Genomic DNA, 140030 nt, shown 5'->3' with positions numbered 1-140030 from the left:
ACACTATCCTGTCTAACAAAGCTGAAAAAAGCCCAAAAAAATATTTAAAAGAAGTGAACATGCATGTTTATACAAATAAATCAGAGCCTTTTCCATTTCTGTGATTAGCAAAGTATGTAGTGAGCAATGATGATGCATACTCATTCCTGAACAGAGCCAGTAAAGGACACACTCACAATTTTCTCTCCATCTTGCCATGCACAGAGAAACATTGTGGAGGAACAGGTAAGGAGGCATGAAAGACCAGGGGGTCATGATTCATCAACTGTGGTTGCCATGGTACCACCAGAAGTGTAAAATTCCTGTTCAAAAAGTCCTCCGCAGTATTTTGTTCCAGTCACCTGGATTTTCTAATCAGGACAATTCTTCAACAGGACATAGAACTAATCAGTGAAATCAACTGGCACAGTTCATGGCTGGAAGAGACATGGCAGGACCTTTTGCTTTCTGACCCCTGGACTTTCCACTTCTGAGAACAACTGACACCAACAGTCAATGAAGCTCATCTCTCATCGTAGGGTTGACAGCGCCAGTGTCCTGTGCCCATGACCTTTCGGCTGGATTAGCCATCGCACACAGGTGCCAAACTCCAGTTCAGCAGGGCTGCAGTGTCTGCTGGTGTTCTCAGCACAAGTGTTTCATTTAAGTTGCTGATTGGCTAAGGAATCCACACACCTTGCTCTCAAGGCCTTAATTGGCAGCTGACTGAAAGGAAACCACAGAAACCCGCAAACACTGTGGCCCTTAGGATTCAGTCTGACAGCCCTGATCTACACTGTCTGAAACCTGGCCCTTGTAGTTCTGCTTGTTCCTATTAATTTCCAAGAAAACCAACGCTGCGAGCAGGGTTCGAACCTGCGCGGGAAACCCCATTGGATTTCGAGTCCAACGCCTTAACCTCTCGGCCATCGCAGCTCAATATTGTTCTAACATTTGGTGTTTTTTTTAAAAGTTTTGATATATCAGACTAAGCAGCAAAAAATACAGATGTGCAAAAATGCAGTTAAAATGCAGACAGTTTTTTCACCCAAAGGATTTATTACTGTAATTCTACTTGGAACAAGGAAGGTGCTACCGGGAAGAAGCAGATGGTCGTTTAATCACCATGGCGATATTTGAAATGGCGTCTTTACCCAGTTCAGCACAACCAACACACTGTACAGCACTGATTTTAATCTGATCTCTGAAATCGTGTGACAAAGACTTGCGTGGGAAGCACAACAGTTCATGACAATGAAGTCACATAACACACATTAAAAAATACATTTATTTCACAGGGCACGGTAGGGTGGGGTATTTCCAGCTATCAGTGATTTGGAGAGTCCGAGGCTGTGATGTTTAATTCCTGCAGTTTCTCAGTCAGAGATTTGGCTGATGCCTGCGTGTCGTCCCAGGGGGGCTCCAGGAAAGTGGTTCCTGCTACCCTCTTCCCCGTCAGTGGGTCCACCACGTTCCCCACCTTGTACACAATATCTGCCAGTTCATGCTTCACGTGTTTGGTCCTCCTCTCCGGCAAGGCCTTCAGCAGGACTATGTCTCCCACAGTGCACTGCTCCAAGGGGTCGTGTGCAAAGTACGTCTTTCTTTTGTTGTAGTACTGCAATGAAAGACAGTATTCTCAGAAACATGAGGGGATAAAACTTACAACAATGTAAAAAGAGTCAGTACATAACATGGAACTAAACATGTAAACTGCATAGAAGATGGAAATCAGTTTGGACTTCATTTGGTCCTGAAAAAGGCTGTTTCCTACTGACAGGTTTGCCACGGGAAATCTACTGGGTGGTACAGATGCTGGCATCGCTGACCGATTCAGGTTGGCGGTTACCTTGAGAAGGTACGGGTCCAGCGTCAGCCTGGTCACGCGCACCTTAGCGGTCTTCTGCATCTTCGTTCCAATGACTCTGCCAATGACCCATTTTGCGTGGACAGACGCGTGTTTCACGGACATATCGCGTGAATTTCAGAAAACCTGCTGATGGAAATCTCCCGTTAAACTCACATGTACCAAAAAATATATAGAACAACACTGACACATCCATACCTGTATTTCTATCTATCAGCAAAGCCTATCCCTGCTTTACTCGAAGCGACAGGGGCATTATAAACATTGTTTTCCTTTCTAGCCACGTTGTTACAAGTTTGGTAAATTAGCCAATTTAATGTATTCGCTATAACATACCTCAACACAGGAAAATATATTTTGACATAAAAAATTATACGGATGACGGGACAAGTACCAGCCATGAAAACAGTTTGAAACTATAACGTGTTACAGTTTAACAAATAACTTCGGCTGGCTAATTCGCTAGTGGGCAATATAATGAACAACTCGATGGATATATACGTTGTTAGCCAGCTAGCATAGAAAATTAAACAATAAACACTACGCAATTAGCTAATTTCACTGCAAGGTACATGTACGTGCAAAGGTGCTTAGCAGACAAGAAGCTGCAAACCTTTAATTTAGCTGGCTTGCTAAACTGCAGCGAGGTCGTGAAACAAATCTACTGTACGACATATCTCAACGATTAAATAACGGTCCTTAATGTTGTATAGTTACGTTAAGAATACCTTTAGGTTTGGATCAAATAGTTAGTTGAAGGTCAGGAATTCAGAAACGCTCTTCACCATGCCATGGTAAACCCAGAAGCCGCTGTGTTCAACAGTCTCTTTCTGATGACGTCGTACTACGGGGCACCAGGACGGACATATTCTTGATTGCGAAAACAAATGGGACTCGAGTGCGTGCTCTGGTGGCTGTAAGTATGCTGCACTTCAGCATAAAAAGTCAGAATTTTTGGAATGCCAATCCTAAATTTTAACTTAATTAGAGTTTAGCTAGATTAACTTAATCTAGCTAAACTCTAATTCTACAATTAAAACATTTCACAATGGCATGCTACATGGGCCTATTTAGGCTAGGCCTAGACCTCGATATTCAAGCTTGCCCGTTTGGGGGCAATATGTGTGATTAGGCAATTAAAATTATTCGCAGTTCTTGTGTAATAGTAATATTAAATAAATATATGAAGTAAAGTAATATGCTTGATTGACATTTTATAGTTATAACGTCTTTAATTTAGATCCAAAATGTCTCCGTCTACTTTACCAACATGATTGAAGTAGCGATCCACCAATAGGCGCTCACTCCTTCCCTAGAGACAGTGATGGCTTAATTTAAACGGCTTGTTTGCAGCGGAAGCGACTAGCTGAAGTTGTTTACTAAAACTGGCGAAGTGTTCTCTGAAACCTCGAAAACATACAGAGATGCGTGGTAACATTGATGGAAATGAAAAAAGAAGAAGAAATATCAGAGAGGACATTCGTTTCGAACTGGCCTGAAGAATTTCCGCGGGCTCGGTGTCTGAGGGGAATCAAGTCCGTTTTGTAAATTACTGCTGGGACAGCCTGCTGTGGAAGACCTGGCACCCTGCTCTTACCTCAGGTTTACGTTACAAATATTTTCATTGCGTTACAATTTAATTAGCTGGTTACTCTCGCAACTTTTATGTTGTAAAAAAAACCTTAGGTTTTTTGTTCAGTGGTTCAGCGTTATAACTTCCCAAGACTTATTCCAGTAGGCGCGGTAGGCTAGCTTCTTAGTAGGCTAAGTGAAGCCGCAGGAGAAATGAAAGCCAGGAACAAATTGTAAGTTGATAGAATATCATTTTGGCCACGTCATTATATTTAATGGGTTTTATAGTCTTATTAATCCTGTGAAAGTGAAATAATAATTTGGACTAAAGCAAAATGCCTGATCACTCACCCAAAGGGCAAGTATTTGAGCTTAATGTCCAGGCCTGGACCTGTATTTTAATTAAGTTGTACAGATCAGACTCGTACTATATATCATTTCTTGCTGGTTCACAATAATTGCATTTAAAAATGTGATCATACCTGTGCTTATTTAGGTTTTAAAATACGTGGACATTGTCGTTCTGAGCTTGGCCTACAATGACCTTATAGATGTGATTTTTCTGAGACAGATTTTAGCAATGTTCAGGGTGACCACTAGATGGCGGAAATATACTATTTGTTTGGAAACTCATGTCGCTTGAGTTAGTTTCGTCCGCCGAACACACCAGGGCTAGAGGTCATATAAACTGATTCGTGAAATTTGGTAATGTGTTGGAATCTCATTTAGATGAGACCACCTTTTTGATGATAGAAAAGTAAAATCACCATCAGCTGTCATTGGTAGTCCTAAAAGGAAACAGTAAACATAGTTTGAGAAACAAATAAGAAGTTTTATTCCTACATGTTGGCAGTATAAACAGTTTCCCTTTTTGTTTATATGCATTTTGTGTTTAATCAATTGAGCTTATAAGGGTTGAGTCATATAATGTAAATTTCAATAATGTATTTAAAACATTTAATGGTAGTCAGTTACAATGTTCAGTCAGTGTTTTTGACAGGTAGGTACTATCTTTGATTATGTCATGTTATCAGCAGTGACAGAAATCAGACATACCTTCCATATACACGGTAAGTACACAAGACCTTACTGTTTACTCTGAACTAACACTGCTGTGACCCTTTGTTATTGTATTTGAGTTGCGATTTGCATCACAAACTTAAAGGGCATGTCATGTCATTTTCTGTTACCGTGAAACAGACTCGAGAGATTCGATTATAGAACTTTTTGGCATTTAGAAGGCAGTCTTAATCAGAGCTCATACAGCATATGTTTTTAACATTCTGTCCACTCACGCAGTTATCCAGCCGTATAACTACAGCCGTTCAGGTCTGCTCCTCCTGTGTGTCTGAGGTACCAACTTGAAGTTGGTGGCTCGGTTTCCTAACTGCCCAGCTGCTCTGGTGTCTTGTATGGAATGGATGTGGACATCTTATATGTGCAATAACAGCTGTTAATCTACAATCCACTGTACAAAAGTGCAGAGAGGCCGTGTCAAGCCCCCCAGGAGCTGGATTCAAACTCGGCATGTTACATATCGTTGTGTCATATTTTCCTTGTTGTTATTTTAAGGGTACGGGAGGGATGGGGAGGGGGGGGGGGGCAGCGTAACGTTTTTGGTTTTTCTGTGTCTTTTGTAGACCACTCTGCCTTTTATGGTCACTGACTGGGGAATTAAAGAATAGTTGTGATAATAATAAAACGCGGGGCCCGGTGGAGTCCCAGGCATTTTGGCGGCTGTAGTTCTTGGCACGCGGGCCGACCTCCCCCCACCCGCCTGCCCCTGGGGGCCTCAGTCACGGACTTGGCTCCACGTTCTGCACCCCTCTGGCGGGCTGGCGTGCCTAAAACATGCAGACCCCCCCCCCCGCAGAACACGCGACTGCCCTCCCAGACCGCTGCGCCCACTAGTGACTCATCTTAATAATGTGCCATAAATAACCTGTATTCTCCCTGATAACATTCAGTTGTATGAATAACACTGATTTTCAGGCTTGCAGCTATCAGTAAACCTGTCAGGATAGATGTGCACAATATGTCAAATAGCGTTTTTTTGTTTAATGCATAGTAAGAACAACTGCCCTCATGGAGTTTGCCATGATCTTTTGTCTTCTATTTCTTTCAGTCATATCTAATGTGGTGGTGAACAGCCTAATTTCAGAATAATAGCGCTGCGAGCAGGGTTCAAACCTGCGCGGGGAGACCCCATTGGATTTCAAGTCCAACGCCTTAACCACTCGGCCATCACAGCTTTTTTGTGGTTTTTCAGCAATGTGTCAAAGTTTTGTAAAATATTCAAGATTTAATATTGCGGGTAAAAATGGCCCATTGTCAAGACGATGTCAATGTTATTGTTTTGAAGTAGTGCTACAATATGATGCTTGACCTTTTTGGTCTGTGCATGGTTCCATAGTGTAGTGGTTATCACCTCTGCTTTACATGCAGAAGGTCCTGGGTTTGAGCCCCAGTGGAATCATGACTTTCTTATGAAGTCAATCAAGGCCTACCCTTGTCTGATGCTCTTTGAAACATAGCGTCACATTGGTAGCAACTTGCTACTTTCCGCAAGTGACTCATAAGTCTGAGAGACATGTGGGGGCTCCACAAGAAAGTGTTTCCCACGGAAAAGGGTGATTGATCTGGCACTGTGCACCTCCCTCCTGGCTGAACTAGCCGATATGTTCACGTCAACGTCAATGCAGAGATTGTCTGCATTTGTGCCTACCCCACAGGTCTCAAACTCCAGTCCAGTGTCTGCTGGTTTTCAAGGTGTTTTTGGCAGCAGTGATTCATTTAAGTCATTGACTGGCTAAGAAATGGACACACCTTGTTCTCAAAGCCTGAATTGGCAGCTGATTGAAAGGAAACTACAAAAACCAGCTGACACTTCAGTCTGACACCTGACCCTTGTAGTTCTGCTTGTTCCTACTAATTATCAAGAAACGTAGCACTGCGAGCAGGGTTTGAACCTGCGCAGAGAAACCCCATAGTATTTAGACTCCAACACCTTAACCGCTCGGCCATCACAGCTCAACAGCATTCCCTGATTTGGGGTTTTTTAAATTTTATTTAAAGTTTCGCTATAACAGATTAAGCAGGAAGAAATACAGATGTGTCTGTCAAGCATTCAGACATTGATGCCTCAACCAGAGCCTGCTGTTCAAGGTAAATACAGCCTAATCATCACATTAACCAGTGACTCATCATCCTGGTCCTGGAGAGCCAGTGACCTCTGAAACTTGACCCTTGTAGTTCTTCTCATTCCTATTAATTTCCAAGAAAACCAACGCTGCGAGCAGGGTTCGAACCTGCGCGGGGAAACCCCATTGGATTTCAAGTCCAACGCCTTAACCACTCGGCCATCACAGCACACCCGCATGCTGTTGCACTATACTAACAAAGAACAAAAGACAAATACAAAATACATATTGACTTTTGTCAAGATTAAATTAATTTATATTGCTGGTAGAAATGTCAACAAAAAACGTTTGAAGATGATTCAAACTACGACTACATTGTGGCACCATGACTAGGCTTTCCACTGTGATTCCATAGTGTATTGGTTACATGCAGAAGGTCTTGGGTTCAACCCCCAGTGGAATCATCTCATTGACATAAAGCTTTGAAACAAACCCTGTCATCATGCCAATTCCTGTGCATTTCAGAAAACCTTTAAAGACAAGCCCAAAGAAGAAAACCTATGACCATCAAAATACCTCCCGAAAGCCATAACCTGAATCGGGTAAAAAGGTTGGCATGTTAGGGGGTACTGATGGGAAGGAACTCAAAAGCAGTCTGAACAGGTGGGTTGGATGGTCTGCAAGGTCAGCTGAGGAGGCGTTGCCATGGGGATAGTGGGTGGGTCCTGCAGCTCAGGATAAGGACAAAAAACGCTATCTCCTGTATGCTAGCTGGACTCCTTTATCCCATCCGGGCTCCATCTGCATAATGGGCTCTCCACATAGTGGAAGTAACTATAAGCCAGGAAAACTTTCTATTTTCCATGTTTTATGTATCTATATTGTTTTGTGTTGTCTGTCGGAGATGTATTTCCTCACTGTGTACTGTATGCTAATGTTGTTGCTGTTGTTGTTGTTGTTTTTTAATGAATTATGGATTGCATATTGGAGCCTAATGAAATTTCCCACTGTGAGATAAAAGACTTGACTTGACTTGACATGATGACCAACTGGTAAAAAACGTGAACTCCTGTAGGGGTTCCCTGTGCTGGTTTCAACTCTGCTCACAGGGTCAGTGTGTTAGAGGTTTGATTCTACAGTCACTGTAGTTTGTTTTCATGGTTGCCGTGTGGTCCAAGGCCCAAAGGCTTTGTGTAATTGTACAGACTCAAATAATTTTCATGCTTTTAAATGCATGAACGTTTCTTTAGATGAATGTTTACATTTTTTATTTTTTTTTACAATTCAACCAGGCAATGAAATTGGTGGCTCAATGACATCCGCCAAAGTTTGACCCTTACTCACAACACAGCACTGGTTCAGTCATTAAATCTTTTACACTTCAGCCAAAAGACCACACACTTTGGTCATTTTCATTTTTTTAAAATGTAATTTCAACCAGGCTCAGAAATCTCAGATTATGGTGACTGTTGCTCTGCAAAATCCCCAGAATTTTCCCTGTGCAGGACTGAGCTCTGTTCTCAGTGTAATCCTTTGCTTTCCTGAAAAGGTTTTATGCTCCTGCCTGAAGTGACCAAGACTATAGTCTCTCACATGAGATGTTTTAGGACCAGAGGAGGTTTAAGACTGCTAACAGTGCTCAATTTGTTAATTTTGTGAGGGCCTTTGGGAATTCACTGGCATGCACTGTATTTTGAAGAGCATAAAACAAGGCCAGGCTTTGACTGATTTTAAGACAAAGGGATGATTCCACTGGGGTTTGAACCCAGGACCTTCTGCGTGTAAAGCAGACATGATAACCACTACACTATGGAATCGACCATGCAGTCTGGCTCACATACCAGCCATGTATATCAGCAATATAAATATAAAAATATACTTTTCAACGGTTGGTGAAACCTAAGTCGGGGCAAACAACAGGGTTGTAATCCATAGCTTTCCTGAAAGGTTTTATGCTCCTGCCAGAGGAGACCAAGACCAGCATCTCTCACGTGAGATGTTTTAGGACAGGAGGAGATATAACGCTGCTTACAGTGCTCAACCAGTTAATTTTGTCATGGCCTTTGGAAATTAACAGAAAAAATGAAAGAACCAGCTAATCAAAGGACTAGGCCTAATCCATGGTCTCATAGAAGTGGGCAGGGTTTTGGCAGTAACCCGGATAATCTTGCTCAGAAAGCAGCGGTGCATGCTGGGTAAGATTCAACCCTGAGCCTTGCCACCTGCTCCTGGCCTGGCCCTCGTTTCTGGAGTTTAAATTAAGGGGGACAGGCAGCGCGCTGTGAGGGACAGGAGCGGTGCGATAGGGCCACAGGAATGCGTTCAGACGCAGATTAGGGTCCGTTAAAAGGTGGGGACTGGAAGCTATTAGGAAGGCCTCTTGATTTACTCATACTGAACGTCGACGGACTCAGGTCTGAGGCCGGCGGCCCCTGCAGACCCCGGGCCCGCCCCCCCCCCCCCGTGTTATTAATGGCTTGATTAATTTGTCGGGGGTGATGTCTGAGGTGAGACGGCCCACTTTGCCTCTCTCCACATCTGGCCGAGCCCCCCCTTGGGAGCCGAGCTCTGTCAGACCGCCTTCCTCCGACATGAGGTATGGGAATTCCAGGAGTCTGGCTGTGCTGGGCCATCTATAGCCCCTGGGCCTTCCTCGTGCCAGGAGACCTTTCTGCTAAAAAAACCCCTCCAGTTATGTATTCTTTTCTTTTAATCGCTCATAATTTCTTTTTTTCTCTCTCTCTCTCGCTCTCGCTCTCTGTCTGTCCGCTCACTGCCTTTTTTGTGTTTTTGGCTGAGATGCGCACGGATGCAGACGTGCCTACCTCCCCCAACACAAGGGAGAGCGTGTGGCCATTTATGGGAAATAATTTCCCTCCGAGTTGCAGTAAGGGAGCTGGGGCGTGGGGGGGTGGGGGGATGGGGGGTTAGGTAGTGCCATGGATGTGCAGGAGGCACACACCTCCCACACCCACCCCTACCCTATTGACACCGGGAGTGGAGCCAGAGGCTGCTCTTTCGCATAATTCATTGCTCTCTGCTGAAGGCGCACCTGTTTCTGGAGTTGGCTCTAGGTCTAGGCCTGGGCCCAGATTTGCCTTGTCTAACACAGGGGTTTGAGATCCTAAACCTGGAGAGCCCTGGGGTGAGATAACAGTGTAAGCAGCTGCTTTATTTAATGTGATCTTTCGTTTTTATAAATTTGACACCCAGTATGGCGCTGAGCATCTCCAGTCTTTTACGAATTTGGAATGGCCGATCGTCTGCAACTGCAGACGCGTTCATGCTGAGAACCCCACTGCCATTTTGGGAGAGTGTAAACCCCACGATTCTCCTCCGAAACACATGGTGTCGCTAGCTGCTTCTTTTCACACCGCTGACTCCAGGTAAGCTCGCACAGAGTGGAGTCAGAGGAAGACCTTTCAAGTGTGGCTTTCCCATGCAGGCACCCGATTGCCCAGTGGGGGTCGCTAGATGGTGATGAGCACGCATCCTTAACTAACTGAACCCACTCATACCCTGGGTGACGCAATCGGCTCTTGCACATTGCCCTGTGGAGCTCCCAGGCGCAGTCAGCGCTTAATCAGCTGCTGTAACTGCTTGATTAAGAGCAGAGAAACAACACAAATCCAGCCGACCCTGCAGCTTCCCAGGGACCAGAGCGACAGACCCCTGTAATAACAGAACCGCCGCAAGCTAAAACAAACTGTTTTTTCTTCAGCCATTTCTGGAAAGTGTCCATAGTAAAGCAATGCTTGACAACCTGTAGGCAAGCATGCTGTATGACAGGATAGGTGATACACAATTATGTAAATGTGTGTATTATGTATATGGTATATGGTGTATGGGGTGTGATACTGTATGTGATATAAGGATATGTGGCATATAATTTGTAGTACGTGGTATGGCCAATGGCCATGAGATCTACTTGTGCATAAGTTGTTTTCTGTGCGTCTCTACTTTTGAGGGTTTGTCTGTTAAGGGAGAGCCAGAGTATGGAGTCTTAGCATTGCAGGGGGGGTGGAAAATTCCATTCCAATTCCATAGAATCATATATTGTTTTGTTTTTCTTTTCCTTGCAGAATTGAGTAAATCAAATCAAATGAAATCAGATTTATTTGTCCGGTGCATTTTGCAAGCATTTGTCGCAATACGCCTTGCAATGGACCTTGGCCTATACCTCCACAAGAGAAAGCCTAGGGCACTGGTGGCAAGGAAAAACTTGGCTGGGACAGACAGCAGGAAACCATGGGAGGAAGCAGACTCAAGGGGGGAGGCCCATACTCCTCTGGCCAGCTCAGGGTTTGGATTTTAATGACCAACGTGGTCAATCAGTCGATGTTCACGTTAATGAATCAGCGGCAGCTAGGGGGCAGTCACGAGATGGCGGTCGAGTTGGTGGGTGAGGCCAGGCGGCGCTGGTAGGGAGGGGTAGGCAACGATGGTGAGCGGGGTGGGCAGGCGGGGGAGTCCGGATGACGGCACTCGGGATTTGGAGAAACTGCCTCGGTGGCGGTATGGGGGGTACAATGTACATGCAGGTAGAGAGGTGCCGCAGATTCCAATCAGGGACACCAATCAGAGACGCTTACACAAGCGCCCCCGCCAGGAGCAACCTATAGCTGCACAGGTACTAGGACAGAGACAGAAAATCCACGCAGTCACGAGACTCTGCGGAGCAGGAGCCAGCCCAGGAAAAGTGGGATCACACCTGTCGACAGGCGACACCCCAAAATACTCAACGGCCATCGACTTCTCCTGCCCCGTCCACAGACTATAAGCATTTTTAAACCTGGCCATAAAGGTGCACGTTTAATGAACACTTCTGTATTGAGACTGCCTGTCTCCCTTATGGAGTTTAGAAGGGTGTTTCCCGGTAGTGGGGCTCTGTAGAGGAACGCTCTTCCACCCGTTGAGTTTTTAGGTATTCTTGAGGCTGCTAAGAAGCCTGCATCTTGAGAAGGAAGCGAGTAAGGAAGAGGCAGCTTGTGGGGCGTGGCTCACTGGCAGGATGTATATATGGGTCCAGGGCTGCAGAAATACATTAAGGGCGAAACGTCCTGAGTCCCACCATGGTGACGTATTTTATTCTGACTGTGCAATGAAGGGTAATGAACTCCACCCCCGCCCCCCCCTGGATAGCTTGTCCCTGCCGCTCAGCCCACGTGCGTATAGAGATCCCGACTGTTCCCATGACATCACTTCTGCGGATGAGTTGGTTTAACCTGGTTGTTGGAGCTCAGCGTTGCTGGGCAGGGGAGATTAGCTGCACTTTCAGACCGAATTTCCTTCTCCGCTCCTAATTTCATGGGCGAGGGCGCGTGCATTAAGATACCGCTGAGCTGTTAGACGTCGTGATTCAGGTTTTTTCAGAGCGAAAGTCGGCGCGCTTCACTTTTCCAGGTACCGTGTGTGCTGGACTGGGCACATTGCACGTTGACTGTTTATTTTTTTAAGGAAAAAATATTTTCTATTCCATTTTTCAGTGAATGTTGGGCTTTAATTATGGGGTGTGTCATAAATACATTATTTACTCATTGAGTGAGTCAGTCAGTTTGTTCATTACATTTATTTAGCAGATTTGTTCAGTCAGCCCTGTGGATTTCTCAGCGAGGAGACATACTTTTAAACAAATAAATAAATAATGGGGTGGGGTGCATCCTGTTTAAACAGTTTTCCAAAACAACATCTAGGTTAAAAAAAATAAAAAAAGTTACCCTAATAAATATGCCAGATTGCAGTCCTGGTTTGAGGAACACTTGATTTGCCGTTGCAGGAGGTTGCAGAAAGATGCGTCGCAAATCAGAAAACAAGCTATTAGCATGGTCTGCAGTTGTTTAAAATGCTTCGAGTTCTGACCTCAGGAGGCATAAATGCAGTACACATTTTTCTGATTTCTGTCTTGTGTGTGTTTGTATTTGTATCTGAGTGTGCGTGTGTATTTTTGTATGAATGTGTGTGTTTGTGCATGTGTGTGTATTTTTATATGAATGTGTGTGTGAGTGTGTACTTGTGTGTGAGAGTATGCGTGTATATGTATGCGTGTGTGTGTGTATGAGTGTGTGTGTGTGTGTGTGTGTGTATTTTTATATGAATGTGTGTGTTTGTGCATGTGTGTGTATTTTTATATGAATGTGTGTGTGAGTGTGTACTTGTGTGTGAGAGTATGCGTGTATATGTATGTGTATGAGTGTGTGTGTGTGTGTGTGTGTGTGTGAGTGTGTGTGTATGAGTGTGTGTGTGTGTGTGTGTATGAGTGTGTGTGTATGAGTGTGAGTGTGTGTGTGTGTGTGTGTGTGTGTATGAGTGTATGAGTGTGTGTGTGTGTGTGTGTGTGTGTGTGTGTGTGTGTGTGTGTGTGTGTGTGTGTGTGTGTGTGTATGACAGAGTAACACACAGAGCTAAAACATGCTCCTCTGGCAGCTCACAGTATCCCCCACCTTGATTTTGCATAAAGGCCCTTTTACTAAATTTTCCATTTTTGTCCGATGTGTAAGTGAACTGGCCCCAATTACATGACAATGATGTCAGCATCTCCAACAAACACTGTGATATCATCTCGGAAATCCATTCATAAGCGTGGACACGAACAACATATTGATGTTATTTAGTTTTAATATTTTCCCCTTTTCTTTTGCTTAGAGTGTGGCCAGGGCCTCGAACCCTGTTCTGCACTGTAAGTCTTCATCGGTGGGGTGGACAGCGTGCATGAGCAACGCTGTAAACACACGTAGATTGACCCTTTGAGTGGAACCGCCAATACTGCGGAGATCGTACAGCTGGGATTATGTCGTTTGCATCCATGGCTACCGGTAAACCAACCACATCATGTGTTAAATGGACTTCATGTGTTCTCCCCCCCCCCCACCCCAAAAGAAAGGAAAACAGGCCAGCCGTTAGGCCATGAGACCCCAGCAGCATTGGCACACCAGAGGGACGGCTGCCCCCCACTCCCAAATTTCCGCAATTTTGCGCGCGTGGCGGTCTGAAGTATCACTCCCCGGCCCGTGTTCGCTGGTGAATTCCTGCAGGTACGGTGATACGTTCTGTGAGAAGCAGTGCCTTGCCATGCGTAATGCCTCCTAAAACAGACTGGAGCACAGCTGGGAGGACGGCTTTCAACAAGTGCTGGAGGTATTTAATGAGCAGCCTGTGTTCCCTTCTGCTTTAATTAATCTGAGTTGGCCGGTGTTTCTGGACTCTGGCGTTATGACTATGGTGCAAAGTATGTCCAATTACGTGTGCAGCTAGATTAGTACTGGTGCATTAATACAGTGTGATGCAGACTGGTAAATCCAAGTGCTTCATTTTGAGTTATGTAATGTTATAAGAAAAGGCAGCGGGCCGTGTATGTTTTGGGGGAACCTGCACATTTGGGGGATACCCGTATGTTTGGGAGAACCCGTAGGTTTGGGAGAACCTGTGTGTTTCTGAATGGGCAGAGGTGGTTAAGTAAACGTCCATTTTGGTCGCATAAATATAACGCACAGCTTCGCTGACGTTTTCCATGGTCGCACAACAGCGAAACGTCTTATGACTCTTCCACAGTACCTTTGGAAAATAGTATGGTTGCCTATCGTGTCTTAAACAGTACGCAGTGTGCTTTATGGACAGTACATAATTTGAGGGCACAGTAGTTGGGGGGGGAGGCATTCGACCATAGCGAAGATCTTTAACCAAGTATTGATCCTCAAACTGTTTTTTATTATTTTTAACACCTTTTCTGCATGAACTATTTGAGTGAGAACACCCCACAGGTTGCAAATCTATTTATTTTGTGTTCAGTTTTTTGTCATTACACTGGCATGCTTCGTCTGACATCATTTTAAATATGATTAGCAGATTGGGTTACAGTTAATAATGAAGATAAAAATTAAGTGGCTGGAATTCAGGTGGGAATTTCACATCAGTAGAATCTTTTAAGGTCAAATCTCGACCACAGTTCAATTAACAGCTCTATCAAAACACCATACACTGTGGGTTCCCAGAATAAAAAAAAAAATTAGAACGACCACCTCACAACAAAGTTAGAATAATATGTATTTTTAGCCTGCTTGGTCTGTTTTCTCCTATGGACTGTTTTCTAATGGGAGGGGTGATATGTTGGCTAAATATGAGGCAATCTGTCCAGTTTGTGCGTGCCAGCCTGGAATATTTAAGGCAGTACATCATGGTGATTGATTTATGGAGCGCATTCTTTAAAACACACGTAATACTATAGTCATCTGCCTTCAGGAAGAGGGACTGCAGAACAGTGCAGGAGACTGACCGGTCCCCACAAATACACATTTACACACACGCACACAGACACACACACACACACACACACACACACACACATGCACACACAGACACGGGCACACATTTACACACAAGCACTCCCACACACATACACACATAGACACACACACTTACATATGCACAAACACAGGCACACATGCACACACAGACACGGGCACACATATACACTCACGCTTACAGACACACAGGCACACACGCACAAACACACACTCATGCACCACACGTGCCTACACACATACACACACACACACAGACACACATTTATAAGACGTGAATATATATAAATATATATACACACACACGCACACCCAGACACATGCACACGTGCATGTTTCCACTGATGTGCATTAACAGTTTATAAAAATCTGCGCAAAAGAAATTAAACAACACATTCTGCAGCAAGCAGCTGCACCTAAGACACTCCTGATAGGTGAGTGTCGAGAGACAGGAAGTGATGTAAGATGAGGGGCTGAGATTTGGTTATCCGCTGGGCGCCATTTGAGAACCAAGCCTGAGGTCGTCTTAAAAATCTGCATCCTATTAGGAGATAAAGACATTTCTGAATGCCCCCCCGTCAGATTAGCCTGGGAAGCCAATGTATGTGCTGGACTGAATTACCGTAGTGGGGTGAAATGCAAGGGTGCCACACAGAATGTGAGGCAGAGGCCATTTTGACTTAAAAAGGTAATGTATTACACGGGGAGGGGGGCAGGCAGCTGGGACGTTTCAGCTAAACCGAGCACTGGTCTGTCGCGTAATTAGCATTGATTTGATAAGGCTTTCTCACAGCCAGCATGTCGATACACACCAGCCCCCACCGGGGGTGACACGGGCCCCCCTCAGAAGAATTATGGGATGGCTGACACAGGCTGATACCTCTGAGGTTGCCATGGAGATTAGTGATTGAGGTCCACGTATTCCCGCTTACACGGGAAAAGACTGACTCTTTGTTTGTGGAATCAACAACAATGAAGGCGTTCATAACTGGAAGAAATGACTCAAAAACTGTTGAATCCAAATTTATATTTCGGGATTTTAGTAAATTATTTCATTAAAAGTGCGCATGAGATAATGTTCTTATGTTCAGCTTCCAAGAAGCTTATTATTATTATTTTTTTAAGTTTCATATTTTCAGCTTTATTCAGAGCGTGAACCCCTGTACACACTAGGGAGGGATCCACACAATACCGAGGGCCAGCTGTCCCATGGACCATGGCACGCGCCACACACCCCACACACCACATGCCACACGCCCCACGTGCCACACACCTGAAACCACTTCTTTCTCACTCTACAGTCCAACAGCAGAACTGCGCAGTTACTGCGTGATTAGGACAGGAGCTCCAGCGGCTTGTGCAGACGCTGCTGCTCTCTTCTGTATCCAGGGCGACCCGGCTGACGCAACACCCTCCTGCCCTGAGCGACACTGTGGCCTACTTCACTTCCCTCAGGAATCAGAGGTACAGTCTGGACTGTGGGGCATAGACGTCCTCCTGTCTCGATTCTGGAGCGCGCAGATGATCACACGCTCTCCTCTGAAGCAAGCATGACCGGTAAACGGATGAGTCAGAGGAGGACTCTTCATGTGCAGCTTAACAGAAGGGCTTGCGGATGCCGGTCAACCAGCAGGGGGCGCTTGAGAAGGATTTGGGTCCCTGCCAATGAACTGTCCCTCATCTTGAGTGATACTGCCTCCACTTATCTGTTGCCCTGCAGAGGCCACTGGCCACAGCTGGCACTGGCTCAGGCAGGATTCAATACCCGACTGTGGGGCACAATCATGCTCTAGAACTCTGGCTTAACTGGAAGAGCCACCCGGAAGTTCCATTCTGTTCAGTACAGGATATGTTTGCAAACGGGATTCAGTGCTGTTTTCCATGTCTGGCAGAGGTGGGCCTTGAAGATCTGCCTTATTCTGCCCAGTGAGAGAACAGCAGAGTTTGATGCTCAAGACCGTCATCAAACCACTGTTTAAAAAAAAAAAAATAAAATAACCACAATGGGGAAGAGTACAAGGAAACTTGGCAAAGAGCACAAGAGAAGCAGAGGCTTTCATAGACTTTAAGACAAAAGAATGATTCCACTGGGGCTTGAACCCAGGACCTTCTGCGTGTAAAGCAGACGTGATAACCGCTACACTATGGAATCATGTGGTGTAGTATCCTTATGTACCAAAGCATAGCTTGTAGTTCAAATCATCATGAAAAGAAGGTCACATTGCTGACAGTGGGGCTATTGCTCTTTGAAACATACCACCTGTCATCCATGCCAGTTCCTGTTCATTTCCAAAAACCTTTAAAGGACCATCCAGATCTGCACCGTAAGCCGGGTTTGTATTCAATTCCAATACCTGAACCTCTCAGTCATCACATGCTTAATCAGGATGAGTTAAACTGGAAGTGAGGAAGGCACACTTCTGTGCTCACGCCAAATCAGGAAGGATTAAACAGGAAGTGAGGATGCCACACCTCTGTACTCATGCCCAGTCAGGTAGGTATATGGCCAATCAGAAAGGGCACTGGGTTGTGTGTACATGCCCTGTCAGAAAGAGGTTAACAGGAAGTGAGATCATTCGACACTGCACACCATGGACTAAGAAAGGGGAGTTGGGGTTGGATTGCCTGTCCGACAAGCTTAGTGTGAAACCCAATCAATGCTTTCCCACTTTTCTCCCATTTGGAAAGATTGATGTCATCATTAGCAGAGTCTAATATGTGGTGTGTCACCATTGGTAAACCCTGCAGGACCAGCTTGATGCTCTTCTTCCTCTCCTCGCAGCTTGATGCTCTTCTTCCTCTCTTTGCAGCTTGATGCTCCTCTTCCTCTCCTTGCAGCTTGATGCTCTTCTTCCTCTCTTTGCAGCTTGATGCTCCTCTTCCTCTCTTCGGTCATGGGGGGCTTTGGGACCCAACGTCGGGCTTTGATGTGCATGAGGTCAGCTCAGCTCGCTGAGGTCTGACATCATCACCGTCACACCCTGTGGCACGGCGACCCTCGCATGACTCATGCACTTATGTTTATTAAATTATGCTATCCGGCTGGAAATCATTTTCTCCTTCACAATGACATCGTCTTTGGAGTTTTTTTACTCAGAAAAAGTTTCATAGTACATAACATTATTTTTGTCAGTTTCGTTCAAGGAAATTTTTACTCGCTTCTTTATCTCGATGGGAAAATTTTCAGCATGAACTGAAATTTTTTACACGGAAGCTCAGATTATCGCCCTTTAATTTCGGGATATGAAGGCTGCCATTCATTTGGTAATACTGGAACATCCTGTCTCCCTTCTCCCTTTCCTATCCAAAACAATTGAACGAGCTGCTTCTAATCAACTCTCCTCTTTTCTCTCCCTGAACAACCTCCTAGACCCCTACCAGTCTGGCTTCAGACCTGGCCACTCGACAGAGACCGCACTCCTCTCGGTCAATGAGTCGCTTCACGCCGCACAAGCAGCCTCCCATTCATCTGTCCTGATCCTCCTAGACCTTTCTGCCGCCTTTGACACCGTCAACCATCCCATCCTCCTGTCCTCCCTGGCAGCTATGGGGATCTGTGGCACAGCACTTGACTGGATTGAGTCCTACCTCTCCGGTCGCTCCTTCCAAGTCGCCTGGGCTGGTGCAGTATCAGCACCTCGCCCCCTTGCCACAGGAGTTCCCCAGGGCTCTGTCCTTGGTCCCCTCCTATTCTCCCTGTACACCCAATCTCTTGGTCCTGTAATCTCTGCCCATGGGTTGTCCTATCATTGTTATGCCGATGACACCCAACTCTTCCTCTCCTTCCCGCCCTCTGACACTCAGGTCTCTGCTCGCATCTCTGCCTGCCTGAGGGACATCCAGAGCTGGATGGATAACCACCATCTTAAGCTGAACCCAGGCAAGACGGAGATGATCTTCATCCCTGCTCCATCCTCTAACCTTCTTGACTTTTCTATTTCCCTGGGGGACACTGTGGTGTCATCATCACCCACCGCAAAAAACCTTGGAGTGGTGATGGACAACAGACTGTCCCTCTCCCAGAACATCACGGCGGTGAGTCGAACGTGCAGGTTCTTCCTGTACAACATCCGGAGAATCCGCCCCTTCCTCACCACCTACGCAACCCAGCTCCTGGTTCAAGCGATGGTCCTGTCCCGCTTGGACTACTGCAACTCGCTACTGGCTGGTCTGCCAGCATCCGCCATCAGACCCCTGCAGCTCATCCAGAATGCTGCAGCGCGTCTGGTCTACAACCTCCCCAGACATTCCCATGTCACCCCCCTGCTCACTGACCTCCACTGGCTGCCTGTTATGGCTCGCATCAAATTTAAGTCCTTGGTGCTTGCATACCAGGCAGCTAAGGGGTCAGCACCAGGGTACATTCAGAGGATCATCAGACCCTACACACCAGCCAGACCTCTCCGTTCTGCCACCTCTGGACGCTTGGCACCTCCCCCTCTTCGCGTCTGCACTTCCCGCTCCCGTCTGCTGTCTGTCCTGGCCCCTCGCTGGTGGAATGACCTCCCCGTGATGGTCAGAACAGCAGAGAATCTCACCACTTTCAAACGCAGACTGAAGACTCATCTCTTCAGGCTGCACCTCTCCCCACCCCTCCCTAGCCTATAGTTCAGCTCATTGTACCTAGCTAGGATAATTTGATTATGTTAGTGTATCTGGTAGGATTGTTTTTGTATGATTAGGTGTGATTCCAGTGCTAGTTTGTACTTTGTACTTGGTAGGATTCTTGCTGCTGAACAAGCTTACTCTACAGGGTTGGAGTCCTGATCGATGTGGTCACTTCTGGCACTACGATCCTTACTTCACTCTAGTGTTTCTTTTGCGCCTCTACATCTTGAAACCTATGCACTTGTTGTACGTCGCTCTGGATAAGAGCGTCTGCTAAATGCCTGTAATGTAATGTAATGTAACATCACCTTCTGTGTAAAATTTTATTGTGGGTCACGATACGATATTAATTTCCGCACATTTTATTCCACTTGCCACTCAGCATGGACATGACCACGTTCTGATTCGCTGTCTCCTTATTAATATTCATAAGGGGGTGTGGTCAAACGGATTTGGCGTGGGTGAGACTGGCAGTGTTAAGGTGCTGCCAGCAGTACAGGATTGAAGGGAGAGCCAGCGGTTTCCCCTGTACTGGCCAGAGGGTCGGTATCTGAAGCAGTGCAGGGCTTGGGCCTGCTTTGAAAAAGCCTGCCTCTCCTGTTTTTCTGTTCCTCAGAAGAGATGGTATCGCTGGAGCGTCTTTGAGACCACTTTGATATTCATATCGCGGTAATTAATTGCTCTGCGTTTCGTCTGTTGGCACTACGCTGTGTGGGAACGTGGGAAGTTTATACCGCCTTTTACGGTTTTAAACAGTGATTTTTGGAGAAAGGTTTCTGAGCACCCACTTGCTCATTTGCCTCTCTGCAGGTTTAATAATTGTTGTGAATAATTGCTTTACTGTTTTATGTCCACTTTTAATGATCCCTAGCTCCACCTTGTGCTCGTATTTTTTCTCTCAAAACAATGAGGAAAACTAAATTGGGGTGTCAACAAATTCCTTTTTATAGCCAAGGATAACCCTGAACCCAACTCTGGACTTCCAAGGTTAAATATATCAATTGCACAATATTTGTCAAGCCATTCCTGCAGGGCTGGTGTGTTTTTTTGTCATAGTTTCGTTAGCCTTGCTTTCTCCTATGTTGACCACAAAGGTTTTTTAACAGTAAATACAACCCTACTTTAATTACCCTTGAAGACCTGACTAGCTGCAAGCTGTGTGAGAAGATGCCAGGAGATTGCATATTCACCACTTGACCATGCAGGTTTGCTACCAGTGTGCCAACATATCCTGTTGTGAATGTTTTTTCTTTTTTTGTTTGTTCTGAAGGTGCCTGTGTGTACCTGTGATGGCTGAGAAAGAGGGTTGGTGCTGAAACCCAATGGGGGTTGTCCCACACGGGTTTAAGCAATACTCATGGGTCATGCCCTCCCCATCACAGGTGCTGTGATGGCCGAGAGGTTAAGGCGTTGGACTCGAAATCCAATGGGGTTTCCCCGCGCAGGTTCGAACCCTGCTCGCAGCGAATGCGGTTCTTATTTAAGTACTGACACACTGTGTGCAGGGCTCAAAGCTGCAAGGCTGAAGCCCAACTGCACTTTCTTTGCTGTTTCATTTTTAAGATTCAAAGATAAATTTGTGTTTCCCTTGGACAGCTACGACGAGCTCCACTTTCCCCTTCCCTCCTTGATGCTCATCTGACTAACTTCCCAGGATGCCATGGTACAGGGGAACCCTCAACCGTGGTTCCATAGTGTAGCGGTTATCACGTCTGCTTTACACGCAGAAGGTCCTGGGTTCGAGCCCCAGTGGAATCATGTCTTTCTTGTCAAGTCGATCAAGGCCTACCCTTGTCTGATGCTCTTTGAAACATAGCACCTCGTCACATTGGTAGCAACTTGCTACCTTCCGCAAGTGACTCCTTAGTCTGAGAGTCATGTGGGGGCTCCATAAGAAAGTGTTTCCCACGGAAAAGGGTGATTGGTCTGGTTTTGAGTGCTTGGGGTCGTGCAAAAAAGCAGGCCTGTCCCCTTTTACATCCAGCGCCATTCGTTAAACCCCCTCACACACAGCTATCCCCCGCGAAAACGCACTTGCCACAGTGCTCGGCGTCTGCGCAGTTACCCACAATCCTCCATCGTCCGCTGGGCACCGAGATCTAGTTATTGCCCCCGGCCTGTGAAATCCTGTGAGAACACACCAATGCCACGCCTCTGTCATCGACAGGCCTCTGCATTTCCTGTCTGTGTGCGAGCACATCCGGAGAAGGTAAGTGTGCCGGGGTCCCGCCGGTTAGCCTGGCTCAGTCTGGCGATTAGCTGCCCTGCGGAGGTGCTGGCTGCGGTCAGTACCAGCGCGGTCAGGATTTAAATCTGGACCTTGAGGCTTACCGTGATCTCCCAGTAGAGCCGTTTCCACCCCCCAAGATGACTAACTGTGTAAATTTATCAGTGCTGTCAACTACGTCAACCAACAGACCCAGGAGTGGTTTATTTTGGCCAAGAGCTGGATTTGAGTAAAAGTTTTAGTCATTGTTTTAAAAAGTAGGCGTCAGAAAACAAGCATTTGGGTAATGATCGCTTCGCACACGGGGTCGACAGTTGCATTGTAGCAAAGACAGAGAGCTCACCGTCTTTATGGTGTTTCAAACGTTTTGTCAGCACTGAACACACATCGCCTTTAGTTTTGTTTTTTTACACATTTTTTATTACGTTTTTATTTATTGACATCTTGCTCATTGCCAGAAGGACTTGGACTTCTATTTCAAACTTACGTTAATGACAGCCGATACACAGTAAAATGTTAAGTGTTAAATCAGCTCTTAGATAGTACCCTATTGGACTCATATGTGATTTGTTATTGTTGAATTAACACTACATTTTACTGTGCACAAATTAAATGTCTTTCATAGAACTGACCGTATGGGATTGGTTATATTTTGTTCGTAGTAGTGTACTCTGCTTGTGATCAGACATTTTAAAAAAAGAAAAAAGCACAAACAGCTATGAAAATTCTCATTTTTATTTTAGGGAGATACATGACCCGTCGTGATGTTTTGGGTGTTCCCGTTTCATAGTCCCCCTGGGCTTGTACGGCTGACGGCATGCTCCCACAATAACCCTGCCGCTTGTTTTAGGAGTTTGAATGTGCAGAAAGGGAAAACCCTTCTTTTCCCAGAGTTTTAACAGCGTTTTTACCGGTAAAACAGCGCTAATGATATGAAACGCGTCGCAGCGCGCTGCATACATATGACCCGAGGCTTTCAATTTGGAAAGAAAAGTGATTTTGAACCACCGCCCACCTGAAAGCAATTGGAAATATTGTATTATTTGAAGTTTTTTTAAAATTGTTTTTTAATGATCTGTTTATGTTTTCCCTCTCCCGATATAATATAAACCAAAATTTCTAAATAAACAATGTGAATGTTGATTAATGTATCACGCGGTTATGATATGTGTATAAAAATGGGATTGAACAACAAGACGTGAGAAAACCCAATGATTTACTTCCCAAGTAGAGTCCCAAGTCAGTTGCTTCTTCTGATGAATCATGCTCTCCTGAAGGTCCGGCTCCAGTTGGAGGAAATTCAAGCCATTGACCTATGACACAACAGCTTGCTAAGACTGGCTAGCTCGAGCCAATCTGATTGCAGGAAGCCAAGCTGTAACTTTGCTTTCCAGACTTGTTGGAGAGGATGTATTTTGCTGAGTCTAACGCTGCATTATTTCATCCCACCGACACACAAGGTGTCCACAGGTGACCAGGTGTTGTCAGGTAGATTAACGCCACTCCAGCAGTAAGTGCTAGATCTCAGCTGTAGGACTGTGTGTAGCCTGCTGGGTGTGTCTTAGTCACTGTACACAGTGACATGGTCAGTGGAGGAGCACACCTGCCATCTTCTGACAGCTCAGTCATAACTAAAACAGGTGAGTTCAAAAATGGTGAAAAATAAATAATGATGAGTATAACTGGAGGAAAAAATGAAAGAAACATACGAAATTGACAGTAATACAAATATGGACCGCTTTTTGATTGTGTGGGTGTGTGAGTTCCCATTCCTGAATTCAAAAAGATAAAACACAGAGCTGTGTTTAATCAGTAAATTAGAGTGTAATATCTGCATTTCATGTCTGTTATCAGATGATTTGGCTGTCAGCCCGGCTGTTGTAGCAGCGTCGAGCTTCGTCAGGTCTGTAGCCAAAGATCAGTTCATTTTCACACGTATCTCAGTATTTCTTTTAGCGCATTTTTGGTCGCAGCCTCCAAGCGTCTGTTTCTCAGCAACGACTTGACATGAAAAATGACGTGAATGAAGTTTTTTTTTTTTTCTCTCTCTTTTTTTGTGTCTGCCCTGTTCCTGAAAAGCCGGCCCTGGCTGCACCCCGTGGCCTCCCATTAAGGGAGCGTGTTAAAATTTGCGAGCCGCTGGCGTGAAACTCCTGCTCTTATCTGACCCCCATTCCAGAGGGTACCACCGCATTGTTGACCCGTTTCGCCTTATCTTAATGTCCCTTTAATCTGATTTTTCTTTTTTTTTGTGGTATGCCAGGACGTTGGACAGACCCTCGATAGGGGCCGTCCAAAAAAACGAGGACCGCCTGCGTCGCCTCGTCCGCCCCGCCGCCCCGCCCCCCGCCCCCCGCTCCCACAGGCGGCAGGAGAAGAACGACCGCCGCGAGGCTGCGGTACCGCGAAAACCGCCGCGATAAAAAAAACACAGACGCCCCTCAGGCACCGCTGGGGAATTCCTCCGGTTTTTATACGCGGCGCAGTGCTGTGGAACAGATGTGCGGGAACAGCCCGACGTTTGCCAAAACTCTCAGCCCGCAGCCCACTCAAATAATGACTCAAAGGAGTTTCTCTGACCCGGTCGTTTTCTATGACTACTTATAAAAAGTTCGCTTGATATATGCCTTAAATAGGTGATTAAATATATACGTTTTTAAAAATGGTGAGTGTACACTGTGACTTCATGGCAGACAGATGTTTTTTGGGGTACCCCAGTGTGAATGTGAAGGGGCCCCCTGGGCTTTAGGGAGTTTCTGTCCCTGAGCTAGCCGGAGCCCCATATGTATGAAGCAGACCCCCCCCCATATGGCCCCCCCAGGACGTAGGGAGGTTGTCGGGGAGATTAGGCCGGGCGGTGAGCCAGCCGCCTCTCGTGGGATGGCGGGTCAGGCTGGGAGGAGGCGTAGGAGTTCGACCGTCGAGACGACGTGGGGGCTGGTCTGAGAAAGAGAACCCCCCCCCCCCACACACACATCCCATGAGGGATTGGGGTGCCACTGGCCCTGGAATGGGCTCTCCCGCTAACACAGCTCATAGGTCCCTCCCACCGCGAGCGTCAGCCAATCACGGTTCCCCATTTGAAAAATTAACTGCCGGAGCCGCCATGTTCCAACAAGCCAACGCAGAGAAGATTCACTCAGACAGGCCCAGTTCCCAACCTGGAGCTCAATCACATTGCAGACTGGCTTTTACCTCCAGACTGCGTGTAACTCATGGTCTTCAAAACTGCAATAAAAAAAGCAACATGACTAGTTTTAAAGGATAAAATGTACTGCCTCCCTGGGTTTTTGGACAGTTTCCACCTCAGGGTATGGTATTTTAATGGTTTGAGGCCTTAGGTATCTCTTACTTGGGCTTGTTCTGCAGGTAGTTTGTTTGAATTTGGGATTTTGTATTTCAGCTCCTTGTTTGCATAGTTAAATTGAACTAGTGTACGTGCGTTCAACGGGAGCTGCGATGGCCGAGTGGTTAAGGCGTTGGACTTGAAATCCAATGGGGATTCCCCGCGCAGGTTCGAACCCTGCTTGCAGCGATATAGTTAATTCTTTAAATCGGCCAGCAAACTTTGGCCACTTGGTTCTTTGGTCTAACATGGGCTGCTGATCTTAAGGCAAAAACAAAAACCAGCTCCAGGTTAGTGTGAAGATTAGGCTGTATTTACCTTGAACAGCAGGCGCTGGTTAAGTTGAGGCATCCATGTTTGAATGCTTTTCAGACACTTCTGTATTTTGGCTGTTTAGTTTGATATATCACTACATACCAAAAAAACCATTATTCGCTGCATGCTGTTAGCTTGGACTTGAAATCCAATGGGATTCCCAGTTCAACCCTGCTGAGCATGGTACTTTAAATCAGCCCAAGCACTTCAATATCCCATGTAGTTTAGCTGATCATCCAGCAAGCTTTGGTTGACGTGGCCATGTTTCTGTTCACTGAAAATGAGAAACTAGTCTTTCCAAAAACACTATTTTTGTATGAGATTTTTAAAGTTTAGTGCAGTGGTCCTCCTTTTGTTCTTACTCAGCACTTGAGTTGAACAGCAATTGATTGGTTAATACACCTGATTACACAGCTAACTCGAGTCACCTGGTTCTTGGGTGGTCTGACATGGCCTGCTGACCTTAAGGGAAAAACTAAAACCTGCAGCATCTTCGGCTCGTGTACGTGTGAGGATTAAGATGTATTTACCTGGAACAGCAGGTTCTGGCTAAGGCATCCATATTTGTATGCTTGTCATGTATGCATAGATCTGGGGTGTCAGAACGAACCTCATGGGGCCACAGTGTTTGTGGGCTTTTGTGGTTTCCTTCCTATCAGCTGCCAATTAACGCCTTGAGAGCAAGGTGTGTGATTCCTGTGACTTAAATGAATCACTGGCGCCAAAAACACCTTGAAAACCAGCAGACACTGGACTGGAGTTTGAGACCTGTGTGGTAGATCAAGTGTAGACAATCACCGCATTGACGTTGATGTGAACATCTCGCCTAGATCAGCCAGGAGGGATGAGCACATTGCAGCAGCCAAAGTCAACGCGTTCCATGACTTCCAAAGAGCAACAAATGATTCCACTGGGGCTCGAACCCAGGACCTTCTGCGTGTAAAGCAGACGTGATAACCACTACACTATGGAACCGTGTGCAAGATGGAAGCTCATGTATCAAAGTGTAGCACTACTTCAAAACAATAACATTCTTCTTGGCAATGGGCCATTTTTATCAGCAATGTAAATTTCCTTTTCTAAGTTTGACAAGACTTTGACATGTTGCTCAAATTCCACAAAAGTGCTGTGATGGCCGAGAGGTTAAGTCGTTGGGTTCGAAGTCCAATGGGGTTTCCCCGCGCAGGTTCGAACCCTGCTCACAGTGCAACCTTCTTCTAAGGTCCTTCTGGAAGAGGATAGAAAGTAGAAGTACTACAAGCCTCAAGTTTCTGAGAGCATCAATAAAAAGCAGTCTTTGATTAAGGCAAACCTTGCTCACAGTGTAGGCACAGCTCAGCTTTTATGTGGCCACTATTGAGGAGAAACTATTATTTCCCATAACACTGTCTGTGAAGCACAGCAATTGACCAGTTAAAGCTGTTGATTACACAGCTAACTCAGGTCACCTGGTGTCTTGGGTCTGAATCGTGCGATCAGGAACAGAGAAGTACTTTGATACTGGTCCGACCGGAGGAGGATCAGTGGTAGTGGAGTTCCTTCATCATGCTCAAACGTAAAAGCCTGCTCTAAAAGATGTCTGATCTGTAACACACCCAACACTGTGCGTGGGGTTCATCAAACACCTTAAAAACCACACTGGGTATTTACATTTGCTACATAGCACACATGAAACAATGATATGGGGAGTTTGCTTTTAACATTTCCATAAATTATGTCAGTCACTGCATACTAAAATTTGATTCTTTTAGCATGTTTAACATTGGACATATGTGAAACAGTAAGCTATAATTGTGCAGGCTAATTTATTATTTAATTGTCATGTATTTCATGCTTGTGTAAATGGTTCAGGTCCTGTTTTCATAATGCAATTCTTGTTGAATAGAATCAGCTTTGCAGAACTGTAAAAGGATGTAATATCTATTTATTGGAACAATTCAGGTAAATAAACCAGTCAGAGTTTATCAAACGGAAATTCCTCATAACAGTGAACCCAAGCTTTCATCAATTGATGGATGTTGGTTTACCTTGTTTAAACTCTGAACACTGGGGAGGCACGTTCTCCACAATGGATTCAGTTGGAATTTGTGTAGTTTGATTATTGTAACTGATGAGAAACATATTGAGGCCCTGGATACATGAAATTTGCTCTGAGCAGCATTACTGTCAGCCTGAAGAGCAGTATAACTGTAGGCCTGAAGAGCAGTATTACTGTAGGCCTGAAGAGCAGTATAACTGTAGGCCTGAATAGCAGTATTACTGTAGGCCTGAAGAGCAGTATAACTGTAGGCCTGAAGAGCAATATAACTGCAGGCCTGAAGAGCAGTATTACTGTAGGCCTGAAGAGCAGTATTACTGTAGACCACTCGCATGTGGCTTTGAATCCAATTGCAGTTCCTTAACTACTGCATAAATTGAAAAGTGAGTGTTGTTTTTTACTTCACAAATCACTTGATTGGCAAAGCATGTGCACGTGTTCAGGGCAGGTTAGCAGTTTTGAACACTGGAAGACCATAACGTCCACAGCCCTGACAAACCGTACTTGCTTTCGATAAACCTCACAGATTATGTTGCAATTTTTCCAAAAGTGTGGAAAAAACTTTCTAGCAATTGAGTCCCTGCAGATCTTTGAGCTCCATCTACTCTTAACCAATAAAAAAGGGGATAGGTGATGTAATTGATTCCTTTCTGTTGGCTGTGCCACATATAAATCAATAGTCAAGTGTACAATGAAATTGTGGGATGAAATTACGTTTGCATGTATTGCATCAGGCAAAACATTTGAGTAGATGGCTCAGCACTAGTTAATTGTTCTGGATCGCGAACAAGTAAGAAGGCCAAGCTCTCTTCTGGTTGGTCGACAGTGAGGTCAGCAGGAAGAGACAGGGGCAAACTTCCATCTGATTGGTCGGTGATGATGTCAGCAGGAAAAAAGGGGAGGGACACTCCGGTGCTGAAGGGTTGTCGGTGAATTGTGTCCAGCTGGAAGATGCTGTGGAATCTGAGTGATGACAGGACTAATCCCACCTTCACTGCCAGCGGTTAGGGGTGTGCATTTGTGGAACGACATTCAGCTGTGATTTAAGATTGCGTGATGGGAGAGGGGGGCGGTTGTCTAAATTTATATATGAAAGTAAACCCATCCGTTCTTCACATCCGTTTTGGAAAGGGGTTGGCCTCTTTATGTTTGGGGATGTACTTCCTGTTCCACACATTCTCCATTTCTCTGAAATATTTCACTCCCCAGTCACATTTTACATTTAATTGTTTCCGTCACAACTCAGTCCTCCTGGGAGCCATCCGTGTGAGATCACAAATAACTGAACATTCCAATGCTGATGTCACAATCACTACTGGTAACTGAGAGCAATGCAGCTGTAGAACACTGGCTTAGAATTTTGAAAAAAAACATTCCAAAAAACCTAATCTTGAAATTGCTGATTTGTTTGCCGCAATTATTCATTGCCTTCCCAGCAGTGCCTCATTCTGGAATCAATCCTGCAACCTCTGCTAATAAAGCCCAACCCACTGCCCACTACAGCACACCTGAGCGGCATTTCCTGGTTTTCCAATCAAGGGCACCCAATCTTGACTGCAATGGATATGTGAGGAAGTGGGCTTCCTTCCTTACCCAGCCCTCAGCTGATTAGTTCAATTAAGTGTTTTGGTGCTGGGCTGGAACAAAGCCCTGCGCACACAGGACCTTCTTCATAGAGACTCAGACCCATGGCTTAAACCAGCGTTTTCCCATAAGAGGTCCAGATGGCGATTCAGGTGAGTCCAGGTCCAGACCCTCCTGCAATACACACCAGAACAACCGGGCACACCCACCAAATGGAAACAAAGCCTCAGAGAGTGTTGAAGAAACTGTTTAGTGTTTGCCAGAAGTGTATCATAATGGTTGGGGAACTGGGCTTGTAGGTTGTTGGTTTGGGCCCAAGGTGGGGTCCTACCACTGTACCTGTTACCTCTCCTGCATTGTCTCAGGTAGTATCGAACCACGTGTGTGGTAAGAATGAGAATGTGAGTTGCTCTGTGGCGTGCGGTTATAGTAGCGTGCGGGTCAATCCAGGCCCGAGCCAGTCACCATGGAGATTCATTAGTGCTTAATTAACAGTGATGGTAAGGTTCACTGCAGGAGCTAATGAATCTGCTGTTCTTCAGGAGCAATTGCATGCACAGGGTATGTCCCAGCTACAGCAGCCTCCACTAACGCCAAGAACCCCGACCAGCAGTTAGCAGCACCCTCAGATCCTGGATAAGGTGCGTGTGTGTGTGCGCGCGCGCGTGGGCGCGTGTGTTTGTGTGTGTGTGTGTGTGCACAGTGGCCCCTGTACCGACAAGATTGGAGCTGGCGAGGGGCCACACGCTTGCACTGTGGCGCAGCTGAACCAGCGAGGCGCTCAGACTGATTAACCGACGCGAGCTCTGGGGCTGTGTCATCGGGAGCCAGTAAACGGTGTGGCAAATAAAAGCCGTGCTCCTGCCGCGACTCTCCGGCTCTCTCCGTTTCTATGAGCAATGGTGGCCCAACCTTCTCCGCAGCTTCCAGATGATGATAAGATAATCGCGGCTGCTCTGCTTGGCTCGTTTTGGGGTGGATATTGCCGGGCCTGTGTCCAGGTCTGTCTGCTGTGGCAGGACGCTGCAGTAAGCAGCCCGTTCTTTTCTGTGCGAAGCTCAGCAGGATTCTTCTGTAGCAAAGATCACGTTTTTCACACGCAGCTCTTCTTCATCCTTAATCTCTTTTTATCAGTGTTCTAGCAGTGCCACAGCTTGATTGTCAGATTAGTTTTTATTTAAACCATGTGTGGGGAAACTAAAGTGCTGACCTGTGATGGCATTGGACTTGAGATCCATTTGAGTTTCCCTGCGTAGGTTTAAATCCTCCTTTTTGAAATAGACCAAAGGACAAGGTCACTTCTCAAAGAGGCTTTCTTTGACTTTAAGATAAAGGAATGGTTCCACTGGGGCTCGAACCCAGGACCTTCTGCGTGTAAAGCAGACGTGATAACCACTACACTATGGAACCGTGTTGTGCAACTGCCTCACATACCACGGTGTAGTGTGTACACATTAACTCCAAGCATTGCAACATTTTCTCTGCTGAAAGAGCTGGGTTTCCCTGTGGCTAATAGTTGTCATGCAGACAGGTGATTGGTTCACAGTGAAATAGTTGTCCCACCACCATTCCAAACATCAACTTTAAGTGGATCTACTTTTCTAGCCTTTTCATATATAATTAAAACTCTTATCTCGCTTTGTTATATGTTAGCTGACACATTATTCTAGCTATTGTTATTTTCAGCACTTAAATTCAGCAGTTAATGTCAAATCTATTTGGTGACTTAAATATGATATTTTGGTATTTATTTCAAAGTTTATTGTAATTTAATTTCACAGGTTTTTATAAGGGGGTCTTGTCCAATGAGCCTCCAAACTCGCTAACAGCTGTCTCAGGCGTTACTGGCCCCTGCAAATGCAATAAAACAGGTCTATTTCAAATTATGCATACTTTACCATGTATGGAGACGGTGTGGTGTGCTGTAGTTCTGTCTCTAAGGCATCGCCGTGCCGACCTGCAGCAGCTCTACTGGGCTACATGTCTAGGAAGGGCTGCAGGACTGTATGGTGTCCAGCTCTCCGTAAATGCTGACTCTCATTACAGTGGAGGGAGGCTGAACCAGCTAATTTAAGAAAAGTATTTGGCTCAGTTATTCATTGGATACGGTTTGAGGTGGAAGGTGGGGATCTAAAAACCAGGGATTGCCCTCCCCCCCCCGGTCCTGGAGGGAATGCTAGGTTTTTTCTGAAGATTTTTGTGGTTTTCTATCAATCAGAGGCTGATTTGGGCCTAGGAAACAAGGTGTGAAAATACTTTAGCCCTTCAGTACCTGTGAGGTATAGCTATGTAAAGACAGGTTAGCTGTGTCATGGTACTTAGTTATGTTTATGATACTAATTGTTGGTTTGTACATTACACACATTGCAATGTAATTCAGTCTTTCACAGTGTTAATCCTCTGGGACCTGGCAGGTGCAGTGGAATGAGTTTTGTAACAGCTACACACAGCAGGCACCAAGTCCCGAGGCTCATGGGTTTGGCCAGATTGCGAAAAAAACACACGTATGTCAGTAACACTGACAGTTCTATTAAAAACAACACAGCTGACAGTTGTGAGTTGTAAAATTGGCCATTTTTCGTGTTGTCGTAATTAAATAACGCATCTCTGGTGAATTAATTATGTTGTCTTATGTGGGAACGTTATCCTTCAATCCACGTTCTCCCTGCTAACTTACAACTGCAGCGTTGCTGGTAGCCTCCTTTATGAATCTTGAAACAATATTCTGCTGATAAGTCGCTAAAATAAACTATGCTAATGGCCCCAAGTGTGTTTCCTTTGTGTATCTATTCTTTTCTGGCAAGCCTGCATAGAATCGGGTCGAGGTCCACTACGTCAATGTATATATCTAACACATTTTTGGCACTGGAGTGCATAGTTGACTAAGGGCTCTTATTTTGATGAATATCTTTTGTTGCAGCTGTAGGGAAGAGAAGGAATATAGACCTTGCCTCACAAGAACCACAATGCTTGTCTTTTTCCACTGTCATGATCGGTCAATTAAAGACCCACCCACTGCGTTTTCTCCCGCAACATCGAAGGCGCCCTTGGAGTCATTAAGTGGAGGATTGTGGCAAGCGAGCAAACCAACATGTAAATGTTCTTATCCCATTAGCAAGGTTTGGCGAAACCCTCGAAAAAAAGTTTTATTTATTTATTTATTTTTTTTTATATACAGTTTTTGAAACTATGATTCAGTTTTAATCGGGAAGTCTCCAACAAGGCTTACATCAGGCATGTTTGGAGCTCTAGTGGATACTACAGAGCCTTTTTTGTTACGTCTTAAATAAGGGATAAACATTTTGATTTCCATTTTGATTTTGGAGGCCAACAAAAACTTAGATGGATGAAGCTGGTTTGTTTGGCCTACACGGCCCGTTGGCGTTCCAGCTTGCTGGAGGTGGAGAACAATGGGAGGCCGTGTACGAACACGGGACGCAGGGCAAGGGGCCTGATTTTTTTTAGGATGATTGATTTAGCCGTTAATTGGTTCTCAAGATCGCCAGGACTAGGTCTGCCCTGTTCAATTGTTCCATTTTTGGCAGGATCTACTGCAGGAGATGGGCTGCCCTGCCTTGTCCCACCATCCTACATGGTGTGAGAGTGTGGCGGTTTATAACCACTACCCTGCATTTTGAAATCAGCAACGATGCCAGAAAAGCCCTTTGATTGGCAGTAGACATTAGGTAGTCACTATGGAGACATTAGGTAGACACCATGGAGATATTAGGTAGCGTTAGGTAGACACTATGGAGACATTAGATAGACACTGTGGAGATATTAGGTAGACACCATGGAGATATTAGGTAGACGTTAGGTAGACACTATGGAGACATTAGATAGACGTTAATTTGACACTATGGAGATATTTGGTTTACGTGAACTATAGGCTCAAAGGGAAGAGATTTACATGTAGTGTAGCCTGGGCTGGAGTGTGGTGGTGGGGATGCTGATATTTGTAATATAAATGTTGCCCGGTTAGTTCTGACAGTCAGGGTTTGATACCCTATAGCAGGGAGTGTGAGCTGCATTGAAACCCAGCTTTTTAGCAGGATGAACCACTCAAGCAGCCCCAACAACGTTGGCCTTAAAGGACGTGTCCAAAGTCAACCTTTCAGGGTGCCCAATGACCACAGAGACCTGGCTTTACCCTGTGTATTGTCATTGTTTATTTTGTTCATCAAGTAAATACGGATCTTAATTTACTGGCAGCCTACACCTTTTAATGAAATTCAGTTTATTTTTGTCATCTTAATTAGTGAGTCATCACATCGAGGGGGGGGGGATTTTTTTTCCTCACTTCAAATCCTTCATGGAGTCAAAGTTATGTTCTTCTAATACTTCACTGCCTCCCACACTGCAAAGCAGTATAGCTGGCTGTGTGCACTTCTCTTATTCACTTGACTATATTTTACACCCTACGGACCACAAACATTGTCTTACAGTGTAGGGGCCACTTGTGCGACAGAAACCTGAGGAACCATGACTGTCTAATTTTACTTTCTCAATTATCCATAGTGTGTGTGTCTGAGTGTGTGTGTGTGTGTGTTTGTGTGTTTGTATGTGTGTATCTTCTCTCTCTGTTTCTTTCTCGTGATTACAGCCCCATGTCTCTTCCCATTTATGCCCATAAAATTCTGGCTGAAGGCACACTTTGTCACAGAATCAGTTACATTAGATGACTTCTGTGGAGCCAGGTGGACATGCAGACGGACACACAGGTGGACTTGCATATGGACACACATACAGACATACAGATGGACATGCAGACGTGTCCCTGTGAAGGAGGCTGTGGCTGACGCTGGGCTCTCGTGCTGATGAAGGCTGGAGCGCGTTCCAGTCTCCCGGTCGCTGCACTATCAGGTGCCTGCGGTGGAGAATCCGAAAGGCCTCCATCTTCCCCGAGGAGCCATGAGAACACAGCCGATAAGCCCTGAAATATTTTAAACTTTTTTGCAGCTCCAAGTTCCTCAGACGTTCTGATATCGTTATTATTATTTTTGTTCTGATGTCATTGCTTGAGTTTTGACAAGCAGTGGTATTTTCTGAGAACTTGACACCAAACAGGGGAAAGGGTGGATAGGGAGATGGGGGGCATGGGGGATGAGGGGGTTGGTGAACCTGCATTTTTGTGCAGAGAGCCCAAGAAGACAGCATTGGCACATTGTAAAGTCGGCATATGTTTTATACATGGAAACTTGTGCCCGATGCAAGTTTTTAAAATCACTGTGCCTTTCCCGCATAAGACAGTAAAACATCCCATAATTTCTTCATCGCAGCGCAGTCATACTGTACCTGGGACACAGTCTACCCTCCCTCTCGGCCAATTATACGCCATCCTAGAGTGGCTGCTGGCCACAGTCGGCTTTAGGAAAGTCTGGGTTTGTTACCTGACTGTGGGGCCCATCCGTCCACTGGAACAGCGCCGTAACAGGATGAACCAATCAGCAGCCTGCGGCAGGCGCGGTTCTCGTGCCCCTGCTGCGGTGCAGGCCAGGCCCCTTTCTGCCCGAGGGTTTTATCAGCTGAGTCCTGGCCTGAGAAACACATGCATCTCCACCATATGTCTGATTTCAACACATAGCTATGCTGCTCCATCACACACACACACATACACACACACACACACACACATACATACACACACAGACTGAAGCACACACACACATATATACACACACACACACACACACACACACAACCAGACAGGTCTCTGTGCCAGCTCAGGTCCAATCTGACAAGTCTCTGTGCCAGCTCAGGTCCAATCAGACAGGTCTTTGCTAAAAGTGAGTGATAAAGCCCTGTTGCCTGGCAGCCTCCCATCCCCCTGCAGGGTATCAGGGCGAATGGGACTGGCCGTCTCCAGGTCCCAGCCGGGCCCCAGCCAATGGCGTGGAAATCTCTGTCACGCTCACATACGCACAGGCTTATTTCCCAGCAAGCAGCACACCGACGTTTCGCAAAACCGGCTCTACAGTGGTCCAGCGGTGGCAGGACCATCGAACAACAATTTCCTCATCCCTAAACAGCTGATCCTCATCTCGTTCGAGCGCTCGAAACACTGGGGGGGACCAACAGCTGTACCCATTTAGCTGTCGCTGTTTTCATTTAACACTATCAGATGGAGGAACTGGGTGGACCCCAACAGCAAGAAAAAATAGACATCCATAATACCGTAACAGGTCTTACATTTCCCAGCATGCACCTCTGCACTAGGGGGGCGTTTCTCACAGTTCGCCGAGCCAAAGATCGGAGTTTGGCGGATGACCATGAGAGAGACTTATGAGAGTCGTTATAGGCGGCAATCTTAATGAATGCAATTCGTTTTCCTAGAAAGAAACGGGCAAACTTCTTTACCAATGGAGCCATTCTAGAGCCAGTTATTAAATCGGTTATGAAAAGCTGTGCACAAGCTAATGCTTCTGCCATTACAGACTGAATCCTGGGCCAAACGCCAAACGGGTTTACCTCAGTGTTGGATCGAGAGAGAGAATGAGTGTGTGCGTGTGGACGTGTGTGTGTGTGTGTGTGTGTGTGTGTGCGCGCACACACTTTTGTGTCACATCATTGGAAATCTGAGCCTTGCTAGAGAAAATGGCTTTGAACTCGATCGTGTAATGCTTATCAGTCGCCACGGACCAGCACTGGCGATGTTCTGGAGTTCTGGCGATGCTCTGGAGTTCTGGCGATGCTCTGGAGTTCTGGCGATGTTCTGGAGCTCCTCACTGATTCACACCACCATTCCTCTGCTGATTAATATTTTTTTTTAAAAAGGAGGAACAGAAATCCACATTAAAATAATGCAATTCTCCCTCACATGGCTCCAAGCAGTGGGAGGCTGCAATAGACTGCCATTAGCCAATAGAAGGGAGCCGTGACCTTTTTCTCTGTGATGTCACAAAGAGATAGGAGGGCTGACTGACTCATGGTCTGGCACCTGATTGGGTACATGAGGCAAACCTTGTAATAAGGTTCAATAGCAGGGCTGTAATTCTGGCATCCACAAGCCTTTCAGCCCCCCCCCCCCCCCCCATACATCACCACCACCACCTCCAGTGCATCATGGGATTGAAATGAGTATCTGAGCTGACCGGTTGTCAAAACTGAAGAAGTACACACCCTAAACAGAGACTCAAGAAACATGCTCGTGCAGGAGAAAGGGAGGGGCAGGTGTCAGAAAAATAGATCCACGTGCACAGGTACAGGGCAGATGAGTATTATAATATCTACCTGTGAAACAGTCAGGCAGTATCATCAGCAGAACCCACCGACCGGACCAGGGAGTGTGAGGTGTACCGGAATTACACCAAGAACAGGAACGGGGTTTCCTTTCATAAGGAGCCAGGAGACGATCGTGTTCCTAAGTTTCAAACCCAATTACCCAGGGTGCTGTGGTTCACGGCTAGCATGACCACTCAACCCAATGCTCTCTTTGGCAGATACAAAGAAGGGTTTGAGACCAGTGAGTGAAATGTGGCAGGAGAGAGAGAGACAGAGAGAAGGATAGTGAGAGAGACAGAGAGAGAGCAAGTGAGCAAGAGGGAGAGGGAGAGAGAGAGCGAGTGAGTGAGAGAGAAAAAAAGAGAGTGTGAGAGAGAGAAGGAGAGAGAGAAGGAGAGAGAACGTGAGCAAGAGAGGGAGAGAGAGTGTGAACGAGAGAAAGGGAGAGAGAGAGAGTGTGAGTGAGAGAAAGGGAGGGAGGGAGAGGAAGGGTGCACAAATTCCTCTCATCCTGTCAGCAGGAGGCTTTGATTTCAGGCTCAGTGTTTTATTTATTTACTTATTTATTTATTTATTTACTTTTTTTGGCGAGTCAGGAACAAACATCACTTAAACGAGTTCTGTACGCGATGCTCCTGAGGTAATGTGCCATGTTGTGACTCACATTAAACAATGGAATGACTGTCTGTGCTCGTCTACCTACCTAACTGGAGACCATGGCATCATTGCACATCCACAAAGAGGGGGATCTAGTGACCCCACTTGCAATTTTTAAAAATAATACTCACTGGAGGGGTGTACTCATCATCTTAACACTATTAAAGCACTTGCCAAGTGGGGACCTGGAGATCGTCCTCACTGGGTTAGCAGGTCCCCTCTTGTCAAACGCTTTAAATCACGTTTAAATGATGACTAGACCCCCACAATGGAGTAAAAACTGACCAAGAGGGGTAACATTACTAAGGTCAGTGCTCAGCCTGCCTGAGTGTGTTTGTGTGTGTGTGTGTGTGTGGTTTCTGTGCATACTTAGCGGTGAGATTGTCCATGTAATCTGTGTAATTGCACTGCTTTTCAGATAAGCACACCTACAGTGTGTGAGCTCCGGGGACTGGAGTGTGTTAGTCATATAGGTTCACGCAGGAAGGCTGTGGCAGAGAGAGAGAAAGAGAGAAAGAGAGACAGCAAGAGAGAGCGCGAGAGACAGACCGACTGAAAGAGCGCGAGAGAGAGTAATTGCCTTATCTGGCCTTCAGACGTGTGTTTCTCTTTTTGCACGAACCTCTCGAACCTTCTCAGGGACCCTGCAGCGGTCTGGCAAACTGAATCTGAGCTGAACTCGGCATGGGGAGGGATGGACGGAGGGGAGGGGAGGTGCCCTTTCTCTCCCCTCTCCACCTTTTCTCCCTCCATCCATCCCCCTTCTCTCTCGCTCTCCTTCCATCCGTCTCTTTCTCCCATCCCTCTCTCCACCCCCCTCCCCTTCTCCTTGGCAGCTGTCCGTACTCTGTTGGCAGGGGTGATAGAATAAAAACAGGAACCCCGGACTTTGAGGAGTGAGAACAAAAAAAAAAGTGTAGTGATCCATTGAACCAAGAGGTTCTTAATTACATCGTGTCCAGTATTGGCTCTGTCATTTTTTAAAGCTTTTTTCCCTTTCTTTTTTTTCATGTTTTTTTTTGTGTGTGACTCGCAGACCTGGGTGATTGGTAATTGACTTGCGGAGGATAAAACCAGCTGCTCGGGACGGGACCGGGCATTTTGGAGCAAGATGGCTAACAGGACGGCACTGTGCCTCCTGTTCGGATTGCTCTCCTTAGCTCTGTATCGACCGTCTCTGCAAGGAGGTAAGGCTGCCTTCTTACATGTGCATGCATGTGTGTGTGTGTGTGTGTGTGTGTGTGTGACTGTATGCATGCAGGTGAGCATGTGCATGCACTTCAGTGATTTGTTCTCGTGACACTCTTGGAGTCAGACAGGTAGAGGACCTGTCGGTGAGCATCCCCGATAATTTCCAGGTGTTACCTCGCGTCCGTTGCTACGCCTGTGTCCTCTCTGTCCTTCTGGGCACAGGCGCTTGTGGTCACTGACCCTGCCGTTGAGCTCTCATCCACCTTTCTCTGTCATTCAGACTCAATTCCAGATTTTTACTCTGGTGAAAAAAACATTTATAATTGATAGCACAGTTTTCTAATCCAGTGAATGTCGTTAGCTGTTTAGCTCAGTCTGTTTCTTTTGTGAATATGTAACTTCACACTGCAGATTCACTTTAACAGTTAAACTTTAAAAAAATTAATTTGATTTTAGGAGCACCGACGAGTTTAATTAACAGTGCACTGTATGCAGAGGTAATTCCACTTTAGGATCATTCTCTGCAGAAGATATATTAGAAGATGGTTGTTAAGGGTTTCAGGGGAGCAAACATTACCATTGATGTCAGAGGGAAGTTTTCCCAGAGCTTTGTGGTTTTATGGATGTTTCAGCTGAGGATTATCTCTTTTAAAGTTTAAATAAGGACTGTTTGTGTCTGTTCCAGACCATGACTGCGGGCTTCTCATCTTTGTTAGTGTTCCATGTTAAAAAAAAAGAGGGATGCACTGAATTATCCCCTAACCCTTGAGTCTTTTTGGCTGCACTGCGGTGGATAAGAATCACATTTTCTTTTTGAGTATCTATTATAAATTAACCCGCAATCCAAAGGCACAGCACTTGTTCGCTCTGCTCCCAGTTGTGGCATACCGAGTTTTTAGAAATCTAGAATTTCTGATTACATTTCAGATTACATTCGAAGAGCGTTTGTTGTAAGAAAAATTAATGGCTAAATTACTGGTGCTTAGTGACATTTATTTAGTGATGTTCACGATAAGAAACATTCAGCTTACAAGGTCAAAGCTGAGAAACAATAAAGGCTTTTCAGCGAGAGTAGCAGAGGAACTAGCATCACTGTAATAAACTGTAAATCGTCCTCTGGTAGTGAGGAGCTCATAACCCAGAGACTGAGCTCATAACCGTAAGGTTGCTGGTTCAATGCCCATGTGCAGCACTGATGTTGTAACATAGAGCAAAGAACTTGGAGTTTTATTAATGTATATATTTCAGTTTCGTGCATTAATGGCTGAACACATGAAAATGTTAAAATCTAAGCTGTACAGCCGTAGATGGACATCTGATTTGCTGAGTAAATTAATGTAAACTTGTAAGCGATCAAACATGAAGGTAGATCAGTGGTACATCAGAATAACCCACGTGTTCTTTCTTATACTTTATACAGAGGAGTAAAAGGGTTGCCTTTGCTCAGAGCTCGTCCCATTTGCTCTGATTTTACCTTAAAAATAACAACCTTAAAGATGAGAGAGATAAGGGTTAGATAAGGGTATGAAAGAAGAGGGAATGTTTTTTACAGTAAGTGCGGCGCATTCGGGATCAAACTTACAACACCGTAATGACGAGGAACGGAGCTTCCGGAAGAGGAAACATGTTCTTGTTCTTAGTTCACGCCAGCTTTACCTGCTGGCTGCGGTTCCTGCTATGGCATTCCCACAGATATTATTAGAATATTTTTTATTGAAAAGCATAGATATTATGAACAAAATCTGTGTATATTTGCAGTTTTTTTTGTTTGTTTTGTTTTCCCGTTTCAATAAAGAAATAAACTTTTCCGTTTTCACCGGAATGACATTTCACAAACATAACATTCTTCTACAGCAACCTGCTTTGTGTAATAAGATAAATATAAAGAATGTTTGCAATAGGCGTGTATTTTTTATATACCAGTATAGACACCAAGTCCTGGAGCAAGTGATCAGATTAAGTTGTGAAAAAAACGCACCTGTCCACTTGCGGCTTGGTAAGAATCTTTCATCGTGTACAGCACATTTGTTTAAACTTAAGAGCGGAGCGGCTGGCGGTGTGGGCTCGTTTCAGACAGGAGATGAAGTCATAATCTTCGTACAGGAGAAGGACTGCGCGTCGTGCGCTACATCGTAGCGGACCTGACACCCGGCGCGTGAGTGACGGCTGTAATAAGCCTCCTACATACTGTAAAACATATCGCGTCATGCAGAATTTCCCGTAATGACGCGCCTGAAGTGAAAGTCCGGGCGTACGCGAACATCTGGGTGGTAGTCCAGTTCGCGCGGCTTTCGGCCAACATCGTTCACAGGCTGCTTGTCATTTATGATTTCCCTGACAGCATCCCAAGACAAGAGTCCAGTTCTCAGTCTTCCGTTCCCGGCCACAGACTGAGCCCCTGGGGGTTTGACCGCACGCGCGCGCCTAGAAAATGTGTAAATTACCAAAAGAAACTACAGTTGAGCGCGTGTAAAGTGCTGTAGATAAAGCAAAGATTGTACGAAGGGCTGTTTTGATTTAGTGCGGCTGTGGATTTTTTATTGTTATTTTTTCATACCAAATGTTTTTCACGTCCTCCAAAAAACGACTCCCTGATTTTTTGCGAGGAATGGAGATAAATTAGCACCTGCTTAGATTTAGCATTCACTTATTCAGCAAGGCCAAGATCCTTTACTTCTGGACTGCAACTGAATCATGCCTTCCTTAATTTAAATTAATTTCAGAATAAATTTGCCCAAGTTTTCTGTATAACTGTTTATCCAGCGGGCTTACAGACATGGTCAAGATGTTCCTGCCCGGCCAAACAGCTGTGCACACGGACTTCCGTCTGTCACACAAGACCTGCTATCTTCTGTCCTGTCTGAAGTTTGTGTGACAGTGTTTGTGCTTCAATTATAGACATATGAGAGAGTTCAAGGAAATGTTACCAGGGACCGGTTTAAAAATAATACAGCCTATTGTCATTTTAGCTTGTCCAGCTGTAAAAAATTATTGCTGTTTGTTGTGGTGCCGAGACCGGAAAGCCAGCTCTTCCCCCTGAAAAAAAAAGTTTTTTTCCCAGAAAAATTGAGCTGTGTTCTGATCCATCTTTTGCATTTTAATATGATAATATTAAAATATAATATTTAATAATGACATTTAACATCTCTCCATCAACATCTTGATGTCATGAGAGGTTTCTTTTTTTTTTTTACACGTGTTTCCCACTCACTAATCTTGTTTATGCTAACGCCGGGATTATGAGCGCATTCCTAGCTCTGTTAAGCTCAGTAATGCAGAGTGAGGGCTTTTAATGGGGCGTGTGCTCGTGTTTTTCTGAGATGTCCAAGTGAAGCTAATGATACTCAGAGGCCGGTTCAAGGCGAGCGGTGTGGTCAGCGGCCTCACTCACAGCTGCACGCTGTCATGGTTACTCCGTGTTTTCGCGGTCACTGTGCGACAGTTTGGTCAGTGAGTGGCACCGCCTGACCTCTGCTTTGATTCAGTGTTGATTCCGTTGATCTAGAAGTCATTGGATCCCCTCCTTATACTCGGGCTTATTATAGCTATTAAGGGTGTAAGACGATTATCTCATCGAGTTCCGTGTTAACTGCCTGGCATGTCGATTCCCTTGAGAAAGAAGTACCCCTAACCTAACTGCTCTGGCATATTGAGCATCTTGTAAAGGTTTGATAAAAGGCTTATATCAGTATTTCCCATTTACCAATTTAAAGCAGTGGTTCCTAGCCTTGTTCCTGGAGATCTACCGTCCTGTAGGTTTTCACTCCAACCCTAACAAAGCACACCTCATTCACCAGCTAGAGATCTCACTGAGCTGCTAATTAACAGAATCAGGGGTGCCAAATTAGGGTTGAAATTAGAACCTACAGGACGGTAGATCTCCAGGAACCGGGTTTGACAGCCCTGCCATGTAGTGAAGTCTGCAGAATCCTTCCTGTGACTTGACCGCCATTTTCTCATCACACAGGTGCAGATTTGTTGTACGTAATGGTCACAATTTAACATTTCATAGCCTCAGCAGCCTGCTCTCTGTTGGAGATTCCTGGTGATGTTCTTTGGAAGGTGTTTGCATTTCGGTCAGCCAAAGTTCTACCTCGGTATATGTAAACCTGGATGTTTAAAAAAAAACCCATCCAACATGGCTGCCCTTGGCATCCAGAGTCAGTGATGTCATAGCGTCTGTATCCAATGCAGCTGCAGAAGGATAAAGCTTGTGAGTGTCACTCCGATAAGGATAACTTAAACCTGGGGGATTTCTGCTGGAATCTATAGTGACCTCTAGAGGTAAATTTGGGAAGTGCCCGAGGGCTTCGCACCTACTTGGCTCGTGCTGCTTGTGAGCCAAAATGGGTCTGTAGGGAAAAAGCGGAATGGTGAGACATTTACCAAAAAAAAACCTGCCGCCCATGTGACTTCAGATCCTTCTGCCATGTCCATTGTGGAAGAGGTTCCTTTTCGGTTGATCCAGTATGAATTAAACCTAAAGCCCGCTTGAGTCTCCCTGTTTAAACCTGTTAAGTCATTATAAGAGTATTGTACTGGATGTGCAGTTATAACAATAAATCAGGTGCTGCTGGTTTTTGTTTTGTTAGAAAAAAGCCTTGCCTTGCTGTCCATGTCCTCATCTCACACCCCACCCCCGCCCCACCCTTGTTTTGGGCCTCTGTGTTTTTGTTATTTATTTGTATTTTTCTTTTCTTTTTTGGCCTGCCTGCTCTACCACAGATGTCTCTGCCCTGGAACAGGAACAGAGGCGATTAACTGTAGGGAGTTCTGTCCTGGAGTATGTGATGGCTGAATGCACAAGAAAATGCAGCACAAATCCACACTCATTCGCTTTTGAGGGGGACAAAAATGAAAACATTAGTGTTGAAAGCCTGGGAAGGGCACTGCGCTGTACAGGTTTCAGGATGTAAGCTTGTTTTATTACACAGGATGGATCGGGGTGGGTTTAAATGGGCCTTGGCACAGAGAGCGGGGAAACCACCAAAAATATCAAAGGCCCTTGTTAAGGCCAATTACACACTTAGTTAGAGAGCGTAATGGCTTCACCTAACGACGTGGTCATGCTGTTACTGTGATGGATGGACCTGGCGGTAGGTGCAGGAAGGATACCGTCATTCAAAGACACGGGGGGGGGGGGTTTAGAGATGCCCTCCCCACCCTCCCAAACACTCCTGTTAGCTCTCACCTCCCTGAGTCATGGGTGGATCCTCACCCACCCCCCCCACCCCCCCATATCGGTGTGTCATCTGATTCATGTTTCGTACCCCTATCACTGGCCTGTGGTTTTAATTGCCTGCCCATCTGCAGCAGATCAGTGTGTGTTTCCGTCTCTAACCGTGTCCAGCTGACAGCAGACTCACGGCTGTGCTTTTCATTGGACGGGACGGGGACGGGGGGGGTGGGGGGGCAGAGATGTGCAGTCTTTACCTGGCGTGGGGGAGGAGGGTACGAGCGCAGGTCGGGGTACTTCCATGGGATTTAAATCCACAGGAATGTGAAATTTCAGCGTGCCAGAGTTTAGGGTTAATCCCACTATCCGACCCCCGGCAGTGGAAGGTAACAGTGCTTCCATTGTGCTGCCATGACAGCGCTCACAGTGTCACATAAACGTTTTTCACATGGAAAACAGGCTTCTCTGTTTTTATTTGGCACCATTGGGGAGCGGAGAGGGGACTGTGCGTGTGACCCAAATGGGGTTCACTGTGACAGCACAATGCCAGCAAATTTACTGTAATTCCTTTTTTTTTGTAGTTGCACACAGCTTCTTGGAATTTGCTAAAGAAATATCAGCAGGGATCTGACCGCCGAGGTCACTCTGTTACTCAGTAAAGCTTTGGGCCCTTAAAACTTAAAACTTAAAACGAGTTTGAGATGGGCTACCTGGAAACGGGGCCATGTTTGGGGTGGGGCAGGTGCACATCCAGACAGGATGTCCTCCCAATTAGAGACCTGCGTCTGCCACAGAGCTGCCCTCTACCCCAAAGCTGGGCGTGGCTGCTCCCCAAAGCTGGGCGTGGCTGCTCCCCAAAGGGGTGTGGTACATCTCAAAGATGGCAGAGACAGTGCGCCCTCAAAGCTGGGTGTGGCACTCCCACAAGGTATTCACTCCTTGATGACTTGGCAGGGCTGCACCTCAGATGGGTGTGGCTCCCCCAGATATGCACTACACTCCCTCAGATGGGCGTGGCTACACTCCTTGGATGGGCGTTGCTACACTCGAATGCGCATTCTGTCAGCAATGGTCAATTATTATTGACGCTATTCGCTCATTGTAACAAATAATTGAACAGTGTGCGCAAAGACAACAAAAGAGAGAAAACAAGAGAGAAAAATATACACCCCCTCACCCCACCCACACATCCAGTGGGATGACAATTATTTATACGCGTTCCTTGCTCAATTGGCCAGTTCCATTTTGCTTCTTTTTTTTGCATTCTCAGAATCTTCCAGACGCGCCCCAAAAATATTCTGGGTACCCTGAGCTCCAGCAGGCGATAACGCGAACATTACAGCCTTCTGGTGACAAAACTGACTGCGCATAAACAGTTCCAGTTATCCAAGCACTCATTAGCTGCCCCCATTAAGGCCGTGTTCTCAGTCCGTCAGCGTAAAGCAGTGAGGTCATCCATCAGCGGAAGGGCATCCCACCCCATATCACCCCCCCAAACATACGCTCCCTTTCAAAACACTCCCTTTTTTAGCTAGCAAAAATTCATGTTGCAGAAAATAGATTTAAGCACACATAGCATAAGTATTGAAGGAATCCTGATTTACGGTGTGTGTTGGGGGCGCTGGGGGGGGCTGTGGGGGGTGCAGTGTCAAGGCAAAGCTCCAATTTGGCAAGGAGGCGGCGGTTCGAAAGTGGAAATGTGTTTGAGAAAACAGCAGCGCTTTGCGCGCTCCCTCTTAGCGTCGCCTCACTGTTTCCTGGACACACGCAGCCTGCCCTCGGTTCCCTCAAGGTCATCGTCTCCAGCTCCTGACCTTTGACCTGGCCCGTGTTCCGTCGGAGTCCTAGTTTCGTCAGCCGTCCCGTTTCCGGGTCATTCCGTTCGGTTTCGCCGCGCCGCCGTGTTCGGCCTCGACACAAACACGCTCCGACCCCGTGCCTGTTCAGAACCAGACCTGAATCACATGCACGTTTAAATCCGAAACTTCCTTTGATGCTGGTAGGAATCTGAAAAGGCTCCTGCCGATCCCTGAGAATTGTCATTGTGACGTGTTTCTAACTGAAAGAAGCCTTTTGTATATTAAGTCATATTAAGGTTCGATCTGAATATGGGTGAAAACAGATGTGCTTCCCTGCCACTGGGCAGGGGGGGTAAATAAATTGTAAAAAGCCATGTTTAGCGTGAGAGGGCTGTGCTGGTATTGTTGTGTGCAATACAAGGAAATCAGAGACAGTGGGGGTGCGGGTTTGGGGGGAGGGGGGGGGGTGTTGTTGTGTGTCCAGTGCTCAGGTTTTTGTTGCACACAGTTCTCCCTCATATGGCCTGGACTGATTACTTAATGAGTAATCATAGGTTAGCGTTGCCCAAAATACCTCATTCTGAAAACATTCCCAGGCCACAGAGCGTAATGTATAACATGTGCAATCTTGAGTTGGGATTTGTCAGGAGTGATACTGGAGAAAAATTAACTTCGTAAAGCATTTGGCCTGTTATGCGACTGAGAACAGAGGTTTTGTTGTGCAAACAAATACATACACATAAACACACACACACACACATGCAGTCATACACACACACACTCACATACACACTCATGCAAATGCTCATATACACACGTACCCAATCACATGTAAACACACACACGCACACGCACACGCATGCATGCACACACATACACAATAATAGTCTGCTTAGCAGCAAAGACCTGCAGTCTCTATGTTCTAATTAACATATCCAAGTAGCTGACATATGTTTGAAATTTACTAGCCTACAAACACAGTGTGTGAAAAACCCTGTACACTGAGTGCATTGCAAACATAGCTTTTCCAGGAATGACTGATGCTTCAGCTAAGGCTTCCAGGAGAGAACAATTACTGACCACAGATCAGCTAAGGTAGCTTTTTTTCACACACTTTTCCTGATTGTTACTGATTTATGGGGTCGGCCAGCGAAATAGTTCCTTATAAGGAAGAACACAATTTTTTTTGGATGAGAATTCAAGCATTGTTCCACCTGTAATTACTCAGAAGAAGTAGACAACAGAGCAGTGGAGTATATTTCATAATACAGTGAGGTTTATTTATAGGTGTGTAAAAAGGGGTGCGAGGTCCATGCAATGTGCTAAAGTTTTGTCACTGGGCTGCGGCCTCGTTTCAGGGGTCGCTCCACCTGCTGGGGGTGGAGTTGGTGGAGCCATAGCTGGTCTTGGAGCCGGAGGAACTGGATTTGGACCAGGAGCAGGAGGTCTCGGAACTGGAGGTCTTGGAGCTGGAGGTCTCGGAGCTGGAGGTCTAGGAGCCGGAGGTCTTGGAGCTGGCGGCCTTGGTCCAGGTATCGGAGCTGGCATATGGCAATACCCGCTATACCCAGGTACACCGTGCAGTCTGAGTGACCCCGCTGTCACATTCAGGGAGGAATCCAAAGTGGAATGTTCAGTATCCAAAATCTAGTTTGGTCCAATGAGAAGGCGATGCACCCATGCAAGAGTAAGGCCAGCCTAGGGCAGGCTCACACAGACAGTCTCTTAAAATTCCAAGAGTAGGCCTTTATCTTTCATAGCAGATAAGATGATCCAGCAATATCCTCTATAAACATGAATACTGCAGATTCCCCCAAACAAACACTTCTAGTTCAGCTGAGTCATGCAGGCACCCTGCAGATACTCCAGCTCTCCACGGGCAAGGTTCTATAACCCTGCAGATACTCCAGCTCTCCAGGGCCAAGGTTCTATAACCCTGCAGATACTCCAGCTCTCCAGGGGCAAGGTTCTATAACCCTGCAGATACTCCAGCTCTCCAGGGGCAAGGTTCTATAACCCTGCAGATACTCCAGCTCTCCAGGGGCAAGGTTCTATAACCCTGCAGATACTCCAGCTCTCCAGGGCCAGTCATGCAGGCACCCTGCAGATACTCCAGCTCTCCAGGGCCAGTCATGCAGGCACCCTGCAGATACTCCAGCTCTCCAGGGGCAAGGTTCTATACCCCTGCAGATACTCCAGCTCTCCAGGGGCACGGTTCTATAACCCTGCAGACACTGCACGCATCCAGGGGCAAGGTTCTATAACCCTGCAGACACTGCACCCATCCAGGGGCAAGGTTTAATAGCCCAGAGATGGACTGTGGAAGCTGCAAGGCAAAATTCATATAATTGTAAATTATGGAGATTACAAAGATTAAGTTACTCTATTGTATATATCATTGCAGATCATATTGTTGGTGTATTAAAAAATTTTAAATAGTTTTTTTTTTTTTCCAACAGGAGCTGGTGGGGTTGCAGGATACAAACCAGGCAAAGCAGGAGGTATATGACAGCATGTGTTTCATCCTTTTGTTTTTCTGCATGTGAAACTTCTCTTCCTGCTCATTAGACCCCAGACTCTCCACCTTTAGCTAGGGATGAACTGGGACTCACAAGGTGGGATGGGGAAGCACCTGTCCTAGTGCTGTGGTAACCAGTGTGGAAATGGGGCATGGGGGTGTGGTGGATAACTCTGGCTGATCAGCTTGCTGGAGAGGCCTCCTGACTCTTAGTGATCCAGAGGGCATGGAGAACATGTGAGACATATGAAATATTATGTTCAAATAAGGCTGTTACATTCATTTTTTACCAAGTTTTACTGAAACCAGGAAGTGGGTGTCTCGCAGTTAGAGGTTCTAATGTATGGTACACCCAGCACCCCCTTTCCTCTGAACTCCAGGCTGAAACTGACCGTCTGATTAAACAGACGGGTCCCCAGCCCTGGCTCACAGGCCCCTGGCAGAGTATCTTCTCAAGGTTTTCCACCCCGTTTGGAGAGAGGGTCTGAAGCATATTATCTTCCCCAGCAGGTGGAGTGGGGCCTGGTGGCTTTGGACCTGGTGGAGTTGGACCAGGAGGAGTCCGGCCTGGTGGGTTTGGACCAGGAGGAGTCGGACCAGGAGGAGTTGGACCTGGCGGGTTTGGACCTGGCGGAGTCGGACCTGGAGGAGTTGGACCAGGAGGAGTCGGACCTGGTGGGTTTGGACCTGGTGGAGTCGGACCTGGAGTCGGGTTTGGACCAGGAGGAGTCCGGCCTGGTGGGTTTGGACCTGGAGGAGTTGGACCAGGAGGAGTTGGACCAGGTGGAGTTGGACCAGGAGGAGTCTGGCCTGGCGGGTTTGGACCAGGAGGAGTTGGACCAGGTGGAGTCGGACCAGGAGGAGTTGGACCAGGAGGAGTTGGACCAGGTGGAGTCGGACCAGGAGGAGTCCGGCCTGGTGGGTGTCCTCAATAGCAGGCTGGGCACAGGTACAGATAGGGGACAGGTGTATCAAGTAAAGGTAGGGGACAGGTGTAGCAGGAACAGGAGAGAGATAGGGAGAAGGAAACAGTGTTGAGGAGTTAGTGTCAAAGACAATACTCATCGCAATAATCCCAGTTTAGTCAGCTCTGCAAGAGAAGAGAGGTCCCCTGAGTCACTCCTAATGGTCTCGTTCTGTTTCTCTGGACAGGAGCTGGTGGAAAACCTTCAAAGCCAGGAAAACTGCCAGGTAAGGGATGGTGTCTGAACACTGCCCTCTTCAGGTGACTCCCAGCATAGCAGATTATGAGTAGGGCCACACTTGGATAAAAAAGTGACATACAAATTTTACCATGCTCATTGTAAGCCTGGTGAAGGGACTTTTGGTGTGAGTGTGATGTGCTTAGAAACCACGGTCATAGTAAGTGTGTATGAGTGTGCTCTGTACAGAGCATGCGGCAATAGAGCATCAGGTGTGCTGTATTCATAGAGCCTCAGGTGTGCTCTGGTCATCGAGCCTCAGGTGTGCTCTGGTCATCGAGCCTCAGGTGTGCTGTGTTCTCCTGCAGGTGGATACGGGTACGGTACTCTTGGTGTAGGAACTGGTGGAGTCGGACCAGGTGGAGTAGGAGCTGGTCCTGGAACTGGAGGTATCGGGCCTGGTGGTTATGGACCAGGTGGAGTAGGACCAGGTGGAGTCGGGCCAGGTGGTTATGGACCAGGTGGAGTCGGACCAGGTGGAGTAGGACCAGGTGGGGTTGGACCAGGTGGGGTTGGACCAGGTGGAGTAGGACCAGGTGGAGTTGGACCAGGTGGAGTTGGAGCTGGACCAGGTAGGAACCCTTTTTATTTGGTTATCACTGAAAAAAGAGAAGCAGAAGGAGACTGAGAAAGAGAGTACTGTTAGCCCCATTGTTTATGTCTAAGTTTATGTCTGCTGTTTACTGCCCTCTTCAGGTGATCGTTAACATCGCAGACCCTGTGTGGGCTGCTTTCTCTGTCCAAGTTTTTTTCCAATTTCAATTTTCAAAACTTATTAATAATTTGAGCAACCTTGATGTTTGTTTGACCAACCTGGTTTTGCTCCATATTTGAAAGATGTTATTCTTCACCCTTGCCATTTATAAAGGACAGGGATGACTTTTTAAAGTTTTTTGCACACTGAAATCAGCTGGGCTTTCCGTTGTTTTTGTTGTTTTGAAAAACCGTCCATTGTGAAGCTATGTGTGACTACTGTGCCTTTTTGCCCCCCTCTCTCTCTCTCTCTCCCCCCCTCAGGCGGTTATGGCGGTTATGGTGGGTACGGACCTGGTGCTGGTCGCTTCTTCCCTGGAGCAGGAGGGACGGGGCTGAAGCCCTCCAAAACAGGTGGGGGAGGAGCTGGAAGGGGTCCTCGCTTTGAGTTGTCCAGCTAGATGCCTGATATTATTCTCACACTTGTGTCCTGTGTGTCATGTGTATGTGTGTGTGGGGGGCTGTGTGTGTGTTCTGTCAGGGCCTGGATCCAGGGGGACTGTGCTGGGAGGAGGAGGTGTTGGAGGTGGCCCCGGAGGAGCAGGGGGCGGAGCCGGAGGAGTTGGAGGCGGGCCCGGAGGAGCATGGGGCGGAGCCGGAGGAGTTGGAGGCGGGCCCGGAGGAGCATGGGGCGGAGCCGGAGGAGTTGGAGGCGGGCCCGGAGGAGCATGGGGCGGAGCCGGAGGAGTTGGAGGCGGGCCCGGTGGAGCATGGGGCGGAGCCGGAGGAGTTGGAGGCGGGCCCGGAGGAGCTGGGGGTGGGGTCGGTGGAGCAGGGGGCGGGCCCGGAGGCGGAGCTGGAGGTGAAATTCAAAACAGGCTTCATGTTTGCTCAGTTACAACATCAAGAACCATGGCTGACACTCATTACAGACACACTCAGTGCTGTGTTTAGATCTGGACACATTTGATGAGCAATGTATCGCAATGCTAAGAAGGGAACTACCATTAACAGCTTTGCTCTCTCTCTCTCCCAGCACCTGTTATTCCTCAGACTGGCCTGCCAGCTGGGAAGACTGGAGGAAAGGCTTCAAAAGTCCCAGGTCAAAGCTATGAGCATCCTACTGCTACCGTAGTCCCAACACAGTGCAGTCCCATAGCTAATAGAGAGAGCCTCAACACAGTGCTGTCCCATAGCTAATAGAGAGAACCTCAACACAGTGCTGTCCCATAGCTATTAGAGAGAACCTCAACACAGTGCTGTCCCATAGCTATTGGAGAGAACCCTAACACAGTGCTGTCCCATAGCTAATAGAGAGAGCCTCAACACAGTGCTGTCCCATAGCTATTAGAGAGAACCTCAACACAGTGCTGTCCCATAGCTATTAGAGAGAACCTCAACACAGTGCTGTCCCATAGCTATTAGAGAGAACCTGAACACAGTGCTGTCCCATAGCTATTAGAGAGAACCTTAACACAGTGCAGCCCTATAGCTATTAGAGAGAACCTCAACACAGTGCTGTCCCATAGCTATTAGAGAGAACCTGAACACAGTGCTGTCCCATAGCTATTAGAGAGAACCTGAACATAGTGCTGTCCCATAGCTACATAGAGAACCAAATCGTATTGCAGGTGTTGTGTTGTGAATGCCTTTAGCGTCTTGCGTAGGAGTTGATTTATATGTATTTACTTCTTGTTCCACCTCCATGCAGGTGTGGGAATGCCAGGACTCTATCAAGGTGGACTTGTGCCTGGACAAGGTGGGGCTCCTTGCTCAGAAAAGGCTTAGATTTTAGAAGCCCTTGACTTTACTGCAGTTTGAGCAGAACATTAACCCTTTTTTCTCTCTGTGAAGGATTTGGGAGTCGGGGAGTCCTGCCTGGAGTGGCCACAGGAAACGGAGTGAGACAGTCAGGTGAGGGCTCTACACACTCCTGTCTTTACCTGAGAACAGGTGATCTACCTCTGCCCTTTACCTTCTACACCACAGCTAACCTGCCATCTCTGTGTTTGCTTATGTACATGTGAGGAGCACTATAGGAATCGTTGAATCGATTGATCGATCAATTGGACTGACTGACTGATTGATTGATTGATTGATTGGTTGATTGATTGAGTTTGAATGGTCGAATGGCAGAATCCCAGGTTTGAAATCCCAGAAAATAACGATGCCATTCTTTTCACCGCAGCTGAAGGACAACCCCAAGTAATGTATGCTAATGTGAAAAGCTAATGTGGAAGCAAGCTTCTCTGATTGGCTGAGACTGTTACACATGATCAAATGGTTGCTATGGTAATGTCCTGCACCAATGAACTCTAACCCTCCCTCTCCATGTCTGTGTGGTATGTACAGGGCATCTGGGCCCGGTTGCCGTGGGAACTAATGGTGAGTGTCACTGAAAGTTGTTTGTGTCTGTGGGAGATGCCACTGTATTAAACTGAAACTATGGCAAACTGTACTGTACTTCATATTTATCTAAAATATGTGCAGGTTTTTTTTTTATTACCTTTAAAATAATGGAGTATTTAAAAAATAACTTAAACTGCTGTATGTAAGTCCTACAGATAATGCTGCATGGGCAGTGTAGTATAATGGGTAAGGAGTTGGTCTTGTAACCTAAAGGTTGCAGGTTCGATTTCCCGCTGGGACCCTTGAGCAAGGTACTTAACCTGCATTGCTCCAGCATATATCCAGTTGTGTAAATGGATACAATGTAAGTCGCTCTGGATAAGAGCGTCTGCTAAATGCCTGTAATGTAATGCATGGGGAAATGTGTGTGTGTGTGTGTCTGTGTGTGTGCATGTACGTGTGTGTGTTCCTTTGCAGGTGGGCGTGGGGGCTTTGATCCCCGTCAGCCAGGTGTGTTCCGGGGGTATCCAATCATTGCACCCAAAACCCAAGGTATGCAAATAAGGACTGATACACAAAACCCTGAAACCTTTCTGGCACTGAACACAAGGAGACTAATGTGCTTCCCCTCTCTCTCTCTGTCTTTCAGCCGGCAAGGCTCAAGCTAAAGCAGCTAAATACGGTAATGATAGAGCGCCACCTTGTGGATGCACATCACACAGGATTTTCAATTTATCGTTCGACTTTCCACGTAATAGCAATCTGTAATATTCAGAACTCAACACTCGGAAGTGGGTCAATGGCCTTTGTACTTCATTCTGTTCCCGTCTGGGCTGTTTCCTGAGTGATGGCTGTGCTGTCACTTCCACGTGGATTAGGGGGTGTGGCCGGAGCTGGTGGCGTTCCGGGTGCTGGTGGAGTTCTGGGTGCCGGTGGCGTTCCAGGTGCTGGGGGTGTTCCTGGATTTGGTGGCGTTCCAGGTGCTGGTGGCGTTCCAGGCTTTGGTGGAGTTCCGGGTGCGGGTGGTGTTCCAGGCTTTGGTGGAGTTCCGGGTGCCGGCGGCGTTCCTGGATTTGGTGGCGTTCCAGGCGCTGGTGGTGTTCCGGGTGCCGGTGGCGTTCCTGGATTTGGTGGCGTTCCGGGCGCTGGTGGTGTTCCGGGTGCCGGTGGAGCTGGAGGTGTGTACCCTTGGGGTGAGTAAGCACTGTGCCCACCCCCCACCCCCTGTCCATTCAAAATTTGTTTACATTTTTTTATACATATAAGTTTAGTACTGTTATATTTAAGTTTCACATTTAGCATTTTTTTTAAATTTCATGAACTGAATTTCAATTAGTTTATTTGAGTGAATTGAACTAGAATTGAACCATTATACTGTAAAGTGTAATCTAAGTGCGGCATAACTTAAGTAAGAATATACTTGCTTGCATATTGCATCACTCTCCTGTTTTTGACTTCACCTGTGTTGCCCATTGAATGCGTTCCCCCTGATTGTAATGAGCAGTGTGTCCTGCTTTACTTTAGGGTACGGTGGCAGTGCCAAGCCTGCTAAATACGGTAAGAAGGCGTCGACTTCCTGCACTTCTAAAACTCACGCGTGCAAAACATACTTAGCGAGTAGGAAAATAAACAGTCCTTTAGGACATGCAGAAGCAGAGGATTAACATACAGCTGACCTCTTCCTGTTCCGTCTTGTTCCTGTTGGCTTCTGTATTATAATGTTGAATTTAAAGTACTGGTGGTATTGTAAGGATTGCACAGAGCCATATTCATTTATGTATGTTGTTTTTAAGTTAGTCTGTGTGTGTGTGTGTGTGCGCATGGGTGTGTGTGTTTTGTGTGTGTATGCAGCACCAGGAGGTGGTGGAAGAGTACTAAGTGCTGGAGGTGCTGGATTTGGGGGCGGAGCTGGATTTGGAGGCGGGGCTGGGGGCGTTCCCGGAGCTGGATTTGGAGGTGGGGCCGGGGGCGTTCCCGGAGCTGGATTTGGAGGCGGAGCTGGGGGCGTGCCTGGAGCTGGATTTGGAGGCGGAGCTGGATATGGACCGGGGGCTGGAGGTAATGCTAGCCATGTTACAGTGACAGGGTTTTGGGTGTAGCAAGGTGTGGATCCTGGCATGTCCCATAAGAGGGTTGATTGACCTTTAGCCCATTCCCTGTTGGATACTGCAGCACTGATCTTTACAGGACAGCCGAATTGCTGTAGTAGCTTAGAGCTGTAAACTGGGGCCTGTGGTCTGGTATCGAATTCGTACCAGTGCCACCTTTGGCTAGCAGCATCACAGGGCATAGCATGACTGGTGCTAGCGTCGTCCAGCGATAGGAGCGATTCACTTTTATATATGGTTACGACATATAGAACCAATTAATTGACACAATACAATTTCTTTTGCAATATTATTTGTAAGTAACGGTGATACTCTTTATAAACAGGCTGTTTAAATAACTGGTACTGTATCGGATTTACTATCACTGTAGAATGCGGTCTCAGCCAATTAGCATCCAGGATCGAAACAACCTGCTTTATAAGCAACATTCCAGAACAGTCTAAGGTGAAGAGCGTTATGGTGACATCTATGGTGTTCTTTTTATTACAGGGTATGGACCTGGGGGTAAACCACCTAAATATGGTATGAACATTTCTCCTGAGGGTATGAACTTGCTTGCTTGCAGGATGGTAGACATCTTGCTGTTATTCTGAAACCGTCACCCAAAGGCATCATTGTTCTGGAATGTGCCTGGTCTTCAGGTGCGGGTGGAGTACTAGGTGGAGCAGGCGGTGTTCTGGGCGGTGCAGGTGGAGTACCAGGTGGAGCTGGAGGAGTCCCAGGTGGAGCCGGCGCTGTCCCAGGTGCTGGAGTCGGTGGTGAGTTGGAGTTCACAGAGAGGCACATCATGTGGGGTTTCACAGAGAGGCACATCATGTGGGGTTTCACAGAGAGGCACATCATGTGGGGTTTCACAGAGAGGCACATCATGTGGGGTTTCACAGAGAGGCACATCATGTGGGGTTTCACAGAGAGGCACATCATGTGGGGTTTCACAGAGAGGCACATCCTGTGGGGTTTCACAGAGAGGCACATCCTGTGGGGTTTCACAGAGAGGCACATCCTGTTGGGGTTTCACAGAGAGGCACATCCTGTGGGGTTTCACAGAGAGGCACATCCTGTGGGGTTTCACAGAGAGGCACATCCTGTTGTGGTTTCACAGAGAGGCACATCCTGTTGGGTTTCACAGAGAGGCACATCCTGTGGGTTCACAAGAGGCACTCCGTGGGTTTCACAGAGAGGCTTTGAAACACCTGTTGAGTCAGTCAGGGGTTCTAGAAGTTGCTTTGTTTTAGTTGGGGGTTCCAACAGCTTCTTTGGTTGGGGGTTCTATTTTCGTTCAGGGATTCTAGAAGTAATCAGAAGTTCTAGATGCTGCTCAGAAATGTGAAGTTCAGGAAGGTCTAATGTGAAGTTTTTTATGTGTGTTCTACAATATTTAAGCCATTAAGCCCTTTTGATATATTATTAGGGAAGCAGGGGTTAGGAGAGGTCAGTCAGCTTGTATCTTCACTGGCTCACATTTCTTCATTGCAGGGTATGGAGGTGGAGTCAAACCTCCTAAATATGGTAGGGATATTTAACGTTGGGCATCTGCTTTTGGCATCGCTCAATTTCAGATCATGCATAAACATATGCAACGTGGAATAAAAAGAGCACTGTGATTTAAGTTTTCATCTTCAATTTATATCAAGGGCTTCTCTAACCACTTTCTGAAAGCATCAGCCAATGGTGATCCGCTTCCTCAAGGTGATTTAAAAAAGTGAAATCCAGCTGTCACTGAACAGGAAGTGCACAGGTCCAGACCACCTGTACACCTGCGCATTTACTCAAACAGGATCTAACCCCTCACCTGCTGTAGCCCCAGCCGCTTGTTCTCACGTGTGCTGTAACACAGGACAGACTTGTCCTGAAAGGCTTCTCATCCCTATGTTCTCCTGTGGCCTTGTAGGTGTCCCAGGTGGTGCTGCCGGTGGTGGTGCAGGTAAGGCCACCTTTCTTGTATGGACGGCCTTAAACCCATTCAGACCACAGTATGGTGAGGATATCTTTGGCTTCTTGCCCATGTTTACCTGCAGGTATGGTGAGATATCTTGGCTCCTGCCATGGTTGTACCTGGCAGTGTATGGGAGATATCTTTGGCTCCTTGCCCATGGTTGTACCTGGCAGTGTATGGTGAGGATATCTTTGGCTCCTTGCCCATGGTTGTACCTGGCAGTGTATGGTGAGGATATCTTTGGCTCCTTGCCCATGGTTGTACCTGGCAGTGTATGGTGAGGATGTTGAGTGCTTACACCTGGTTACACCTGGCTGTGCAGGTGTGTGGCCCGGAGCAACGCCACGCCCAGGTACGGGAGGTGTCCCGGGGGGGACGGCAGCGGGATTGGCCCCAGGGGGTACAGGACAGCCCATCGAACCCAGCGGAAGACCAGGTACAGCACACCTCCCTCTTACTCTTTTCAAATGTGCTTTTTGGGATATACCGTGAGCTCCATAATGGGGACAAATACTTTTTTTTTTGATTGGGCTCTGTACTGTAGCAGTTTTTGAACATGGAACCCCCATTTCAGGGTGCCGTAAGGTTTGGGACATATTAATGTTATATAAATGAAAGTAGTCATGTTTAGTACTTTGTCACGTATCCTTTGCATACAATGACTGCTTGAAGTCTGTGACCCGTAGACATCACCTGGTGCTGAGTATCTTCTCTGGGGATGCTCTGCCAGGCCTGTACCTCAGCCACCTTCAGCTCCTGCTTGTTTTGGGGGCTATTTATCTTAGATTTTTTCTGCAGCATATGAAACGCATGTTGAATTGGATTCAGATCTGGTAAATGATTTGGCCACTCAAGAATTTTACAGTTTTTGGCTTTGAAGAGCTCCTGTGTTGCTTTAGAGGTATGTTTGGGATCTCTGTCTTGCTGTAGGATGAAGCACCGTCCAATGAGTTTGGAGGCATTTGGTTGAACCCGAGCAGATAAGATGCTTCTGTACACTTCAGATTTCATTCAATGAAGACAAGTGAACCAGTACCTGTGGCAGCCATGCATGCCCAAACCATAACACCCCACCAGCATCCTTTTTTAAAAATCTTGCAGTGTGGCCTCTCTAGTTCTCTTAGTGAAGTCTTCAGTAGTCACTGACACATCCGCGCCTGCCTCCTGAAGATTGTTTCTGATCTGTCGGACAGGTGTTTGGGGGTTTTTCTTCATTATGGTGAGAATTCTTCGGTCATCAACTGGAGAGGTCTTCCTTAGCCTACCAGGCATTTCGCGGTTACTGAGTTCGCCAGTGCTCTCTTTCTTCTTAATGATGTTCCAAACCATTGATTTTGGTAAGCCTAAGGCTTGGCCTATGTCTCTGACTGTTTTTTCTTATTTCTCAGCCTCATAATAGCTTCCTTGGTTTTCATTGACACACCTCTGGTCAATAAATGTCAATAACAGACTCCAAAGGCATTCAAAACCATAGAATCAAGACTAGATTCTGAAAGCTCTCTTATACCTTCACCAAGAAGCAATTGAACACACCCAACTAATCATAATCACAAGCCACTTGTCCCAAACATTATGGTCCCATGAAATGGGGGGACTATGTATAAAAAGTGCTGTAATTTCTATGTGGTGAAACCAAAATGTATGAAATACCCTTAAATAAAAGCTGAAAATCTGCACTTTAACCACATTTTAATTGTTTGTTTACAAATCTAAAACTATGAAGTACAGAGCCAAATCAAGAAAAAAAAAAAACGTATTTGTCCCAAACAATATGGGGCTCACGGCATGTTATTGGCCTTTTATTTAGTTTTAGGGTATATTTAACAGTAAATAGCAAATAGTAATTTTTTTATTCTTTATTTTGCAGAAAAGGGGCCAACACTGGCTCCTGGAGGAACTCCGATCCCAGGTAGGAATTTAGGAAATCGTACCCCACACACATAGATGGGGGAATTGTGTCTCCAAAAAAGGGGATGCAGAGATTCTATTCAGTCCTTAAATTAACCATGTTTCTCTTTCTGACTCTTCCACCTGGAGTGCAACCATGGAAAGTCCCGTTGGGTCTGTTTTTTTGTTTTTGTTTTTTTTGAGATCGGAATCTTGTTTATTTGTCATTGAAACAAGAACGAACCGGTAGAGAACTGCGAGTGTTCCGTGGGCCCTTTCTCACCCTCTAGTGGTGAAACAGTGTTACTGCAATGACCCTCCATGCTCTGTGAAGGAGGGGTTTCTCAGTCTATATCACTCATCGCTAGGTTACACGTTTAGAGTACATACCACACTTACGAATGTCCAGGCCTTGTCAAGTGATTCTGCACACAATCACAGAAGCATGTTGATTTTAATGTGAATGTGATTGGAAATCCAGAATAAATTCTCTAATGTCCATGGCACAGCATCACCGAGCTGAATCAGGGCTGGCTGCTTGGTTGACTCAAAATGGCCGTTGAAACTGAGGAAGATATTTGTCAGAACGCGCGGTGCCCTGACCAGCACGCCATCCCGAAATAAGCCGGGATCAGGCCGGGGAACGATCGCGCCTCAGGCTAACGCTAGGGAAACGGCGGCTTCTGCTTTTCATGGTCGAAACCTAACCACCCGCTCAGATAACTCCTGCTGTCCTCCACAGGGGACTGGCGGGCAGTTACTGTACGTGACTGTTACAGAGCAAATGGCTGCTGGTGTGACAGCTCTAATGCTTTGCTATGATTATGAAAGTGCTCATGTTAATGTCTGCTTTTATGTGTTAAAGTATGATGTGTTTGTGTGCATGTGTGTGTGCGTGTGTGTGTGAGCGTGTGAGAGTGTGAGCGTGTGAGTGTGTGTGTGTGTGTGTGTGTGCGTGTGTGTGTGTGTGTGCGTGTGTGTGTGGTGAGAGGTGTGTGTGTGTGTGTGTGTGGTGGAGTGTGTGTGTGTGTGTGGTGAGTGTGTGTGTGTGTGTGTGTTGTGTGTGTTGTGTGTGAGGTGGAGTGTGTGTGGGGAGTGGTTGTGGTGTGTGTGTGTGTGGTAGAGTGTGTGTGGTGTGTGTGTTGGTGTGTGAGTGTGTGTTGTGTTTAAGGGTAATGTGTGTGTGTGTGTGTGTGTGGGTGTGTGGTGTGTAGTGTGTTGTGTGGTGGTGGTGTGTGTGTGGAGGTGTGTGTGTGTGTGTGTAGGTGTGTGTGTGTGTGTGTGATGTGTGAGTGTGTGTGTGTGTGGAGTCTTGCTCCTGCTGCACGGCTGGCTCTCACTGGTGCAGTGTGCTGGTGGAGCCACAGGCGCTGAAGGCTGTAACCTGTTGTGTTTTTGGCAGGACCGACGGGCGCTACCGCAACCGCCTCCGCCCCGGAGTCCAGTAAGAGCCGCTGTGCCGCTGTGCCGCCGCGCCGCGGCTCTGCATGTGCCGGGGTGGCCAACGCCACCGCGGCTTCAGCGCGTTAGAAACCGCCAAACAGGGATGGGCAAAAACACGCTAAAGCAGCTCTCTGCTCCGGAATACAGATATACGACACCACCTCCCCAGATAGATGTATCTATGAGCGTCAGTCAAAATGGCGGAGTGGTACGAGCCAATCAAAGAGTGGCAAGCGCCTCGATTAGAGCGCCCATCCGCTAAATGTTAAAGCATAACTGTCCCGAGCCGCTGCACGTTTCTCTGTGCATTTATCCTGAAACGCTGCCCATCCCTGTGTCCTGTAGACTCCCCCGTCCGTCTGTCCCTGTTATCCCCGTAGCTCTCTGCACTCGAACCCGTGTCCGCCTCCTGCACCCCGGTGCCCGTTACGCTCACGGTGCCCCCACCCTGCCTGAACCACCCCCCACCCCCACCCCCCTCGTCAAACCCCGTAACTGCACCTGGTAGATTAGAATTCATGTTTCCCTCCTTAGTGTTAACACTACCGAACACTGCCCCCCCTCCCCCCTCACTCTCCCATCCCAGGAATTTCCAACAAACCTCCCCCCCATCCCCAAACACCCCACCCCTGTAGATATCTGTGTGTGACATCTATCTCTATCTCTCACTCTCTGTATCTCTGTCTGTCTCTCTCTCTCTCTCTCTCTCTCTTTCTCTCTGTATCTCTCTCTGTCTCCACTGCAGATGGTACGAGGGGTCACCAGGGTGAGTATGATGCTGGTGGAACCTTCTAGAATGTTCCATTGCCTGACCTGTCACTCACACTGCATTCCACTGCCCGAGGGCACTATATCATATCTACCATCTACCGCTATCATTCTGAGAATTGAAATATCTTCTTATTTTTGCTCTTCCTGTGCTGCCTTCAGGAATCCTGCTGCCTGACGGTAGGTTTTAGAATTTTTAAATTACAATAATAGTTATCATTATTATCTTGGTTATACCGTTAATATTATAATTGCTGATTTTTGTTTTTATTTTTTATTATTGTAGTGGGAAATGGGGTTGTCCAGCCCAGCAGTGAGTAGTTTTCAGTCTTACACAAGTTCTTTCAGTGTAACTCTTCTCTTTATCAAGGTGTAATGTTCAGCAATCAAATTTTAAATCAATGACCAGTACTCACTGTAATGGTTTACTGTATATAATGATCAATAATACTATTTCCACATCAAAAACACAAATTATTATATATATAATAGATATATTATAATAGATATGTGATATTATGTACATAATTATATACAGTTACCCATAATTGTGTAATTCTACCCAATTTATCTTTTTTTTTTTTACAGTTTCAACAGGTCTTGGTGAGTCTTAGTTTTCCTTCTTGGATTATGTGTTTTACATGTGACTGTGTTCGATGACAGACACACACCATTAGGAGAATACAGCCTGGCTATCTCAATGGCCGTGTCCGAAGTAGCACACTTGCCTACTATTGAGTACACTTGTTCAGCACACTGCATGAGAAAGTTTTTAAGTAGGTGAAGTGTTCTCTAAATGATGAGCACTGTATGATGATGTCACTGTTCTGTGTTCATTGCGCTGAATGATGATGTCACCATTCTGTGTTGAAGATATTGTGAGCATGTTCTTTTATTTCCTTTTTTTACAGGAGGGACAGCTGGCAGTAAGTGCTCCCTCTCTCTCTCGTTCTCTCTCACACACACACACACACGCACGGACACACACACACACTGCTTCTCACTGCTCTTAGCTGGTCACAGCGCTGAATGATGATGTCACATGGCTCTTCCTTCTGTTCTTTGCTGGTCACAGTCCTGATCGATGATGTCACGTACCTCTTCCTATTGTATGAGCTGGTCACAGCGCTGATTGATGATGTCACATACCTCTTCCTATTGTTTGAGCTGGTCACAGCGCTGATTGATGATGTCACATACCTCTTCCTGTTGTTTGAGCTGGTCACAGCGCTGATTGATGATGTCACATACCTCTTACTATTGTTTGTTTGAAATGATCACGGTGCTGATTCATGATGTCACTTGCCTGTCCCTAATGTTCTTCTGAGCTGGTCTCGGCGCTGACTGATGATGTCACTTGCCTGCCCTTCTGAGCTGAGCCACTGCAGTAAGAGTAAGCTGAGGTTGCCATAGCAGGTGATACAAAGCTGAAGAACAAAAGCCTCATCAGTGTTCCAACACTCATCCAGTTTAAGCAGCATTTTAGACTCTTTAGCCCAGATCTCAAACTGAGCTCCTGGAGGGCTGCAGTGTTTGCTGGTCTTCAATCTGCTCCCACACTTAACTGTTTGGTTTAAGCCACTCCTCAGCTAAAGAGTCTGCATGCACATGTGCCTTCTGTCCAAGACCTCAATGGGCTGAAATGCTCTGATAGCTCAGTTAGTCACAGCTTTGTGTTCTGCATGGCTGCAAGCTGGTGAAGACATGGAGCTTTAGGCATAGCAAAGTATGAGGAGGATTTTGGTGTGTTGTATACTTGATAGTCAGGCAAACAGAACTTTATATAGAGTCAATGTGTTTATGTAAATGACTTACAAACAGCACAAAGACAAACTCAACAGTTTAATATTTTCTCTCTCCCTCTCTTTCTCACTCTCTCTCCTGCTTTCTCCCTTCCTCCTTTTCTGTCTCTCTCTCCTTCCCTCCCTCTCTCTCTCTCGCTCTCTCCCTCTCTCTTACTCTCCTTCTCTCTCTCTCTTTCTCTTTCTCCTCCTCTCTTTCTCTCCCTCCTCCCTGCCCCTCTCTCAGGTCCTACAGGCGCTCAGCCTGCTGGTAAGTTAACAGTTCTTTCCCTGCTGAATGACCAGATGACCAGTGATTTTAAAATGCTGTAATATTTGTGGCTGAAGCGTTTATAAGAATTGCATGCTCCCGTTCCCTGGGGCCGAACCAGGAAGCAAACCCAGATTACGAATGGTGTGGAATTTGGATGCGTTTCACCCTTTCCGCCACAGGGTGGCGACAAACACCAAACATTACTGTAGTCTTCAGCCCAGCGGCACAGAGAGGAGGGAGAATATTCCATCAGTTCTATGGTGAGGTGCACTGAGCCTCCTGGTAATGGCTGGTTCTGGTTTGTTCAGCAGGTTTTGGTTTGGGGGTTGGTGTAGGCAGTGGTGCTGGCGCTGGTACTGGTGTAGGCTTTGGTGCTGGTACTGGTACTGGTGTTGGTACAGGTTCTGGTGTCGGGGTTGGCGTTGGCCCAGCTGGTGGAGTTGGAGTTGGAATTGGAATCGGCACTGGTGGCGTTGCCCCCGGACCAACAGGCACAGGTGGGCCGTGATTAAACACAGTGCATCAACTAATAATAATAACAATAATAATAATAATAATAATAATAATAATGGGGTCCCTGTTCTGATTGGCCCGTTCCTCCTGCAGGTCCTGCGGGTACAGGTGGACTCCCAATCACTGGCTATGGTGGTAAGAGCTGAGATGAACATTCATCTTCACATTTATGCGCCGAGAAATGACCCTCGCATCAGATATGCACAGCGTTCAAAATGCAACACGCAGAGAATCAAAGTGCGTTTGATTTAGAAGATGTTTGTTCGTTTACACCCCCGACCATGCTCAAGATTTCCAGATTACGTTTTAACTGGGCTGTAAATTTCCGTGTGTGACAGTACACCTCCTGTCCAGTGTGTGGCAGTGCTGATAACTGACTGTGCAAACGCGGCAGGTCCAGACGTGTTCACGTGCTTCTCCCGCTCGTCTCAGGTCCGTACTTCGGTGGAGTCGGCTCTGGAGCCGGCGTCGGTCCGGCCGGGGGCGGGCCGGGCTCTGGGTCCGTGGCCGGGGTGGGGGCCGGACGCGGCGACGTGGGGACTGGGCCCGGCGCTGGGGCGGTGGCTTCGGTCGGAGCGGCTGGGGGTGGGGGGGCGCTGCCGGCTGCCAAGCCCCTGAAGACTCCAGGTGCACCCACCCCGCCCCCCCACCATCACAACTCCACTCAAAACCCTCCACTTTATCTTCTGTTATTCCTGTTAGCGTTCACCTCAGCTGTTACCTGCCTAACCCACTTCATTTTATTTGCTGTGATAAATCCCTTATAGCATTTCTGTTACATTCCATTCTGCCGCTACTTTACACCAGGCCGGCCAGTGGAGGAGGGCCTCCCCCTCTATAGCCGGGTTACTCTCCCATCGGGGAGTTTTTTCTCACCACCATTTGAGGGTTTTCTCCCCACTGGAAGATAATTATAATTTCACTATTGTCTCCCTGTGTGGACCAATACTTTTAAATAATGCAGTAATGTATTAAATAGTATTAAATAGTAATTGTCATATTACGAAAATACATATGAAATATGTTTTTACAAATACTTGTTAGATTTTTATTGTACATTTGTGACAAAATTTTTTTGCTGTATCTGGCTATTGTAGGAGTGGGCGGAGTTGGCCCAGGAGGAGTGGGCGGAGTTGGCCCAGGAGGAGTGGGCGGAGTCTGGCCTGGAGGAGTGGGAGGAGTTGGACCAGGAGGAGTGGGTGGAGTTGGAGGAGTGGGCGGAGTCAGGCCAGGAGGAGTGGGCGGAGTCTGGCCTGGAGGAGTGGGAGGAGTTGGACCAGGAGGAGCTGGTGGAGTTGGACCAGGAGGAGTGGGTGGTGTCAGGCCAGGAGGAGTGGGTGGAGTCGGGCCTGGGGGAGTGGGTCAGAGTGACCAGGAGAGCCTGTGAAACCAGGAAGTAATGTGAACAGCACCTGCTCCAACTGTATCTGGCTTCGCGAGATTAAACATTACCAAAGCCTCTAACAAGAAAACATGTACAGTTCTGTGAACAACGTTTTATTTGACTCTCAGTGCTCTTGTCCTGTTTACTTCAGGTTACGGAGTGGGTGGAGTTGGTGGAGTAGGAGCAGTTGGAGGAGTGGGCGGAGTTAGACCAGGTGGGGTAGGTGGAGTTGGACCTGGAGGAGTGGGTGGAGTTTGGCCAGGAGGAGCAGGTGGAGTTGGGCCAGGAGGAGTAGGTGGAGTTTGGCCAGGGGGAGTGGGCGGAGTAAGACCAGGAGGAGTTGGACCAGGAGGAGTGGGTGGAGTTGGACCCGGAGGAGTGGGCGGAGTTTGGCCAGGAGGAGCAGGCGGAGTTGGGCCAGGGGGAGTGGGTGGAGTTTGGCCAGGAGGAGGGTGGAGTTGGACCAGGAGGAGTGGGCGGAGTTGGGCCAGGGGGAGTGGGCGGAGTTAGACCAGGAGGAGTTGGACCAGGAGGGGTGGGCGGAGTTTGGCCAGGAGGAGCGGGCGGAGTTGGACCAGGAGGAGTGGGCGGAGTTGGGCCAGGGGGGGTAGGCGGAGTTTGGCCAGGAGGAGCAGGCGGAGTTGGACCAGGAGGAGTGGGCGGTATTAGACCAGGAGGAGTTGGACCAGGAGGAGTAGGCGGAGTTGGACCTGGTGGAGGTATAGTATGATCCCTCCATCTTCTGTATAACTGCTTCAGTCTCATGCTATAAATCCAGCTTGTTATGAAAGTAAGCAGATATTAATCCCACTCTGTGAATTACACTCAACCTTTAAGAAACGTTTTGAAAGGAACTGTTACATTTTTGTTTCTTGAACCATATTTTTCACATCTTTGTTTAACATAACACTATTCCCATAACAGTACCTGTATGTCTGTTTGTTTTGTGATTCAGAGTTGAGAATTCTAAATACTGAATGTCAAGTTTGAAAAGCAGTAGGATAGAATGTTTCCAAGGAGACAGTGACATCTCTACTGGCTAATTCTCAAATCACAGAGAACTGATCCTGACATCCTCTGATTCATTTATTACAACACCTGATGGCCACCTGCCTTCGGGTTGTTCTATTACTGCCCAAGACCTGTCCCCTCCATGCAGACCGTATGGGTGACATTGAGTTATTGCTGTTTTTCAGGTGTGAAGTATCCAGGAAAGCCTCCTAAGCCAGGTAGAGTATGACTGCAAACAGACAGTCTGGCCTACAGTGTGGGAGCATATTAATATAATATTATCTGTGCATTCACTTGTTATATTAATTTAAAATCCATATATTTAACCAGCCCTGTTGCACACATATGTTCTTCACCGTGTTCTTGTCTTGTATTCTTCAGGTTATGGAGGAGTGACAGGAATTGGAGGAGTGGGCGGAGTTAGACCGGGAGGAGTGGGAGGAGTTGGACCAGGAGGAGCGGGTGGAGTTGGACCAGGAGGAGTGGGAGGAGTTTGGCCTGGTGGAGTGGGCGGAGTTGGACCAGGAGGAGTGGGTGGAGTTGGACCAGGAGGAGTGGGTGGAGTTTGGCCTGGTGGAGCAGGTGGAGTTTGGCCTGGTGGAGTGGGCGGAGTTGGACCAGGAGGAGTGGGTGGAGTTGGACCAGGAGGAGCAGGCGGAGTTTGGCCTGGTGGAGCGGGTGGAGTTTGGCCTGGTGGAGTGGGCGGAGTTGGACCAGGAGGAGTTGGACCAGGAGGAGCAGGCGGAGTTTGGCCAGGAGGAGCGGGTGGAGTTGGACCAGGAGGAGTGGGCGGAGTTGGACCAGGAGGAGTGGGTGGAGTTGGACCTGGTGGAGCGGGCGGTGTTGGACCAGGAGGAGTGGGTGGAGCTGGCCTTGTTCCTGGTGGAGGTATAGTACACCCCTCCATCTTCTGTATACAGTGCCATGAAAATATTTCTGAAAATAGCAACATCCTAAGGGATAGCCAGCATGGTTTTCGTAAGGGAAGGTCATGTCTGACAAACCTTCTAGTATTCTTTGAAGAAGCTACCAAGTGTTTTGATTATAACAATGCGTATTGTATTATCTACTTAGATTTCGAAAAGGCATCTCATAAGGTACTATGTAAGAGACTTATTAGTAAAATGAAGTCAGTAGGAATTAGAGGACGTATTTCAGAGTGGATTCGAAACTGCCAACAGGGTAGAACACAAAGAGTAGTAGAAGGAATATTATCTGAGCTGTTAGAAGTGGAGTCCCACAAGGGTCAGTGCTGGGACCACTGCTCGTTCTCATTTATATCAATGACTTTGACTGGGACATAGAAAGTACATTAGTCAAATTTGCCGATGATACAAAACTGGGAGGCCTAGCTAATAGTTTGGAAGCTGCTAAAGTAATCCAAGATGACTTAAATAAAATCCAGAAGTGGGCGGAAACTTAGAAAATGAAATTTAATATAACCAAATGTAAAGTTCTGAATGTGTATAATAAAAACTTTATGGGAGGAACAAAATTGGAATGTGCTCAGTTTGAAAAAGACTTGGGAGTAATAGTTGATCAAGGCCTTTCTGGTTCTAGGCACTGTGCTGTAGCAGTAAAAAAAGGCCAACAGGATGCTGGGATATATAGCCAAAAGTATTGAGTATAAATCCAGGGAAGTTATACTTATATCATGCAATACATTTGTTAGACCACACTTAGAGTATTGTGTGAAGTTCCGAGGACCTTGCTAGAAGAAAGATAAAGTTCAAAGAAGAGCAACAAATTTGATTCCTGGTATGAAAGTTAAAAGCTATGAGGAAAAACTTGCTTAACCTCTTCAAGCTTAGTAAGAGGAGACTCAGGGGTGATTTGATTGAGGCTTTCAAATTCATAAAGGGGATCAACAAAGTGAATTACAGGAGATTCTTCAGCTTGAGTTCTGTTAGTAGAATGAGGGGATATAAATGGAAATTAACAAAAGGTAGATTCCAATCCATACAGACATTAGGAAGAATTATTTCATGCAGAGAGTAGTCAATGTGTGGAATAGCCAGCCAGGTCACGTAGTAGAGGCAGAAACTCTATGGATTTTCAAGACTAGGCATGATACAGTGTTAGATACTACTTAGTCTGCAGGTAATCAGAGCACTAATTTAGTTAGGAAAATGGCGAGCATTGTTGGGCTGAATGGCCTGTTCGCATCATTATATTATGTTATGTTTAAAAGTACTTGCCCCCTTCTAGGTTTCCTCTTGTTTTACAGATAGCAGTCGGTGGGTAGCACATTTATCCTTAAAGGCACAGACACATCTCTTAGAATCATACTGTGTGAATCTGATTTTGAAGAAGGGTGATTGATTAAAATATACGTACTGATCTTTCTCAGGTCGAAAGTATCCAGGGAAACCACCAAAACCAGGTACAGTATGACTGTACACAGGTGCTCTGCTCTACACTGTGGGAACATATTAATATCACATTATTAAAGTTTTATTTAGATAAGAGTATTCTGTAATAACGTGATTAGTCACTCTTGTGTTCTGCACATTTCAGGTTACGGAGGAGTAGGTGGAGTTGGAGGAGCAGGCGGAGTTGGGCCAGGAGCAGTGGCTGGGGGAGTGGGTGGAGTCAGACCAGGAGGAGGAGTGGGCGGAGTTGGGCCAGGAGGAGTGGGTGGAGTTTGGCCAGGAGGAGTGGGCGGAGTTGGACCAGGAGGAGCAGGCGGAGTTGGACCAGGTGGAGTTGGACCAGGAGGAGTGGGTGGAGTTTGGCCAGGAGGAGCGGGGGGAGTTGGACCAGGTGGAGTTGGACCAGGAGGAGTAGGCGGAGTTGGACCAGGAGGAGTGGGTGGAGTTTGGCCAGGAGGAGCGGGGGGAGTTGGACCAGGTGGAGTTGGACCAGGAGGAGTGGGTGGAGTTTGGCCAGGAGGAGCGGGCGGAGTTGGACCAGGTGGAGTTGGACCAGGAGGAGTGGGTGGAGTTTGGCCAGGAGGTGTAGGCGGAGTTGGGCCAGGAGGAGTTGGACCAGGAGGAGTGGGCGGAGTTGGGCCGGGAGGAGTTGGACCAGGAGGAGTGGGCGGAGTTGGGCCGGGAGGAGTGGGCGGAGGTATAGTATGATCCCTCCATCTTCTGCATAAAAGCTCAAGTCTCAGATTTCTGTCATTGACAGTCATAACAATGTACATTCTTTTATTATTCAGGTGTAAAGTATCCAGGAAAACCTCCTAAGCCAGGTAGAGTATGACTGCAAACAGACACTCTGGCCTACAGTGTGGGAGCATATTAACATCATATTATCTGTGCACTCATTTGTTACACCATATTAGCATTAAATAAATCCATATATTTAACCAGCCCTGTAGCACACACATGTTCTTCACCATGTTCTTGTCTTGCATTCTTCAGGTTATGGAGGAGTGGGTGGAGTTGGAGGAGTGGGAGGGGTTAGACCAGGAGGAGTAGGTGGAGTTGGAGGAGTGGGCGGTGTTGGACCTGGAGGAGTGGGCGGAGTTTGGCCAGGAGGAGCGGGTGGAGTTGGACCTGGAGGAGTGGGCGGAGTTTGGCCTGGAGGAGTGGGTGGAGTTGGACCTGGAGGAGTGGGCGGAGTTGGAGGAGTGGGAGGTGTTAGACCAGGAGGAGTGGGCGGAGTTGGAGGAGTGGGCGGAGTTGGACCTGGAGGAGTGGGCGGAGTTTGGCCTGGAGGAGTGGGTGGAGTTGGACCTGGAGGAGTCGGTGGAGGTATAGTACCGTCTCTCTATGTCTGTATTGTGCTTCTTCGGTATGTTCTAGTGCATGTATGTGGCACAGAAGCTGCGTTCTAAATGTATGTGTGTGTATGTGCACATGTATGTGTGTGGTATGGATGCTTTTGTGTAAATGTGCTTGTGTCAGGTGTTATAGTTGTGTGTGATATGGTGTACTGCATGATCTGTGCTAGTGTATGTGTGGTATATGCGATATATAGTGTCTGGGTCACACAGTTTGTAGCACGCATGTGTGGTATAGTATACGGTAGTATTATGGTATGGGATAACAGTGTAAAGGTGTGTGATATTTATATTCGATACACAATGTGAGTGAAGGAAGCAACAGTGTGTGGTGTGTAGGTGTGATAGAGTCAATGGTGTATGTGTGGTATAGGTCAAATGGAGAATGTGTTTTTTTTGTGGCGTCATGGTAACTCATGATTCATTAACCTTGGATCGGATCCACATCACGGCCGCACCTGATTGGTTGCCTAAATATAAATAAAGCTCCCTTTATTGATGGCAGTGTGTGGCAATGGAACACCTTCAAAGAGAGTCACAATGTATTATTAAGAATATGCTTTATCGTTATTATCATCACTATTCAGGTTTTTGGTATCCAGGTGTTGGACTGGGAGCAGGAAAGCCTCCTAAACCAGGTGCAGTATGAACAGAGATGCAGTGGCAGTTTATTAAAATGGCCGCCTTCGATTACTCATGCCTCGCTGTGGCATTAGCATGAACCCCCCCCAGTGCTCTTAACAGGGTGTTACTGGGGTCGGAGATTACCTCGATAGCACTTAAACTCAGAATATGGAAAAATCCAAAGTTACGAAAGTGTTTGGGTTTTACACGTGGGATCCAAAACAATCCAAGGCTGAGAAAAGCGCTTAGATTTGGCAAAGAGCTTTTTTTTTTTGTTCAGGTCAAATATTTACAATTCTCTTTGATCTCTGTGTTTGTATTTTAGGTGCTGGAGGAGTGGGTGGAGTCGGACCAGGGGGAGTGGGCGGAGTTGGAGGAGTGGGTGGAGTCAGACCAGGAGGAGTGGGTGGAGTTGGACCAGGAGGAGCCGGTGGAGTTTGGCCAGGAGGAGTCGGACCAGGAGGAGCAGGTGGAGTTTGGCCAGGAGGAGTGGGCGGAGTCGGGCCAGGAGGAGTGGGTGGAGTCGGGCCAGGAGGAGTGGGCGGAGTCGGGCCAGGAGGAGTGGGCGGAGCTGGCCTTGTTCCTGGTGCTGGAGGCCTGCCTGGTGGAGGTATAGTATGACTCCTCCATCTTTATGATTTGGACCTTTTCCATTTTGATGCATAGCTGGAATGAAAACCTGGACTGGAAGAGCTTCGGTGTGGATGGGACTGTGTGAACCTGGTCCGGTTCTCCTGCTTTTCAGGTGGAGCGTATCCAGGTGCGGGAACAGGAGCGGGGAAGCCCTCTAAAGCAGGTGCGGTATGAGGGCACACAGGGACACCTTTCCCACGCATGCAGAATCATTTAAAACGCCTGTGTGTCTCATTCAAACCTGACTGCTCTCCTGCTCTCCACTTCCCTCTTTACCTCCCCTCCACCACACCATCACCTGGGTAACAGGGTATGGTTTTTTGGGTGCAGGATATCAGCAAGGTGAGGTGACACAGACGCACACACACTGCACTCTCTCTCTCTCTCTCACACGCACACACCGCACTCTCTCTCACACACGCACACACACACACACACACCGCACTGTCTCTCTCACACACACACACACACAGCACTCTCTCACACACAGACACACACACTCACGCATATACACGCACACACACACTCACACACTGGTACATACACACGGACACACACACACTGCTGACTCCTGTGTGATGTGCAGTAGGTGACTGTATGTGCTGGTCTCCTCCTGCAGGGGGCAGTATACTGGGCTTTGGTGGATACCCACAAGCCTATGGAGGTGTAGTACATCCAACGCACCTCCCATTTCCCCCTCAAGTGTGTCTGTGTGTCGTGTATATCTGTGTGTCTATGTAGTGCATATTGTGTGTGTGAGTATGTGTATGTGTGGTGGATCGCTCTCTTTCTGTCTCTCGCTCTCTCTCTCTCTATCACATCAAATCATCACATCAGATTTACTGCTTTCTTGGCCAGGTCTGTCTGGAAAAAGAGATTTCTAATCTCAATGAGACTAACCTGGTTAAACAAAGGTTAAATAAAAAAAAGATCAGATCATAGTTTCCTCACAGAATATGGAGAACGATCTGTGGGACTTTCACCAGGGAAATGTGAGGATCACTTATCAGCATTGTGCACTCAAACCTGAACAAATACGAGCAGCTGCCACGCCCTAATGATCCTGCCATACTGTTAGAGAGCAGTGCGCAGGAGACAGCTGACAGGAGAGTGACGTTTCATCAACCGCATAACGGGCGGGGCTACATTCAGCTGTCAATCACTGACTTTCATTTGAAACATTCTATTTTTTTTTCTAACTCGTTAAACCTTAAACTAATAGCCATTTCCCGATAAACCCAGGTTTACCGATCACATAGAGACCCTATAGATTCAGGTTCACCGATCACATAGAGACCCTATAGATTCAGGTTTACCGCTCACGTGTGTCCAGTAAAGTCAGGTCTACTAATTAGTAACCTTCAAACACTAAAAAACAGAAAGGAATGTGCGAAGATGTAGAATGTCGGCTCGAGGGTTCTGTTACACGCCAGAGCAGCTGTAAATGTCATTAATGATGTAAGATCACGCGGCGCATGTGCATGTATTTTTCATGCGCCCGTGCTGTGGCTCCGACACTTTCTACTTCCTGTCGACGGGTGGTAATATTTTTTTATTGTTGTTTGCAATTACCCCAATTTCCCGCTTTCGTGTCTCGGTGAAATAAGAAATAACGAGCAGATGTTTCGCAGTCACGACAAGGGAAACTATCTCTCTTGCACGCACGCACACACACACACACACACGCACTTGACCGAATTCGAGATTTAGAAGTAATTTGTTTATTTCCGAGCGAACGGGTCCAAGTTGAACTATGCGGTTGTTCCATGCACTTGCACCGGTACTTCTCTCTAGGGTTTTCGTCATACTTGTTCCTGGTTATGGTTATACACATTGTTGTACGCCGCTCTGGATAAGAGCTTCAGCCAAATGCCTGTAATGTAATGTTATGTAATGAACGGCTCCTGGTTTAATTAACTAATTCGCCTAAACCGTGCACAGCTGGAATGCACGCGGGCGCGCTTCTCTCCTTTTAGCGCTGATGCAGCTGCAGCACGCCGTTAAGTCCCGCACATTCTACCAGCTTCGCATTTCTTTATCTCTCGTGGCGGGGGAGACCTTAGGCGCCCCTGCAGGGCCGCGGCCTCGTTCGGCTCCATCTGTTCCGTTATTCGCGCGAGCGCAGCGGATTGAGAGTCGCATGTTAATGGAACCGCATTGATTTATCGCGCAGAAGGTCTCCTGAACTTGAGTCAGACAAGCTTAGCCCCAAATTGAACTGCCCTCTCCCTAAACACACACACACACACACACACTCTCTCTCTTGCTCTCTCTCTCTCTCTTGCTCTCTCTTTTACTCACACATTTACTCCCTCTCTCTTGTTTCAGCTAAAGCAGCCAAGTACGCTGCTCTCCAAGCCTTCCTGGGTGGAGGAGGCAGCAGAGGTAAGACGTTTTATTCACCTGTGAGGGTGCCTGACTGCCAGATCACTTCCTGTACTGTGTAACAGAGTGCCAGTGAAACTGGTTTTTTAAAAGTAAGCAAATACCATTTATACAGTTCTGTTTATATACAGTTTTTTAATCTTCTAAATTCTATTTCAGTGTTCTAGAACTGCATTATTTTCAGTAGTGATTGTGACATCAGTATTAGAACGTTCAGTTACGAATATTCTAATCACATATTTGCGATCTCATGCCTTTAAAGGGTTAAATCCTTTAGCGTGCCATCCAGCTCTGGGCACCCACGCCTCCAGATTTACCGCAGTAGTGACAGTAACACTATGTACGTTTGTCCACTAGGGGGCGCCGGATGTCAAGGCAAGTACTGCGGCAGACGGCGGAAGTGAACGGCCCCGAAAATGAAGTGACCTCAAGAAATTTTGGTGCTACTGCATGATCTGGAGAATGTACATTTCTTATTTACAAAATCATTTGTTTTTACATTTTGTACTGTACATCTGTCACTGAAATCTTAAGGTTTTCAAATAAATTTTTACTGCGTTTAAAATCATGAAAGCCAAAAATAAAATATGAGAAGATAGCGTTTTTTGTAGTCAATGATTTGTGTGCACTGCATGGCACATTTATTTTCATAGAAACATTGATTCTGCCTGCATCACATGTTCTTGTTTTCTTTGCTTTTTTTTAACTAAGGCACTCACTGAATTTGTTAAATGCTCCCTGTTTGTCAGTCCCCCATTGTCAATACTGGTCTCTGTGCCACATTTTGAAACAAGTCCGGAACAGGACGTTGAATAACGTTCATATTCTGTGACGTTTTTGGGCAGGAGGTTTGCTTGGTCAAACCGCACGCGCCCAGTTTGTGATGAAGCCTGAGCTCTTTAGTGCCAGTGAAATATCCAGTCTTAATTTAACTCTAACAGAGTGCATATGAGTCCAGTAGGGACCAGTGTGAGAGCTGATTTAACACTGAACATTTTACTCTGTGGTTATTGGGGTGTTGATGGACTCGGGGCATTTTAACGGTTGCTCTCTAGGCGCAGGCCAACAACAATCTGCACTATTTCAGAGATCTGTCGAAAAAAAAAATAAATAAATAAATATAAATAAGCATAAGGAGTGTTGCAGGTAGGAACAGGGTTACCAGCAACTTTCACAGACATTTTAAGGCAATGAAAGAATAATAGCTTACAGCATCTTTAACTTGGTTTTTTGTTTAGTTTTTTTTTTTGTTTTGAGTTTTTGTTTTTGTATTTTTATGCTTGTTTACTGTTACCATGTATGCCATACACTTTATTTTGTGAACAGAATATTTGGCATCCAGGGTGATGCATGGCTACAGGTTGAGTCCCCACTTACACAAGCCTCTCGGTTCTTGCGTGTGGGCCCATATCTGAGCAGCCGTCCAAAGTCAAAACCAATTTGCTTCTAAGCTTTCGGGTTAAAGTTCTTGCTCCTCTCACCATTATGAACTGTGCTTGTTAATCCTCGGACGATCATTGTAAGTTATGAAATAAGATGATCTTCCTTTGTCATTGCTGAAACATTTGGGCTTATTGTGGGGCACTGATTAAATAAGTTTTTATTTTATTCTATTTTGTGTACCTTTCTCCTCAGCAGTATTTATTATGCTGAGGTGGCTGAATGTGATGTCCCCCCAACGTCCCGGTTCTGACTGTGTTCTGGAACCGTCGGTGCTGTTCAAACACGTAAAAATCATTGCTTACTGTGTTGTGTAGGCTATGTACGCCGTGACAGCGCGTGCAGGAGGCCGTGTTTACCGCAGATGAAAACGAGCCGTCTTTGCTCCTGTTACATTGTTTCTCTTTTGCTGTATTCCAACAGTCTCTTTGTCTTAATGCGCGGGGGGACGGTTTGTATTGTTTAAAAGATGTGGAGCAATGCTTAGTTTTCATGATGCACAATCCAATACGTACGGGGGAAATCCCCGATTTTGTAACAATTTCAGTAAATAAAAGTTATAAATCGAAATATTTCTCCTGAAATGTGTGTGCTGTCAATTTCTTTTCTTTTATTCGTGTTAGGCTACATACACGCATTCATTTTTATTCAGTCCTTAGACTTATAGGCTACCACAAATAAGCCTATTGCAACGTTTTTACACATGAATGACGTTTCCAGTATTTTGGACATATTGAGTAGTAAAATAACTGGGTGATGTATAGTTAAGTTAGTTAAATTACTCTGTCATGTTGTATTTAAAGAATGTACAATATTTCAATGAATTGAAATAAGCTTACATATAAAACTCGTTAAGCTGATGTACAATAGACATTCAAAATGTACTGAATTTACACACATTAAAATGTGACACGGTTTGCTCTGATTCTGCCGTACAGTCGATGCTAACACAAATCCACAGGAAAGCGCAGATCCTATAGCCTGCGTTGCCGGCATTGCCGCTCACGAGCGCGCGCCTCCCACTTTTATTGCGCAGGCAAATTCTTTCCATTCAGTTTCCAGGGATTCCTCTCGGTCGGCCACCAGCGAGATTTTTTCCCTCTCCTCCGCTAGTCAGCACTGCGCGCTGTGTTTTCCCATAGCCCCGCATCCCTCCCCCCTCCACCTCCAGCTTTCGCTGACTTCAGTGCGGAGACGAGCTGCGGATACGGGGGCAGTGGCGATTATCAGGAGTTTTCTCCCTGAAGAAGAAAAAAAACTGTCGCGAGCTCTCGACGGAGCTGCTGGCCGGTTGGGTGAATGAGGTTGATGCTGTTCTGCTGCACGTGGAAGGACGAACGCATGGGAGATGAGGAAGGTGAGTCGGGCAGGTGCGGTGGCGGGGTCGGATGCCGGAGGTGTGGTTGTCTGTTAAACGGAGGCACGCGGCGTACCCGGGCGGCTGCTCCTAATAAGCGCGCGCCGAGCAGGGGATAAAGGCGCAGGCTGCGGTCTCGGCAATAACATCTGCGAAAACAGGATAGGGAGGAGGGACGCGGAGCAGCCAGCGTGAAGCCAGGCTGCTACTAGCACAACAACATACTTTTTCTGTCTGAAAACTCTGAGGGTACACACACAATGCAGCTAATTACCAAACTAGTTTGATTTCCTTCGTGGTCACGCAGAGGAAAATCGCCCCGTTGCTCCCTGACAGTTCCGAAGAAATAGCTGCACATTCCAAACCCAGCAGGGGTCTGCCCTGGCAGGACAGCACAAAATGACATTGTTTTGCTCGTGGCGATGAAGCAGTCCTTTCGCTGGCTATGACATTGTGGGAAAATAAGCATGTTATGACATCGTTCATTTATTTCAGTGTTAGTGCGTTAAATGTGTGCTGTTTTTACTTAATGACATGCACAGCACATAGACCAGAGGGGTAGGAAAGTAAAGATAACGATTTTGGCAAGTCAGTCTCCACGGAAATATAGACTATTGTCTTTTCGACATTGTGATGGTCGCTAATCATTGTGCATAATTTAAAACGCTCAGCCGAATGGAGAATTACTATCGATTATTTTTATCGATTATTTTGCTTTCTGTCTGGAACGGATGCAATATCGACAGTACGAGTGAATCGTCCCGGACTTGCAAACATAGGACACAACAATGACAAACTATGCGCATTTTTTTGTTTTGTTTTGTATGTTTTGTCATTTTATTTGTTTATTTTCTTTTCGTTTGTCATGTTTGACTGCGAGAAGGGAAAATGTTTTCTGACGCGCGGAAAGATCGCTGAATGAAACGCGGGTGTTTCAGCTGAAGCGTGAACGAGAGAAGAACTGAGCCGTAAGGTGAATAGAGTCCTGAGTGTATTGCTTTCACTTTCCCTGATTGGCTGCCTGCCTTTTTGGCACCGACTGAGGAGGATCAATCCAGCTTCCATCCGTTATGGAGAGAGGCAGTTCAGAGGCACGAGCTGTACTCTTAGCACTACTGTAGTACAATCTGCTCCCAAAGCAACTGACGCAAAGTTCCAGTTTGGTTTAACGTTCCGAGTGAAGTGACCTTGCGACGGTTGAGCAAATGCAAGGTCAGGTGCAAGGTATCGAGCTGCTCGCATACCTGAGTCACGTGTTCCCATTTAATCAATATCCTGCTTTTGGTGTTCCCTGAACAGGCAAGCGGGAGCATTTAGGGAGAAAAGCGGAAGAGGAGGGGACAAAGACTAAAAAATATGACGGTTTAAAGATACTCAGTTTATTTCCAGCGGACATTGCACGATAATGTATAATTAATTAGATTAATGTCAGCTTTAATTGGACTGGCTGTATTTAAGTTAATATCTAACGTCCCCTTGTGTACGTGTGACTGTATTGCTGCTGATGGGCGGTTGTCTAACGCCCCCTGTGTGTGGATTGGTGTATTGCAGCTGATGTCTAACGCCCCCTGTGTGTGGATTGGTGTATTGCAGCTGATGGGCGGTTGCCTAATGCCCTCTGTGTGTGGATTGGTGTATTGCAGCTGATGGGCGGTTGCCTAATGCCCCCTGTGTGTGGATTGGTGTATTGCAGCTGATGGGCGGTTGCCTAATGCCCTCCGTGTGTGGATTGGTGTATTGCAGCTGATGTCTAACACCCCCTGTGTGTGTTTGTGGCTGCACTGCAGCTGATGGGCGGTTGTCTAACGCCCCCTTGTGTACGTGTGGTTATATTGCAGCTGATGGGCGGTTGCCGGTGTGTTCCGGGTGCAGGCTGAGGATCTACGATGATCAGTACCTCCAGGCCCTCAACGCCGACTGGCACGCCGTCTGCTTCCGGTGAGGATCTGTTCCAGCTTTGCTACCTGCGCTACCTGTGCTAACAGGGCTACCGGTGCTACCTGCGCTACCTGTGTCATGTTTTTGTGGGATTTGGGCCTTACCTGTGTCATGTTTGTGTAGGATTTGGGTCCTGAACTGTGTCATGTTTGTTTTTTTGCTTTTTTGGTTGTCTTGCAGCAGCTGTTTGTGTGTGAAATTTCATGGTGTTATTCATAACGGTTGTATTAGGTTAATCATTTTTAAGTCAATCACATCTTCATGGGGATTTGGTACCCCTAGTGGCAAAGTGCCAGAACTGCAGAGGGAGCTGCTCATGGAGTAAGAGAATGATGACATAGAGAATGAGGACAGAGAGGGAGCTGCTCATGGAGTAAGAGAATGAGGACAGAGAGAATGAGGACAGAGAGGATGGTTTCCAGGGGCCGCCTGGCCTGTAGACTCCAGAGCGACAGCAGGACAGCGGGGGCTTTGTGTGTGAGTGTGTGTGTGTGTTTGTTTATGTGAGTGAGTGTGTGTGTGTTTGTGTGAGTGAGTGTGTGTTTGTGTGAGTGAGTGTGTGTGTGTGTGTGTGTTCACTCCATCTCTCCGTTGCTCCAGCTATCCACCTCTCCATCTCTATCTGTACATCACTCCATCTCTCCGTTGCTCCAGCTATCCACCTCTCCATCTCTATCTGTACATCACTCCATCTCTCCGTTGCTCCAGCTATCCACCTCTCCATCTCTACCTCTCCTTCACTCCATCTGTCCACCCAGGCAGAGACCTAATCCTTTCCCTCTACATTTCTTCTCCTGTGTCTCTCTACCTTTATACCCGTCCACCTCCGGATCTCCACCTCTCCATCTCTCTACCTTTTCTGATTTTCTTTCTTTTCACTCCCCCCGCCTCTCCATACCTCCACTTCTCTTCCTTTTCTGCTGAAACAGAGTTCAGGCCGGGACGTCCCGAAAGCAGGTCTGTGCTCCAGCGTTCCTCTGGCTGCTCCGCGGGATGAGCAGCTCCTCTGGCTGCTCAGTGGGATGAGCAGCTCCTCTGGCTGCTCAGCGGGATGAGCAGCTCCTCTGGCTGCTCAGTGGGATGAGCAGCTCCTCTGGCTGCTCCGCGGGATGAGCAGCTCCTCTGGCTGCTCAGTGGGATGAGCAGCTCCTCTGGCTGCTCAGCGGGATGAGCAGCTCCTCTGGCTGCTCAGTGGGATGAGCAGCTCCTCTGGCTGCTCAGCGGGATGAGCAGCTCCTCTGGCGGCGCGTGTTGAAATGCCCAAATCCGCCATGTTTGTTCGTGCAGGTTAAAGCCTGCTCATCGCAGGCCGAGCTGAGTCTCCGTTAGTTTCTCTGTGTTTTTACAGCGCATTGCGTAACGCTCTGATTTAGAAAGAGGGGGAAGAAAGAACTGCATGAGAAAAAGAAGGTGGGACAGGATGGGGGGGAAAAAAGTGGGGAAAAAAAGGAAAAGGCCGTGAGATTATTTACAGAGGCTGTAGGAGACGGGCCGTTCTGTGAGAAACCCCGAAACGGCTCCCTGGGCTCGCCCCCAGTCTCTCAGGACCGCTGCAAATAGATGCACTGTGCCTGGGGGGTGGGGTGAGGGGCGGGGGGGGTGGTCTGAGATCCCGGCAGCCTTTCCCAAGAGCGAGGCGGTGGCGGTACGGATGGGAGGAGGGGGGTAGCAGCAGAGAGCGGCCTTGACGCCGAGCATCATGGGAAAGCATCAGGCCTGGTGCTGAGTGAGGGGGGGGGGCAGGACCAGGGAGGGTGATGGGGAGGGGGGGTGAGGTTGCCCTTGCAGCGTTGAAGCCAGACGCACAACCTGAAGCACTTGAGTAAATATCCAGCTCTCTCTGTGTGATTTATGTTCATTAATTGGAGGCGTGTGCTCGACTCGTTGCTAATGCTAACGCAGCAGCGCGCAGTGCTAATGCTAACGCAGCAGCGCGCAGTGCTAATGCTAACGCAGCTGCGCGCAGTGCTAATGCTAACGCAGCTGCGCGCAGTGCTAATGCTAACGCAGCAGCGCGCAGTGCTAATGCTACCGCAGCAGCGCGCAGTGCTAATGCTAACGCAGCAGCGCGCAGTGCTAATGCTAATGCTAACGCAGCAGCGCACAGTGCTAATGCTAACGCAGCAGCGCGCAGTGCTAATGCTAACCCAGCTGCGCAGAGTGATGTCACGTGCGCAGTGTTTTGTGGCAGACGGCCCTGCACTGCTCTTCAGTGTGCTGTGAATAAAAGGATGTCAAATGCACTGTGTCCTGAAAACAGGCCTTCTGTGTTACAACCATCAGCTAACAAAGACTCACTGATGGTAATGAGACAGTGAATCGCACTGTATATGTACACACACACATCCGCACACAAACACATGTGTGTGGATACATACACACACGTGCATGCAATACACACATGTACACTCACTCTCTCTCTCTCACACACATACACACACCCTGTGTGATAAACCACTAAATAGGTATTACTCAGAAGCCCAAGGGGGGTGTGTGTGGGGGGTGGTGGGTCCTGTGGGTCTGCTGATTAATTGGCTGTGAGGATTACGAGACCCAAGGGTCAGGGGTCAGGGGTCGAGGGTGACTCCTGTCTCTCCCTAAGTGGGCCAAACGATTTGACCCCGCGGTCACACATGTGCTGGATGTCTCTACCTCCCCCCATCCCCCCCCACCCACCTTCGTATGATGTCATTTGCAGGGAGCCCTAGGGGTGGAGCCTGTTATGGTCCTGTTAGGGCAGGGCTTGCTGTCCTCCCCTGCCCTGCCCATTTTCCACATAAAGAAGTGCTCCTTCTGCTGCCATTGATGTTCATGCAGAGTCAGACACTGACTGCAGTAGATTTTTTAGAATGTTCTTTGTGTGCCAGAGAGCGAGGGAACAGTTTCAGAAACTGAAGTGAAGCCTCCACGCGCATGTTAAAGGTTTAAATCCGGGTGGCTCTTCTCATATCGTATTCTCTGGAGCTGGGGTGTGCAATCTTGTCCTAAAAAAAAGTCAGGTCCCTAGCGCTAGTATATCCACTGTACACTTGGGTTCGTTCTATGCCAGGTAAAAAAATTCAAAAGATCTGAGAGAAACTTCCACAGTCGTTTTTTATGTCCAGAGCAACTTACATCTTTTATACGTAAGTCGGTTATACAGCTGGATATTTACTGAAGCATTTCAGGGTACAACAGCAGTGCCCCACCTGGGAATCAAACCTGCAACCTTCGGGCTCAGCTTTTTACCCACTGAGCTGTTCTGCTGCCTGTGTTTTGTTTATGGCTGTTAGTGATCTGTGGGGATTTGGCTGGTGTCTGAAGGGTTAAGCATTTCAGGTGAAGCGTTTGACTCTCGTCCGATCCGAGTGCCCGTTCGAGCGGGAGAGAGTGGCCCTGGGAATATTTATCTATCAATTATTCATTTCTAATTTAGTTATTTATTCAGTGGAAAGAGAGACGGGTTGTGCTTGTAAACGCGGTAATGTGCGGTTAGCTTACCGCCAGTGCGTTTGAGTGGGTTCAGCAGCAGTGGGCCGCGGCGCTGTGGCTAGCCTGTCTCCGCCCGTTTACTTACACGCTACAGTACTGGAGCCGTAATGGCAGGGCTTGTGCACGCGAGGCACAGAGGCCAGCAGAAACAAGGCTGCCGGTAGGAAACTGTAAGCAACGTGTGAGAGTGACGCCGTCAGGCTTAACCCCTTGAAGAGCACAGTAGGGTTTTTTTTGGAATGTTATTTCCCAGAATTCTAAGTCAGTGTTCTGGAACTCCGTTGCTTTCGGTCGCCAGCAGTGATTGTGACATCAGCATCGGAATGTTCAGCTAAGAACATTCTAATCACAGACCTGTCATCTCATGCAGCCGTCACACATACAGACCACGTGTAAGTGTATGGTGCAAGCGCTCGTTACATTCTGATATTGCCATGACTCACGCCTGTGACCTCCAAAATATATGAGCCAACCGCCCAAGCTCTGGACCCACCCCTGACTTATTCATGTCACCCCCCCCCCTCCACCCCCCCCCTCGGGGGTGAGCGGCTGTATTTAAACCCTCCGCCCCGCTGAAACCCCATCCCTCCAGCGCATTTGGGTCACCTGAAAGTGTGTCAGGTGTTAGTGGCTGGCTGCGGTAGCGGCTCTTAAAAACCCTCTAAACCTGATGACTGTTCTCTCTGTCCTCATTGGTCAGCTGAACTCAGAAGATGTATATATTTTTTTTTGTTTTTTTTTTGTTTTTTTTTGCCTCAGTCCTAGCTCCTGTCAGATTCTTTCAGGCCTGAACACCTAGGTAATACCCCCACCACCACGACCCACTGCTCTCATCACCCTGCCACATACCATACATGCACACAACACACACACACTCGCATGCTGTTCACATATTAAATAATGGGGCTGAGGTGGCGTACGTCGGGTTCCTCTAGATGTCACAGGGTCATGCCTTTTCTTTTTCCTGAGGAAGTTGTGAGCGAGCAAAAAAGCACAGGAAACAAGGCTGACTGCAGAAAGAGAGCAAGGGAGCCTCTCTCTCTCTCTCTCTCTCTCACCATCTCTCTCTCTCCGTCTCTCTCTCTCTCTCACCATCTCTCTCTCTCCGTCTCTCTCTCTCTCTCTCTCTCTCTCTCTCTCTCTCCGTCTCTCACTCCTCTCTCTCTCTCTCTCTCTCACCGTCTCTCTCTCTCTCTCTCTCTCCTCTCTCTCTCTCTCTCTCTCTCTCTCTCTCTCTCTCTCTCTCTCTCTCCCTCTCTCTCTCTCTCTCCGTCTCTCTCTCCCTCTCTCTCTCTCTCTATGTATGGGGCACCGCATAGCGACTGTGCCACTGACCTCGCTCTCCTCCGACCCTTCGCCCCCCCCCGCCCCTCACTCCGCTCCGCTCCACCGTAGGGAAGCATGTCACGCCGGGACCAGCGCTACCGGAGGTCGACCAGGGAGAAGTAAGCATGGCGGCGTTAGCGTACGGGACGGGCGCTACGCTACGCGCTATGGTACGCGCTATGCTACACTGTACACAGCACTATGCTACGCTGTACACCGCGCTATGCTACGCTGTACCCCGCGCTATGCTACGCTGTACACCGCGCTATGCTACGCTGTATACCGCGCTATGCTACCCTCTACACCGCGCTATGCTACGCTACCTGGCTCTGTGGTCAGGGTTGGCTGTGTGAAATAGAGAAGTTTAGCTGGTGTGTCTGCGCACTGGGGCTGCAGCTGCTGCTGTGGTCGCTGCCATTGTTCTGTATGTGGCGTTCGGTGCTGCTTCTCTGTGGGGAAGTTTTGTAGGGCAGGTGTGCGCTGTTTGTGTAGAGAGATGCAGTGTGTGTCCTATTAATGAAGATGCATTAGTGTGAGGGTGTGTATGTGTGTGTGTGTGAACGTTTGTGTATGCCTGTGAGTTTCAGTACGAGAGAGATGTGGAGAGTGTAACGTGTAAGACTTCAGTGCTCCTGAATCTCTGATCTCTGGGACTCAGTAAAGCTCAGTCAGTGCGTAGCAGTGACTCGCAGTGAAACACCGTCTCTGAGTCCCAGCCAGGAGAGTCTGTGTGGAGATGAAGGAGAGTCTGTGTGGAGATGCAGGAGAGTCTGTGTGGAGATGAAGGAGAGTCTGTGTGGAGATGCAGGAGAGTCTGTGTGGAGATGCAGGAGAGTCTGTGTGGAGATGCAGGAGAGTCTGTGTGGAGATGAAGGAGAGTCTGTGTGGAGATGAAGGAGAGTCTGTGTGGAGATGAAGGAGAGTCTGTGTGGAGATGAAGGAGAGTCTGTGCGGAGATGCAGGAGAGTCTGTGTGGAGATGCAGGCTGATGGAGTCGTGGTTGCCAGAGTGTGTGTGAGATGTCCGTGTCACATTAACGCATTAGGGAGGGATTTTCGGGCTGACGGTGAACATAGCTGTGGCAGTGTAGTGTGACGGGTAAGGAGCTGGTCTCATACCCTAAAGGTCGTGGGCCCTTTGAGCCTTGAGCAAGGTACATAACTGCAGTGTATATCTTGCTGTATAAATGGATACAATGTAAAAATGCTGTGTAAAAAGTTGTGTTAATCACTCTGGATGAGAGCGTCTGCTAAATGCCTGTAATGTGATGTGATGGCTGCCAGAACAGAACAGCACGTTTGTCTGATCACTCGGACTTCGCTTCCTAACGCTGTCCAGCTCTGCGGCGCTCTGCACGGCTCGGCATGGTCTTATCCACCGGACAGAGTGCACGCCAGGACGCGCGTGCAGAAACGCTCACCGGACAGAGTACACGCCAGGACGCGCGTGCAGAAGCGCTGCAGACCTTCTCGGATTTGAAGCGGCGTTTTGGAGGCACAGCGGCGGGAAACAGGAAGTGTGGTGCGAGGCCGTTGTGATTATTTCTGCTTTGCTGCTGAAAAGCGGAGCGGCTCTTTTCTCAGCTTTGCGAGTCGGGTGGGGGCGTAATTATTTTTTTTAGTCGCGTGGCGGGGGCCGCTGTAGCAGTGGGTTCAACCGCGGTGGCACATCCTGGGCGGAGTCTCAAACATGCGGGTGCTGACTGTGGGCGTGGGGGGGACGGGGGCGCTTCTCTCTCTCACTGGCCGTCCTGTACATCTGGGCACCTGTCCTGCTGTTTTTCAGTCTTTTGGGCTCTGGACGTCCTGCTATTACCCACGTGCTTCTCCTCTCTGAGAGGGGGTGGCATTTACAGGAGAACAGGGCGTTGTGTTTTCCTCGATTGTTCTCGGTTTTTAAACTTATTTAGGCTCCGGTTTCCTGCTCGCTGGCCTTCGCTGATAAAAAAAGAGGCCTTTTATGTAGCAGAATACCAAACAAAAAGGAAAAAGAACCTTGTGATCTTTCTCCAGATCTGGTGCGGACTCAGGGCTGTTTTGTGTGTCGGGTTTGGCGATGATGGAGTGATGGGCGTAGTCTGTGTAAGGGAGAGGGGGAAAGGAGGAGAAAGGAGGGGAACGGTGTGTGAAGGTCATCTGGGCGGCGGATGAAGGTCGTCCCGCGGCGTCTGGCTGGGTGAGGGGTGGGGGTGCTAGCGCGGCATGTAGCGCTGTGAGGTACAGGCGGGGTTAGGGTGGGAATAAACGGCCCTTTCACGCCCCGGGGGGCGGGGGGGGGGGGGTTTAAACGCCAGCGTGGGGGCTTATCGCACACAAAGACCCGTCCCAGCAGCACGCCGGACCAGCGCATACCCGCTACCGGCTCCTGAATGGAGTTCTGGAACAAAAATATCTCCCCCACACAAAAAAAAATAAAACCCCGGGCCCCTCCTCTTTGTAAACACAAAAAAACAAAAACCAGAAGGGAAAAAAAAATCTGTTGTCGTGTCTGCTCTCTCTCTTTTTCTCTCTCTCTTTCTTTCTTTTTTGTTCTTTATTGTCTGGCGTGCTTTTCCCGTGCCGGACCCTGCCGATCCAGCACTTTAAGGGTTAAACCCCCATTGTGCTGAGCTTGCGGTTCTGCCCGCTTTCCAGAGCCCCGATTGGTCCTGGCAGGGCCGTGGCCCCGCCCCTGTGGGAGGGGCCAAGGGAAGGCAATGAGGTAATGTCTTTCCACAGAGGGATGACATCATTCTCTCATTCCCATTCCAGCAGTGGCAGCCCGTAGTCTTCCCTCTCCGTGACTTTACGGCTCTGGCTGCGGCAGGGGGCTGCCCCGCTGGAGAATGCGCGCCTGCCGCTCCGTTTTTAAAAAACGTTTATCACACGCGCGTTACCAACTATAACGTGTGCTGGTTTATAAAACAGTCCCCTGCCATTCGGTTTTTTTGCGTTTATCATGCTCCTATTACAAACTCTAACGTGTGCAGGTTTATATTTCGCATCTGAGTGATGTGATTTGTAAGTATTTTTTTTATTTTTTTGGTTTTCTCTTGTTTGCTGAAACGACCGAGTCGTAGAGAGAGGGGGATGAGGTGTCCGGTGACATCACGGACTTGGCGCCGGGCTGGGTTCTGACGGCGGGTCTGGCTTGGAGCCGGGCTGGGTTCTGACGGTGGGTCTGGCTTGGAGCCGGTCCGTCTTCCTGAAGGAATGTGGGCTCTTAGGAAGAGCAGTGGAAACCACACCCCCTTGCTGCCCAAAGCCCCCCCCCCCTCTCGAAGCCCTCCCCATCCTGACGACTGGAGCAGTCCTTTTGTTCTGTGAAAGGGATCTGGGATTCCCCCTGGCCCCCCCACTCCATCCCACCTCCCTAGTCCTGTTCTGGGTTTCCATGTCAACAGTGAGGGTCCATCACTGCCATGGCAACCTCTGTTCTGACCTTGCAGTGCCTCACGAGAATTTCTAAATTTAATCCAAGTCCTGCTTCTGCTATCATACTCAGCCCCACCCCACACACACACACACGCACACACACACAGACACACACGTACGCACACACACACAGACACACACGCACGCTCTCACACACCGACACAGAAACACACACATAGACGAACACACACAGACGCACACTGCTTATTGTGTCGATCCCAGTGTGTCAGTGTGACAGGAAGTGAGTAAACGTGGAGCTTCCCGTTTCTGGTGTCTGAGAGAGACGGACACCAGGCCCGCCGGCCGCGTTTCCACGGCGTCTGAGATGGGGGAGCAGGAGCCGCGGTCTCCGCTATCTGAGCTTCACCCCAAGCGCCAGCGACTGAACTGCCAGCCGTGTCTGTCTGGCACACGCTGTGCATTTCCATTCTGTGTGTGTGTGTGTGTGTGTGTGTGTGTGTGTGTGTGTGCTGTGTGTGTGTGTGTGTGTGTGTGTGCTGTGTGTGTGTGTGTGTGTGTGTGTGTGCGTGTGCATGCATGCATATGCGAGTGCGTGTTGGCTGATGCAGGTTTTATTGCAGATAATAGTTTTCTTTAGTTTTTTTGCCTCTTGGTAAAAACAGGCGTTCTGGTGTCAGGTGGAAGTGCTTCTGGCCGCTGTGGCTCAGGAAGGTGGGCCCGGGTTCGAGAACGCTGCGCCTCGCTTCAGCAAACCGCAACCCCCACCTCACCTCCACCTCCCGTCCTCTGTGCTGCAGGACCCCACCATACCACGGACGTTACCTACCTGCACTGCGTCTGTTACACATTTGTCTGTGTGTCTGTGTCTGTGTGTGTGTGTGTGCGCGTGTGTGTGTGTGTGTGTGCTATGTGGTGTGTGTGCGTGTGTGTGTGTGTGTGTGTGTGAGACAGAATGTTCTGGAGAGGCAGTTTGAAGTTTTTTTGTGTTGTTCCCGAGTCCCTGTCATAAGCTTTGCCAGTGTTCTTTTAACGTTGTTTAAAGGTTGATTTAATGCAATTCCCTCTCTCTGCTCTCAGATGCTGTATGTCCCTGTTGTATGTTGTAGAAGTGCTGTTTTAATGTTGCTGTAACGTTGCTCTCTCTCTCTCAGGTGCTGTGAATGCCGGGCGTCCCTGTTGTGTATTTACACAGGGTTGTTTCAGCGTTGTTGTAATGTTGTTGTAATGTTGCTGTAACTTTGTTCTCTCTCTCTCCCCCAGGTGCTGTGAGTGTCGGGCGTCCCTGTCCCACTGGTACTATGAGAAGGAGGGGCAGCTCTTCTGTAAGAGGGACTACTGGGCGCGCTTCGGGGAGCTCTGCAACGGCTGCACCGAGACCATCAGCACCGGCCTCATCATGGTACCAGCAACCGCACAATTACACACACACATACGCACACACACTCACTCACACGCACACACACACACACATGAACTTGCGGTGGACACGGCGAGCTCCAGCTCCTGTCCCGCAGCCTGGAGAGCACCTGTGCCCATCCAGGGCCAGCCTGTTCCAGGTCCAGCTCCCATTCATAATGATCTCATTAAGGCCCAATCGCTGACCTGCGCCTAATCGGGACCGACAGCTGCAGACGTCTTTCTGTGAAGCTGATTAAACAGCGGTCCGATACGGGAGTGGACCAGCGTCTGTTTATACCGCTGGTTAGACGAGTCAGCGTGATCTGCTGGAACGAAAACCAGCACCGGCCCTCCGGACCTGGAGCGGACAGCTGGGCACATGCAGGCCCTGGAGAGCTGCCTCTGGAGGGCGCAAGCAAGGATTCCGTGTATTTGCTTTGCTCATTGTTTATGTGCTCAGCCGAACCGCGGTTAATTTTGGAGGGTAGGGGGCTGGGGGGGGGGGGGGGTCACGCTGATTCATCCGGACTGTGGAGATGCGCTTGTGTCTGTTGCCTTGGAGATAATGAGGTCACCAAATGCCCCCCCCCCCACACACACACACACACATGCATACTATCACACACACACACACACTCACACAGGAACATAAACAGGAAGGGCCATGTGTGGAAGGGGAAGTATGTGAGGGTGGATGGTCAGGGTGTCAGCCATATGGCGGTGGTGTTATAATTACCCCCCCGGCCCCCCGGCCCCCCCCCGGCCCCCTCCCAGACTTCCTCAGAACGGCCGGGCCTCGAGGGCAGCTGTGACTGTTTCAGGGTGGTGTTGCTCAAGAGTGGCGTTTCTCTGGCGCTGTGCGCGGCCTCTGGCTGGCACTCTGAATTTACCGCCATTTACTGTCGCTATGCGACGCCGCCCGGTCAGCCCCCCCCAGCCCTGAACCGCCCCCCCCCCGTCCCCAGCCCCTAACCGCTGCCTTGCCCCCCCAGCATCTGGTTCACTGAGAAAAACGTGGGCCCTCTTTGATGAATGTAAAATGTGAAAAGTTGTGTAAGTCGCTCTGGTTAAGAGCGTCTGCTAAACGCCTGTAGTGTGCTGTAATGTAACGAGGAGCTCTTTCGGCTGATTTACATGTCCTCCGTTTCTGTCGGAAGATTTCAAGTTTAGGCTTTAGGGAAGGAAGTTTGTCTCTGCATCTCGACATGACCAGTGCTCAGAATTAAAAATAAACGCGGTGTAAAGCTGTTTTTTTTTTTAGGAACAGGACACATCACTGTTAAGCAGGGTGGGTTTGTTGAGATGTTGGATAGCTGAGGTGTGGAACTTGTGTCATGTTAACATCTCCAGTTCTCCTGCTGTGTGCGGTCCGAGTGTGCGGTCCGAGTGTGTGGTCCGAGTGTGCGGTCCGAGTGTGCGGTCCGAGTGTGCGGTCCGACTGTGCGCTGTGATGGAGTTACCCTCCTGCGTAAATCTGTGTTCAGACCGATCGGATGAGAGAGCGTTCTGGAGATTTGAGTCGCGCGGAGAGGCGTCTGTACCTGACGTGACACCTATGCCAGCCGACGCTGTGAAATCTCTCCTCTTTCTCAACCTTCCTTCCCTTTCACTGAAAGAGCGCGTCTTCCCTGTCAGTAAACTCCCGTCTTTCACAATCTGCCCAACGTGTTTAGAGTTTTTCCCGCATTGCTGAAAGCGGCCAGTAACACACATGCAAAGCAGTGTTGCGGTTCCTGCGAGGACGCTGGGTGTGTGTGTGGTGTGTGTTTGTGTGTATGTGGTGGTGGTTGAGCTGTGTGTGTGTGGTGTGTGTGTGTGTGTGTGTGTGTGTGGTCAGCTGATCTCGGCAGTAAGAAAGAGCAGCTTTATTTCCACACAACTTGTCCGTTAGTTCTCCTGACGCTCGGTCCGGGGTTGGGGTTAGGGTTTGGGTTAGGGTTAGGGTTTGGGTTTATGGGGATTATAAAGTCCCTGCGATCTGTGTGACTTCACCTCCCTCGGAAACTCGCGCTGTCGTGCGGAAAGCGATCTTGGTCTTCGTCCTTGGTCTTCGTCCTTGGTCTTCGTCCTTGGTCTGGCCGCGGCGTTGAAAGGCCTCCCATTGTGGGGCCGTCGCTCGCGATGTGCCAGCCGCGCTTTCCCACGGCTTTTGCGCCGCGTCTGTCGAGCCTCGTTAAATATTCAGCCCGCCGTGCTGACAGGCTGTGTGCTCTGTTACAGCGTCATGTGACTGACAGACAGACAGACAGACAGGCAGGCAGAGAGACTGACAGACAGACAGGCAGACAGGCAGGCAGGCAGAGAGACTGACAGACAGACAGAAGAGGTGCTGCAGAGCTTTGCTAATGGCTGTAGGTACTGTGCCATTGCAGGCCCTCTTCTCCATAAGCTCCAAAGCCAAGCTGAGAGAGTGTGTGCAAGTCACCTGTTTGTATCACCTGGTCAAGATGCAGGCACGGAGAGGGCAGCCCCTTCCTCTAAAGGACCCTGCCAGCCTCTCTGTCTGTCTCTCTCTGTCCTTCATGCACACACACACACACTCTCTCACACACACATACATAGTGCGTGTTTGTGTTGTGAGGACCAGCAGGCAGTGCTGCGGACACCTTGCCAGGGTTTATTAATATCTGCAGAGTCATACCGCCCTTGGCAACTAGAGCAGCTGCTCTGAGGGAGAGAGAGAGAGAGAGAGGGAATGAGAGAGAGAGATAAAGACAGAGAGAGAGAGAGAGAGTGAGAAAGTGAGAGAGAGAGAGGGGGTGGGGAGAGGGAGAGAGGGAGAGGGGGGAATGAGAGAGAGATAAAGACAGAGAGAGAGAGAGTGAGAAAGTGAGAGAGAGAGAGAGATGGTCTGAACAGCCATCAGGAAGATGTCTGCCTGGACACTGTCGATGAGGGAGGGGGCGGTCCAAGCCCTGTGTGTAAACACTTAGCCCAGGATATTGGAATATTGATCCAGACTGTGGTTAGGGGCCTGGGAGGGGAGGGGGGTTGGGGGGATGGGGCAAGAAAATAAAAGGAAAAGAAAGTGTATCGCTGAGCTGCACGCTTCCTGTATTAAACACACACACCGGTATTTACAGCACTGGGGTGTGGGAATAAGGGGACTTTTTGTATCGATTGTCTGCTTGTATTGATTTTTTATTTTTATTTTCTGTAAGTTTGGCGCGAGAGTATCGGAGACAAAGCTGCAGAGGATGATTTCCACCCACAGAAAGCAAAGAAATAGGTACTACAAATAATAATAATAATGAATAATAATAATAATAATGATAACTATTTTCTAGGTGGTCTAAAAATAGTGCCTTGCTGACCCCGACAGAGAATGGTTTTAGATGTTTTTGGGGCTGGGAGGGGGTGGAGGTGGTGGGTGCCCTTGTTTAAATCTGAAGCTGGGAAATGGGGAGGGGGGTGTGTTATTATCTTATAGAGGATTAGATTTGACTTCCTGTCAGCAGGCTGTAGTGGTGAGTGGCTGGGGAGGGGGTGGGGGGGGGCGAATGGGGCGGGGGTGGTTCCTGGGTAACAGCCTGCCAGTGTGGGTGGGTTGGGCAAGAAGGGGGGAGGGGCGTCTGTGACATCGTGACACAGATGAGCTCATTGTTGGGGGGGGGGGGGGGGAGGTGGGGAAGGGGAGTCGGCAGCTTGCTCTCTCTCCCTCGCTCTCCCTCTTGCTCTCCCTCCCTCCCTCTCTCCCTCTCTCCCTCTGGCGTGCGGTGTGTTGTTGTGACAGCAGAGAGAGAGAGAGAGAGAGAGAGAGAGAGAGAGCGGACGAGCACAGTTCCGCTGTGGTGAGGTTGGGGCTGTTTCTCCTCCTGCTGGGGGGGTGCTCACCGTGTTTTTCGAGCCGTACCCCGTGAGCGCGCCTCGCCCTGCCGGTCGCCATGGTGGGGGACCTCTTCTTTTGGGGCTTCTGCTGCCTGAAACTGTGGAAACGGGAGAAGAAGGTAGGAGATGCAGTCTTCCTCCTCTCCCTCCTCTCCCTCCTCTCCCTCTCTCCCTCTCTCCGCGTCCTGATGGGTTTTTAGGTGCGCCATGGACTGTGAGCGGCTGGGGGGTGGGGCAGTGGGGGGCGGTCAGCGCAGAAAGCAGAGTTGAGTGCAGCTTGCTCTCTGTGTTATCCTCCTGTTAGCATGTGCAGAGTTACCAGCTGCTGTTAGCCTGGCAGAGTCTGTGTTAGCGTTTGGTTATTTTGATTTTTGGTTAAAAAATTGTAAAGATATCTGTGGCTGAGAAGGGTGGGTGGGGCAGGAGGGGAGGGTGGGGGAGGGTCTGGGGTTAATGGAATTGCAGCTGTTTATGAGGCACCACATGGTGTGTGTGTGTGTGTGTGTGTGTGTGTGTGAGAGAGAGTATGTGTGTGTGTCTGTGTGTGAGTGAGAGTGTGTTTGTCTGTGTGTGAAAGAGAGAGTGTGTGTATGTTTGTGTATGTGTGTACGGATGTGTATATGTGTGTGTGAGTGTATGTTTGTCTGTGTGTGGGCGTGCGTGTATGAGTGTGTGTGTGTGTGTTTGTGTGTGTATGTATGTTGAACACACCTGAACACTACTGTACTGAGCACCAGTTCTCTGCTCTTGATCTCCTGATTTGTCCGATTCCTGATTGAGACTCTGTACTGAGTCATTGCGTTGACTCCTTGATTGATTGATTGATTGATTGATTGATGCCCGCGTGAGGTTATGAGACCCTCCTGCCTCTCTGTGTGTTCGCTCCCTTCCACATTCAGGGACAAATCCACACGTGCGCTTCAGTTCATTTCCCGTGTAAGTCTCACTATTTCGCTGGTGAGTTCTGGGGAAAATGCACTGAAGTCCCGTGCTGGATTCAGCCCTTCGTCTTCATAATCCTGTCTGTGGCATATTTACATCCGATGCTGGGTCCCTGTGCTCTGTCTCTGACACGCTCTGTTTTAACGCTCCGGACTGAGCGTGTGTGTCGAGGCCTTGTTTTGGATCGCTAGCAAAACTCTGTCTTTTCCCAGAGAGCTCGCCGCAGTCCGGACACACTGACACAGAACCATCAGAAGGAGAGATTCGTAGTTTTGGGGACTTTAAATATGAAAAAACATGTATTAAATGAAAATGAGTTGGCCAAGTAAACAACATCTATCGTTGCTTTTCAATGTCATAATGAAAGTTATCGTGTTTAATATTATCGTTAAAGTACGGAAATGGTTATCTGTGTGAGTGATGTGGGGTTGGAGGATTCTCCTGGCTTGAGCTTGGGCCTTGGTGGGCGGTCACCAGCTTTGCCCCGAGCCCCTTGTCTGAATTCTGCTGTTTGGGTTCTTTGAATTGGCTGGTCGTGGAGTTAAATTTGGCCGGGTAATGGAACTCCTTAATGCTTCTGTAGCCTGGTTTCCTAATGCATTTATGTCCCTCTTATTCATCTTGGATTCAGAGTGAGTCCTTCTGTGTGTGTGTGTGTGTGTGTGTTGCAACAGTGAGCCCGGGGTCCAAGTGGCATATCGTATGATGAATTGGTACATCTCGTTCTGCTTAAGAGGCTGTGCTTCATTTCCAGGAGAAGACATTGCTACCCTCAAAGAACTTCTGTGACTTAGAAAGAAAAAAAAAAAACCAGGAAAACAAACAAGGAAAAAACAGAAACCTTGTAATGTGTATAACTTGAACCTTGTGAGCTGTTCTTTTTGAATGGCCTTCAAAATGAGAAATAATTCTCACGATTTCAGATCCTGTTCATCCTGTTATAGCGCAGACCTTCCTAAGTACCAGCAGGCCTGCAGCCTGAGTTAATTAAAGGCACGATAACTTTATTATCCGTGAGACACACCGCGCCGCTTCCAGCTTCCTGGTGGAAGATGGGAGTTCCTGGCATGGAACTTTCAGGTCAACAATGGGAGTCTGTCATCTCGGTCGCCATGGCATCTTTGTTTGGCAGTTCCTGTCGTGCTCCGGTTCATTATTAGGGGTGATTATCAGAGCGCTCCTTCAGTTTGACGCTGCCACCCATCTGCCAGGAAAGAAAAAAAACATCTCTGTGGCACAGAGCTTAACTCGTTGCGGTGGAGAGAAGAGCAGGTCATTGTCTGACCTCGTTCTCCGTCACACAGGAGCCCTTTGTAATGACGAACAGCGCCAGCACGCGTTTTAGTGATTGTGTTGGGTGTTGTCCAGGCAGGTCCGACTGGGTTGCATGCTGGGATCTGACTGAACCAGACCTGCATGTAATGGGTTTGGGTCAGTTCTGCCTGTAGAGGGTAGGAGTTACTGGGTCAGTCTGAGAGCTCAAATACCTCCCCGTAGTGGCGAAAGCTGCATCTCCAGTTCTCTCTTTTTCACTGTCTCTCTCACTCACTTTCTCCCTGATTCTCTTTCACTGTCTCTCTGTCTCATTCACTGTTTCTCTTCCTCTCTTTTACTTTCTCTCTCACTCTCTTTTGCTGTCTCTCTCACTCTCTTTCTCTCTGTCTTTCTTGGTCTCTCTCTCTCTCTCTCTCTTGCTCTGTCTATCTTCACCCCTCTTTGTCTTCCCCAGAGTGAGAAGCATTTGGTCCTCATTATTGACCAGGGAGAAGCCCTCTCTGATGCTCTTGTGTCTGTGTCTGCTCTGGCTAGCCGCTCAGAGCCCTAGGCTAGCCGCTCAGAGCCCCAGGCTAGCCGCTCAGAGCCCAGGCTAGCCGCTCAGAGCCCAGGCTAGCCGCTCAGAGCCCAGGCTAGCCGCTCAGAGCCCAGGCTAGCCGCTCAGAGCCCCAGGCTAGCCGCTCAGAGTCCAGGCTAGCCGCTCAGAGCCCCAGGCTAGCCGCTCAGAGTCCAGGCTAGCCGCTCAGAGTCCAGGCTAGCCGCTCAGAGCCCAGGCTAGCCGCTCAGAGCCCAGGCTAGCCGCTCAGAGCCCAGGCTAGCCGCTCAGAGCCCAGGCTAGCCGCTCAGAGCCCCAGGCTAGCCGCTCAGAGTCCAGGCTAGCCGCTCAGAGCCCAGGCTAGCCGCTCCACTAACGATGAACCTGTCTTTAGCGCGGCGGTTAGCGCCGGACTCCTGACTGCCGTGTGAGTCATCAGCGCGACTCAGAATCAGCAGGACCCGACGCTACCGCTCACGCATCAACTATGCCAGACGCGCTCAACACTGACTGCGTTCAGCGCAGCACAGAGAGGACAGGAGGAGTATCACAAGAGTGGAGTATCTGATGAGTGTACACAATCTGTGGATCTGTAGAACACTGTATGGTTCCACTGTAGAATACTGTAGAACATCATGTGGCTCTGCTGTAGAACACTGTAAAACACCATGTGGTTCTACTGTAAAACACCATGTGGTTCCGCTGCAGAACTCTGTAGAACACCATGTGGTTCGGCTGCAGAACTCTGTAGAACATCATGTGGTTCGGCTGCAGAACTCTGTAGAACATCATGTGGTTCCGCTGCAGAACTCTGTAGAACATCATGTGGTTCCGCTGCAGAACTCTGTAGACCGCCAGTGAAAGGCCCTGAATCTGCCAGAGCCACTGAGGGGGACTCCTCCACTCAGTTCCAATCAAATCAATTAGAGAAGTAAATGAGCCGTAAAATGAACAGGTGTTGGTAACCAGGGGAGACGGCGGTGTGGGGGTCCTCGCTCTACGCTGTGCGTCGCGCGGGTCTCTAGCCCCTCGCTTCTTCGTCTTTAGCCCTCCTCTTCCTCCGCCTTTGAAGTGAAAGCCTCTCTCCACTGTGGGTGGAAACGGCTGTCACTCAGTGGACATGTGGCTGCAAAGACTCTGGGTAGAGTGACAAGTGGCAGACAGAATGCAAGTGTGTCACCCCCCCCCCAACCCCCCCCCCCCCCAACCCTTACCTCACCCCTCTTACACAAGTCACAAATTCTTAAAGGAAACTCCACAAGGCTAAAAATAAAAGCGCACACAAACACAAAAACAAAATGGAAAAACACTCGCAATTCAGTTTCTTAATCATCTTCTTGTACCGTTATCTTAGGAATATGTTTACAAGAAACCTTAATGCTAAATTCTGCAGAAAATCTGACGTAATGTGACATAAAAGGAGATAGATACATGAGTTTGTATTTTATTATGTTTTATTATATAATAAATGCACAGTAGATGTTGAGTGTTTGATTTGTTGGGTGTGGAGCTCACACTGTTGAGTGAGTGATTGATTTGTTTGTTGTCTGAAGTAACGCTTAACTGACTGTCTGACCCCCTGTTACAGGCTGATGAAATGTTCCTAAATGAATCAGACAGTGAAGTCACCCTCTTGTGAGCAACGCTGGATTTTTGTATGCTTTTATACCTGTTTGTCATAGAAGCGCCCCAGACAGCAGCTTGTATATCTGAGTTGGACTTATCTTTTAGTATCTGCCTGAGCTGAGCTTCTAAAACAGCGTGTTATACACCCTGTGTGTGTGTGTGTGTGTGTGTGTGTGTACAGGTTGTGTGAAGCATAATCTTGTGTGAATTTACACTTTCCTCATCTATCCTTTTCATTCTCTCTATAGTGCTGTGACACACACACGCGCGCGCACCCACACACATACGCGCACACACACACACACGCGCACATACGCACACACACACACACACGTACGCACACCCACTATCTTGCTGACTCAGGGGAATTTGAGAAGAGGAGGATGGGATTCCTTCATGGCAGGAGGTTGTTTTTGTTGCTTCATTGGCCCTCTGTCATCAACATCCCACTCTCTTTCCGTCCCACTCACTCTATAATCATCTTTCCCTCTCTTACCCCCCCTCTCTCTCTCTCTCTCCCCCCTCTCCCCCTCCATCTCAGGTTGCTGGGGAACAGAAGTACCACCCGGAGTGTTTTGCATGTTTGGGCTGTGGGTCGTTCATCGGGGATGGGGACACCTACGCCCTGGTGGAGCGCACCAAGCTGTATTGGTGAGTGTGTGAGGGTGGAGTCGGGGGTGGGGGTGGAGTCAGGGAGGGGGGGGGGGGGAATCGATCTCCTGGTCATCAGGCCTGGGGGTCAATTCCATTTCAGTTCAGCCAGTTCAGGAAATAGTTTGAAAATATGTGGCTATTTTTAAGCTAATTAATTTAATTGATTTAATTGAAGTGGAATTTCCCCCCAGTCTCTGCATGAGCTCTTTGGTGTTGATCCACAAAAACAGTCGGGCATATACTGACCTAGGATCAGCCTAATGCCAGTACAGGAAATGAGGTTTCCATGGAGAATCTGTAAAGTGTCTCCACACAATGCCATTGTGACCTCGCTCAGTGGGGCCTTGTGAGGTCACAATGCCATACTTAGGAAGGTCACGATGCTGGTGAGGTCACAATGTGCATATGCCGTTATGACACTGCGTTTGTGAATGTGGAAGCATAAATACTAGCGATATCGGCCTAAAACGTCCCGTCAGGTTGTAAACAATGGCAGTGACTGCAGTCTGGAATCAGTGACTAATCTGGATGAGTAAAGATGGAAAAGTTATAGTGTCTGCATCTGCGCTAAGGTTGAAGTACTAAAGTGAGATTAGCCTAACATGCTGCAGCCGCAGCAACAAATAAGGCACTTGGAGTAAAGTCAAGCTTTATAAAACTACATCCTGGGACTTTTTGCACATGGACCGGTAACACTTTTCCCTGACCATCACTTCACTATTTACCACTTTGGACACTATTGTACAGGCAAACGAATGCTGAAACCCATATTACCCATAAACAGTAGCTATGAAACTGGGGCGATGTGTTTCTAGATTCCACGAAATGGTGGGTTTTCAGCAGGCTAGTGTCAACTGCCATGTACAGAAGCTAAAGTTATAGCTAAAGAAACAGCATAACCTGTTGACGTTTTTCTGTAGTGGAGGTCACAATACTTAGAATGTATGTTTGGGTTTTGTGCTATAACTCCTCCTCCCCTGCAGTGGGCACTGTTACTACCAGAACATCGTCACCCCGGTGACCCTGCCAGACTCGTCGTGCTCCAGGATTCCGCACACGGTGACGCTGGTGTCCATCCCGGCCTCCGTGGACGGGAAGCGGGGACTCTCCGTCTCCATCGACCAGAGCTGCAGCCCGGGGAGCTGTGAGCCTGACCCCAGCCCCACCGTCAGAGTGTCCGAGTGAGTGTGTGTGTGTGTGTGTGTGTGTGTGTGTGTGTGTGTGTGTGAGTGTGTGTGTGTGTGTGTGTGTGTGTGTGTGTGAGTGTGTGTGTGAGTGTGTGTGTGTGGGTGTGTCTGTGTGTGTGTGTGTGTGTGAGTGTGTGTGTGTGTGTGAGAGTGTGTATATTGTGTGTCTGTGACTTTGTGTGTGTGTGTGTGTGCTGAACTCCGATCTCGCCTCTCCAGGTGTGGATCTCAGATGTTAGGTGATGTGAAGCAGCTGTGTCAGTACGTTGTGTGTGTGCGTGTGATTGACTTGGTGTGATAAGCTGTGGACCTCTATCTCTCCAGTTACTCAGACTGATAAGCCGTGTGAAGCCAGTACACGTGGACGATACTGAGATACGCCCCATCAATGTCCCACTGTAGTATCCCCCCACCCCATCTGCCCACCCCCAATCCCTTACCCCATCAGCCACAGTCACCACCCAGTCATGTGCACACTGAACCATAACTATGTACCTCTCTCTCTCTCTCTCTCTCTCTCAGATTGACCTGCTGATCCAGGAGACGGGGCGTCTCCTGCAGCTGACCATAGAGCACGACCCCCATGACCGGGGCCGTGGGGAGGGGCAGGTGGATGGGCCTGTGTTGCCTGCGGAAACGCCCAGCCCAGTCAGACCCCCCCTCACAGTCCCCACGAGCCTGGACATCTGCAACCTCCGCTCCAGAGCCATCACGTAAGGACACACACACTCACACACACACACACACACACACCCTCTCTCACACACACACATGACTGTTATCTCTGTCGCCCCCTGAAGGCCAAGCGGAGTATAGATAACTCTCTGTCTCCCCCTGCAGGCGAAGCTGCAGTATAGACAAGTCTCCGTGCTCCAGCAGTGCGGCCTCTCCTCTCTCTCAGAAGAAGGACATCGGGCGCTCCGAGTCTCTGCGCGTCGTCTCCAGCGACAGTACGCACCGCATCTTCCGGCCGTCCGACCTCATCCATGGCGAGGTCCTGGGGAGGGGCTGCTTTGGGCAGGCCATCAAGGTACGGCGCCCCCTAGCGGCCTGGTGGACCCAGCGTAGGGATTCTGGAAGCCGCTATAAACACCACCACTGCCCGTGAACACTTATCGAGTATTTGCTTGACTGTTCAGTTCCATAAGTTGTGTGGCTGTTGACTGTAAATCATATAAGCTTCTGTGCTTTTCTTATGAAATCCGGCCAGTTTAGTTGGGCTGTCATACGATGGTTCCATTTTCAAATGCTATTTGGATTATTAAAAAAAATAAAGAGGAAAAGGCATTTGAGTGTGAAAATTTCTGTTCAAATGTGAAAGGAACACAATGCACTGCATATTAACACTGTATTCCTCTCAACCTGGGTCGTGTTAAACCCAAAATAAACCTGCCATTTTAGTCTCCTTAGTTGATAGAGGAAGTCGCTAAGTCAGTTGTTGTCTGACAGACACGACTCTTTCACTTCATCACCGGTGCCATTTGTACACTTCTTCAGTGAATTAAGTGGATAAAAAGGAGCTCTTTGCAAGTGGGCCATTTGGTGTTTTTGAGAAATAACCTGTAGGCCCGACATGTTGGTCAAATTCTGATGTGCAATTCAACATTTAATATTGTAATATATATTTTGAATATGTATTTATTTGAATTTATGTTTTTGAAGTAATATTCAAACATAATTTTTGGCCAGTGTTGACAGCCCTAGAATTTAGTCGATAGAGCTTGCATTGTGCGTATGCCTCTGGTACGTGTCGTCTGTCTGTTCTGAGTTTCATGTGTGTCTCCCCCGTATCTCACATGCTTGTGGTGTATGCCTTGTGGACGTGTGCTGATGACGTCACTCCTGTGTGTTGCTAGGTGACGCACCGAGAAACAGGGGAGGTGATGGTGATGAAGGAGCTGTTGCGGTTTGACGACGAGACCCAGCGGACCTTCCTCAAGGAGGTGTGTGTGTGTGTGTGCGTGTGCGTGTGCGTGTGCGTGTGCGTGTGCGTGTGCGTGTGCGTGTGCGTGTGTGCGTGCGTGCGCGTGCGCGTGTGAGTGTGTGTGTGCGTGTGTGTGCGTGTGCGTGTGTGTGTGCATGTGCTTGTGTGTGTGTGCGTGTGTGTGTCTGGCTGTAAATGTTTGCTAAATGCCTAAATTTGACAGCCTTTATAGTGTATACATACCTGCCCCCCCCAGGTGAAAGTGATGCGCTGTCTGGACCATCCCAACGTCCTAAAATTCATTGGCGTCCTGTACAAGGACAAGAGGCTCAACTTCATCGCAGAGTACATCAAAGGAGGAACACTCCGAGAAATCATCAAGAAAATGGTGTGTGTGTGTGTCTTCTCTTGCATTTCTGCCTTTGTTGGGACATGGACCTCTATGCACACCAAACGCGTGTGTGTGCCTGTCTGTGTGTGTGTTTCCGGTACATGTGCGTGTTTGTGTGTGTGGCGTGTGTCTTCTCTTGTATTTTTATCTTTGTGGGGACCTGCATGCACTCCAAACAAGTCCAAAAGGAAAGGGTGATATTAGTATCCATGAAACACACTGTGTACCCCCTTTGACACACTGAAGTGCACATTCCTTATCTTTCTGTTTGGAAATGCGCGTTATTTGTTTTCTCATGTGTAATTTCCTCAGTAATAATCACGCTCCAAAAATGCCAAGGCTGCCTTCCTCTTTGACATGCAAACTGATAAAGTTTCTTTATCTCCTCCCCACAGGACAGCAAGTATCCGTGGAAACAGCGAGTCAGCTTCGCCAAGGACATCGCTGCCGGGATGGTGAGCGAGTCCGTGCTCTCTGCAGCTGAGTCCTACAACTATGCTGCCCCCTTGTGGTCATGACATTGACATAGCAACAAACAAAAAAAAGTACAGCTCAATGTTATTGGCTCAGGAAAATGTTCCAAAGTAAAGGCAGTTTTGTGAGAAATTTCCCCCGGGATTTTTCTGAGGTCCTTTGTGAGTTCACACACTGAGTACTCCGTGTGCTGTACAGGAAATGCCAGCGCGTACATCAGTGGGGTGAAGGAAGTGTGCGTACTGGGACTGTAGCTCTGGGGGGTTGCTGGTTCAGTTCCCAGGTGTGACACAGGGCTGTTGGACCCCTGGGGAAAGGCATTTTGTCCTGAGCTGACTTCCAGCTGTAAAAATAATCTTCTTTTTTTTTAAGTATCAAAAAATCACTCAAACAAGATTATATTAAAGTTAAATAAACTAATTAACATACCACAAAATGGTTTGCTCTGATAAACAAATTATTTTCTGTATCTCTTTCTCTCTTGCTCTCCTCCTCTCCACCACCTATTTCTCTCTCCCTCTCTTAATTTTTCAGACCTACCTTCATTCCATGAACATCATCCACAGGGATCTGAACTCACACAACTGTCTAGTGAGAGAAGTGAGTACCAGTATCAGTATGAGTATCTGCTATCTGGATGGTGTTGGGTTTGAATCCCTTCTGTCTGTGTGTCTGTAAAGAGAGTGAGACGTTTATTCTACAAAGATAAAAGTGTTGAGTTCTAACCCTTCCCCCCTCTCTCTCTCCCTCTGTCTTCCCTCTCCCCCCCTCTCTGTCCCCCCCCCCCTGCAGAATAACAGTGTGGTGGTGGCAGATTTCGGGTTGTCGCGCCTCATGGTGGAAGACCGGTCCCAGGACGGTCTCTCCCCGGGGAAGATCCCGGGCCTGAAGAAGCCGGACCGCAGGAAGAGGTACACCGTGGTGGGGAACCCCTACTGGATGGCCCCCGAAATGATCCACGGTGAGGGGGCGGGGCCGAGGCTCCGTTTTTATTTGGGAGGGTTTGCTTACTTAGTTTGGTTACCTAATTGCTAACCATGATTGGCTGCTCTAACCCGCGTCGCTGGGCGTGTCTCCTGCAGGGAAGAGCTACGACGAGCGGGTGGACATCTTCTCCTTCGGCATCATGCTGTGTGAGGTGAGAACCGAGCGCGGGCAGTGTGTGGGGTTATTCAACACACAGGATAACATTACAACAGGATAACACAGGATAACATTACAACAGGATAACACAGGATAACATTACAACAGGATAACACAGGATAACATTACAACAGGATAACACAGGATAACATTAAAACAGGATAACACAGGATAACATTACAACAGGATAACACAGGATAACATTACAACAGGATAACATAGGATAACATACGATAACATGTTAACACAGGCTAACACAAGATAACAATGTATGCTTATGCAGCACACAGGATAACATTGTAACAGGATGACATATAGCATTTTAACACAGGATAACAATGTAGGATTATTCACACTCGGGATAACCTTAATTTTAGGCTCTATTCTCCTGCTATATTTCCTTTTTAATTTATGGTTCCATGCAGCATATGACACTGAATGGGTCATAATGTAATACAGTGGCCAGGGAAAGCCAGGAGGTTGCAAGTTCAAATCCCGAAGTGACAGTGTTATTATCACCCTGAAATGTACAATCCTGTACTTTACTTTTATTGTGTTACATATAAGAAGACTTGCATGTGTTATATTCATATTTAATACAGCTGTATACTTACAGAAGCAATTCAGGTTCAGTATTTCTGCTTGACAGCTATGCCCAAAAGCCCAGTTCCTTAGCCATGATACTCTCCTGGCATGGAGCATATGCTCTACAGTAGCAATGAGAGAAAACGCCAAGACAGATTTCATTTCCTGGGTTGACTGAGGAAAAAAACCTTATTTGTCGTGACTTGAGCACGGCGCTTGAGGTGAAATCGTGTCAGTGCGCATGCATCCGTTTGGACGGAAGTGTAATGAGGCGTAGAGTCTGATCAGAGTCAGTTTGGCTGGCGGTGCTGAGCTGGTGTGTGCCCTGTCTGACAGTGTGTGTCCGTCCCCCCCTCACCTCCCCCCCCCCTCCAGATTATCGGGAGGGTGAACGCTGACCCGGACTACTTGCCCCGGACCATGGACTTTGGGCTGAACGTGGGGGGGTTCCTGGAACACTTCTGCCCCCCAGACTGCCCCCCCTCTTTCTTCCCCATCGCCGTCCGCTGCTGTGACCTGGACCCAGACAAACGGTGAGGAGGCACCCCTGAACCCCGAACCCCTGAACCCCCAACCTGTAAACCCTGAACCCTCGAACCACCCAGCCCCCAATCCCCAAACTCTAAACCCCCAATCCCCGAACCCTGAACCACCAATCCCTGAACCCTGAATCACCAAATCAGCAAACCCTAGGCCACAAACTCCAAATTCCCAATCCCTGAACCGCCAAACCACCAACCCTGAACCTCAAACCTGAACCTCTAAACTTGAAACCACCAATTTACAACCCTCAAACCTGAACCCCCAAACCTGAACCCCCAACCATGTATTTTAGGAACGGAGTCTCATAGTAAATAAAAATATTTCTCTCTCTCTCTCTCCAGCCCTCCCTTCTCTCAGCTGGAGGAGTGGCTGGAGAACCTGAAGATGCACCTGGACATCCGGTTGCCCCTGGCCTCCGAGCTGGACCAGGTCGACCAGGCCTTCTGGCAGAACCACGTCCGCTCGGAGAACAGACTGCACCCCCACCCCGAGCAGCCCGAGTAGGCCGGGGCAACCCGGAGCGATCCGGATCTAACCGGAGCAGACTGGACCCTGTGGGGCAGAGGGGGGCGGGGCTTCATCAACCCGCTTTCACACCCACGAGGCAGCTGTCACATGGTTGGGTCGCCATGGCGATGAGGTGGCGAGGGTAGGGGAGTGTCTTTTCTTTAACGGTGACCACCATCTCTGTAGGGGGGCTCGTAAAGAGGGTGTTTCCAGAACGGGACCGTTTCTTTGAGAGAGAAAAAAAATTAAAAAACAGCTTTTTTTTTTCTTCCTGCGGAATTCTTGCCAGATCCACCGCCGCATCTCTCAGCTTCAGCTTCAGAACCATCCACAGATCAGCTTCAGCCCGCGAATCGCTGGCGTCTCCTGCTCTTAGCACGCTCACCCCTCCCTCCCGCCCCGCGTAAAACTTCACCGCTTTAGCACCAGCCAGCCTCAAACCAGAGAGGCGGAACACGGAACGCGGAACAGAGAACGCGGAACACAGAACGCTGTCCGTCTCTTCTGTCCATTTCTCTCACCGTAGCTCAGTGCAGTCCTGAAAAAAAAAACACAAGAAAAACATAAAAAAAACACTTGAAGTGTTGCTGTGAAAACATGGATTGTTTTGTTGTTGTTCCCCCCCGCCACCCCTCTGGCTGTTTTGGGGACTCACAGAGCAGGGGCTACAGGGGCATCAGACTCCGTCTGAATGCAGTTTTAATCCTGAAAATGAGAAAAAAATTATATATATTTATTTAAACGAGTTTGAAACTTTTCTAAAATGTCGAGAGCTCCCAAAGTCCCATTTTGAGCGTTAGGACTCCCAGCGGTGAGGTCATCGTCACCGTCGCTCAGTAACCAATCAGAAATTCCTGTTTCCACAAGGTCAAAGTGCGTGTAGGCAGCCCATAGATACAGGGCTACTGGATCTCACATGCCCATAAGAAACTAAAGTGTCTCATGTAAACCGTGTGAATCCATCAGAAGCACACCTGTATCTGTGTGCCGGAAGCAGCCTGGATTTTCCCGGAATGATCCGGAATGTTCCATGGTGTGTGTGTGCGTCCTTTTGAGACTCACCGGGAAACGGGAGTCATTTTAATGGGTGTCGGAGACGAACCACTTGTCAGATCCAGTAGGTCTGTGTGTGTGTGACTCCTGCTTCGTGTTCTTGAGTAATGTCTCTGTTGTGTCATGCTGTGTGTGTGTGAGAGAGTGTGTGTGTGTGTGTGTGTGTGTGTCGGCCCGGCCTGTACCTTTTTCTCTCAGCAAACTCTCCCTACAGCTCATGGTAGTTCAGTCATGTACGTTTATTATTTATTCACCTGGCTGAAATCTTCCATCGTTGTACTGTACATAGCTCGCTGATGCTGTTGTGTACTGTAGATGTTCTGTAATATGTTATATAGGGTGTACATACTTGTTTTATATACTGTTTGGCCGTGTTCTACTAAGATACATGTTGAAAAATCGGGATTTTAAAAACAACAGTGTTTGGGAATGTACTTGAAAGTGCATAATGGCTGTTTGGTGGGATCAGAGGTCTCTTCCTGTTACCCGGGGGTCAAAGGTCAAAGATCGCCTGTTACCATGGAGAAGGAAGTCCTTTTAGTGTGTACCACCGGTCCATTTCTACCATCATACATTTGTCTGTGGTCACGTTGGTTGAGATCACATTGTCTGTGGTCTTGGAAGCGAAACCTTTGACTTTAAAAATTGTTGCTTAGTTACTGTTTCACGGAACACAATCGGCCAACCAATCAGATCAGGCCACGCCCATAGAAGGAGATGTCTCATCTTGTCGATCAGCCTCAGATATTGGTATATATTCCTGTTAATTTATTTTGTATAAATGATAAGGAGAAGAAGGATAATTGTCTCACAGAAAAATTATGTTTTTAAGTGATATCGGTAGACTGTTAACAGTGCTGGCATTCTGTGGGGTTAGGAAATCTTCCCTGTCATTGCTGGTAAAGGCAGCTGTAAGTGTCTGTGTACATACCTTTCTCTCCATCTGTGTTGGTCTCTCCATCACTCTCCCTCTCCTCCCATTTTTCTGTACCTCTGTCTGTGTGTCCCTCTCTTTCACACATGCTCTTGGGTTCTCTCATTTCCTTCAGTCTTGTTCTCCCTCTCTCTCTTTCTTTCTCTGGCTGTCTGTCAGTCATGGGCATGTTTTCCCCACCATGATGTTCATTTAAAGATTATACCAGTGCAGTGGTGTGATGTGATAGAGAAACTGCTATGCATAATCTGTTGGAGAAGAGGAGGCGATGCATGTATTGGTCAAAATGTCACACATCCTATAGGTGCACCAGTCAGTGTACGCTTGTTTGAAATGTTCCATGTGCTGTAGCCTCCGAAGTCTTTATATGCAGTCAGTATGTGGCAGTGACATTACCAGCGTATGTATTTAAATTTTTACACCTATATTTTGTATATTGGCTTCACATTTTAAGCTTTTTCTACACTTTGCTGCAGAATCGAGGTTTAAAAACAAAACTCTCTGATGAACTGCAACTGCTGTGGCCCTCGGGAGATTTTAAAGATTGCACTATATTTTCCAGAAGCCATGAGGCCATTTTAACTGTAAGAGTGAAAGCATCTGTGAGGACTATGCAGGCTTATTTCCCCCTTGTGTACCGTATCCAAGAGAAGTGAGATTTCACACCCTGTACGGCGTCGGTAGGAAAAAAAAACTCCCAAAAGACCAACGGGTTCAACCTGTACGAATGTGTGCACCCAATCAGCAGATTTACTGTGAGAGCTTCAAACGAACGGCTTCTTAAAATGCGTAAATCTTGCCGCACGTGGGGGATGCTTTTAAAAGTGTGGGGTCTTGTGGAAGTGGCTTGCCAAAGTTCGGCTCTGTCTTTGAGTGTAAAATTTGGTGTTTAGCCGGGATGGGTCTGTCGTCGCTAAGCGCTACGATCTCCGGGAAGCGGGAGTTAATTTTCCCACACTCTGGCTCCTTCGTGTTCGGCCCACTTCCAGTCTGTGAATCCAAACGTCTTCATCAGGAAGATAAAAAGACAGCGCGCACCGCTTCATCTGTACTTCTCTCACGGTTATCTGTCCTGCGATTCTCCGTTCCATTAGCGGCTAGGCTAGCAGTAGCAGGCTAGTTATCTTCAGTCATCCTGCTTACAAACTCAAATAACCAAGCTGACTCCCCTACGAAACCCCGAGTCAGTCAGTCTTATGCACGTTTTGGTGAAGTAGCCACAGAAATTCAGAAGCTTCTGCAGTGGGATGTGCTGTGTCTTCTTTCGGTCCGTCAACGTTGACTGTCTCTGTGCGTCTGTGGAGATGTTGCCATGGTGATTATTTGCGAAACGATCCTTTTACCTCTGAACTTTGCCGTGCCTTTTTGCTGAACGCTGGCCTTGCCAACAACTCGCTGCAAATTTTTGTCTTGTTAATGTAAACCTGTACAGATCTTACATCATTGCTGATGTTCTGCTGATGTTCTTCTTTCACGATACTCTCGGACGCTCAATGTCATGTTTATATATTTTTTTCATATCCCCGCTTTTATCTCTATTTTATTTTTTACACAAACTGTGAAGAAGAAAAAAAACCTCTGCACTTTAGTTCGGGAACGACAACGTGAGTCACTGGTGGCGACTATTTAACTGTAGCTGGAATAAAATTGCCACTTCTTCAAGAAAACAGTCTTTTTTGCCTTATTTTGCTTATAACTGCATGGATTTCATTTTGTCTATATTCTGTTATTTCTATTTTCCATTTCATGGGAAATGTAATGAGTGCAATCTACACACATGCAGGCTTTTAAAACACAATCGCGACCCACAATGTAAAAACTGTACAGAAATGCAAGTTACTGGCAAACACTCATCGCACACAAATACAAGAAGAGTAGATCTGAAAGGGATCAGAAAATTATATATCATTTTACATTTGTTTCATTTAATTAATATTTTAATTTAAATGTTGACTCCCACAAAGGCGGTGTATTTTGGGACTGTCTGCCCAAGCTTAAAAAATGTCACTCATCTGGGGGAACTAAATTAGAATGTTCATGGTGGGTTCGTGTGAGCAGTGAGCCATCCTTAATTTATACTTGCTTGCAGGTTTGGTTTATGGCTAAATACCTCATTTAAAACACTCTCTCTCTTTCTCACACACACACACACACACACACACATGCACTGCTCTCGAACATATTCTTTTTTTTGCTGAATTAATTGGTTAATGTCGTGGAGTATCGAGAAGACTCCAATCAGGCTCAGCACAGGAAACTGCTATGTATATTTATTCCCAGTAGTATCAAAAATCCCAGTATGCCTTGCAGTAGAATGTTTTTGTTCTCTTAGTTTTTAAACAATCTTTCTGGTGTTGGATGTCTTTTCAGTATGCTTTTACTGTATAAACTTTAACACGGTGTCTGTGGTGTACCAGTTTCGGTCTGTGGAATTTAGCTGGGATTATTTTTTCCGGCATTAGAACTTTAGTGGGACTTAGTGGAATGTTTTCTGTAGTTAATTACACATTAATTACCGGTAACACGCAATGTGGCTCCTGCACTGCACCTGTGGTTTAGGTAATAACTGTGGAGGACATCTAAAAATAGCAGGGTTTCACTGCTACAGCCGGCACTGTTATCAGAACGAAAATAAAACTAAATACTAGGCTATTACTGCGTGGGAAACGATAGTTCAGTCATTTCCGTTTTTTTTTTTTTGTTTTTTTTGAGGACACCCGTAAGCACACGGTTGCTAATAGCACGTGGAAATGGCGTTGGAGTTTTGGTCAGCAGGGCCTGGGATCAGAGAGGATGTGTAAAGACAGTCAGTCTGGGACCCTGTCCGCAGTTAATTAGTAGCTGGAGTGTTCGGCCGGTCCTGTTGAAAAGCAGGGGTGATTGTACTGGTGAAATTTTGGTCAATTTTATACAAGTACAATCTGTGCTTCAGCTGAACTTCAGAGTCCCTCCTTTGCAGTCTTGCCCCCCAACTCCCCCACCTCCCTCCTTCCCTCAAACTCTCTCTCCTCTCCTAGAGCAGCACCCCCCCCCCCCACCTTACCTCACCCTGCCCCCTCCCCTTAACTCAATCTCCCTCTACTCCCCAGAGCAGCACCCCCCCCCCACTTACCTCATCCTGCCCCCCCCTTACCTCACCTGCCCCCTCCCTTAACTCAATCTCCCTCTACTCCCAGAGCAGCACCCCCCCCCCCCCCCCCACCTTACCTCATCCTGCCCCCCCTACCTCACCCTGCCCCCCCCTTAACTCAGTCTCCCTCTACTCCCCCAGAGCAGCCCCCATCCCGGGTGTGGCATAGCCAGGGGGGGATGCGGGTTCAAGCTCGCCTGTACCCCTGAGACACCAGTCTGACACATGCTGTTCAGAATTCCCCTCGTCAGCATATTTTGGTATTTTTGTCAGCACCTCTGTGTTATTGGGGGCCTCTCTGTCTGTCCCAGCAGAACTAGGGGGGGGATTCTGGGATATTATAAGGTTCTCACCCCCTCCCCTTTCAGGACAGTGCAGACAAGCACACTCTTTCTTCTGAAACATGCAATGACTAGTCATCGTTTCTTTTCACACCACAGCCCACAACTTTGCACAGACATGAGTCAGAGGAAGACACCTGTCTGGCCAACAGGGGGTGCTGGTGAGCAATGAGACACTGCTGTTCCCACCAGCAGAGTCCCTTTGTCCCTGGGCAACAGCAAAGTGTGGATCTTACTCTCTCTCTCACACACACACACACTCTCACACACACTTGCTCTCTCTTTCTCACACACACTCCATCTCTCTCTCTCTCACACACACACACACTCTCTCACACACACACTCTCACACACACTTGCTCTCTCTTTCTCACACACACACTCCATCTCTCTCTCTCTCTCACACTCAGACACTCATAAATAGAAGCACACATTCTCTCTTTGTCAGTGTAAATGGGTTAGTGTTTAGACTTGCTAGAAGTGGGCTTCAGGGTGGGAGGATAAATGTCTTCCAGTTTAAAAAAGAAAAAAAAACCACAACCAAACCGATGCTAAAAAAAGGGTTTGGTCCAAATGATGGTGGTGTTTTATCTTTTGATGTCTGTCTAACATGAGACAGATAGGAGAGCTCGTCAGCTTCAGCAGCTGAGAAAGCCATCAGAAACCACCCCAGCTACAATGCAGTCCTCCACCCTCAGGAGGAGAAAAAAAAAACCACACATGAAAGGATTTAATTTAGGGTCAATTACACAAGCCGGGTTGCCAGATTGGACACGCCCCGCTCAGTGTGCGTGACTGTCCTGTACAGTAACAGGACACTGACGACATCACAAGAGACTGCTTTGCGGAATTCTGAGGGTTCTAGAACACAGGGTTCCGTGTGTGTGTGTGTGTATGTGTGTGGCTTGTGCGTGTGTGTGTGCGTGCGTGTATGTGCATGTGTGTGGGTGTGTGTGTGTTTATGGGATGTGTGTGTGTGTGTGGGGGGGTGGGGTGTGTGCATGTGTGTGTGTGTGTTTATGGGACGTGTGTGCATGTGTGTGGGTGTGTTTATGGGACGTGTGTGCATGTGTGTGGGTGTGTTTATGGGACGTGTGTGTGTGTGTGTGTGTGTATGTGTGTGTGGTGTGCCCCCTTCTCTGTGCTGGGAGCTGTGACTAGCGGTTATCGTGGTTAACTGCTCCCAGATAAATAGACACGTCCCTGCTGGCCTGCTCGTGTCTGTAATGTGGTCCCCACAGCGCACCCACAACTTCAGCAGATGAAACTAGGTAAGGAATTGGGTGGAGGGGTTCGCCCTGACGCTAACGCTTGTGTTGACCCATTCATTTTTCAGTAGATTGAACCTTCACAAACATTTTCCTCATTGTAATGTTGTGGGGTCGTATTGTTTTTACATTAATTAACTTCTGCCTTCAGTGAAACAAGAAGGCTAAGTAAATGTCACTGTCTGTACATTAGGCCACTGTGACGAAAATATTAAAATAATAGTTTATAATAAAATTACTTGTTTATCAATGTCAGGGTACATAAACCACGTACTATATTTAATTTATCTGGTGTAACGAATTTTTAACAGGTAATGTCAGTCACGAGGGGGCAGAGCGACGGAGCGCCCACGTGCTTTTGTTTTTATTTCACTGGTCTGGCGGACTGGAGCCCGTATGACGTCGCGTGAGGGGGAGGATACCGCTACAGTGCCCGTCAGAACTGCGTCTTCACTGAGTCGCCACTGAGCAACGGAGAGAAGTGCAGTCTCGTGCAGGCTGCAGTAGGCTGCCGTAGCACAGTGAATCAGGGAGCTCGAGCCCTTTGCAAGCTTCCTGGTAGCTAATCTCCATCTGGCACGACGGGCTTTCCTGCACACACGGGGGAATAACGGCAAGCGACAAACAAAAATAAACGCTGAAAGCGAAGAACGGGATTCTGTCCAAAACACCAGGGAGCGTGCGGAATGGAGAACTCGTCGGCCAATAACATGTTCAGGAACTCTGCGTTTCATTACGGTGAGTAGAAACCAAGCTATTCTGGAGGATTAAACTGGATATTTAAACAGGCTGTTTACTCCTTGATGTCGTTGTTTAGGTAGGGTATAACCTACGTCAGTCACATGAACCAAGCCTAAATGACAGCTGTAGTTGTTTCCTGTGCGCATGTGTAATGCACTCCTGAAGTTAAATGAACTGACTTATTTGAATGTACTGCACGCGGATTGACCAGTACCGTATTACTACGGATCTTTCATCGGATGCGCTCGTGTCCTGGAATAATGTTTGCCAATAATGCACCTATGATAACAACCGCAGTATTTAATTATTACCGTGCTAATTAGATTTTTTTCTAATTAGTAGCGTACATTCCTGAATCTTGGACTTTAAAATTGCGCTCAGAGGTCCAATGTCACCAATTTCTTGAATGGCAACCGGCTTTGCGTAGTGCGAACAAATAAGCTCACAATGGGACTGCCCTTAAATTAGATGCGCATGGCAGAATTTTGGAGCTCGGTAAAATAAGGCTGCATTATATGGGCGTAATAAAAAGTATTTTATTTGAAATTAGTTGAACTACCTACCTGTCTGGGTCTGGGTACTGGGCAGACTTGCTAAATCAGCAGCTTGCTTTGCGGTGACCGTATTTCGAGATGGTTGATCGCAGTGGAGCTTTGGTGAGAAAGCGTGCCTTCACCTGAGTCAAACTTAAGACTGTCTGCCCTCTCTCCTCCCCTGATGGTTCCTCCCAGGCACGCGACTGACCTGGCACTTACTGTGCGCACGCACCTCCGTGAGGACTCGCTTGGTATACTGCCAGCTTTTAAAGAGAGGAATTAAGGTTACTGATAAGCCCGCGGAGTGTATCCTCCGTTCTCATGTCTCCACGAGTTAGACGGGACGTGCAATGTTAGGCTACTGCCAGTGACCTACTTCTGTTTTTCATAAATACCCTTTGGAGATTTGTTTTGACTCTCGTGGTCCAAACAACGTTTCTGTCTAAATTCGTTTCCTGTCGGCAATACTGATGTGTGGTTAGTTTTTTTAATGTGTGATGAGTTTTCATGAGGTGACAATATTCAGTGTTCACTGAAACAGGACTAATGGCTGTCACCGCGTTTGCATTTTTTTGCATCCGTGGTCTTCCGGAACCCAGGAACAGAATGTCCCGTGGACTGCTGTTAAACTCGGCTCTGTGAAGTACGCGCTCGGGGCTTTTTCGCTCGCCCCTCGGAAGCTGGTCCCGCCGTCGTCTGGCCCAGAGTCTACTAATCCGACTCCGCGCGTAACCGCGACCGCTAAAAAGACAGGCTGGAATTTACGCGCTGCCGGATCCGTGCCTGAGGGGCCGACTCTGCTAACGCGCTTGTCTGGCAGGGCACGTAGAGTCAGGGCGTTCAGGCGCTGCAAGATCATGTCTGGTCTGTGTCAAGAGACGCTCTTTTATGCTCTCGGTTACAGAGGGAAAATGTGATATATATATATATATATCACATTTTCTGCCTGGGAGGGAGAGTTTCAGGGCCCAAAACAGGGTGGTTGGCCTCCAGCAGACCCTGGGGCCCTCCAGGACCAGGGCTGGGGACCCCAGCAGACCCTGTGGCCCTCCAGGACCAGGGCTGGGGACCCTGGCAGACCCTGGGGCTCTACAAGAGCAGGGCTGGGGACCCCAGCTTTAGGGCATCCCCCTGCCTCATGCTTTTGTGATCCCCTCTTATGATTGGCTGGATCAGGTGCTCAGTTACTGCGGCAACGTGTGTATTGCAATGTGAAAAAGAAGCAGTTGGCTGACTTCAGAGACATCATAAGTTGTTCATCTGTTTGGTATTACAGTTCAAATTTTATAGATGAAATGTACTATAATATTAGTTATTGCAATTAGTTGCAATAAAATAAATACAGATATGGGCCATATATATCATTTACAGGTATGATATATTTCTGAATCCAATATGTTACTTTTCTCATACAGAAAACACATTGTGTCATGTACCAGTACTTTTATTTAGCTCATTTAACACATTAAATCTCTTAGTCGTTAATTAAGTGTAACTGTTATTCATGTATCATTATTCATTAATAAAACTATTCAATAACATGGACAAGAAAGACAGTAACTGGGCGCCGTTTTTTTTGGGTTTCAGTTTTGACATTAAACAAAACAAAACAAAGATTAGTCATCATTTTGATTTATTAATGTCCAGAGAGAGACATAGGCAGGAGGAGAGGGACTGAGAGAAAGAATGAGAGCATTCTTTTTTGCATAGAGCAACTATGGTGACAGGCAATCGATTTGCTGAATTTGCATGTAATGGCTCTCTGTTGCGGAGTGAAGACATTGTGTGAGGGACAAGCTCAAACTTCTGATGGGTAATTCTGTGATATCACCTCCAGGGACAGGCAGACGCACAGAAACAAGCAGTCTGAAAAAAACGAGGATTATCTCAGTCGTTTTCTTTCTTTTTAAAAATTCTTCCGTGACACGTTTCTGTAGGAGAAACCAAGTGCAGCGGGAGCATCTGGTTTAGGGATGAACTACTGAATTATTCAGGATTAGAAATGGACTCCCGTCAGTCCAGTAGTAGATCTGAGCGAGGCAGCCCTGCCATTGTCCCATAAGCTGCATTAGCCAGACCCTGTTATTGGTGTTAGTGTGGCCTGCGGGCCTATCCCCAGTGACCCACGAGGCTGAGATGGATGATGCGTATGGTGAGGGACATTAGGGAGCCGTGCCCAAGCCCAGGGGTAACAGAACCACAGGCTGCACATCAGCGCTAAAGCCTCAGCTATAACGCTGGAGAAAATGGCATTTCTCCTCTGGGGGTGGGCCAGATGTGGAACACAGCTGGCTCTCTCTGTTTTTTTTTTCCACAGGAACGAAAGCTTTTAATTAGCAGGCTGGCGAAGGTTTCTGTTTCCGCCGTCGCCTTACCTTCGGACGATGACGACTTTATTTTTGTTTGTCTGTCTTGCTTTTCATGGCAATCCGACGGTTTTCCCCGGAACGTTCCGGAATTCCTCCCCTGCGGTTCCGGGCTCCTGTGCTCCAGACGAAGAGGTAAGGGGCGCTGGACTTTCACGCCGTTGGTTTTCACTACGGCTGCGGTCTCTCGGTCGCGGGCATGCTCTCTGCGGTTGAGTCTGCGTTCTTCAGCTGGGGCTGTGGGCGCCGATCTCAGTTGGAGGATTTAGGTTTAAGGTGCTGATTTCACTCAGGAGACGTCGTCCAGCTGAATGTCTGTGGAGGATCCAAAATGGCCGCTGACTGTGTGTAGGGTGATATGGTGGATAGGGAATAGCCAGGCCTTTAGGATACCAGAGCCTCCAGGCAGGGGCATTGTCTTCCACTGTAAACTCAGAACGTACCCCTTCAGACAACACCTCAGGTCCTCATTCACTGGCTCCCTTTGCTGCTAAGTTATATGTCCTGGAATACAGGGTGCGGAGTGCGGAGTGGGGGGTGGGGGTGTTGTGGGGGGGGAGGGTTGTTTCCTGGGAGATAATCGAGCGCCACAGCTTGTGTGGCATCCCTCTGGGAGGATAAGGGCATTAGCTCAGACCTCTAAGCCTGTTGCAGGGGGTTGTGGGTAATCGGAGGTGACAGTAATGCCTCTGCCTCACAGGTAGAGTTTAAGCCCCTCCCACTTCTCTGGTACCTTTCACCTCTGCTCCAAACCCTGACCCTAACCCTCCCTAAACCCTAACTCTAACCCCCCCCTCAACATAACCCTAACTCTAACCCTCCCCTAACCCTAACTCTAACCCCCCCAACATAACCCTAACTCTAACCCTCCCCTAACCCTAACTCTAACCCTCCCCTCAACATAACCCTAACTCTAACCCTCCCCTAACCCTAACTCTAACCCCCCCCCACAACATAACCCTAACTCTAACCCTCCCCTAACCTAACTATAACCTTCCCCTAACCATAGCCCTAACCCTCCCAAAACCATAACTCTATCCTTCCCCTAACCCACCCACGCAGCACCCCAGTGAAGGTCCACCCCTGACCTGAATGTGACCTCCGTGGGCCAGCCCGAATTGTGCCAGGGCCAGAGGACACTGCCGCACCCCCCAAAGTAAATAATTAAACACGGGGTTCAGGAGGACTGGGGCACGGTCGATACGGGGAGGTGTAGGGTTACCCCCAGAGAGGTGCAGAGGTGCCCCCCCACAGCTGCAGGAGAGTGTTGGCCTGGACGTGCATAGGGATTCTCTCTCTCTCCCAGAGACACTGTGCAAGCTTGCCTCTGTACTGCAGTGGGAAGCGGTGATTGATCGGGGTTAGGTGTGTGTGTGTGTGTGTGTGTGTGTGTGCGTGTGTGTGTTTGTGTGTGAATGTGTATGCACTGTGTGAGTATGCGTGTGTGTGTGTGTATGTGAGAGAGAGAGACACATACAGTAACATGTAATTAGTCTGTGTGGCATGTGTGACTGGAGAGCCACAGCATTTAGAGTCAGGGAAGAGGTGGGTCAGCCAGTTCTTATGTGATGGTGTTGACCCTGTCATCCCCTTAACCCAGAGCCTCTCTCTCTCTCTCTCTCTCTCTCTCTCACTCTCTGTCTGTCTATCATCCTCTCATTCTCTCTCTCTCTCTCTTTCTCTCTCTCTCCCTCTCTCTCTGTCTGTCGTCCTCTCATTCTCTCTCTCTCTCTGTCTGTCGTCCTCTCATTCTCTCTCTCTCTCTCTCTCTCTCTCCTGAAATCTGTCTGCCTTTCCCTGTCCTCCTTTCCTCCGGGCCTGTTATTGTTCCAGGACTGCGAAGGTGCAAAGGGAATGTTTGTTTTGCTGTACACGTCACAGGGGGAGGGTTGTGTCCTGGTGCGTGGATGAGGCCTTTTGTGTGGTGCAGTGATATTTTTGATATAAAAAAAGCTCCTTTACTAAAAGGGCCATTTCTGTTTGGAGAACTCAGTCTGCTCAGGTCTCCTAATGCCACAGATAATTCCCTAATCCTCTTGCCACGAACAGTAGACTGGGCCCCTGATACCCGGGCCGAAATGAAAGAGGGGCATTGTGTGCTCAGGGTCCAGAGGTCTCTCAGAGAGAGCTGTGCTGAAGTGCAGGCGGTGGGAACCTCTGCAGTTAGACCGCTCAGTCAGCCTGTGCGGCAGCCTGTGCAGCAGTCTCTGCAGCAGCCTGTGACAGATCGTCCGTTCAGGCCAGCGTAGAACTCGCTGTGTCCAGTGTTTTCAGAGCCAAGCCAGGCCTACAGGTGGGAAAAAATGTGCAATTTTTAGCAGCATTTTAAAAATCACTGATTGGTGATTATGATTGCTTCCCATCGCAGTGTAACCTCCTGGCCACTAGAGGTCAGTCACTGTGTCAGGGGAGTGTGCTTTAGGAAGCTCAGCTTCTTTTATGTAAACTGCTGTCAGACTTTGAAATGCTGCTTATGCATCTTTCCTTTAAAGGTTTTTTGAAAATGTAACTTTTTTTCTCCTTTTTTCTTTTTGCTCTTTTTTTCTCTCATCACCTTCCTCCCCCCTTGTACCCCCCCACTCTGTAACCCCTCCCCCAATATTTGACTCCTCCGTTATTCTCTAAATCCTTCCCAATGTCTGACTTCTCCCCTGCTACCTTGTAACCCCTCCTCCAATATTTTACCCCTCCCCTACTCTCTCCCAATGTCTGACTCCTCTCCCCTGCTATCTAATCCCCCCCCCCCCACTGACCTCTCGTCTTTATGGTCATCCTCCCTGGCTCTTTCCCTCCCATCTGGCCCCTCCCCCTACTCCCTGGCCCCTCCCTCTACTGCCTGGCCCCTCCTCCCCACTAGTTTTCCTCTCTGGAGGACTCAGAGGACTCTGAGCTGGACCACAATGCCCTGCGGGACCCCGCCCCAAACATGGCCAACCCCTTCGCCAGTCGGGACTCTCTGAGGGAGCAGCAGCCGGCGAGCCCCATGCGCCCCCCCACCCCCGGCACGCCGCTCTTCCTGCGCCCCTCGGCGGTGGGCCGGACCTTCAGCGTGCCCCCCCTCGAACCCGAGCCCCTCCGCCGCTTCCAGATGAGCTCCCTGGACTCCCCGCTCAGCCCCTCCTCCCGGCCCAAGAGCCCCTGGGGCCGCTTCGACCCCTACGACTCCGCAGAGGTACGTCCCAAAAGGGAGAGAGGAACTGAACCGAGTCGAGGTGAATCAAAAGAGTGATTTGGTTTGAATCGAAGTGAACTGATTTGAATCAGAGAATTGATTTGAGTCCAGGTGGATTGATCTGAATTGAAGGGAACCGACAGGCTACTCGGTCAGTAAGAGTGCCCACCATGAGGCACTGGTACATCAGCGAGCGATAGAAAGGGGGGATGAGTAGGGCTGGTTTAGAGCTTCAGATCAGTCTGTTCTCAGTATCTACACATCTCCACGCCCAGCGGTCTGCGTGTGTAAACTACTCAGAGACACACAGCACTGATCAGCACCGGACATCGCGTGACAGGCCCTGTCCGTCGCCTGACTTAGACCTCTAACTGTAAATGTTCTCCAGTTCCATCCCAGCACTGGCAGTGAGATAATTAAACCAGCAGGCTCTGGGTGGAAAGGGTCCTGTAATGATCTGGGCCTAAATTTAGCCTCAGGCCTGACATTACGGCTCCTAATGACACGCTAACAGCAGCGTCTGAGGCTGAGGGAGCTTCATCTGCGGCTGCAGAAGTCCCGGGGAAAAATGCCTGTGTGTGTGTGTGTGTGTGTTAGACTGTGTGTGTGTGTGTGTGTGTATGTGTGTGTGCACACACGGGTGTGTTGTTTATGCACAGAGTTACCGATTCTGTTTGAAGTCAGAGTTTTGCCTCTAATCAAACGTGAATTAAAGAGACTCCTTATTTTGGCTTGCTGAAAACAGCTTCATTAAAAGCTCATCTCCATCACTGTGTGTCTTCAAACATTATTAAGAGCTCATTAAGATGGGGCAGAAAAAACCAGCCACATCTGTCTGTCAAAATGTCGCCTTAATATTAACTTTATATTATTATTCTATGTTAAATAAAATAAACATTATAAGTAAAAGATATCGAGATGATTTTTTCTGACATATTGAAAATTACATTTTAAGATATGTTTATGAACTGTCATTATCTGTGTTGAATGAATGAATGCAGGAGTGTGTGTGTGTGTGTGTGTGTGTAGTCGGATCATCACCAGCACTTTCGACCAGTAAGAGCACATCAACCTTCTAGAAAAGTCAGTGCAACTCATTTTTCGGTTCATGCAGTCTGAGCTGCTTTGGGGTTTTCGTCTGTTCGGTCTTCTCTTTGGGGCTTTAGCACTTTGAGTTGCCCTGGAAATGCGGCCGATCTCTTGCCGTCGTGCTGTGGAAATTAAAGGCCGGTGTCCTGGTGTCGGCTGTGTCTTACAGGACCAGGACAAGGAGTACGTCGGCTTCGCCACGCTGCCCAACCAGGTCCACCGCAAGTCGGTGAAGAGAGGCTTCGACTTCACGCTGATGGTGGCAGGTGGGTGCAGTGGGGCTTGGGAGCTGATCTCAGGTCAGTGGCTGAGCGCTTAGGGCTAGATCACATTGACTCACTGGCTGCAGTAACTGATCTGAGGTCAGTGGCTCTGGGCTGGATCGCATTGACTCACTGGCTGCAGTAACTGATCTGAGGTCAGTGGCTGAGCTCTGCTCAGGGCTGGATCACATTGACTCACTGGCTGCAGTGACTGATCTCAGGTCAGTGGCTCAGGGCTGGATCACATTGACTCACTGGCTGCAGTAACTGATCTGAGGTCAGTGGTTCAGCTTTGCTCAGGGCTGGATCACATTGACTCACTGGCTGCAGTGACTGATCTGAGGTCAGTGGCTCAGGGCTGGATCGCATTGACTCTGGCTGCAGTGACTGATCTGAGGTCAGTGGTTCAGCTCTGCTCTGGGCTGGATCACATTGACTCACTGGCTGCAGTAACTGATCTGAGGTCAGTGGTTCAGCTCTGCTCAGGGCTAGATCACATTGACTCACTGGCTGCTGTAACTGATCTGAGGTCAGTGGTTCAGCTCTGCTCAGGGCTAGATCACATTGACTCACTGGCTGCTGTAACTGATCTGAGGTCAGTGGCTGAGCTCTGCTCAGGGCTGGATCACATTGACTCACTGGCTGCAGTGACTGATCTGAGGTCAGTGGCTCTGGGCTGGATCACATTGACTCACTGGCTGCAGTAACTGATCTGAGGTCAGTGGCTGAGCTCTGCTCAGGGCTGGATCACATTGACTCACTGGCTGCTGTAACTGATCTGAGGTCAGTGGCTGGAGTTCTCCCCAGGTCCCAGAGCTCTATCCGCTGGTTCGTGTCCTCATCGCACCCCGGCGATGGAGATCGATCTGCCGCTCTCAGATCTCTCTCCATCTCTCCGGTCTCCAGGGGAGTCCGGCCTGGGGAAGTCCACTCTGGTCAACAGCCTCTTCCTCACGGACCTGTACAGAGGCAGGAAGCTGCTCAATGCTGAGGGTGAGATGATCGGTACCGTGCTGTATCTCTCCGACACACCTTAAAATACAGCACACTTTGAGTAGTCTGACTCAGTCAGATCCAAGCCTTGGATTTCCCACTGTCAAGTTAATACAGCCTGAAAATATATATATATATTTTAATCTATTTATTGTGCATTTCTGTCTGTGTATGTGTGTGTGTACATGTGTGTGTATGTAGAGAGGATCGCTCAAACTGTGGAGATTACTAAGCACACTGTGGACATTGAGGAGAAGGGTGTCAAACTGAGGCTCACCATCGTGGACACGCCTGGATTTGGGGACGCAGTCAACAACACAGAGTGGTGCGTTGGCCAGGGGGGGTTACATTTAATGTCACACCGAAATGCCAGTGCAGTCCACACCTGGACTGGGTTTAAATTTCGATTTTGTTTTGTGTATGTTTGTGTATCAGTGTATACTTATTTTATTGTATTGTGTACTAATTTTATTGTATTGTATACTATTTTGTATGCACCTTTTTCAGGGCAGATGTACATGCTGTTCTTCTGCTTTGTTTTGTGCATGTGTGTGTGTGTGTTTGTGTGTGTGTGTGTGTGTGCGCGTGTGTGTGTGCGTGCGTGCGTGCGTGCGTGCGTGCGTGCGTACGTGTGTGTGTGTGTGCACAGCTGGAAGTCGGTAGAGGACTACATCGATGAGCAGTTTGAGCAGTACTTCAGAGACGAGAGCGGCCTGAACCGCAAGAACATCCAGGACAACCGCGTGCACTGCTGCCTGTACTTCATCTCCCCCTTCGGCCACGGGTACGAGGCCCTGCACTGATCACCGCACTGATCACCGCACTGTGCTGTTCACTCTGTCCCTGGAAGCGTATATCAGCATGTGTGCAGTATTGTTACAGCAATGTAGGGTGTATATCAGTGTGTATAGTATTGTTATAGGGCTGTAGGGTGTATATCAGCGTATCTGAGGCTGGCCTCTCGTTCCCAGCCTCAGGCCTCTGGATGTGGAGTTCATGAAGGCTCTGCATGAGAAGGTCAACATTGTGCCTCTGCTGGCTAAAGCAGACAGCCTCACCCCCGCCGAGGTCAGGAAGAAGAAAACCAAGGTGACCACTGCATTTATTTTAAAAATTACTCATCTTTTTGGCTGGCTGCTATTTACACAAACTTTAATGAATAGTGAAATGTTTGGCTATTTTGCATTTGCCATTAAAATATATAGAGATTCCAGAAGAAAAAAGAACCCTTGACCAAGTGGTTTCATTCTTGGTTTTAGTGCTCGTTTCCATGGTGATAGCATCAGTACTATGAGACTGACCAGACTGACCCTCAGATATGAGATATGTCCGCCCAGCCTTTGCTGGCAATACTTTGTACTTTTTGGTAGTGTATCGCGTTGGCTTCGTGCAGTGGATCAACAACTAGGTGGGTTCAGTGGTAAGTGCTAAAACTACTGAGGTACAGGTGCAGAGAAGATGCTGCAGTGCAGATGTGATAACACTGTGAGTGCGGCTCGTGTCACTCACCCGTGACCCCTCCCTCATCCCACCTGACCCCGCCCCCATACCTGACCACGCCCCCCCACCCGCCCCCGCCCCCCATGCTTTGCAGATTCTGGAGGAGATAGAGCAGTTCGATATCAAGATCTACCAGTTCCCTGAATGTGACTCTGATGAGGATGAGGACTTCAAACTGCAGGACCAGGAGCTGAAGGTCAGGACTTTGTGTGCTCATGTGTGCGTTTGTGTGCATGTGTGCGTGTGTGTGTCTGTATGTTGGATATTTATTTGCAGTACCTGAATGTAGGTAGGGGAGAGTGCAGTGTGTGTTTTGTGTCTGAGAAAGAAAGAAAGGAGTGACAGAAAGAGAGGGAGTGAGAGATAAAGAGTGAGAGACAGATGAAAAGAGAGAAAGCGATAGAGACAAGGGGAGCCAGAGAGGGAGGAACAGAAACTCAGCCGTGGATCGCTTTGTTCTTAAGTGTCCCACGCATTCCCTCATTCTCTGTGGATGCCCCGCCCCCAGGACAGCATCCCCTTCGCTGTGATTGGCAGTAACACCGTGGTGGAGAGGAAAGGGAGGCGGGTTCGAGGGAGGCTCTACCCCTGGGGCATCGTGGAAGGTAAGCTAAACTCATACCGGTTGCCATGGTTACACTGTGTAAAATAGGCCTCCCACAGGGGTTCCGTTTAACCACTGGAATACGGTGCACAGGCCCGCACAGGTGCACTTAGCGCCACACCTTCAAACGGGGTATTTTATAATTACTATGTAACAACAAAATAATAGAAAGAAGTTTGCATTTGTAGAGCTTCAACATTAAAAGTGAATATGAGCACGATATCATTTGCTCATAATACTCTAGATACACATGACAGACGAGTATTAACATTATTATATACATTTTTTTTTTGAGGCACAGGGTTTGTTAGATAGCCTGTTGCTGAAAATTATGCACAACAGAATGGTGGATAATTTTTTAAATTATGTATACTTAGAGTATATCTAGTGATTAAACCTGATTTTTCTAAAAACTAATAAATTGTTTAATTTTGCTAACATAATGTGAAGATAGATACTGTGTGTTTACCTGCCAATGGATTAATCAGATTGTTGGCCCTCTTGTTAATGAATGAAAATTAATGAAAGCAGGTTGACACTATATTGGTAACAGTGGTGTGTTGGAAGGGCAGCACAGTGGTGCAGTGGGTAGCACTGTCGCCTTACAGCAAGAAGGTTGTGGGTTCGAATCTCGGCTTGGGGCCTTTCTGGGTGGAGTTTTGCATGTTCTCCCCGTGTCCGTGTGGGTTTCCTCCAGATACTCCAGTTTCCATGCACAGTCCAAAGACATGTAGATTAGCCTAATAAGAGACTCTAAATTACCCATAGGTATGAGAGTGTGAGTGAATGGTGTGTGTCCGACCTGCAGTAGATTTGAAAGTTAAAATGAGTATTATAAATTTTTTGCATTTTTTCCACCTTTATGGATATAAGACTATAGTCTTATTTATTGCACTGTTTCCCAGGTGTTAGGAAGGGATAAAGCCCCTAACAAAGAAAGGAGTCGAGAGGCAAAACTGTGTTTCAAATCATAATGTTTATTGACCATCAACCAAACAGATTACAGCAGCACATTGCAATCAAGCCAGCCGTGCTAGGGAAGGGGTGGGGGGGGGGGGGAACAGGTCTGATAGCCACAGGTAGCTCTCACAGGTGCACTGCATCATCCCATGACGAGCCAGACCCCACCCACTATGAACCTGTGAAAGAAAAAAAAACAGTCGAGCAGCAAGTAGGCCAAGAGGGAAATCACGCCAAGTCCAAAAACACATGATTAATCATTTTTTAACCAGGATTATTGAAGAAATATGGTATATCCATCATATAAATGTTAAAATTAGTTATTTTAGATTTTTGCATTTTTCCCCCTTTTTGGATATTAAACGGTGATCTTAAATATTTCACTGATTGGCAGGTGAAATGGACTTTTAATCTTATGTAATTTTCTATTTTCCACTAAAATAGATTTTTCATCATAAATCCCTTCAGAATCATATCTATTCATTTATTTCAATGGGGAAGTTAATTAAACATGAATCCCTATCTGTCTGAATCAGAAACAGGCATTTTAAAAGTTTTTGGAATTTTTTCACATTTTGGACATAAGCCTATAGCCTTATGTAATTTTCTATTTTCCACTAAAAAAGATTTTTCATCATATATCCCTTCAGAATCACATCTATTCCTTTATTTCAATGGGGAAATCATGTACACACAATTCCCTATCTGTCTGAATCAGAAACAGGCATTTTAAAAGTTTTTGGAATTTTTTCACATTTTGGACATAAGCCTATAGCCTTATGTAATTTTCTATTTTCCACTAAAATAGATTTTTCATCATAAATCCCTTCAGAATCATATCTATTCATTTATTTCAATGGGGAAATCATGTACACACAATTCCCTATCTGTCTGAATGTAAAACAGACATTTTAAAAAATTTAGCAGTTTTTCCACATTTTGGACATAAGCCTATAGCCTTATGTAATTTTCTATTTTCCACTAAAATAGATTTTTCATCATAACTTCCCCATTGAAATAAGGGATTTAATTAAACATGATCCCCTATCTGTCTGAATCAGAAACAGGCATTTTAAAAGTTTTTGGAATTTTTTCACATTTTGGACATAAGCCTATAGCCTTATGTAATTTTCTCTTTTCCACTAAAATAGATTTTTCATCATATATCCCTTCAGAATCACATCTATTTATTTATTTCAATGGGGAAATCATGTACACACAATTCCCTATCTGTCTGAATCAGAAACAGGCATTTTAAAAGTTTTTGGAATTTTTTCACATTTTGGACATAAGCCTATAGCCTTATGTAATTTTCTATTTTCCACTAAAATAGATTTTTCATCATAAATCCCTTCAGAATCATATCTATTCATTTATTTCAATGGGGAAGTTAATTAAACATGATCCCCTATCTGTCTGAATCAGAAACAGGCATTTTAAAAGTTTTTGGAATTTTTTCACATTTTGGACATAAGCCTATAGCCTTATGTAATTTTCTATTTTCCACTAAAATAGATTTTTCATCATAAATCCCTTATTTCAATGGGGAAGTTAATTAAACATGATCCCCTATCTGTCTGAATCAGAAACAGGCATTTTAAAAGTTTTTGGAATTTTTTCACATTTTGGACATAAGCCTATAGCCTTATGTAATTTTCTATTTTCCACTAAAAAAGATTTTTCATCATATATCCCTTCAGAATCACATCTATTCCTTTATTTCAATGGGGAAATCATGTACACACAATTCCCTATCTGTCTGAATCAGAAACAGGCATTTTAAAAGTTTTTGGAATTTTTTCACATTTTGGACATAAGCCTTATGTAATTTTCTATTTTCTACTAAAATAGATTTTTCATCATAAATCCCTTATTTCAATGGGGAAGTTAATTAAACATGATCCCCTATCTGTCTGAATCAGAAACAGGCATTTTAAAGTTTTTGGAATTTTTTCACATTTTGGACATAAGCCTATAGCCTTATGTAATTTTCTATTTTCCACTAAAATAGATTTTTCATCATAAATCCCTTATTTCAATGGGGAAGTTAATTAAACATGATCCCCTATCTGTCTGAATCAGAAACAGGCATTTTAAAAGTTTTTGGAATTTTTTCACATTTTGGACATAAGCCTATAGCCTTATGTAATTTTCTCTTTTCCACTAAAATAGATTTTTCATCATATATCCCTTCAGAATCACATCTATTTATTTATTTCAATGGGGAAATCATGTACACACAATTCCCTATCTGTCTGAATCAGAAACAGGCATTTTAAAAGTTTTTGGAATTTTTTCACATTTTGGACATAAGCCTATAGCCTTATGTAATTTTCTATTTTCCACTAAAATAGATTTTTCATCATAAATCCCTTATTTCAATGGGGAAGTTAATTAAACATGATCCCTATATGTCTGAATCAGAAACAGGCATTTTAAAAGTTTTTGGAATTTTTTCACATTTTGGACATAAGCCTTATGTAATTTTCTATTTTCCACTAAAATAGATTTTTCATCATAAATCCTCTTATTTCAATGGGGAAATATTAAACCATATCCCCTATCTGTCTGAATCAGATACAGGCATTTTAAAAGTTTTTGGAATTTTTTCACATTTTGGACATAAGCCTATAGCCTTATGTAATTTTCTATTTTCCACTAAAATAGATTTTCATCATAAATCCCTTCAGATCTATCTATTCATTTTTTCAATGGGGAAGTTAATTAAACATGATCCCCTATCTGTCTGAATCAGAAACAGGCATTTTAAAAGTTTTTGGAATTTTTTCACATTTTGGACATAAGCCTATAGCCTTATGTAATTTTCTATTTTCCACTAAAATAGATTTTTCATCATAAAATCCCTTATTTCAATGGGGAAGTAATTAAACATGATCCCTATCTGTCTGAATCAGAAACAGGCATTTTAAAAGTTTTTGGAATTTTTTCACATTTTGGACATAAGCCTATAGCCTTATGTATTTCTTTCCACTAAATAGATTTTCATCATAAATCCCTTATTTCAATGGGAATAATTAAACAATCCCTATCTGTCTGATCAGAACAGGATTTTAAAGTTTGAATTTTTTCACATTTTGGACATAAGCCTATAGCCTTATGTAATTTTCTATTTTCCACTAAATAGATTTTTCATCATAAATCCCTTATTTCATCGGGAATTAAACATTCCCTATTGTCTGAATCAGAAACGCATTTTAAAAGTTTTGGAATTTTTTCACATTTTGGACATAAGCCTATACCTTATGTATTTTCTATTTTCCACTAAATAGATTTTTATCATAATCCCTTCAGATCAATCTATTCTTCTTCAATGGGAATCATGTACACACATTCCTATCTTCTGATCGAACGGCATTTTAAAGTTTTTGATTTTCATTTGGACATACCTATAGCCTTATGTAATTCTATTTTCCACTAAAAAGATTTTTCATCAATCCCTTATTTCAATGGGAAGTTATTAAACATGACCCCTATCTGTCTGAATCAGAACAGGCATTTTAAGTTTGGATTTTCACATTTTGACTAAGCCTATGCCTTTGTAATTTTCTTTTTCCACTAAAATAATTTTTCATCATAATCCCTTCGAATCAACAAAAAAAAAAAAAAAAAAAAAAAAAAAAAAAAAAAAAAAAAAAAAAAAAAAAAAAAAAAAAAAAAAAAAAAAAAAAAAAAAAAAAAAAAAAAAAAAAAAAAAAAAAAAAAAAAAAAAAAAAAAAAAAAAAAAAAAAAAAAAAAAAAAAAAAAAAAAAAAAAAAAAAAAAAAAAAAAAAAAAAAAAAAAAAAAAAAAAAAAAAAAAAAAAAAAAAAAAAAAAAAAAAAAAAAAAAAAAAAAAAAAAAAAAAAAAAAAAAAAAAAAAAAAAAAAAAAAAAAAAAAAAAAAAAAAAAAAAAAAAAAAAAAAATACCTTCAGAATCACATCTATTATTATTTCAATGGGGAAATCATGTACACAATTCCCTATTTGTCTGAATCAGAAACTGTCATTTTAAAAGTTTTTGTAATTTTTTCACATTTTGGACATAAGCCTATAGCCTTATGTAATTTTCTATTTTCCACAAAAATAGATTTTTTATCATAAATCCCTTCAGAATCATATCTATTCATTTACTTCAATGGGGAAATCATGTACACACAATTCCCTATCTGTCTGAATCAGATACTGGCATTTTAAAAGTTTTTGGAATTTTTTCACATTTTGGACATAAGCCTATAGCCTTATGTAATTTTCTATTTTCCACCAAAATATATTATTCTTCCTAAATCCCTTCAGATTCATTTGGACATATTTTACTGTGGTTGTGTAATAACAGTGATATCTCATTCCTTTAAATGTTAAAATGAATCATTTTTTAATTTTATCATTATTCCCTTTTTGGATATTAGACATATGATATACTTTTTGGATATATAGTCTTATGTATTTCACTGATCTCCAAGTGAAATAGACTTTTCATTTTCCCATTAAAAATAAGTCAATCACCAAATCAATAAAAGACAAACAAATGGTGTTTGAAAACTTTTATTTTGAAAGAAGTAGTTCACTGAAAAATATATGCAGATATATATCAGGTTATTGTCATCCCACTTGTGAAAAAAAATTCAAGTTTCATGCAACATAAAACATTAACCTTTGTCCTAATCTTCCAACCTCCTGAATACACTCGTAACCTTGCCTTAACCCTAAGCATAACCTTACCCAAACCCTAATTTAAGCCCTAACCCAACTTTTGCTCATTCTTCTAGTTCTCTTACATGTCTCCATGTCTGGTTTTACGAATAAATTCGATGAAAAACAGCTGAAATATTGATTCCATAAAATAAATATAAAAGGATGTATTTGAAGGTATGTCGTTTGTTTAAATCAACAACTATATCTTCTAATAGTTTCTCAAGCTCCTCCACATAAACCGTAATCTTGCCCCAGCCCTAATACTTACCCTAACTCTATCTCACACCTCACCCAAAACCAAACCTTTTCATCTGTCCACCTTTCGCAGTTCCTGCTGCATGTTTCTTTGGGGGGAGGGGAGGGGAGGGGAGGGGGGGGGGTAACATTTCACTTGAATCCTATCAGACATAACGCTGACATAACAGTCATACACACAACATTACAGCTGTCACAAGACTGCAGAACAGATAATGTCGGCTTTATGTTAAATGGCAGAAAACTTGTTGCTTCTGACAGATGCTGCCGCTGTAACATTCATCAGTAAAAGCGTTGTGTGGTTTTGCGTGATGCGTGTTTTCTGCGCCGGCAGTGGAGAACCCGGCCCACTCGGACTTCCTGAAGCTGCGGAACATGCTGGTGCGCACGCACATGCAGGACCTGAAGGACATGACCCGGGACACGCACTACGAGAACTTCCGCTCCCACTGCATCCAGAGCATGACCCGCCTAGTGGCCAAGGAGAGGAAGCGCAGGTGAGGGACAGAGATTACACATCGTATGCGCGCGCACACACACACACATCGTACACACACACACACCATGCATGTCTGCTCCTAACTGTAGAAAATAAAACACTCTCACTAAATTAAATTCCTGGCCTGACAAATTAATTAAGGAAATGAGATTCTTAGGGGGATTGGTTAAGGCCTTACTGACACAGGGTTTAACTGGCCCTGGTCTCCCTTTATGAGAGGCTTCCGGGTGTATAACTGTGTTCAGCCTGTATCTATCTATCTATCTCTCTCTCTCTTTCTGTGTGTGTGTATGTGCGTATGTCTGTCTCTCTCTCTCTGTCTGTGTGTGTGTGTGTGTCTCTCTCTCTCTGTGTGTGTACATGAACGGTGTGTCTGTCTCTCTCGCTGTGTGTGTGTGTGCGTGCGTGCATGCGTCTGTCTGTCTGTCCTTGCAGCCGGCTGACGCGGGACAGTGGGACAGACTTCCCCATACCCCTGATGCCTGGAACCACCAACAGCCAGAAGGAGAGACTCATCTGGGAGAAAGACGAGGAGGTGCCACACCCATAGCCCCGCCCACATGCACAACCAGAGCCACACCCACACCCATAGCCCCGCCCACATGCACAACCAGAGCCACACCCAGAGCCCTGCCCACATGCACAACCAGAGCCACACCCACACCCATAGCCCCGCCCACATGCACAACCAGAACCACACCCAGAGCCCCGCCCACATGCACAACCATAGCCCCGCCCACATGCACAACCAGAACCACACCCATAGCACCGCCCACATGCACAACCAGAGCCACACCCACACCCATAGCCCCGCCCACAAACACTCCCTGACCCCCGCCCACATGCACAACCAGAGCCCCACCCACACCCTGAGCCCCGCCCACATGCACAATCACACCCAGACCAAATCCAGAGCTGTGTGTACCTGTCTGACTGGTCTCTCCTCCTCTGCCTGACTGGTCTCTCCTGCTCTGTCTGACTTGTATCTCCTGCTCTGTGTGTACCTGTCTGACTGGTCTCTTCGACTGTCTCTCTGCTCTGTGACCTGTCGATGGTCTCCTGCTCTGTCTGACTTGTATCTCCTGCTCTGTGTGTCTGGTCTCTCCTGCTCTATCTGACTGTTCTCTCCTGATCTGACTGACTGGTCTCTCCTGCTCTGTCTGACTGGTCTCTCCTGCTCTGTCTGCCTGGTCCCTCCTGCTCTGTCTGAATGGTCTCTCCTGCACTCTCTGACTGGTCTCTCCTGCTCTGTCTGTCTGGTCTCTCCTGCTCTGTCTGACTGTTCTCTTCTGCTCTCTCTGACTGGTCTCTCCTGCTCTGCCTGACTGGTCTCTCCTGCTCTGTCTGACTGTTCTCTTCTGCTCTCTCTGACTGGTCTCTCCTGCTCTGTCTGACTGTTCTCTCTTGCTCTCTCAGACTGGTCTCTCCTGCTCTGCCTGACTGGTCTCTCCTGTGCCCCACAGCTGCGCAGGATGCAGGAGATGCTGCAGCAGATTCAGGAGGAGGTGCAGAGGCAGAAGGGAGGGTACTGAACCCGCTGCAGTCTCTCTCTCTCTCTCTGCAGTGGAATCAAACAGGTTTCCTCTAAACCAGTATTACTCACCCGCTATGTTCCTGTCCGTTACCAGGACGACGGCCGACACCCAGGCTGTCAGCAACAGTTAATTACGCTGCAACTCTGTCAGCATCTGGAATAAACTGGAAATTCTGTGAAAGAAAAAAAAATTGTAAAAGTTATAAATGTTCATTCAAGGTCAAAGTGTTCCCTGCAAGGTCAACGTCAGCAGTGCCACCATCGTCAAAACTGCTCCTCAGATATTTTCTGTTTCTTAAGTTTTGTACAAATGATTTTATCCATATGTGGCTGCATCACACACACTGATGTAATGATAGAACTTGTGTTTTTCTACAATGTCATGTCTTCCATTTAAACATGTTTTCTTAAATATACACATAATACTGAGTTTTTAACGCTGTGTGACATTTCTGAGAAGTGGGACTTTTCTTGGGTTTAGAGGGTACAGAATTGGTTTTAGTACACAGATATAAAAATGGATTAAAGAACCTGAAGTCATGTGCTTTGGTTTCTGCACTAACAGCCTGATATGTGCTCACACACACACACTCGCAAACACTAAAATGGGGACCAACCTCACTTGCGTGTGTGTGTGCGCTTCTCTTAGGAAGGTTAATCAGCCAAAACTTTGATCATGTATTCATTCCTTTTTATTTTTACATTTCTAAATGTTATTTTGGTTCTGATTAAAAATGGAATTTAAATTTCTCCCCTCCCGGTTCTGCCCTTAAATCCTCTCTAAAACAAGAGGAGGACCCAGCGCCGAAGTGACTGTAATGGAGTGGATTTAATATGCGGGGGATTGTGACCCTGTAAGTGCAAATCCAGGGGTCTCCATCTCCTCGCAGCCAAAGCCCCAACCCCCCCCCCCCCCCCCCCCCCCAGATTATCTGGTACATTTATCCATCACTAATTACACCCAGCACAGGGCATAAACAAATATATAAAACCTAGCCACTCTAACATTCAGCCAACAAGAATGTTGGAGTCCCTGAAATTCCCCGAATGGCCACTAGATGTCCCCAGAGCCCACATATTTGACACAAGTATTCTAAGGCCCTTAAATGCTGTACGGAGTCCTCACTTTGCAATGTCACTGAGATTTTAGCCGATTAATAATCGATAAATCGTTTGGTTGTTTTCATTAAATAATTTGAATCGTGTTGTGGTGGGCAGAATCGTGGGGAAAACATCCTGGAGACACAAGCAGCAGCAGCAGCAGGGCTTTAAACTAAACGTCAAACGTTTTAAGCATTCATTTTACAGCACAACTCTGCCGCCTGCTGTCCAAAATTGAGTACTACAACCAGAAGGCAGCTGAATTGGAATACGCGACTGAACAATCGGAAACCAACGTGGCGAAGTTCAAATGCACATCCAGGAAACAAAGGTCATTTCTGGCCAGAGTTACAGCCAATAAAACACAAACCTGAACAGGTAGGCACCTCACAAAACTACTCTAAAAGAATCCACCTGACCAAAAATAAAAACCAGTCCAGCCTGTTCTTACTGTTCCTCTTTTACACGCCTGCTCAGAAGTACACTATTGAGTGATCTACAGCTCTCAACAAACGCAGTATTCAACTAATAAATCCGTTCTGAGGTCAATTTCAAATCAAGGCCTACTTCCTCAAAGGTGACACGTGATTGAGGGAGTAGTCTCCATTTAAAAGCCTTATTACGCAACTTAAAAACCAAACCCAACAGAACATACCGGTTTAAAAAATAAATGAAAAAAGTTTTGGCAAGCTTGCGGCTCTGGAATGCTGCAGAACTCGTCGTCGGTGGCGCGGAGATCCTGTTGCGGATCAAAGATGGCCGAGCAGGTTTAACGGTAAAAGGGAAGCCCCGGCGTTTGGACCGTAATGCATTCCAGATTTCAAGAGCTGGACACCAGGAACCCCGTGCAACAGCAATCAGGCGAATTACTGCTATCTGCAGCACCAGACCAGCACCATTTATGTCATGTTATTGTAATTTAGAATTAATTTAAGCATCATCCTTTCTGTTAAGCATATCGGTTTTTTTTTTTTTAAACGTGAGCAAGTTTTTTTTTTTTTTTAAACATGCGCGTTTAAGCTCACGTTTAAACATTTAAACACGTGAACTATACACGCGTCCTTTCATAAGCGCCACTTCAGTAAAGAATCTCTAATGTTTAATCTGCCATGTGATTGGCTGATTGGTAGAGGTCAAAGTTCAAGGAATTTCCTAGGGTAGTAACGGAAAGGAATGTCACGTACGTTCACAATATGAGTCACTTACGTTACTGGCATTTAGCAGACAGAGCCGGTTACAGTCTATGGTTACAGTGTAAACACAAGTGTACAGACCAGAGACTGAAGAGTAGTAATTCCCCAGAGAGAGAGAGTGCAGCCCCAAACCCCACAGCAAGTACAAGAACTGCAGACTCTACCCAGCCAACTACCCTGTTAAACACAAAACTAACTAACTACAAACAAGAACAAAACTACCATAATGAGCATTCAATTACATGGAATTAATAACACCAACAACAACAAAAAATAAAAAACAGACTCGAAAATAAAAATTAAAAAATCAAAGAGGTTACCTTGTGCCAGGTGTTGCCACAGGTAAAGGTGCCAGAGGAGGTCAGGGTGCAGGCTGTGGATGTGGGTCTTCAGTTCTGACTGCTATGGGAAGTCAGTTTTCCTTTCTGTGACCAAACAGAAGCTACCCACAAACCCACAGAACAACATCCTGGTGTTTCTTCTACCATCTGTGCATGCAAAAGCGTATCCGATCAAAGCACAAATCCCTCATTTACTGTAAAGCTGCCCATAACCCTAACCCCAGCCACAATACATATGACTACATGACTCACCTCCAAAAAGGAAAACATGTTGGGTCCAAAAACTGTTGCACTAACGCTAATCCAACCCCATGAAAATAACACACAAACCCTTATGAACCCATAACTTGAGCCCTAAACCCTCATTGAAGCCATAGGCACTTTTGGTACATCTGATTACTCATTTAAAACCGATAAAAAACATCATGATAAAGTCAAGATCATGAATTCAATAATACATATGAAGTGTGAAATAAAATGTTTTAGGTCATTCAAAAAAAAAAAATTAGAGGGGAAAAAAAATGCAAATATTCTACATCATAGAGTAATAGGTACCAATGCTACTACATACAAAATTTTTGGCTCATCCAAAATCAAAAAAGAAGCCATGTCCTAACCTTTCTTTAAGCTGCTGAACACAGCCGTGAAGTTGCCTCGACTCTCAGACTTATCGTTTTCATAACCCTAACCCTAGCTAAACCCTAATTTGAGCCCTAAAACCTAATTGAAGCCTAAGAAAATTTGAAAACATCTGATTACTCATTTAAAATTGTTGAAAAACAAAGTCAAGATCATGAATTCAATAGTACAAATGCTAAATAATAAGTTTGCTGACATTAAAAAAAAATGTTTTCCCTGAAAAAATATGAATATATTCTATATCATTCTACAGTCATAGGTACCCATGCTACTAAATACAAAATTTTTGGCTCATCCAAAATCAAAAAAGAAGCCATGTCCCAACCTTTCTTTGAGCTGCTGAACACAGCCGTAAAGTTGCCTCGACTCTCAGACTTATCGTTTTCATAACCCTAACCCTAGCTAAACCCTAATTTGAGCCCTAAAACCTAATTGAAGCCTAAGAAAATTTGAAAACATATGATTACTCATTTAAAATTGTTGAAAAACTAAGTCAAGATCATGAATTCAATAGTACAAATGCTAAATAATATGTTTGCTGACATTAAAAAAAAATGTTTTCCCTGAAAAAATATGAATATATTCTATATCATTCTATGGTCATAGGTACCCATGCTACTAAATACAAAATTTTTGGCTCATCCAAAATCAAAAAAGAAGCCATGTCCCAACCTTTCTTTGAGCTGCTGAACACAGCCGTAAAGTTGCCTCGACCCTCAGACTTATCGTTTTCATAACCCTAACCCTAGCTAAACCCTAATTTGAGCCCTAAAATCTAATTGAAGCCATAAGAAAATTTGAAAACATCTGATTACTCATTTAAAATTGTTGAAAAACTAAGTCAAGATCATGAATTCAACAGTACAAATGCTAAATAATATGTTTGCTGCCATTAAAAAAAAAATGTTTTCCCTGAAAAAATATGAATATATTCTATATCATTCTATGGTCATAGGTACCCTTGCTACTAAATACATAATTTTTGGCTCATCCAAAATCAAAAAAGAAGCCATGTCCCAATCTTTCTTTGAGCTGCTGAACACAGCCGTAAAGTTGCCTCGACTCTCAGACTTATCGTTTTCATAACCCTAACCCTAGCAAAACCCTAATTTGAGCCCTAAAACCTAATTGAAGCCACAGGAACATTTGAAAACATCTGATTACTCATTTAAAATTGTTGAAAAACTAAGTCAAGATCATGAATTCAACAGTACAAATGCTAAATAATCTGTTTGCTGCCATTAAAAAAAAACGTTTTCCCTGAAAAATATGAATATTGCATTAGTTTATAGGTCATAGCTACCCATGCTACTACATACAAAATGTTTGACTCATCCAAAATCAAAAAAGAAGCCATGTCCCAACCTTTCTTTGAGCTGCTGAACACAGCCGTGAAGTTGCCTCGACTCTCAGACTTATCGTTTTCATAACCCTAACCCTAGCTAAACCCTAATTTGAGCCCTAAAACCTAATTGAAGCCTAAGAAAATTTGAAAACATCTGATTACTCATTTAAAATTGTTGAAAAACTAAGTCAAGATCATGAATTCAACAGTACAAATGCTAAATAATATGTTTGCTGCCATTAAAAAAAAATGTTTTCCCTGAAAAAATATGAATATATTCTATATCATTTTATGGTCATAGGTACCCATGCTACTATATACAAAATTTTTGGCTCATCCAAAATCAAAAAAGAAGCCATGTCCCAACCTTTCTTTGAGCTGCTGAACACAGCCGTAAAGTTGCCTCGACCCTCAGACTTATCGTTTTCATAACCCTAACCCTAGCTAAACCCTAATTTGAGCCCTAAAACCTAATTGAAGCCTAAGAAAATTTGAAAACATCTGATTACTCATTTAAAATTGTTGAAAAACTAAGTCAAGATCATGAATTCAACAGTACAAATGCTAAATAATATGTTTGCTGACATTAAAAAAAAATGTTTTCCCTGAAGAAATATGAATATATTCTATATCATTCTATGGTCATAGGTACCCATGCTACTATATACAAAATTTTTGGCTCATCCAAAATCAAAAAAGAAGCCATGTCCCAACCTTTCTTTGAGCTGCTGAACACAGCCGTAAAGTTGCCTCGACCCTCAGACTTATCGTTTTCATAACCCTAACCCTAGCTAAACCCTAATTTGAGCCCTAAAATCTAATTGAAGCCATGAGAAAATTTGATTACTCATTTAAAATTGTTGAAAAACTAAGTCAAGATCATGAATTCAACAGTACAAATGCTAAATAATATGTTTGCTGCCATTAAAAAAAAAATGTGTTCCCTGAAAAAATATGAATATATTCTATATCATTTTATGGTCATAGGTACCCATGCTACTATATACAAAATGTTTGGCTCATCCAAAATCAAAAAAGAAGCCATGTCCCAACCTTTCTTTGAGCTGCTGAACACAGCCGTAAAGTTGCCTCGACCCTCAGACTTATCGTTTTCATAACCCTAACCCTAGCAAAACCCTAATTTGAGCCCTAAAACCTAATTGAAGCCACAGGAACATTTGAAAACATCTGATTACTCATTTAAAATTGTTAAAAAACTAAGTCAAGATCATGAATTCAATAGTACAAATGCTAAATAATATGTTTGCTGCCATTAAAAAAAAACATTTTCCCTGAAAAAATATGGACATATTGCATTTAGTTTAATAGTCATAGCTACCCATGCTACTACATACAAAATTTTTGGCTCATCCAAAATCAAAAAAGAAGCCATGTCCCAACCTTTCTTTGAGCTGCTGAACACAGCCGTAAAGTTGCCTCGACCCTCAGACTTATCGTTTTCATAACCCTAACCCTAGCAAACCCTAATTTGAGCCCTAAAACCTAATTGAAGCCACAGGAACATTTGAAAACATCTGATTACTCATTTAAAATTGTTGAAAAACAAAGTCAAGATCATGAATTCAATAGTACAAATGCTAAATAATAAGTTTGCTGACATTAAAAAAAATGTTTTCCCTGAAAAAATATGAATATATTCTATATCATTCTATGGTCATAGGTACCCATGCTACTAAATACAAAATTTTTGGCTCATCCAAAATCAAAAAAGAAGCCATGTCCCAACCTTTCTTTGAGCTGCTGAACACAGCCGTAAAGTTGCCTCGACCCTCAGACTTATCGTTTTCATAACCCTAACCCTAGCAAAACCCTAATTTGAGCCCTAAAACCTAATTGAAGCCACAGGAACATTTGAAAACATCTGATTACTCATTTAAAATTGTTGAAAAACTAAGTCAAGATCATGAATTCAATAGTACAAATGCTAAATAATATGTTTGCTGCCATTAAAAAAAAACATTTTCCCTGAAAAAATATGGACATATTGCATTTAGTTTAATAGTCATAGCTACCCATGCTACTACATACAAAATTTTTGGCTCATCCAAAATCAAAAAAGAAGCCATGTCCCAACCTTTCTTTGAGCTGCTGAACACAGCCGTAAAGTTGCCTCGACCCTCAGACTTATCGTTTTCATAACCCTAACCCTAGCAAAACCCTAATTTGAGCCCTAAAACTTAATTGAAGCCACAGGAACATTTGAAAACATCTGATTACTCATTTAAAATTGTTGAAAAACTAAGTCAAGATCATGAATTCAATAGTACAAATGCTAAATAATATGTTTGCTGACATTAAAAAAAAATGTTTTCCCTGAAGAAATATGAATATATTCTATATCATTCTATGGTCATAGGTACCCATGCTACTATATACAAAATTTTTGGCTCATCCAAAATCAAAAAAGAAGCCATGTCCCAACCTTTCTTTGAGCTGCTGAACACAGCCGTAAAGTTGCCTCGACCCTCAGACTTATCGTTTTCATAACCCTAACCCTAGCAAAACCCTAATTTGAGCCCTAAAACCTAATTGAAGCCACAGGAACATTTGAAAACATCTGATTGCTCATTTAAAATTGATGAAAAACAAAGCCAGGATCATGAATTCAATCATACAAATGCTAAATAATATGTTTGCTGCCATTAAAAAAAAAATGTTTTCCCTGAAAAAATATGAATATATTCTATATCATTTATGGTCATAGGTACCCTGCTACTAATACAAATATTTTGGCTCATCCAAAATCAAAAAAGAAGCCATGTCCCAACCTTTCTTTGAGCTGCTGAACACAGCCGTAAAGTTGCCTCGACCCTCAGACTTATCGTTTTCATAACCCTAACCCTAGCAAACCCTAATTTGAGCCCTAAAACTTAATTGAAGCCACAGGAACATTTGAAAACATCTGATTACTCATTTAAAATTGTTGAAAAACTAAATCAAGATCATGAATTCAACAGTACAAATGCTAAATAATAGTTTGCTGCCATTAAAAAAAAATGTTTTCCCTGAAAAAATATGATATATTCTATATCATTTATGGTCATAAGTACCCATGCTACTAAAGAAAATTTTTGGCTCATCCAAAATCAAAAAAGAAGCCATGTCCCAACCTTTCTTTGAGCTGCTGAACACAGCCGTAAAGTTGCCTCGACCCTCAGACTTATCGTTTTCATAACCCTAACCCTAGCAAAACCCTAATTTGAGCCCTAAAACTAATTGAAGCCACAGGAACATTTGAAAACATCTGATTACTCATTTAAAATTGTTGAAAAACTAAGTCAAGATCATGAATTCAACAGTACAAATGCTAAATAATATGTTTGCTGCCATTAAAAAAAAATGTTTTCCCTGAAAAAATATGAATATATTCTATATCATTTTATGGTCATAGGTACCCATGCTACTATATACAAAATTTTTGGCTCATCCAAAATCAAAAAAGAAGCCATGTCCCAACCTTTCTTTGAGCTGCTGAACACAGCCGTAAAGTTGCCTCGACTCTCAGACTTATCGTTTTCATAACCCTAACCCTAGCAAAACCCTAATTTGAGCCCTAAAACTTAATTGAAGCCACAAGAACATTTGAAAACGTCTGTTTACTCATTTAAAATTGTTGAAAAACTAAGTCAAGATCATGAATTCAACAGTACAAATGCTAAATAATATGTTTGCTGCCATTAAAAAAAAAATGTGTTCCCTGAAAAAATATGAATATATTCTTTATATTTTAGGTCATAGGTACCCATGCTACTAATACAAATTTTGGCTCATCCAAAATCAAAAAAGAAGCCATGTCCCAACCTTTCTTTGAGCTGCTGAACACAGCCGTAAAGTTGCCTCGACCTCAGACTTATCGTTTTCATAACCCTAACCCTAGCAAAACCCTAATTTGAGCCCTAAACCTAATTGAAGCCCAAGAAAATTTGAAAACATCTGATTACTCATTTAAAATTGTTGAAAAACAAAGTCAAGATCATGAATTCAATAGTACAAATGCTAAATAATAAGTTTGCTGACATTAAAAAAAAATGTTTTCCCTGAAAAAATATGAATATATTCTATATCATTCTACAGTCATAGGTACCCATGCTACTAATACAAAATTTTGGCTCATCCAAAATCAAAAAAGAAGCCATGTCCCAACCTTTCTTTGAGCTGCTGAACACAGCCGTAAAGTTGCCTCGACCTCAGACTTATCGTTTTCATAACCCTAACCCTAGCAAAACCCTAATTTGAGCCCTAAAACCTAATTGAAGCCTCAGGAAATTTGAAAACATCTGATTACTCATTTAAAATTGTTGAAAACTAAGTCAAGATCATGAATTCAATAGTACAAATGCTAAATAATATGTTTGCTGCCATTAAAAAAAAATGTTTTCCCTGAAAAATATGAATATATTCTATATCATTTTATGGTCATAGGTACCCATGCTACTAATACAAAATTTTTGGCTCATCCAAATCAAAAAAGAAGCCATGTCCCAACCTTTCTTTGAGCTGCTGAACACAGCCGTAAAGTTGCCTCGACCTCAGACTTATCGTTTTCATAACCCTAACCCTAGCAAAACCCTAATTTGAGCCCTAAAACCTAATTGAAGCCACAGGAACATTTGAAAACATCTGATTACTCATTTAAAATTGTTAAAAACTAAGTCAGATCATGAATTCAATAGTACAAATGCTAAATAATATGTTTGCTGCCATTAAAAAAAAAATTTTCCCTGAAAAATATGACATATTCTATTATTTAATGGTCATAGTACCCATGCTACTATATACAAAATTTTTGGCTCATCCAAAATCAAAAAAGAAGCCATGTCCCAACCTTTCTTTGAGCTGCTGAACACAGCCGTAAAGTTGCCTCGACCCTCAGACTTATCGTTTTCATAACCCTAACCCTAGCAAAACCCTAATTTGAGCCCTAAAACCTAATTGAAGCCACAGGAACATTTGAAAACATCTGATTACTCATTTAAAATAGTTGAAAAACAAAGTCAAGATCATGAATTCAATAGTACAAATGCTAAATAATAAGTTTGCTGACATTAAAAAAAATGTTTTCCCTGAAAAAATATGAATATATTCTATATCATTCTATGGTCATAGGTACCCATGCTACTAAATACAAAATTTTTGGCTCATCCAAAATCAAAAAAGAAGCCATGTCCCAACCTTTCTTTGAGCTGCTGAACACAGCCGTGAAGTTGCCTCGACTCTCCGACTTATCGTTTTCATAACCCTAACCCTAGCAAAACCCTAATTTGAGCCCTAAAACCTAATTGAAGCCTAAGAAAATTTGAAAACATCTGATTGCTCATTTAAAATTGATGAAAAACAAAGTCAGGATCATGAATTCAATCATACAAATGCTAAATAATATGTTTGCTGCCATTAAAAAAAAATGTTTTACCTGAAAAAATATGGACATATTGCATTTAGTTTAATAGTCATAGCTACCCATGCTACTACATACAAATTTTTGGCTCATCCAAAATCAAAAAAGAAGCCATGTCCCAACCTTTCTTTAGCTGCTGAACACAGCCGTAAAGTTGCCTCGACCCTCAGACTTATCGTTTTCATAACCCTAACCCTAGCAAAACCCTAATTTGAGCCCTAAAACCTAATTGAAGCCACAGAACATTTGAAAACATCTGATTAACTCATTTAAAATGTTGAAAAACAAGTCAAGATCATGAATTCAAAGTACAAATGCTAAAATAATAAGTTTGCTGACATTAAAAAAAAATGTTTTCCCTGAAGAAATATGAATATATTCTATATCATTCTATGGTCATAGGTACCCATGCTACTATATACAAAATTTTTGGCTCATCCAAAATCAAAAAAGAAGCCATGTCCCAACCTTTCTTTGAGCTGCTGAACACAGCCGTAAAGTTGCCTCGACCCTCAGACTTATCGTTTTCATAACCCTAACCCTAGCAAAACCCTAATTTGAGCCCTAAAACCTAATTGAAGCCATAGGAACATTTGAAAACATCTGATTACTCATTTAAAATTGTTGAAAAACTAAGTCAAGATAATGAATTCAATAGTACAAATGCTAAATAATATGTTTGCTGCCATTAAAAAAAAACGTTTTCCCTTAAAAAATATGGACATATTGCATTTAGTTTAATAGTCATAGCTACCCATGATACTACATACAAAATTTTTGGCTCATCCAAAATCAAAAAAGAACCCATGTCCTAAACTTATTTCAAGCTGCTGAGCCGTAAACTTGCCTTGACCCTCAGACTTATTGTTTTCATAACCCTAACCCTAGTTCTAACCCTCATTTGAGCCCTAAAACCCTAACCCTAACACTTACTGTATTACCAACTCTAATGATAACCTCGCCCATATTAGCACACTAGAAAAAAAGGCTTACCGCCAAAACGTGGAAACAGAGTAATATATATTTTTCATTATACACAGCTAAATATTTCCAAGGAAATACATAAATCAAAACTAAATAAGCACCTCAACAACAGTCTTGCTGTAAAGGTAATAAGATTTATTAAGAATCTTCAGAATTTTTTATTCGTTTTGTATCTTTTTTTCCTATTATTATTTTTTTCTTTAAACATAGTGGACAATTAGATCTAGATGCAGCCCAAAATGTACAGGCGATATATAACTTAAACTTTCTCCATAGGGAAAACACACAATTTTATATATATAATATCAATGTGGACAGGTCTCAGGTCACCCCATGGTGTTTAGCATTGTACATGGTCCCAGTTAAAGAAACTTCCAAAAAAAAATAAACAAAAAGAAAAAATAAATCAACATTTAAACAGAATAATCAGCAATCTACATGCAAAAAACAGGCAAGGGTAAAATCTTAAAATACACATTTATATGTGGATGTGTACATACATCTGTATGTGTACGCACACATACATATATAAAATGACAACTGAATTTTAGACATTTAAAAAAAAAAAAAAAACAGCACAAATTTTGAAAAGAAGACCACCCCATATCTCTCTCTCTCTCTCTCTCTCTCTCTCTCACACACACAGGCACACACACTCACACACACACAACAGAAGAAACTGCTTTTCTGGCCAGTTTTAAATGAACTGTAAACCGATTGGCTCATCACAGTGCTTTTTTTTTTCTTCTTTCTTTCTTTCTGTCTTTTTTTTAGTTAAAGTTTTACATCTCTCCTACATACAGGCCATGTAATAGTACAGGTATACAATGGATATGCAGGTGCTCCTCCTGGATCTATGTGGTACTGCAAGACATGGAAAGGGGGCGGAGCTCACTTTAATCACATTCA

At 46.2% G+C, this 140030-nt stretch overlaps 6 protein-coding genes, 1 long non-coding RNA gene and 12 other non-coding genes across 27 annotated transcripts; 11 read left to right on the top strand and 8 right to left on the bottom strand.

Moving 5' to 3' along the window:
- Nucleotides 1–834: 834 nt before the first annotated feature.
- trnas-cga (transfer RNA serine (anticodon CGA)) lies at nucleotides 835–915 on the bottom strand. Its single transcript has one exon. It is a non-coding gene; the product is annotated as a tRNA-Ser (tRNA).
- A 334-nt stretch (nucleotides 916–1249) lies between these two features.
- mrps17 (mitochondrial ribosomal protein S17) lies at nucleotides 1250–2732 on the bottom strand. 2 transcript variants are annotated; one of them, XM_064352898.1, is made up of 3 exons: nucleotides 2575–2732; nucleotides 1829–1975; nucleotides 1250–1597 (listed from the first exon to the last, which is right to left on the bottom strand). In XM_064352898.1, the coding sequence occupies exons 2-3, from the start codon at nucleotides 1949–1951 to the stop codon at nucleotides 1307–1309; spliced, it is 414 nt and encodes a 137-aa protein (XP_064208968.1). In that variant the 5' UTR covers nucleotides 1952–1975; nucleotides 2575–2732; the 3' UTR covers nucleotides 1250–1306. The 2 variants fall into 2 exon arrangements, with proteins under 2 accessions (XP_064208968.1, XP_064208969.1); XM_064352899.1 differs by having other exon boundaries at nucleotides 1829–1972; nucleotides 2575–2722.
- Nucleotides 2733–3211: 479 nt separating this feature from the next.
- Nucleotides 3212–6624, top strand: LOC135262517 (uncharacterized). Its single transcript, XR_010332238.1, has 2 exons — nucleotides 3212–3448; nucleotides 5544–6624. It is a non-coding gene; the product is annotated as an uncharacterized LOC135262517 (long non-coding RNA).
- On the bottom strand, nucleotides 5588–5669 carry trnas-uga (transfer RNA serine (anticodon UGA)). The gene has a single exon. It is a non-coding gene; the product is annotated as a tRNA-Ser (tRNA).
- trnav-uac (transfer RNA valine (anticodon UAC)) lies at nucleotides 5822–5894 on the top strand. Its single transcript has one exon. It is a non-coding gene; the product is annotated as a tRNA-Val (tRNA).
- Nucleotides 6625–6705: 81 nt separating the features above from the next.
- Nucleotides 6706–6787, bottom strand: trnas-uga (transfer RNA serine (anticodon UGA)). The gene has a single exon. It is a non-coding gene; the product is annotated as a tRNA-Ser (tRNA).
- A 1515-nt stretch (nucleotides 6788–8302) lies between these two features.
- On the bottom strand, nucleotides 8303–8375 carry trnav-uac (transfer RNA valine (anticodon UAC)). Its single transcript has one exon. It is a non-coding gene; the product is annotated as a tRNA-Val (tRNA).
- An 8559-nt stretch (nucleotides 8376–16934) lies between these two features.
- trnav-uac (transfer RNA valine (anticodon UAC)) lies at nucleotides 16935–17007 on the bottom strand. Its single transcript has one exon. It is a non-coding gene; the product is annotated as a tRNA-Val (tRNA).
- A 3840-nt stretch (nucleotides 17008–20847) lies between these two features.
- On the top strand, nucleotides 20848–20929 carry trnas-cga (transfer RNA serine (anticodon CGA)). Its single transcript has one exon. It is a non-coding gene; the product is annotated as a tRNA-Ser (tRNA).
- A 219-nt stretch (nucleotides 20930–21148) lies between these two features.
- trnav-uac (transfer RNA valine (anticodon UAC)) lies at nucleotides 21149–21221 on the top strand. The gene has a single exon. It is a non-coding gene; the product is annotated as a tRNA-Val (tRNA).
- A 3922-nt stretch (nucleotides 21222–25143) lies between these two features.
- Nucleotides 25144–25225, top strand: trnas-uga (transfer RNA serine (anticodon UGA)). The gene has a single exon. It is a non-coding gene; the product is annotated as a tRNA-Ser (tRNA).
- A 1028-nt stretch (nucleotides 25226–26253) lies between these two features.
- Nucleotides 26254–26326, bottom strand: trnav-uac (transfer RNA valine (anticodon UAC)). Its single transcript has one exon. It is a non-coding gene; the product is annotated as a tRNA-Val (tRNA).
- Nucleotides 26327–26476: 150 nt separating this feature from the next.
- On the top strand, nucleotides 26477–26558 carry trnas-cga (transfer RNA serine (anticodon CGA)). Its single transcript has one exon. It is a non-coding gene; the product is annotated as a tRNA-Ser (tRNA).
- A 3752-nt stretch (nucleotides 26559–30310) lies between these two features.
- Nucleotides 30311–30383, bottom strand: trnav-uac (transfer RNA valine (anticodon UAC)). The gene has a single exon. It is a non-coding gene; the product is annotated as a tRNA-Val (tRNA).
- A 6956-nt stretch (nucleotides 30384–37339) lies between these two features.
- Nucleotides 37340–55425, top strand: LOC135264173 (uncharacterized). Of its 8 annotated transcripts, XM_064352894.1 has the most exons (23): nucleotides 37340–38038; nucleotides 46376–46588; nucleotides 47477–47518; nucleotides 48043–48237; nucleotides 48286–48453; nucleotides 48688–48726; nucleotides 49046–49168; nucleotides 49199–49243; nucleotides 49274–49309; nucleotides 49755–49844; nucleotides 49972–50292; nucleotides 50467–50532; nucleotides 51142–51189; nucleotides 51285–51344; nucleotides 51783–51815; nucleotides 52257–52331; nucleotides 52429–52461; nucleotides 52658–52972; nucleotides 53304–53336; nucleotides 53631–53837; nucleotides 54377–54409; nucleotides 54529–54645; nucleotides 55364–55425. In XM_064352894.1, exons 1-23 carry the CDS (start codon nucleotides 37963–37965, stop codon nucleotides 55408–55410), a joined length of 2415 nt encoding a protein of 804 aa, XP_064208964.1. In that variant the 5' UTR covers nucleotides 37340–37962; the 3' UTR covers nucleotides 55411–55425. The 8 variants fall into 8 exon arrangements, with proteins under 8 accessions (XP_064208964.1, XP_064208959.1, XP_064208956.1 ...); XM_064352889.1 differs by having other exon boundaries at nucleotides 37341–38038; nucleotides 49199–49309; XM_064352892.1 differs by having other exon boundaries at nucleotides 37342–38038; nucleotides 49046–49243; nucleotides 49274–49311; nucleotides 49766–49844.
- Nucleotides 55426–63510: 8085 nt separating this feature from the next.
- Nucleotides 63511–68233, top strand: LOC135264327 (uncharacterized). The gene is made up of 8 exons (XM_064353191.1): nucleotides 63511–63528; nucleotides 63587–63850; nucleotides 64208–64592; nucleotides 65070–65102; nucleotides 65266–65772; nucleotides 67235–67267; nucleotides 67402–67953; nucleotides 68048–68233. Exons 1-8 carry the CDS (start codon nucleotides 63511–63513, stop codon nucleotides 68089–68091), a joined length of 1836 nt encoding a protein of 611 aa, XP_064209261.1. The 3' UTR covers nucleotides 68092–68233.
- A 22-nt stretch (nucleotides 68234–68255) lies between these two features.
- Nucleotides 68256–74266, top strand: LOC135264326 (antigen LPMC-61-like). The gene is made up of 9 exons (XM_064353190.1): nucleotides 68256–68267; nucleotides 68310–68585; nucleotides 69202–69252; nucleotides 69564–69848; nucleotides 69984–70034; nucleotides 70181–70213; nucleotides 70491–70535; nucleotides 72200–72256; nucleotides 72614–74266. The coding sequence occupies exons 1-9, from the start codon at nucleotides 68256–68258 to the stop codon at nucleotides 72674–72676; spliced, it is 873 nt and encodes a 290-aa protein (XP_064209260.1). The 3' UTR covers nucleotides 72677–74266.
- A 495-nt stretch (nucleotides 74267–74761) lies between these two features.
- Nucleotides 74762–105828, top strand: LOC135264325 (LIM domain kinase 1-like). The gene is made up of 15 exons (XM_064353189.1): nucleotides 74762–75053; nucleotides 76892–76991; nucleotides 86423–86561; nucleotides 95308–95417; nucleotides 96404–96601; nucleotides 97120–97320; nucleotides 97448–97637; nucleotides 98464–98550; nucleotides 98788–98919; nucleotides 99318–99377; nucleotides 99931–99996; nucleotides 100189–100357; nucleotides 100479–100534; nucleotides 101500–101657; nucleotides 102009–105828. The coding sequence occupies exons 1-15, from the start codon at nucleotides 74996–74998 to the stop codon at nucleotides 102169–102171; spliced, it is 1887 nt and encodes a 628-aa protein (XP_064209259.1). The 5' UTR covers nucleotides 74762–74995; the 3' UTR covers nucleotides 102172–105828.
- A 6718-nt stretch (nucleotides 105829–112546) lies between these two features.
- Nucleotides 112547–128646, top strand: LOC135264172 (septin-5-like). Its single transcript, XM_064352885.1, has 12 exons — nucleotides 112547–112678; nucleotides 115401–115715; nucleotides 116974–117070; nucleotides 117974–118060; nucleotides 118262–118385; nucleotides 118710–118844; nucleotides 119032–119149; nucleotides 119655–119756; nucleotides 120069–120165; nucleotides 126404–126566; nucleotides 127004–127103; nucleotides 128032–128646. Exons 1-12 carry the CDS (start codon nucleotides 112562–112564, stop codon nucleotides 128098–128100), a joined length of 1524 nt encoding a protein of 507 aa, XP_064208955.1. The 5' UTR covers nucleotides 112547–112561; the 3' UTR covers nucleotides 128101–128646.
- Nucleotides 128647–140030: the final 11384 nt, after the last annotated feature.

The sequence above is a fragment of the Anguilla rostrata genome, chromosome 9 (genome assembly GCF_018555375.3).
Source record: "Anguilla rostrata isolate EN2019 chromosome 9, ASM1855537v3, whole genome shotgun sequence".
Classification (NCBI taxonomy): domain Eukaryota; kingdom Metazoa; phylum Chordata; class Actinopteri; order Anguilliformes; family Anguillidae; genus Anguilla; species Anguilla rostrata.
The sequence above is the reverse complement of the archived record's forward strand: the minus strand, read 5'-3'. Positions and strand labels throughout refer to the sequence as shown.

Bases quoted from the DNA above. Each gene is read 5' to 3' on its own strand.
- mrps17 (XM_064352898.1), bottom strand. From the start codon at position 1,951: ATGTCCGTGAAACACGCGTCTGTCCACGCAAAATGGGTCATTGGCAGA. The intron at 1,598-1,828 runs GTAACCGCCAAC...CTTTCATTGCAG, and splicing joins TGGACCCGTACCTTCTCAAG to TACTACAACAAAAGAAAGAC.
- LOC135264327 (XM_064353191.1), top strand. The intron at 65,103-65,265 runs GTAGAGTATGAC...TGTATTCTTCAG, and splicing joins AGGAAAGCCTCCTAAGCCAG to GTTATGGAGGAGTGACAGGA. The intron at 67,954-68,047 runs GTATAGTATGAT...TTTATTATTCAG, and splicing joins GCCGGGAGGAGTGGGCGGAG to GTGTAAAGTATCCAGGAAAA.
- LOC135264326 (XM_064353190.1), top strand. The intron at 69,849-69,983 runs GTATAGTATGAC...CCTGCTTTTCAG, and splicing joins TGGAGGCCTGCCTGGTGGAG to GTGGAGCGTATCCAGGTGCG. The intron at 70,536-72,199 runs GTGTAGTACATC...CTCTTGTTTCAG, and splicing joins ATACCCACAAGCCTATGGAG to CTAAAGCAGCCAAGTACGCT.
- LOC135264173 (XM_064352886.1), top strand. From the start codon at position 37,963: ATGGCTAACAGGACGGCACTGTGCCTCCTGTTCGGATTGCTCTCCTTA. The intron at 50,533-51,141 runs GTCAAAGCTATG...ACCTCCATGCAG, and splicing joins AAAGGCTTCAAAAGTCCCAG to GTGTGGGAATGCCAGGACTC. The intron at 52,462-52,657 runs GTAATGATAGAG...CACGTGGATTAG, and splicing joins AGCTAAAGCAGCTAAATACG to GGGGTGTGGCCGGAGCTGGT.
- LOC135264325 (XM_064353189.1), top strand. From the start codon at position 74,996: ATGAGGTTGATGCTGTTCTGCTGCACGTGGAAGGACGAACGCATGGGA. The intron at 75,054-76,891 runs GTGAGTCGGGCA...GTTATATTGCAG, and splicing joins ACGCATGGGAGATGAGGAAG to CTGATGGGCGGTTGCCGGTG. The intron at 95,418-96,403 runs GTGAGTGTGTGA...CCTCCCCTGCAG, and splicing joins GAGCGCACCAAGCTGTATTG to TGGGCACTGTTACTACCAGA.
- LOC135264172 (XM_064352885.1), top strand. From the start codon at position 112,562: ATGACGACTTTATTTTTGTTTGTCTGTCTTGCTTTTCATGGCAATCCG. The intron at 118,386-118,709 runs GTGCGTTGGCCA...GTGTGTGCACAG, and splicing joins GCAGTCAACAACACAGAGTG to CTGGAAGTCGGTAGAGGACT. The intron at 127,104-128,031 runs GTGCCACACCCA...TGTGCCCCACAG, and splicing joins TCTGGGAGAAAGACGAGGAG to CTGCGCAGGATGCAGGAGAT.